At 35.6% G+C, this 144,179-nt stretch overlaps 1 protein-coding gene and 1 pseudogene across 1 annotated transcript; one reads left to right on the forward strand and one right to left on the reverse strand.

Moving 5' to 3' along the window:
* The first annotated feature begins 5,628 nt into the window (after window positions 1–5,628).
* ADGRL4 (adhesion G protein-coupled receptor L4) lies at window positions 5,629–113,686 on the forward strand. The gene is made up of 15 exons (XM_047085466.1): window positions 5,629–5,650; window positions 7,045–7,194; window positions 63,237–63,389; window positions 70,795–70,865; window positions 71,869–72,048; window positions 72,164–72,347; window positions 73,634–73,750; window positions 78,517–78,722; window positions 80,921–81,094; window positions 82,513–82,716; window positions 84,787–85,007; window positions 85,130–85,196; window positions 111,417–111,508; window positions 113,099–113,267; window positions 113,624–113,686. The coding sequence occupies exons 1-15, from the start codon at window positions 5,629–5,631 to the stop codon at window positions 113,684–113,686; spliced, it is 2,073 nt and encodes a 690-aa protein (XP_046941422.1).
* LOC124516226 (transcription factor BTF3-like) lies at window positions 76,688–77,169 on the reverse strand (annotated as a pseudogene).
* Window positions 113,687–144,179: the final 30,493 nt, after the last annotated feature.

Consider the following 144,179-nt stretch of genomic DNA (forward strand, 5'->3'; position numbering starts at 1 on the left):
TGACTTTTAGGGGAGTAATGGCTACCTTCAAATTTATCTTATTATTTCTGTTTAGGCAAAATCATATTAGCAGTTGGTTGAAGACAGTACTATTTATACTATTTATATTCATTTATGGTTATACATAGAAATATGAGGAAAACTTATGACCACCTGATATGCACCTTCATAAAAAAAGTTTTAAAAACGAGACAAATTACAAATGATTATAAGCTAAAGAATTTTATTTAGAGTTCAAAATAACTTTATATTTTTAAGCTAATCCTTTCTCATAGAAGGCTATTAATAACAGATTACAATAGGAAAATTAAATCTTGTCTGAGATAAAGATTTGTGACAAAGTCAAAAGTAAAGAGTATGAATAAAAAGGTAATTCTCTAAGAAGTAGGAAGTTAATAATGATGTTCCCTAGAGATCTGAACAAGAGACTTGTATTTTCAATATGCATGTTAATAATAATGGATGATTGTGAATAACAAGCAGCTGAAATATGCTGACAGTATGTAATTACAATATTTAATTTTCCTTAAAAATTTTGAGCAATTATGGAGAATTGTAAAAAGGTATAATAAACTAATGATCAAAGAACACAAAGTAGATGAAATGTAATGTAAAGTACATTGTATTACATACTAAAGAAATAATTTAAATTATTTGTACATCCTGATGGATTCTCTAACTTCTTAGGATATTCTTCTGCACAACCCGATGAAGCAGAGGAACCAACTATGATTAAATCAATATTACAACATGTTAATTAAAAGCATAGCTAAAAAGTGTAACAATATTAAGTAGAAGATGATTTTAGCATGATTTCTATTTTAGAAGTGGCACACTTTTTAAAAAAATAGCTAAGTTTAATATTTTTATAACATGGAAAAAGTCCAAACAAAGGAAGATACATTAACAAAGTATTTAGAGGTCAGTTATAATGCAAACAATTAGTATACTACACATGCTTGCTTTCTTTCTTTCTTTCTTTCTTTCTTTTTTTTTAAATCAATGCCTGGCTTAAAAATATCAGTTCCTAAGCATTGGTGCTAATTTATAAATCTTTAAGAATAGGAGTCATAGGAGAGAAAGAATCATAAAAAAAAACAGGGACATTTGCAAAAATGTTAAACAGAATAATGGAAAGATTTAGTGAGTTTTCTGAAGGTCACAAAACAATAGAATGACCAGGCTGGGAAGGAACTCAGATCTCCTTTCCAGTCAACATCGAAAATTACCAGATGCTCTTTGCACTCGCTTCCACTAAAAAAAAAAAAAAAATAGCCTAAAACTAGTCAAGTGTTGCTATTCATAGCCTTAGACAGTCAATTTTTAAATCATTTTTAAAATACTAGAGTTTTATAGTTATGGGTTATTAAAAATGCCTAAGTAGAAATGTTTATTATAATATTAAAATTAATTTTCATACAAAATATTGACAGACATTAAATAGATTCAATACAGATTAGAGAGACACAAGTTTCCAGATAGGTAAGTTTGAAAATCGTAGCACTTCTTTGTTTTTTAATATTATTTTTTTAAAGTTTACTTATTTATTTTGAGAGAGAGAGAGAGCACACATGAGTGAGGAGGGGCAGAGAGAAGGAAAGAGAGAGAATCATAAGCAGGCTCTGTGCTGTCAGCACAAAGCCCAACAGGGGGCTCAAACTCACAAACTGTGAGATCATGACCTGAGCCAAAGTCAAGTGTCAAAGGCTTTTCTGACTGAGCCACTCAGACACCCCCAAAATTGTAGCATTTCTATATTGATTATTTAAGACCATTAGTTTAACAGTAGACAAAAAGACATAGTTCCCTATTGTTTGAGAACCATGAATTACTCTACAAATAACTAAAGATTTTCCTGGACTTCTCTTCAAATTTAAATTCAAAATATTTACATCTGCTATATTGCAATAACATGAAATGTATATGGAAGCCTAAAAGACATTTGAGACAAACAATTTCTAGCTGATCTCCCAAAATAAAGATTTCCTTTTGTGATAAATTTTACTATTCATTGGTCTAGATATTTATTAATTTATTAACTCATTTAATCAGCACAAACTTTTATTGTATACCTATCCTTCTCAAGTTACTGTGTGAGGTATCATGGAGGGGAAAACAAAGAAGCAAAACTATGTTTCTTACCTTCAAGTTCTAAGATACCAGGTTAGGAATCCTCATCAGAGAAGTCCACCTTGTGGAAACCCAATCGGTACCCATTCCTAGAGGTTGTCTTACACTGAGTGGCTGATGTCCCACTTTGGTAAAGCTTTTCTTTGAGTGTTGCATGTTGCCATCAGATTATTCTTCCCATCCTTACACATAATTCCTTTTTTCTTGTTTTTACTTTTTTTTTTTTATAGCCCTTTTGCCAAGCATATGTTGTTAATGCTGGGATTGACTAAAAATTAACCTGTGGTGGAAAAATCTGTTTAGTAAATCGTAATCCTATTGAGAATCCTATGGGAAGAGAGATAATATAAAAGAATGAGGAACCACCTAAATTAACAAACTGGTAATAAAGTTTCCTTAACTCAAGAAAAATCAAATGATGTGTAATAACAATATTTAGAATATAGTCACAGAGCTGGTCAAACACTTAGAATCCAATCACACTGTTAACATATATGGATAGGAATTAGAAAATCCCACAGAGGCCTCATGAGGGAGGTCCAGAAGCAGCATACGTTTTGCACATGATAAATACATCTTTGGAGAAGGTCTTTATTTCAACTGTGCATGAATTTCCTATATTTTGATGTGTTGAGTATTAAAGGTATGGAGTGCCTGAGAGTTCTGACATGTATATTAATGACCATAACAATTGTGATCTAATGTGGCATGCATTGTTATTTCCATGTTATAATGAGTGAGCTGTTTCCCAAAGAGATTAAAAAAATCTATTCATGATAAAAGTTTGAGCTACACCCAGATCTTCATGGTGAATACTTTTCAATGCAAACTTTAACTTGACTAAGAACTTTTCAAGGAAAGCCTGTTTGATTTCGCATCTTATAGATAGACCCAAGATAGAACTAACCATTAATTTGCTAAGACCCCACATTGCAGAATGAGGGTTCAAACTAATGTACTATGACCACAACTGGGTAGGCAGCTTAGAATGACTTAACTTCCATGTGTTATACTTACACTAAAGTCAAGCTCTAAGTGATTGCTATATTTTTAAAAGTTAGACATGTCTCAGTGGTACCCAAGTGAAGATGACCGATTAAATGTAAAACTTAAAACTATATCCCTTTGAGAATACTTCTTTAAAATACACTTTTCTCTCACAATTGAAATATTTTCTTGGATTGAAAATTCTCAATGCTTCTTTTTTAGTAATGTAAAGACAATGGGTCCCAAATTATTCAGTTACTATCTTATATCTATTCCTTAAGAAAATAGACTACTTCAAATAAATTTTTAAGTAATTTTGATTTTTACCAGAGCAATCTTAAACTGTAAGCATCATTAAAAGTTCATGTTCACCCTTATGTTCTCCTACATTTTCTTGATAAAGATATATAAATACAATTTTACTTTTATAAAAATACACATGTGAAAAAAGAAAGCTTGGAAAATATTTTTTAAACTGAATTTTAACTTACTTTTGTTAATTTTGAAACAATGTATAGAGAAGAATAATATATCATTTTTATTTGCTCTGTTATCTTAAGGGTAAAGAGTAAGCATGTGTGGCTGACATAGGAAGCAAACCATTTTAAGGCAATGATATTAAAAGTAGGTACTGTCTTTCAGTTTATAAGTTGTCGCAGAAAACAATGTATTTCTATATTTATTATGCCTTCTGAATGATGAGTATTTTCAATGACTCCATATGATGAATCTATACCATGACTGTGGGAAAACTCTTCATAAACGGAATCAGGCCATTGGAACACCTCAAATTTTAAATTATGAGACTGAGCTCTCTATTTATTTCCCTACAAAGCCTCTCCTCCTATTTTTCCAATTTTTGTGAATGGTTCCAACCTTCCTCTATTCATACAACTTGAAAACCTTCCTACTTTCTGTGTCTCAAATATATCTCTCAGCCTGAACTAGTCAATCAGACATCAATCTGTCCTTCTTTAATCCTTTCAGGACTCTGTCCCCCCCCCCGCCCCTCCCTTTTTTTTTTTTTTTTTCAGCCAAATACCTCTACCTTTGTCGAAACATTTGTAGTCTATTTCCTGAAATATTCTGGCTTCCCTGCCTTTGATGTCTCCTTAATATCCTTCATTTAGACTGCTGCCAGACTTTTTCACTGAATCACTGTCTAGTTAAAAAAAAAGGGGGGGGGGAGTAATCATTAAAAGAAAACCAATTAACAGTAGAACAAAATCCCAAACTTATGTTTCGTGGCATTTGGGGCATTTAAATCACCTTTACAAACTCCCTGAATAGCGATAATGGATAACTGGTGACCCCTCATTTTTCCAACAGCCTTCTGAGGTGCTAAGAGCACTAACTCAGGAGCAAAACAGCCTGGGTTTGAATCAAACCAGCCACTTAAAGACTAGTTGTGGGACCGGGCAACTCACACACTACCTCTGTTCCTCATTTCCCTCATCTATTGCAGACCCACTCTCAGGAGCTCCTGGTGGGAGTTAAGTTAAGCTAGAAAGGGTCTAAGCAAATGCAGTAGAGAGCCAGGGAAATATATTTATACCTAAGTACTTAGGTCGTTGTGACTTGTGTCATTGTGACCGGTTTTAGTTGTTGCCCCACGGAGGGAAGGGGGGGAGGCAGGGCTTGCTCCTCTTAGTGACTGTACTCTGTATACAAAGTCAGTTCTCAGTAGATGTTTGTTAAATCAAACAGAATGTAAATGAATCAACAAGGGGGTGCCCAGCTGTGTAAAGGAAAAATAGCTTGTCTTGATGGCACAAATTTCAGTCACTTCTTTTCTTTAAATCAACGCTATTGAGGTATAATTTACACACAATAAGATGCACCAACTTGATGAGTTCCAACAAATGCGTGGACTTTTGAAACTGTGTTTTTGTTTGTCTGCTTGTTCTTTGCTCAGTCATCCGAAGCCCAATCTTCACCTGTAGACAAGGTATCCTTCTGCCCTCCGAAACCCTGAGTCCCAACAAGGTGAGGACTCGGCACTGGCCAGGAGTGTCCCATTGTCGGGAGCCAGGGCTCAGCCTACCTGCGGAGGCTTCATGGAAATGTGCTCGTGAACAAAAGAACGCTGTGTCCGGGAACTTCGGAAGTACCCCTTCGACCTTTGCGGTCCTGGATGCTCTCCCGGGAGGGACACTCCGTGGGCGGCCCCCTTGTTTTGGCTACCGAGATGGGGGTTTGAGGGCGGCCCTCTGGACGCTGAGCCCGGGGGCACAATGATCCCTCCAAGGGTCAGCAAGAGTGCTCGGCGGTCAAGAGGCCGGGGATGGAGGTCAGGGTGGCGTGGAGCAACCGGCCGGGGCCGGACGTGACCGGCAGACTCAGGGCTTGACCCACAGGCTCACACAAAAGAGGCCGGAAAGTGTCCGGAGGAAGCGGCGCGTCACGGGGGACGGAGCCGGGACCCTGCCGCGGCCGCCCAGCTGCGTCCCGGGGACACGGCCCGCACACCCAGCCGCACTGCCGCCACCGCCTGCACCGCGGCCGCCGCCAATGAAACTCCTCCCGCTCCTAGGTGAGTGCCCAGCGAGGTCGCGGAGGGGCCGGGGCTTGCAGGGAAGGGGATATTTCCGAGGTGGAACTCGCGTGCCAAGCGGATTTGGCCCGGGTTCCAAGAAGAGTGGACGGCGGTACTTCTCAGGATGTTTTTTCTCCTTGGCCTTTCAACTCTGGAATTGGATATGCAGGGCCCAGGGACCAAGTCACCTTTTTATTCCTGAATACAAAGTCCTCAAAATCCCCAACGTCTCCTTTGACCTTTTTTTTTTTTTTTTTTTTTTTTTCTGATCTCCCCTCAAGAAATTTGGGAAATCCAACCCGGTAACGCTTGTGGGAGGCTTCCCGGCACTTTAAGGGGACTGCCAGCCCGGACTTTGGGTTCATTTAAAATACCATTTGGATGATGCTGTGCAGAAGGGTTATAAATCACATCTTTGCAGCTGAATTAATTCTGGTTTAGACAGTATATCCAGCCCTATGTGAGGCCGAGATTTAGAATCAAATGTTAACACTCTCTTGTTACCAGATAAGGACAGTTTATCTCAGATGACTGTTCTAAGAACAATGATTTGCATGGCTCCTGACTGTCCATCCTCAAGCAGGTGTGACTTCAGAAGACCTGGGGTAACAATAAAAAAGGATGGGCCCATGCTTTTCCTTATCGTTTCCTAACAGCCCACAAAATACCATTTCCAACTTTGTTTTCAATTACTCCGAAATAAAGCCTCGTTCTCTTTTCGGCTTCATTTTATTGGTTGTGTTTGTATAGTGTCCGTTCCCAGAAGATCAATCTTTGACCAATATGTTGAGTTTATCTTAAATTCTCCTACTGGGGGAACATGTAGCATAAATTTTACTATGGAAAAGGCAGGATTTAAAAGAAAATTAGACTACAGAAAAAAACAATAATTGCACTTGTCCTCCTGATGTTATGATATGTTGCTCTTCATCTTAAAAATTACAGAGATTTGAATTTGACAAGACCCAGACCATCAAGTCACCTTGATCTCTGCACAGAATCATTCCCAGAGGCGAGAAATCGCTTTACAATCATGCAATCCCCTTTAACAATATTTCGTCTCAGAACCAAGAGTCCAGTGTTCTAGGAATACTCTTTTCTGTATAGAGCTGGGTTGTTTACTACATTACAGCTTTGTTGAGATTTACTCGATAAATACTGACATTGAAGAAAGTGCTCATCTTTTTGCTTACTTGCTCTTGTGCTGTTAGTTAGCTAAATAGTCTCTTGGGAAATTCTCATAATCCATTTATCTAGATGGAAAGAAAGAAGGGTTTTTGTGTTTACTATAGTATGACTCAACAATGGGGGGGGGCAGGGGAGAGACTTTTCTTTCTCTTTCTTTTCTTTCTTCCTTTTTTTTGAAAAGGTTATTTCTCTATTTTCCATAGTGGGTTTTTCCACTTTGCTGAATTGTTCCTACACTCAGAACTGCACCAAGACACCTTGTCTTCCAAATGCAAAATGTGAAATACGAAATGGAATTGAAGCCTGTTACTGCAACATGGGATTTTCAGGAAATGGTGTCACAATTTGTGAAGGTAAACAACCTTTATTACCTCTTTTGGGTTTTTTGGTAAGATTAAATTCTGATATGATTGTTTTTCCCTTGTCCAGAAATTAAGTGTTTTACATTAAGCTGTATGATTTCAAGCTATTGATTAAAAAAAAAAAAAAGCTTAATTAACTAAACAAGTTTGAAGGTCCCACTTGAAAATGTATACTTGATTATTGATTTTTGAGGAGTCCAGGTATGTCTTATTTTTGGTGTAACTATTGAACATTGTCCTTGAACTTAAGCTGGAAAACTAAGTTGCAGAGAGCAGAGTCAATACCTTTGGAAAGGAAAGAACACAGAGTTCATGAAGTCCAGGCTATATGGATATGTGTTGCCTTCGGGTACCTTCTTTACTACCTGACTACTTAAATTTGAGGATAATATTAAGAGATTCAAGTGTTTTGCCTGTATATCCTGCGTGATACCCTGGAGAGAGAGAGAGAGAGAGAGAGAGAGAGAGAGAGAGAATTTTGAAAATGTATTCTTTTCTGAAAAAGTAGATCTCACTTATAGAACTTGAGGCTACAATCCAGAGCAAGAATGGTAGACAAGGTCCTAGCAGGGTGCAATTCAGCCACTGATTTGATAAACAGGACCTTGTCCGAAAATCATATTTCAGTGACTTCTTGTCTGTGGTTTCAACCGCCACTCTTTCTCTTCCTTCAAGCCTCACTCTCTCCTTCTTCTCTCTTTCATTTTTAGTAGAATCTAGTTTTAACTGGGTCAATGGAAAAACATTCTGTGTATTAGAGAGAGAAGCAGTTCCAAGTCATATAAATTAGTTTTAAAATATAATTAAATGACAACTTCAAATTAGAACTATGTGGTATTATACTCCTAAATGTATTTAAGATAACATGGACTTTTTCTAATTAAGCCAGGATATTGTACATTGTTAATATTGCATGTGTTTGCTTATAGCGTAAACAAGTTGTATCTCGTGATTCAATTTGATAGGCTCTTAAAAAAGATTAAATATGCAGTTCTTAGTAAGACCAGACCTCATCATAATTAGTTTAATGTTTAAAAAATGTAGAGCAAAGCTACAGTTGCTTAATGGTGCATTAGATCAGGCATTTCTGTTTGTACATACAGCCAGGACTTGTAATATACTATTCCACAAGCACTACGAAATTCCTTCTATAAATAATCTTAGATTTTTACTGTGTATATAATTGAATGGCATTATAGCAAGTTGATAGTCGAGTGACCTTCAAAATATTGCATCGAATATATTAGTGTGCTTTTCCACTAATCATTACAAATTGCACTATGATACTTTATAAGTGGTGTTGCCTTTTTGTTATTTAGATTCTTTTCAACTGTCATGATTACCATCATTAACATCAATAATTTTTCACAATTTGGACCTTCAGCAGCTAACCAGATCATAATCATCTTTTTAATGTTTTTTTTTAACACATCTTCCATTATCCAATGCACTCTTCCTCCCCAACCACCCCCACCCTGTCGCCCTGCTGCCTCAGTCAATAGCCAGCTGAAGGGCAGAAAAAACTTTTTGTTGGAAAAAAAAATACTGCAAGATCTTTTGGCCTGTAATTTCTTTTCACACAGAACAGAATTTGTAATGGCACTTTTTTTTTCAAGTTCTTTTTAACAAATCCCTCATTTAAAGAATGTTATAAATTCACTTGTCTTAGGGATACAGGAGTACTGATGCATAGGGGCACTTGTACCCCAATGTTTATAGCAACACTCTCAACAATAGCCAAATTATGGAAAGAGCCGAAATGTCCATCAACTGATGAATGGATAAAAAAATTGTGGTTTATATACACAATGGAGTACTACGTGGCAATGAGAAAGAATGAAATATGGCCCTTTGTAGCAACGTGGATAGAACTGGAGAGTGTTATGCTAAGTGAAATAAGCCATACAGAGAAAGACAGATACCATATAGTTTCACTCTTATGTGGATCCTGAGAAACTTAACAGAAACCCATGGGGGAGGGGAAGGAAAAAAAGAGGTTAGAGTAGAAGAGAGCCAAAGCATAAGAGACTCTTAAAAACTGAGAACAAACTGAGGGTTGATGGGGGGTGGGAGGGAGGGGAGAGTGGGTGATGGGTATTGAGGAGGGCACCTTTTGGGATGAGCACTGGGTGTTGTATGGAAACCAATTTGACAATAAACTTCATATATTGAAAAAAAATTAAAATAAAAAAATAAATAAATTCACTTGTCTTAATATTCACTATGTGAGGCTTATAATGTCCTCTTAAAACTGTTCAAACAGTGGTTTGCACCTTTTATTAATTCATTGGTAGATTTTTGAAATTTATTTCAGTAAGTATATTTAACATGCATTTTAGAGTTAAAACACTATGTTCTCAACCGCTGAATTGTCTAGATTATATATTGGGTTTGAACAGTTGGCTTTCTTCATCTGTGAAGAGATTTCCCACTTTTCCTATCTTTCTCTAAAATTGGTATTAGGTCAATAAAAAATGACCAGACAACAGTTTTGTTATAAAGGATGGCTACTTCTCAAAGAGTGAAAGTAAATTTCTTTTTGGTATCATTACCATCATCTTCCTCGTCTCCATCCAATTTGGCTCCCTCAGAGACCTGTCAAATAAATGTTATGGTAGTAACCAGACCTCACTTAAATGAACTCTGTTCCAAGAACTAGTTTTAAACAAGTTATTTAGAATTTGGATAACCTAGTCCCATAGAAACAAGTGTTTTGTTTTGGTTTTTTTTGATGTTTATTCATTTTTGAGAATCTGAGAGAGACAGAGCATGAGCGGGGAAGGGGCAGAGAGAGAGGGAGACACAGAATCCGAAGCAGGCTCCGGGCTCTAAGCTGTCAGCACAGAGCCTGACACGGGGCTCGAACTCACGAACGTTGAGATCATGACCTGAGCCAAAGTCGGACGCTCAACCGACTGAGCCACCCAGGCGCCCTGAAACAAGTTTTAATACTAGTGACTTTATTTCATTTAATCATCTTTTTACTGAACAAGTATTTATTGAATATTTTCATTGTCATCATTATCATTATCACCATCACATCAAGATAGCTAATATCTAAGATATTAATTAGCACAACACCTTCATCTGTTGTTATTCTCATTTTATCTATAAAAAAGTAGAATCTTAGAAAAGTTCAGTGAATATCACAAGTGATAACAACAAATAAGTAATAGAGCTGAGATTTCAGCCTAAGTCTGTTTCCAGAGCCTGTACTCTTACTCACTATGTTTGCCATAAGACCTCTACTTAACAAATACTGCTCTGCCCTTGGATTAAAGTAATAAATAAGGAATTGGCCTTGATTTCCAGGATATCTAGGGACAGCTTCAGAACTATATTAACGACTTGATGCAGTGTTATAAAATATGTAAATACAGGTAAATTTGAGATATGTAATCAACTGCAGGGTAGCTTTCCAAGTGGGGGTGACATTTAAGCTGAGAATCAAAGAATAAATAGGATTCATTAAGACTGACAAAGTGACAAAGCCAGGCAAAATGAATCAGCAGTAACAAAGGCCTAGAAGTTGAACATGTGTAGTATGTTTTAGGGAGCCCCAAGGATTTCATTCTGGATGTATATATCACAGGGCATATTAACTGAGGGGGTCAGTGGGAATTAAGTGTGGGTGTCAAGATATAGACTTTTTTCTCTTAACAAAAAAAAAGCCATTGACAAGTATTAAGTAGCTAAGTTACATGATAAATAGTGTATATTAGAAATATGACCCCATTCGGTAGAATAAGAATGAATTAGCAAAGGTCAACCCAACCTATACAAACAGTAGTACTGGGGTGCCTGAGTGGCTCAGGTGGTTAAGCCTCCAACTCTTGATTTCAGCCCAGGTCAAGATCCCAGGGTCATGGGATTGAGCACTGAGTTGGGTTCCCTGCTCCTCTTCTTCTCTCTCTTTCTCAAAAAAAAAAAAAAATATATATATATATAATAATAATAAAAATAATAATAAAAGAAAAAGAAAAGAAAAAATCCAATAGTACTTTGTACAATTCTTATAGTTTATGTCACTTCTATCCAATATATCTTAATTTTCATAAGCTTTTGAAATAAAATGTATGGATGCTGTCTTTTATTTACAAACACCATTTTGAATGGTTATAACTAGTTTGTTAAGCTCAATGCTATAGCTTTTTGCATATGAGAGAAGCAGGACTCTGAAGCTTAAGTGAGTTTCCCAGTGTCCCAAGGCTACAGTGACAAAGCTAGGACTCAAACCCTGGGGATCTCAACCTTCTCTAGATTACCAAAAATATCACTAGTATTACTAATCAGCTGATGTAATTAGATTAGTGTAGTACAGCTTTTTAAATCAAATAGGTAAAACAGTATCATTTGAATAGGAATTATTTATTTTCGACAACCTTACTGAGGTATTAACATGAATTTATTTACACACTTATCTTTATGCTGACAATGAGTGTATTTTAAGGCAGAAGCTGGAGAAGTGTAGAAATTTGGGGATATATTTAATGGCTTTTGAAATTGTTGATGATATTTTCCTAAAATTTAAGATTATTTTAGTCTTTTAAACAAATATTGTTGCTATATGTTTTGCTTCTCAGCACAGTGTTGGTTACTCTCTGGAACACAGTTATAAATCTAAAAAGTGAGACATGAGACATCCCATCTCCTCTCAGTAATTTGGAAGGTTGGAAAAGTTGAAAGAATCTTTGTGTACGTACAAAACATGATATTGCTTGATTTGAAATAAACTGAGCTGGGAGAGGTAAGAAGCAAGAACAAGGGGAAGGATGCAGTACAGTGCCTGTTTGGGTGTGGGCGTCAGGAAGAAGGTAGTAGACTTTCTCTTCCTACTCCCATCTGAACTCAGTAAGTGGTGCTGTGTTTGGGGAAATTTCATGGAGTCAGAATGGGTAAGAAAAGAGTTGCCCCAGATGAGGATAAGAAAGGTCAGGAAAGATATAATTGACAGCGTGTATGCATGTATAAAAATCTTTCATAGCTTGGGACATGCTTGTTATGAATAACATCGCAAGCACTTTATAAGAAATAATGAAGTCTCAGTGCCTGCACTCAGGGAGACATACTCTATGCTTAAAAAACAGTTTTCTTCATTATCTAATAGCCATATATATGCTTGCAAAATTCAGCTGGGAGAATATCATAATAAACTAAAGAGCATTGTGACAATAGTAAATGTAGAGAGAACAGTGTCGCAATAGTTATCTAAGAGTTTGGAAGAAGAAATGGTCTGCGCGTTCTGAATGTGGGAGAAATATCCATTAGAATAATCTGCCTGCATCATTCTGCCCAGGCTACAATATAAGTACCAAGGACATGTAATTTTCTTCCATAATAGCTTGTTTTTTAGTAATGAAAGGATGCTTAGCAAAATGGGCAAACCGAATGTCATCAGAACAGATGCAAAGCATACAAAATGTGCGCGTGTGTTTGTACATCGTGTATCACCAGTTGCCACAGATATACTATCTAAACTATCTCCTACAAAAAATAACTGCAGTTTTAAATATTTAACAAAAGACAGTTTGGTAATTTCCATAATAGACACGTAATCAGCAAAACTTAAATGATGCAAGTCCTCTTTTTCCTTTTCCTTTAAAAAATAATTCTATTTTTAGTGGGGCACCTGGGTGGCTCTGTCAATTAAGCATCTGCCTCTTGATTTTGGCTCAGGTCATGGTCTCAGGTTTTGTGAGATCAATCCCCACATCTGACAGCATGGAGTCTGCTTGGGATTCTTCTCCCTCTCTGCCCCTCCCCCGCTCAGGAGGGGGTGCATGCACACTGCAGGCTCTCTCAAAATAAATTAAAGAATTAAAAATTAAAATACAATATAAGCTTAAGGAAAGTGTTAAAATGGTTTATGCTTTTATTTTTTTCTTCCTATTAGTTGAAGGAATTTGTCATCTTATGAAGTGGATATTTTTGAGGAAATTCCACCTAATTATTGTGGTAGAGTTTGTTCTCTCTAATGTGTAACCTCTTCTTGTCAACATACAAAAGAGGTCATACTTCTAGTACAAGGAAAAGGATTTCTGGAATTGGCAAAGGCACTTTATTTATTTGGAGGAAGTTCATGAAAATCACGCATCCTGGAATGTAAGCCTTGGGTTAATTTAGACTGTCATTTCTTAAATAGGTTACATTTCCATTGAGTACAAGACATCCCAAGGAAATATGTACTTCACTTTAAATACATCTGATACATGACTGTCTAGAAGCACATTAGAGTTCCTACTTTTTCAAGTTTGGATTCATATTCATGTACCTAAGAAGATCATCTGGAGTATGTAAAAATGCATTTGTTTTACCAAAAAATAAAAACTTTGCTTCCTCAATACTTTTTATTAGTATATCACATATGAAGGAAAATGAATCTTGGAGTTATCTAACTTTCTTCCATCTAGAACCTCCAGTTGATTGTTCAAATATTATTTAAATATTATGTATAAATCAGGAGCCACCTCCCTCTAGGGATTGCAATAAGAAGGAGAGAAAGAGGGAGAGGGAGGGAAATGAAGGCAGGGAAAATGAAAGTGCTGGTCCTGGCTGCTACTTGTGCCATTTGAGTTTTGTTGATAAGCTGCACAATTTTATAAATAAACACTTATCTCATGTGACTTGACAATGTCATTTTTGCAGGCTGTTTCAGAAATCATTTTTTTAAATCATCCTGTTTCATGTTTATTGCACAGGATAATTATCAGAATTAATGAGATAACAAACTAAGAAATATTTTGAGATCTTAAAAGAGGTTTTAATATGAACATATGATTTTGGGTTTTTTCAAGTAATTTATACTGAAATATCATGACAAGTTTTCTTCATGTAAAAATCTCTTTTATTTGTAATCATTTTTATCTTTTATTTATTTATTTATTTATTTATTTATTTATTTATTTATGAGAGAGAGAGCACATGGACATGAGTTGGGGAGGGGCAGAGGGGAAGGGAGAGAGAATCCCAAGCAGGTTCCTCACTGACAGGGCACAGCTTGATGCGGGGTAGGTCCCATGAACCATGAGATCATAACCTGAGCCAAAATCGAGAGGTGGACACTTAACTAACTGAGTCACCCAGACACCCTGTAATCATTTTAAATCAGTATTATCTAAGTGGATTTATTGCATATTTAGAATCAGAAAAGTACTATCAGCATAGAGAATTAGCAATAAACACATTGCTTCTGAGTTCTTTTAAACAATCACAAAGAGTTGTTCAAAATTCTGAGTTAAATCAATTCTAAATAAGACTTACCATCTGATTCGACATTATTAGTGTCCTGATTTTTTTTTCTAAATTAAGACTGCCATTTTTGTTTTTTGTTCCAGGCTAAAACATCAGTTCACAAAGTATGTATATATCTATGTATAAGTGTGTGTGTGTGTCTGTGTGTGTGTGTGTGTGTGTGTGTATGTGTGTGTGTATGCGCCCTATGATATGTGCTGATGCTAAGGCATCAATAAAAATGGAAATGGATATTGTTTTTCTAGAATTAGTGTTCATTTTGCATGCAGAGTGAACATGGCAGCTATACCATCTTATACTCTCTGTTCAGCCATATCTTTAGGAACTGCTAGGAAATTAAAATTAAATGGAAATTGTGCTCTCAATGTGGAATTTTCATACATTTTAATCCTCTGTGCTTTTCAAGAAAACTACTGGTAGAAATAAGAACAAAAGGATCATAGGGATAGCACTTTCAATTCCACGAAGTAACTCACCGAGTTCCAGTTTTTCTGCTTTGTTTACTGTAGCTCTAATCTTTTGTCAGCATTTTAAGATCGCAAACTTTATGTTGCTAAATTGATACTTCCTGTGTCCTGGGGCGTGTCAGTTATCTACAGCCCCAGCTTTATAGGACATCAGCATACTTTACAGCCAACTCCTGCTTATTTCAGAAGCAAATTATCCAGTCTCCTGATTATCCATTTTTCCATTATTTCTTTTTCCTTATTTAGGCTTTTTTCATGCTTAAAGAAGTAACTTTCATATTTACAGTTTATTTACAAAAAGAGTAATAATATTGATGTTGATTTTAGTGCTTTCTGTGAGCTAAATGCTGCTCTAAGCACTTTACATGAATTTATAAATTTAATCCTCATAACAACTCTTTGAAATGAGGGCTAGTATTACCCTCAATTTATAGATTAAATAATTTTCCAGTGAAAGCACATTCAAACTATTGCTTTATATAATTCTCAAACTACTCTGTGAAGTAAGTCTGCAAATAAGAAAACTGAATCTCCCTGAGACATAAATGAATTATTTTGGTTGTTGCCCCCACCTTGAATCTGCTTTTTACCCACTACATTATCAAAGAAATTGATTAAAAACAAAAAAGTATGAGGTGTATATACTTAAGATACCTTAGGAATAAGTGCAGGCAAGTTAAAACTATTTACAAGTTTCAGTATCTTGATGAAACTCATAGATCAGATAAAGTTGTTTAACTCCTGTTCATCGACCTCCTTAAAATCCAGTGTATTGACAATACAACCAGTGAGATTGGGGTGAGGGGGATGGGCACGGGAATTCTATAAGTTAGGAGTGAACTTCTCAAAGCAGAATCAGAGAAGGTTTCTGCAAAAATGGCAGCTCTTCCTTGTGGTGATATACTATACCCTTCCCAGAAAGGAAGTGTCAGTCTCGGTGACTGGTTTAGTTAGATGTGATTTTCCAAAGGTTACCCTGATTGGGCTCCTTATTCCCCATTGGCATTTGAGCCCAAATAAAGCCAAGAAAAAAATCTCTTAAAGGGAACTCTGGCATCCGCCTGAAAGGAATTGTTGAGAGTAAAAATTGATGTCACCTTTCTGCCTATACCCCATCTCTGCCACCAGGAATAATTCTTGGAGATTGCTCTTCCCCTGCACCCACAGATATAGGGAATTCTGAACTGTCTTGTATGTACTAAGGAGGTTGTAATGGCTGGCAGACAAAACCTGGGCCAAGCTACCTGAGATAATCAACATTGCTCTTTAAAAACATGACGATCATTTAAGAATAATCAGTCATTGGAGAAGAGCCAATAATACAAAGCACAAAGTTGAATAAATAGAACAATCGGCCTGGAAAATGATACTGTTAGGAAGAGAAAAGAGGTTGAAGGGAAAAGTCTAGCTTATATCTTCAAAGAGATTCTGAAAAAGTTTGCATTCAAACAAACAAAAACAAGTAGAATAGGCTTCTATGTACAGAAAAATTATCATACCACAAAGAATTTTCTTCTTCAATATGTCTTTAAACCTTTGTGCTGCTCAATTCCTCATACCTTTATCCCCTGTTTTTGCTCTCATTTCGTAGCAAGAGGCATCAAGACAATAGCTGTAATTGTCAGGAATGAAAGCCAATGTTTAAAAGTCACCAGAAGATTGAGAGCATATTCTCCATTCCTGGGTTTCCACCCCTACCAAGATGATCACACAAGGAACAGGGAGGTTATAAATATCAAATTATTAACAAATCAGTGGAAGATACATCAGGACTCAAGAAGTGAAGATATTCTGAGCCGATCAGCTCAACACAATCATCCTTTTTATAACACAATTTCACCCTTTTGTGATCTTTTCCTTCATCTGTGCCAAAACCTCTCCCAAATTCTTCCCATGCTTTATCTCAACGTGAAACTAGGTAGCCAATGTGTTTTCTGATCCTAATTGCCTAATGTGGTTTTCACATTATAATGTCATTAATATAGCGATGGAACCCCTATGCAGTCTCACTATATTGTCTGTTTTCCCAAGTGATTTCCTGAATTCACCTGCTCATACTTTTGATGGTTCCTGCCAGACACACCTAATGTATTTTTCTCCTACAATAAAATATATTTATCATTTAATCAATATTAGTCCCAAGTTGAATTGATGATATATAGTAGTAAAAAAGTGGTAAAAAATAACCCAGGAATTGCAGAACTCAAAGTTAAGACAAAAATTATGAGAACAAAACAGAGAAACAGGACTAGACATGGAGAACCTAACATCCATGTAATAGAAGTCTTACTGAAGAAAGGATAAGACAAACTTTAGCAAAGGAAATAATAAAAGGTCTGACAATTTCCCAGAGCTTAAGACACACATGAGTCTTTAATTAAAAGAGCCCTCTAATCCAACCTATCTTCTACAAAATATGTTTATGCCTTCACTTCTCGGTTTATTGCCTATTGAAGCCTTCTCAGCTTCGATGTCTATTGATTGATATCCTGCTATAAAAGAGGAGTATCATTTACTTCACATTGTCACTTTTATTCATACATTCAAGTTGTTACCTTCATGTCCTTAAATAATAATGGAAATACTGGCTATCGGGCTACTCCATTCCTGGAGCCTAGGGTGAGGACCTCTTCAGATCATAGGGACAGAGAGAGAAAGGACTTTAGGGTGGCTGTGGCCATCAGGAGAGTGAATAGATGAGCCGAGCAGCCTAAAAATGTAGATGCCTACTATAGGAGAAGTTTTTGTCAAACTCTTGAGCCTCATTTCTTCGTTAGTCTACTTTCATTTAACCCCTACTTCATTTCATCACTTTTCTGAGACTAATTGTAGCCCTAACAAGGGAGGGAGAGTATATTTAAAAGTCCTGTGATTTTAATCATTATCTTAAAACTAATTTTTAAGTGTATTTATTATTTTCAGAGAGAGAGAGAGAGAGAGAGAGAGAGAACAAGTGGGGGAGGGGCAGAGAGAGAGGGGCAGAGAGAGAGAATCCCAAGCAGCCTCCATGCTCAACATGCCGCTCAGGGCCTGATCCCACAACCTTGAGATCATGACCTGAGCTGAAATTAAGAGTCGGACGCTTAACTGACTGGGCCACCCAGGCATGTAGTTTCTAAATCAAGTAATTCTAAATCAAGAAAAGTAATTGGGCATGAAAAGTAATTTCTAAATCAAGGTCTTATTTTTCAAGTTCCCATTGTTAGATCCATCCCTTATATCCTTATATTGCAGTAGCTAAGACCCAGCCCTATAAATTGGAGCCTTCCTGTTATGCTATGGCCTAGTAACTAGATTCTCTGATATAAATTCTAATATTGCTGTGCAGGGTTTCCAAACTTGTTTTAAATATTCTAGTCCAGTTCATCTGGGATTCTCATGATAAGTCACAAAGTGCATCTGAGCCTGTTTCTCTGTGAAATGAGCAGATTTCACCAGGATCACTATCAATGTCTATTCCGGTTTTAAAATTATGTGGGTCTATTATTGTGAGACATGTATTTGAACTGTAGTTAATTCCCAGTTCAATCACTTTTGAGGTAAATAGCCTGGATTTGGGGCTTTATTTGAAACCTGAAATTGAAACAGAGATTTTGGTCTCTTGCCTCTGAACTCAGTACACTTTTCATTGTTTTTTTTTTTGTTTGTTTGTTTTTTAACTCTGATCTCTGGAGCTGGCATGACCTAGGCAAGCAATGCTTTCATCTCCTCTTTCTGCTCCATTCCCTCTGACTCATGGCCATAACACATCCTGATACTCTTTCTTGCTGAGCCAGGATGTGACCTCAAATTTCCTCTCAAGACAGGTGCTACAAATGAATAGGGATTGGCACATAGGTGAAACTTATTTTCCATGTTTTCTCTGGTACCTTCCACTCTTGGAAGGAATTTCTGGACCAGTCTCTTCAGGAGCACTGCACTATTGCAGTGCTGAAAGGTAAGCTATTAAATATAATGCAACCAGAAAGTTAAGTACTGTAGCGGAGTGATTTGAACCATTAAAAACAATCAAGAAGGCTATAAAATCTTGATTTTTATATTTGCTTTCCTATTGGAGAGGTTTAGCTACTTTTATATGTTATTGAGACTACCTCCCTTTGAATAAGATGGTGTACATATCCATTTTGTGGGTAAGAGGGTTGTGATTCATGTGCTTTTATAATCACCATTTAACTGACATCTGGAACAAAATGCTACAAATGGAACTTGTCTCTGTGTTGCAATTCCAAAAGTACATTGATGATTGTGTGTTTATGAATATGTGATGAGCCAGGGACAGTGAGAATGGAATTGACCAGAGCAATCCTCTCAGCTGGAAACCTGGACCAAATTTCTCCTTTCTGAGGATTACCTGTGTTTATAGGCATCAAAGTACCTTTGTGTCATGCCCAATAAATGGGATGGGATAATCAACTGTGTTTGTGCTTAGGGGAGAGATTGGGCACTTTCCATGTTGGAAATACTATAAGCTGAGACTCATTGTGTAAGACACAGTACATGTCATTCTCTTTGGAAGATTTTTTCATTTCTATCTATTAAGAATAATTGCTCATGTTTTCATGTTCTCTTCATAATTCCTTTTTATTTTGCATTAATACGTAATGTTGGAGTAAGTTTGGATGGGGCCTACCTGCTTTTTAATACACCTGAGGGAATGGCTGTTTGGGGACACTAGTTCTTATTCTTTTTTTTTTTTTAATTTTTTTTCAACGTTTATTTATTTTTTGGGACAGAGAGAGACAGAGCATGAACGGGGGAGGGGCAGAGAGAGAGGGAGACACAGAATCGGAAACAGGCTCCAGGCTCTGAGCCATCAGCCCAGAGCCTGACGCGGGGCTCGAACTCCCGGACCGCGAGATCGTGACCTGGCTGAAGTCGGACGCTTAACCGACTGCGCCACCCAGGCACCCCATCTTATTCTTGATTGTACCCTTGAAAACTACCAAAATTGGATCCAATATATAAAATATCATGGACTATTTTTCAGGTGCTACTCTGACAGGTTGGTGCACTATTTTTATTGTTCCTTCCCTATGCTGAATGTATTAAGATATTGCAATGAATAATATCTCTACTTGTACGAATCTGTGCTTAGATTTCATTGAATTTTATGCATTGTAAAAGGCTGATATAGCAAGGTTACCTTAGGTATGATCCCATCACAAATATTTTGCTATACATAGTGTCCAATATAGCCATATGGAAGATTTGTGTGATCAGTGAACATCATAAACTTCACATACTTCTTTCCATAACATCTTTGTTTTCCTACTTTATTTTGAGGATCATCCATACAATACTGAATATTCATTAACTTATTTATTGCACTTTTGAGAATTTTCATGAGTTAGGAAGCAGCATGTGTTAGGCAGGGTCATTTGCAATTTTGGCACTAATCCTTCATGATCATCCCCTAGTTTTGAGGACGATCCCCTGGTAGTCATGTTTAAATCCCAGGAGTTATTTATGTTGACTGTGGTATTTCCTTTTGTGTCTTATGTTATCAAAAATGCCTTTTTTACAAAAATCCTAGGAAGTATGAAAATACTGGCACTTAAAAACTGATATTTTGGGGGCACCTGGGTGGCTCAGTTCGTTAAGCATCTGACTTCGGCTCAGGTCATGATCTCACAGTCCGTGTGTTCAAGCCCCACGTTAGGCTCTGTGCTGACAGCTCAGAGCCTGGAGCCTGCTTTGGATTCTGTGTCTCCCTCTCTCTCTCTGCCCCTCCTTTGCTCATGCTCTGATTCACTCTGTCTTTCAAAAATAAATAAATGTTAAAAAAATTTTTAAATAAACTTTAAAAAAACTGATATTTTTACTTTTAATCATAAGAGTACTTTGATAGTTCTTAAGTTGCAAAAAAAGAATTTTAGTTTATGTGTTATTGAAAACACCTGCCTCATTTATTGCTCCTTCTAATGAACTGACCTTTTTAAACATAACTTTATATGAAACTGTGTTTATTATTTAGTTAACCATTTAAGATGAAGTTTTATCTGGTTTGCATTAATGTGTTTAAAGTGAGGCACTGTTGTTTCATTTTTTTATCAAACTTTAAATTTGATTAAAATAGAATAAATGATCACATGAAAAGGGAAGAAATATTCTTAACTCTCTGTAACTTTAAATCATTTCCTTAGAATGTTGATATTTCCAAAATATAAAGATTATCAAGAAACTATTGTCTCCATCTACAAAAAAAATTTTTTTTAATGTATTTTAACCCTTCCCTAGACTGACTCACTTTCTTGCTCTAGAAAAGATTCTTATCCCATTTGACAGTGCTGGAATCAACTAAAAAGATTACATGTTTAGAAGGCTGTGGGAAAATGATTTTAACAACTCTAAATGTATTATCTCAGATAATTTTCTGTTTCCTGTCTGCTTGAGATACAATTTTATATCCTGTATCAACCATCAAACATCATCTTGGTCCCAACGATCTGAATTTACAATAGATTTGTATAATTTATTAGTCAGTTGCAAGAGAGAACACCACTGGATAGTGTATATAGCATTTATATAAATATCTCAAACATTTGCAGTGTTAAAAAACAGCGAACACAGCACATTTATCTGGCATGGAAATTGTAATTTTCTGAATATTAAAATATTAAGGCAAGGCTATTGAAGTATTTCAGTTCCTTTAATTATTTTGGTCCATTACCATTGAGTATAGAGAAAAGGTACTAACACTTAAATTACTATAGTCTCATGTGTAGTGTGAGTAAGGTAAGAATGAGGATATTAGGAGAAAAAAGATTCAGTGTAAAGAAATTGGAATATACAGAAAGAACTTCAACCTGAATATAACAGATGATTGTATTTTATATTCAAGTCAAAGAGCTTTCATTGAAAATGTGATTATCTTGAGTGTCATTGGTCAGACAAGCTCAATTCCTACAAAGTCCCTTTATACGGATTTACTGAAAAGTGCCACTATTTTCTATAATAACATGATTTTCCCCACAATTTTATATTCTTAGATAATTAATTTCTATTACCAAGAAGTCTGGATAAGTATACAGATTCAGAGATTCTCTTTATAATTGTTTAAAAGTTCCCAGATAAATTGCTGGAAGCTAGAATGTCAAAACTGTTCAAACCTAGTACTTACTTTAAGGAGGAAATTAACACTTTGGTCCTTTATTTGCCATGGAAAGAGATAATGACGTTCTCTAGGAAGATTAGAATCTAACCAAACAGTGTAGGCTATATATAGCATACAAAGCCTTGTGCCATTTGTGAAAATGCTATCAGGGAGAAAACCCAATGACTGAGTTTCTGTACTGTATTTTTTAGGTACACAGATTTAATTTAGAGATTATGGTTTGAAAATAAAATTTACTGTATGAGTGTTTTTGACTGATAAGAAATTGATTTTGTGAGCTTGCTACACATTAATTGAAATATCTGGCCATGTGTCTTGCCTAGATTTAAGAAACCATACGTACTTGGAACCATATATATTCCTTCACTTTGAACTAGCAAGTTAATCACTTTGTTACCCATGTAAGGAAGAAACTACTTTTTGCCGGTGTTCTGTCTGAATAATCTCCCTGTATTGCATAACAAGTGGGTTTTACGTAATTGACATTTTATTTAGTTGGTTTCAATATATTGAAGGTGGAGACCTTTAAGTTATTTAGGAGTGATATTACGTACAAATTAAATGCAATAATTTATATTTTCTAATATTTTAAAGGCTATATTTCTAAAATCAAAAATAAGAATGTGTGTGCACATAAGCCCATTAAAACATAAATGTTATTTGTTATTGATATTATTCAATGCATTTTAGAATGCAGTTTTTAAGAAGTTAAAATAGAATGAAGGTGGTTACATTGTAAGTGTCTTTAATATGTTTTAAATATAAGCTTATTTAACAATTATTGACTCAGGTTGTGCTTACACAGGAAAAATAGATTGCAGACAAGAGTTAAATCATGCAATTTGGCAAATCTTCCCAAAGAATGCCCAAATATATAATTTCCATGAGACTTTTTAAACTTAACTATCCAGGTCACTTATCTACACAAGAATTATCCAGCAAAAGGGATATCTGTATTTTATTTCTCTTTTGTGAATAAAAGAACCAAAATTTGGGTCATGTTGATTCAGTAATGTCATGCTGTTGGCCCTGTGCTGAACAAGAACACATCCTAAGTCTGAAATAATTTGCTATTAAAAATATAATTAAGTTGTGTTTAACATTTAGAACTTGAGGAAAGAAATGTGCTGGCCTTTGCGCATTTTTGAGAATTAAAGTTTACATATACAGACAACTAAATCAATTTTGATGAGATTGAACAGAAGTTGACGTCGTCCTAACAGTCGTTTGATAGCTTTGTATTTAAAGCAATTTTTTGAAAAAAAAAGAATTGTGTATCTTTTGTGTCGGAAAGGTTCTTATGCCACATTTCTTAGTGCCATATGGAGGATAAGTTCCAAAGATAATTTCTGGACATTTATAAACACAGAAACCTATTGAGAATACTAAAAAAAAAAAGCTATAACAAATCTCTGTTGTGTATGCAATGCAGGAAGTCAAGCAGATGCTTGATTATAGTGTTATGTTTGTTCAACTAATGTCATGTTCATTGCTGCAGTTTCATAATGGAATACCATGTGGAGAAGAATGGTTTTTTAAATGTGTTTTGCACTTTGAATTTCAGTTTATTAGTAGACAAATATGTCAGAAAATTTTCGGTAGAGGCATTAATTGTTGTTTTATAGTCGATGATCTCTTGATACTTATCCTTTGAAAAAAATCACATGGTTGCTTTAAGAATAAATAAGTATAGAGTTAATCTGACTTTAAGTAAGGCTTTAGATTATAACCCATAGTATAATTCCACTATTATGATAAGAAAACTTATGACTTGTTAATTACTGGTGATACAATTTTAATAAAAGAGTACAGTGATTCATAAATTGTGATCCAAGAACTTACTACTACTAATGCCTTAATATTTGCAGATCTTTTCCTTTATTAAGGGAAAAGAAATTATCCTTATAGCAACACTTATAATCAATGTAAGTATGATACACTTAGAGAGTAGAATTTAAAATAAAATTTTGACATATGGTAGTATTCAAAACTAGGATATCAAGTACAGATAATAAATATAGAAGAGAAAAGGAATGACTTTAATTTATTTTGAAGTTGGTTTCAGATGACGAAATGTTGTAACGGAGACCCACTTTGAAACTATGGGCCTCTGGGGCGCCTGGGTGGCGCAGTCGGTTAAGCGTCCGACTTCAGCCAGGTCACGATCTCGCGGTCCGTGGGTTCGAGCCCCGCGTCGGGCTCTGGGCTGATGGCTCAGAGCCTGGAGCCTGTTTCCGATGCTGTGTCTCCCTCTCTCTCTGCCCCTCCCCCGTTCATGCTGTGTCTCTCTGTGTCCCAAAAATAAATAAACGTTGAAAAAAAAAATTAAAAAAAAAAAGAAACTATGGGCCTCAACTTTTTAGATTCAGACAGTATTGACAATTTCAACCAAAATACCTCAAAAGTAGAATTACAGCTTGTTAGGAGATGAAGGGCCATGAAAGAAGCACAGCCTCTGAGGAAGACTTTCCTGGGCTTAAATCCTGGTTCTGTCATTTACTACTCACTATCAGATTTGGACCAGTTTCTACATCTTTGCCGTATAAATAGTTTTATCAATGTCAAAGTACTTTTTGAGGATTATAGAAGGTAATACAAATACAGCACTTAGTTATGATGCTGGCCATAAGTGATAACGGTTATTAACATAAATCTGTCAGTCACCTCTTGCCAAATTGTTTATGGTAGGTTCATTCTCTTTCTATTTTCCCAAACCATTTGGGAAACCAGGTTAAGATCATCTAGGTAGCTAGGTCTGAGGATGATGTTACACCTATAATACCAAAACACTCTTCTGCTTTTCTGAGACTCCATGAACAACAATACATATGTGCACTTCAGCATATATCTGGAATACAGGCATATTACTCCTGACCTAGTAACAGTTTATTAATCTTTAACTTATATCTTAAGCTTGTTTTGCCTGAAGAAAAACTTTAAAACACACACAAACACACACACAGATACCTAAAGAAAATTATTTTGAAATGTTTATCTTTGAAAGCATAGTATCTAATGAATGATATAAAATATAGTAGGAAATAGATCTAAAAAGCATAAATTCTCAGAAAACAGTTTATTTTGTTTACTATGACTATGTATCATTATTAACAAATATATTAATATCATTTTTTACAGCTTGAAAACAATAAGGCTTACCTAAAAATGTGAACATTTCTCTCTGTTATGAAATTCTATATATTTTTGGTTTAACAACTGTCTAACTAAAATTAGCTATTTCAAAGTATATGAAGATAAATAAAAACAGAAAAGTAGATGATATATATACATACATAGTTGCTTTTAATTATTATTATGAAACGTTTAAAAAGACTGGCTGGATGCTTTGTTATAAAACTTATTAGAATAGAGAAATATATAATATACATGTTTGTGTGTACATATATAACATTATATATAATAAGATCATAATATATATATAATAATATATATAATATATATAACATAATATATATAATAATATATATATAATAAGATCACTATATATGCAATAAAATCATCAAATATAGCAACAAGATTTACTTTTCATTGAGTAGGATCACTCTAAGAAAAGTATAAGGGAAAGTAACTTTTCATATTTGGCACAACTTTGTTTCAAAGATGGGAATTTGGTGTCTTACCTTTCAATATAATCTCCACGTAGATTCTTCAACTCTGAGGGAAATCATGGATCCATAGTTACCTCACAGGACAGCACTTACCGGTATTCTCAGTGCCTGGGAGAAGTGATGTGTGTTCACTGACAGAAACTAGTTGAGAGGAATGATTGGAATCACTCTATCATGATTCTGCTGTTCTGTGGTTGTCCAAGCATTCATCAGTGTAATATATCTCATCCTGAATCAGGATAGATTTGAATGGAAATATGTCTAGACACCCTTATTCAATTCAACAATATTTCTGAGTTACAATTTAACTTATGTCAACCTGGGATGATCAAATATTTATTCACTGCATTTGAACCCTCTGTAATTTCTTGGAAATTTTTCCAGTAGAAATGTAAGGAGGCCAAATACAAATTCAATTGATTAAGAATGAAAAGGCATCCTTTTGAGACTAAATCTCAACTAAATATTTTTTTTAATGTCAAAACAGACTTTTAAGCACTTGACCAGTGGTGAAAACTCCCATTAGGCTCTCTTAAGTCTAAATTTACTCCTCTCACTTTTTTTAAACTGTTTAAAATTATTATCAAGAAACTCGTGACCAATATAAGCTTTAAAAAGTGTCCTGAAATAGAGTGTTTAAACCCTTGATATAAAAACATTTCTTTGTTTTCCATTACCTTTCATTTTATAATTTAGAAAAAAAGTACCAGGTTATATCTTAAATTTCTGCACTTTTAAATTTGTTATTTTTAATTCCAATATATTTTGCAACTTTCATTCTAATTTGTCAATTTTCCTGAATTACAGACGCACACAAAAAATGCAGTTGCCGTTAAAAAAACTATTTAAAGAATTTTTTAATTTATTTTTCAGAGAGAGAGAGAGAGAGAGAGAGAGAGCAAGCAGGTGAGGGACAGAGAAGGAGGGAGACACAAAATCAAAAGCAGGCTCCAGGCTCCGAGCTGTCAGCACAGGGCCTGACACAACCCACAAACTGTGAGATCATGACCTGAACCAAAGTCGGACACTTAACCTACTGAACCACCTAGACGCCCCTGAAAAAAACTATTTTATTTTTTTTTTAATTTTTTTTTTCAACGTTTATTTATTTTTGGGACAGAGAGAGACAGAGCATGAACGGGGGAGGGGCAGAGAGAGAGGGAGACACAGAACCGGAAACAGGCTCCAGGCTCTGAGCCATCAGCCCAGAGCCTGACGCGGGGTTCGAACTCACGGACCGCGAGATCGTGACCTGGCTGAAGTCGGACGCTTAACCGACTGCGCCACCCAGGCGCCCCGAAAAAAACTATTTTAAATGATAGGATAAATAGTACCTAACAATAAATCTAAATCTAAAATTCCATTTTATAATTAGCATAATTTTTAACAACAGAGCAGTCATATTGAATCAAATTGGATGCTAATTTTTAATTTATTTATATTTACTTATAATTTATAATATATTTATAATTACTGTTCACAAATTCATGCGTTTGCTCACTCAAAATATACAGTTGAGCATTTGTGATTTATTAGACACTTTACAGGGTTAACTGTAAAGCAGTGAGCAAACATGTGGCCCTTTTGGATTCTAGAAGGATAAAGAAACATTAAAAATAAAATCGCACAAATGATTACTTAATCATTTGACCTGAGTGATCATGGAACCTTCATAAGGAGACAATGTCTAAGCTGAGGATTGAGCTGGGAATGAAGTTGATGAAAATGTGTTTACGGATGGGAATGGGGGATAAGAATGATTATTGCATGCACTCATGAAAGGTGTGATGAATGGTAAAGAGATGCAAGGGCCAAGAATAAAAATAAGTTACAAGTTAGTAAAATGCTGGAATTGTAGAAGATGTATCTAAAAAGTTGGTCAGTGTCCATATGGTGTAGGGTACTGATTTATCCATAGAAAAATTTTGATTATATTTTTAGATATTTGCATTTCTGAAGATCACATTAATTTCTACAAAGGAAATAAGTTGGAGGCCATCAAAGTGTGGATGCAAGCTTGTAATATAGGGCTGTTGCATTGGTTGGAGAGAGAATATTGGCTTAGTTAAGATTAATGAAAGAAAACAGGCAGGAGTAATATATAAAATGTAGAGATATATAGGTCTTAATGATGAACTGGATGTTCTAAATGAGAGACAGATGTGAATGATATGTCTTAGATTTGTAGTATGAACAATTGGGTAGATGTTGATGAATTTGATGTTAAAAGGAAATATATATGGAGAAAAATGATTCGTTCTGTTTTGGATGTGGTATGACTGACATGCTCTTCATATATCTAAGTTGCAGACAATAGTATATATTGGTCTAAAACTTAGAAAATTCTTGAATAGACAGAAAATTTTTGGAATCCTTAATAGAATGTTGGTAATAATGGAAGCCATGGAAGCAGATATGATTACCTATAGATAAAGATACCATAGAATGAAAACAAAGAGGAGCTAAGCACAATTTCTGAGACCCAAATCTTTAATCAGTAGGAAAATAAAAATTGGCATAGAGTATTTAGAAATATGGCCTTAAATGTGGAGAGAGTGTGTATGTTACCACTAAATCTCAGGGAATGAGTATTTCAGGAGAGAAATAGAGTTCACAGTTTCAGACACTACTGAGAGGTCCAATAAAAATGGAAAATCACTGAGTAACCCTTTTAATACAGAGATCAGTGATGACATTAGCAGGAGCTACTTTGGTGCAATTTTGGTGACGGAATCCAATCTAGAATGGGCTGAACAGTGCATGAGAAATAAAGTCAGTCTTTTAGGTAGTTTGGCTATGAAAGCAAACAGAAAACCCAGTATGGAAATTGACCAAATGTAAAGGCTATTGGAAAGAATTGAGAAAAAGTAGAAGATGAAAAAAAGACTAGAGGAAACGGATTCAATGAAGACAAAAGTAGTTGGGGTCTCAGTCTCAGGAAAGCACACCCAAGCTAAGTGAGGGTATAGAGCAGGAAAAGATTCTGCCTTACTCGAAAGCACAGGCACAAGTTTGGCGTCTAGAGAATCCTAACATGCTATTTCAAATTCTTGAGTGGTGGGGATCAAAGAGGGAATAAATGTGGCTTGTCTAGAAAAATGACAGGAGTCTTGCAATATTGAAAAGAAAAGGATAGCAACAAAAACATTATCCACATAAAATAATCAAACAGTATCTGCCAGCACCTAGAACAGCATGCCAGTAGATGGTTCCAATGAGGCCATGTTTCCTATCTTCTCCCATAGATAATTATCATCATTTCTGTCTTAATCAGTCCAAGCTGCTATAAAAAAAAAAATATATCATAGAGTGAATGGATTATAAACAACAAACATTTCTGTCACACAGTTCTGAAGAATGGGAAGTCCAAGATCAATGTGCCCACATACTAGATGTCTGGTGAGAACACTTCCTGATTTGCAGATGGCCATTTTTTCTTTGCACCTTCACAGGGAAGAGAGGGAAAACTCTAGCCCCTTCATCTTCCTAAAAGGGCACCTATCCCATTTATTAGGTTTCCTCCCTCATAACCTACTTATCTCTCAAAAGCCCCGCCTCCAAATACAATCACAATGGGGATTAACATATACATTTTATGGGGACATAAATATTTAATTCATAGAGTATCCCTAATCAATATTGCCTGAACATTGCCTTACAATTGTCTCAGAACAGTATATCGTGAAATAACTATCAAATGATTAGAATTGTCAGAGAATCAATTCCACTTAAATTGATAGTAAATTTGGGGGGATTCTGTATTTATGCTGTAAATTAGAATTTTATAGACTGCACATCCAATATATGTACATTTATTAATTATATTTATACTACTCTGCATTTTGCAACACCCCAAAATTGAATTGTAGAAAGGAAAAGATGTAAATAAATGAACAAATGTTAATAATATTTCCTGTGTATCCATGGATCTTTTTGTACACGCTTTGGGGTGCATTTCCCCCATGGTAATTTGAAAACAGCTGGTACTAATGAGATCCTCTTTGACAAGTATACCATGGTAGCATGTCATATGTATACTATGGGGCTATCTCAAATCATGCATGGAAAATTCGGTTATTGTGCTGTTATATTGATTTAGATATTGAGAGTTGCAGTTACTTTTAACTAATGTTAAGAAAATTCATGTGAAATTGAAAATTTGCTATTAAAAATAGCACTGACAGCTCCTTCCAAAATATCATTTTTAAATGATACCATAGTGCCATAATTTATCTAATTTTGTTCCCTGACACATGTATTGAGATTAAAGTGTCTTCAAAGCATCTTATTGCTACAAAACACCTCCCTTATGGTCAAATTCATTTTTAGACACTTTATCCAATCTCTTTGCCAAGATACATTTTTTCTATTCTTGATAATCTTTTGAGGTGTTAACTCAGATTGTTTGCAGTCATTTTGAATAGGACACCAGCTGCTTTTAGTTATGATGAGTCAACAACTTGGAAAATATTTGAATTTGAGTAGAAACATAGTTTGCATTTGGATCTCAATTTTATTTTATTAGTTGCAAAATATTATTTTATTTCTCCTCTTTTGACAGTTTGAGAAGAAAAATAATGCATACTGCTTTTTAAAAAATTAACATTTTTTGTAGATTTCATTGCCAAAAAACAGTCAATTAGTTATTATTCTGCTGTATAAAAACTTAAATATGAATCATATTTTTCATATATTGCTTAAGTTTGGCCACTCCTATCTTCCACAACCTAAGAGGGTTTCTTATGTGTAATTTTTATCCTTGTCTTTATTTAGATGGGAAATGAGAGATTCTATAATAGCTCTCAACAAACCTGAAATTACTACTTCAGGAAGCATATTATGTTAGTTGTGTGAGACAATTAAAGATTTAGATACTGTTTTTAAATTTATCACATAAGGAATAAATTCTGTACTTCTTTTATTTATAAGTATTTGTTTATAAATATTATTTTAGAATAACATTTTTTGTGGGGTACCTGGGTAGCTCAGTCAGTTGAGCATCTGACTATTGATTTCACCTCAGGTCATGATCCCAGGGTCATGGATTCTTTCCTTCTCCCTTTGCCCCTCTCCCCTGCTTGTGCAGTCTCTTCCTCATTAAATTAAAATAAATAAATAAATAATAAAATGAAATAAAATAAAATAAAATAAAATAAAATAAAATAAAATAAAATAAAATAAATTTTTGTTTTGTGTGTGATATATACTCATTATAAAAATTTTAAACCATTTGAAAATTATGAAAGAGAAAGCAAAACATCACTCAAATCTCCATACCCCCACCAAACCAGCTTTTATGTATTTAATAAACATTATTCTGTGGCCCTTTTATGTGTACCTGTAAAAGATACTATAGTTAAGGGAAATAGTTGATACATTAGATAGATAGATGATAGATAGATAGATAGATAGATAGATAGATAGATATAGATGTGATAATTATAACTGATTATTATGTTACTGAAAGGTACCCACTCTCATTTTACTGGAAGTAACAAAATGAAATAAAACTGAAAGAATTGCTCATTGCAGATTTCTAATTTTAGCTGCAAGATAATAAACTTTAAAAGAACTGTTAATGTAAGAAAAAAATGTGTAAATAGAATCCGAGTGCTGAGATAATTTTTTAACCATTTGTTTTAATTTCAGATAGTACTGATTTGTCCACTGCTATAAAAGATGAATCAGTTGGGGTTCCTGGGTGGCTCAGTCGATTGAGCATCCGACTCTTGCTTTTGGCTCAGGTCTTGATCTCATAGTTCATGGGTTCAAGCCCCTTGGACTCTGAGCTGATAGCTCAGAGCCTGCTTGGGATCCTTTCTCTCTCTGCCCCTCCCCCTTCATTCACTCTCTCAAATTAAATAAAGTGAAAAAACTAAAAGATGAATCCGTTTTCATAATAACACTTTCTTCTCCCTTCTCTTTCTTTTTTACCTGCTTATTTTTGCTTATACTATTTTTACTTTGTCAAAGCTTGTACTATTGATATTCTGTTCGACCACAATTCCCATAGAAGTTTAGTCTTGATTTTATGTTTAAAAGGTTTTAGTGCTTCCCTTGAGTAATTTTCACTATCGATTCTCCATTTCAGGTGATTTAAGAATATCTCTAATTAACTGAGTTTAATCATTGAAGATGTTTTTTCAAGAAGGGTTTCTGACCACTGCTGTTTTCAGTCCTCTACAATGGAGATGTCTAACAACCCCTTTTATGCTTAAAAATTTTGTATGAACATACTATTTCTAAGTCAAACTGTCTTTTCATTAGAACTCCCTACACCACTCTCTGTCTTCTGGTGCTGACTGCGGACATATCAAAGATTCAGGCTAGTTTAACTTTGACCTCTCACAAATGACCTGCCTTTTGTGCCTAGATGGCTACGTTCACAATTTATTCAGGTGGGCCCAGCAGACATTTTCCTTTTCTGTTTCTTTTCTTTTAGTAGTATCTTTAATTTTCAGTTTGTGTAATTAACAAAACAAGCCAAAGATAATCAGTATCTCTGCATCCCCCTCAAAATATGAGAACTTAAATATTTCAATACCAATCGTCCATCCCTAGTCTGAGTTGTTTTTATAGTCTAGTATTTTAGTTTGGTATTATTTTTGCTCCTTTCATTAGTCCTTATTATTTTGCAATAATAGAAGTAATCATAATAGAAATAATAAGAGCTATAACATGCTTACTTTGTGCCAGGAACTGTCTTAGGATCTTGAATTATATTAACTCATATAATCCTCATACCACCTGACTTTCAGATGTGGAAACTGATGTATTGCAAGGCATCTGCCAGCTAACGAATGACTGAATGGGAAAATAAATAAATAAATAAATAAATAAATAAATGGAATTTATTGTCAAATTGGTTTCCATAAAACACCCAGTGCTCATCCCAGCAGGTGCCCTCCTCAATTCCCATCACCCACTTTCCCCTCCCTCCCACCCCCATCAACCCTCAGTTTATTCTCAGTTTTTAAGAGTCTCTTACGGTTTGGCTCCCTCCCTCTCTAACTTTTTTTTTCCCTTCCCCTCCCCCATGGTCTTCTGTTAAGTTTCTCAGGATCCACATAAGAGTGAAAATATATGGTACCTGTCTTTCTCTGTATGACTTATTTCACTTAGCCAGTCAGAGTGGCCAAAATGAACAAATCAGGAGACTATAGATGCTGGAGAGGATGTGGAGAAATGGGAACCCTCTTGCACTGTTGGTGGGAATGCAAATTGGTGCAGCCACTCTGGAAAACAGTGTGGAGGTTCCTCAGAAAATCAAAAATAGACCTACCCTATGACCCAGCAATAGCACTGCTAGGAATTTACCCAAGAGCTACAGGAGTGCTGATGCATAGGGGCACTTGTACCCCAATGTTTATAGCAGCACTCTCAACAATAGCCAAATTATGGAAAGAGCCTAAGTGTCCATCAACTGATGAATGGATAAAGAAATTGTGGTTTATATACACAATTAGTCATATATTTAAAAAGAATGAAAGATCATCAGTACTACTGCAAATACTGCTACTACTAACAACTAACATTTACTGAGCACCTACTAAATGCAATAATTCACTCGTAATATCCTTATGAATCCTATGAAGTAGGGGGTTTCATTGTAGCCATTTCATAGGCAAAAAAAAAAAGTTACAATTTAAATTTTATACCTGAATCAGCACTGGGATAAATTGACACAAAATAATTGGAGACATCATGAAGGGAATGGCAATAATATAATCGTGGCTTCATTATCACCAATTTGTCTATATTAGTCACTTCGTATTAATTAATCTGTTTTACTTTCAGCAGATGTTTTTTTATTCTGTCCTCTTTGAAGTTTGCATGATAACGGGACTGCTTTTGGAGGGGACAGGAGTAAAAATGAGAAGGCCGCTATAGAGAGAGGCTGGTGCCTTCGGCAAGAATTGAGAGAATTGTCATAAAGAGTAACACAATTCTGGAAAATGACTATTCAAACTGAGACAAAGGAGGTGCTCAGGGCTCCAGTAATAGACGATACTGTTCAAGCTGCTGCTCACCTGCTGGAAATTAACCTGCTATTCTCAGGCTTGAATAGTGATGGTACAAGAGGAAATGGGTTTAAACTCTAGCAATAGAAATTTAGGTTACGTTTAGGGAGAGGTGTTTAGGGTGAAAGGTGTTACGTACTGGAATGAGTACAAAGAGAAGTTGTCATATCTACTTTTACAGTGTAGCTTTTTATTTCTCCAGGATGATTTAAACATGAGAGATGAACTCAGCGACCTCTCTGGTTCATTCCCAGCCTTGTAATTCCGTGAAGAAATAAAATATTTCTTCAGAGCTGCTCATAAATTTCATTAGGCTTCAGTTAGTATTCTCAATGGTAAACTAGTTACTAAAGATTTCTTCTGAATTTTCTGACCTTACTATATAAATAAAGCTTTAACTCCTCGGTGACTGTAAAATCTTCTGTTTTAAGAATATTAAGTAAAGTATTTTAATTGTAGAAGTTAGCACTGGTTTTCAATGAAACACTCAAACGGACTTGATTTATAGGTCTCTCCTGAAGACAATGTTATATTGTAAGAAGCAGTATTTTGTTTTGTTTTAACTAAATCAGCTGGAAAAAGTATGAAGTACTGGAAAGAAGCAAAGGTGTCCTTACTCTTTAGAAGGACGCCGAATGAACAAGTCATACAGTAAATAAAAAAGATCGGAACTCGGGGTGAATATGAACACTGCAAAGACGTAGCACATGAGGGGAGGGAAGCTTTCCAGTCTTCTATGCATGCATGTGTGCCCCCTACCCCCCAACCCCATGCATGAGCAGATGAATAAGGAGGAAGGCTGCCGGCAAATGACAAAATCTGAGTGTGTCCTAAAACATTAGTATTCTTTATTCAAGTGAGGTTAAGAAAAATGCTATGTTGGAAGCATATGTTTAATGGCTCTGAAAATGAGAGTGTGAGTTGTCTGAAAATCTTCAAGCACTTTATAGATCTGCAACACTGGGTACAAAGGGGGTGAACCAAGGGCTGGCTTGTGAAGGAGTTTCAGTACCAAGCTGTGGCCAATGGACTTAAATAGCCAACTAGAAGATTTGAAGTTAATTTTGAAAACAAAGGCTTTTTAAATTGTGAAAGGAAATGACATTTAAGTTTGGGGTCTGTATCTGTCATGACTGTGAACAGTGTTTATTATATTTTGAGGGTCAGGTTAACCATTTACAAATTATCTTGAAACTTTGTTTTATTTTCTTAGAAAGGCCAGCCCCATTAGAGAGATAACTGTGCAGGGTCTAGAGGAGGTTGTGATGTTTTCTGGATTTAAGTTAGGCACATTTGGAGATGGGTTTTCATTAAATTTAACTCATAACTAACTCTAAATATTGCTACTGCTAGTGGTAAATGGTAAGAATTAACAGTCCAAAAGTATTAAAATGTAAAGCAATGATATTAGTTATCAATCTAATATATATGCTGTGCTATACTAAACTATACTTTACTAATACTATACTATTATATAGATGTTAAAATAGAGAAGAAAAATGGATCAGATCTTTGGCATTACATTAACTTGTATTTGAGTCTTGACTCCAAGCTTTCCAGCTTGGTAAACAATGAAAAATCAACCTCTTAGATTCTAATTTCTAACTGGTGAAATAGAACCAATAAAATCCAACCCACGGGAGTTTTTGTAAGGATCAATTGAAACAACACATGTAAAGCACTTACAGATTTCAGCACCTGGAATGTACTTGATAAATGTTAGTCTGGTCTTGTGCATATTTGTAAAAATACTGTAAGGTTTCTCAGGGAATCCTTCTCAAAGGGAAGTATATTTCATATACACTTAAGAGTAAGGTTATGAGAAAAAAAATGATAATAAACACAGAAATGTCTGGCAACAATGGCCTAAGGAATTACATGAGAGAGGAATTGAAACATTGATTATTCAGGCAATTTTCTACTTGGAAATTGTAGCTTTTCATCCCCATGTTCTTGTAGGCAAAGATACTGCCTCTCACTTTTAGATTGTCAGCTATAAAGTAGGCAGTACATTTCTAATGCAAAAATAGTTGTATGGATGAAAGGATCAGTTATGCCAATAGATGGTCTAATAGACGCTTTGTAGAGGGCAAGAAAACCCACCAGAAGTCAGTCCCCCAAGCCCCAGAAATCTGGGGCCTGACAATAGGCAGAGAGTAGAGTCAGGAATGAAGATCACAATGGGTACTCTTAAACTGGAAGAAAATGGGATACTGAAGATTTGACACATGACTTAGGGTCTGAGAGCCAGATAGAAGTCTTGTTATTTTGTGGTTTTTTTGTTTTGTTTTGTTTTTTTAATGTTCATTTTTGAGAGAGAGGGAGAGAGACACAGCGTGCCTGGGGGTGGAGCAGAAAGAAAAGGGGACACAGAATCCGAAGCAGGCTCCAGGCTCCGAGCCATCAGCACAGAGTCCAACACCAGGCTTGAACTCAGGAACTGTGAGATCATGACCTGAGCTGAAGTCGGAGGCTTAAGCATCTGAGCCACCCAGGTGCCCCAAAGTCTTGTTATTTTAGATGCCAAAGAAGCTGAACCCCAAAGCTTTTCTACCTAGTCATGGTAAATGGAAGGACAGAGCCGAAGGGAGAAATGGCTATGGAAATTTACATGGTCGCAAAAATTGGTGGGGAAAATGCTGTTAATTTGAGTATTAACTTGGTAAAATGTTAATTATTTGTTGAATTCCTTTTTATTTAATGAGTTTCTTTTCTGGCCTAGTGGCTTATATTTCTTTGCTAGTATTTTCTACTACCAATAAGTAATAGGGGTGACTGGTATTTTGATTAATTCCAGGTGAAGTTCACACCTAGGTATACACTGTATTCATTAGCATAAATAGTCCATAGCTACATTCCAGGAGTCCCAGAAAAATAGCACTTACTCTCCAAACTACTTACCAGTATACACACACACTAGGACTACTGTTATCACTATTGCTTCTATACACACATATATTTGCATATGGATCTGTTTCTGAGTTCTGTGTTTGATTTCATTGGTCCATTTGTCTATCGTTGCATCAGTACCACATGGTCTTAAATACTGTAGCTTTATATTAGGTCTCTACTGTTAGACTCATCTCACCTTATTTTCTTCAAGAGTATCTTAGAAGTATTTAGCTATTTGCAGTTTTAATCAACTTTATTGTGGTGTAGTTTGCATGCAACAATATTCATCCACTTTAAATGTATCTGTTGAGTTTTGATAAATTTATAAAGCCATGTAACCCGTGCTAAGTCAATATATAAAACATTTCCATCACTCCAGAAAGCTTTCATTTAATCCATCACAGTCAATCTTGTCCCTAGCCCCAAGCCAGGTCTGAGACAAACCCTGCTCAAATTTCTGTCATCCCAGACTAGATTTATCTCAAATGTGTGCAATCATTAAATATATCCTTTTTTTTTTTTTTGCATATTGCTTCTTTTTCTCAGCATAATAATTTTGAGATTCATCCATGTTGTGGAATGTGTCAGTAATTTATTCCATTTTTTTTTCCTGAGAAACATTCACAATTTATTAATTATTCACTGTTGATGGACATTTGAGTTATTTATTGTTTGGGGCCATTATGAATAAAACTATGAATATTCATATATAAGCATTAGAGTGGAAAATTTCTCTTGAGTAAATACCTAGAAATAGAATTCCTAGTTCATTTGGTAAGTGTATGTTTAAGTTTATCAGAAACTGACAAAATGCGTTGCAAAATGGTTGAACGACTTTTATTTTCCCATAGATAATGTATGAGAGATACAGGTGCTCTACTTCCTCATGGTCATTTGGTATGGGCCATCATTTAAATTTAGCTTTTCCTGTAGATATTGAATGGTTTCTCATTGTGGCTTTAATCTGCATTTCCCAAGTTACTGATGATGTTGAATATCTTTCATGTGCTTCTTTGCATTCCCTATCTTTGGTGCAGTATGTGTTCAAATATTTTGCCCAAAATTATTGAGTTCCTTTTTTTTTCTTAAATTATCTCATATTTTTTTAAGTTGATTTATTTATTATTGAGAGAATGACAGAGGTAGAGAGATCGGAAGAGACAGAATCCCAAGCAGTCTCCTCCTCATCAGTGTGGAGCCCAGTGTGAGGCTCAAACTCCCAAACTGTGAGATCATGACCTGAGGCAAAATCAAGACTCAGACTATTAACCTACTGAGCCACCAGGGGCCCCAAGTTGCTTTTTTACTATTGAATTTTTAGGGTTTTTTTCCAATATATTATGGATATGTCTTTCTTAAGATACATGCTTTGCAAAAACTTTCTCCCAGTCTATGACTTTACATTTTTAAATTTTGATTAAGTTTAGGTTATCAGTTTGATCTTTTATGGATTCTGCTTTTTGTGCTATATCTAAAAAACATTTTTATAACATAAGTCACAGATTCATCCTGCATTTGGTTTTACATTGTGGTCTATGATCCATTTGAATTAGTATTTACACATGGTATAAGGTATGGATTAAAGTGTTTTGTTTTTGTTTCTATAACATATGAATATACAAATATTTTATCACTATTTGCTAAAAGACTATTCTTTCCAAATAGATGATGGTATAATTTTCCAATAAAAACAGTTTTACTTCTTCCTTTCGAACTTAATACATTAAAACAAAACTCAGATTAAAACAAAAACAGACATGCAGGTTATTTTTTACACCAGAATTGGAGATTTTATCTCTGGGTTGTTTTATATATATATATATATATATATATATATATATATATATATTCCATGCTTATATGTATTTTTTATGTTATTATTTTTTAACTTTTTTTTTATTTTTAAGAGAGAGTGAGAGTGGGAGAGGGGCAGAAAGAGAGAGAGACAGAGAATCGGAAGCAGGCTCCACACTATGAGCACAGAGTCCAGTGTGGGGCTTGAACCCACAAACTATGAAATCGTGACCTGAACCAAAATCAAGAATCAGCCGCTTAACTGACTGAGCCACCCAGGCGCCCCTTCATGTCTATATGTAATTTTTGAACATGTGGGAGAAACTGCTGAAACTTAACATTTAAACATTCTACCTAATTTCTTGTTTTCCATCTGCCTATGGGAGCAGAAACTTGCTGTGTGAGCAAGAGGTACTGTGCTCTTATCCTTTCAGATGATTCTTTCTTCACATGCAGCACTAATCAGTACTTTGCCGAATCCTCAGGTGAACCTTTGCAATTCTCTAGGAATTTTTCTCTCTGCAGCCTTTCCTTCCTTCCTTCCTGCCTTCCTGCCTTCCTCCCTCCCTCCCTTTCTTTCCTGCCCTGTGAACCCTAGATACCCTGGTCTTCTGGGACTATTAGCTCCATCTGTTCAACTCAAAGGGTTCATTAGGCTCCATCTGGGTCATGGGCAAGAAATTCTCTCAAGGCAGGAAGCTTACCTCATTTTTTTTTTAATCATCTCCAGGGATTAGTGTCTTTTTATATCTGTTGTCCAAGGTCTTGAAAACCATTGTTTCACATATTTTTCTTGTTTTGTTATTGTCATTAAGGTTGATTATTTCTGACAAGAGAGTAAATCTGATCTCTTTTATTCATTTTCATCACTCTGTGTTGTTATGTAAATTGAAAAAATAGCATGAATAGCTCCATATAAATGCTTGATTTGGGGGGCTGGGATTTTATTTCAAAATGCAAGGATTATATATAAAAATAGGTTGAAATGGATATTTGTAAAATAGTGAGGTAACCAATCCATGAACATGGTATATTCCTGCTTTACAATAATTTGACATTTCTCAATAGTGGTTAATCATCTTTGTAGACAGCTTGCACAGTTTTTATTTGTGTGTTTGTTTTTTGTTTGTTTGTTTTGTTTAGTTTTTTTTTTTAGCTTATTTGCAGATACCTGTGACTTTTTGGTGTTTTAACTGATATTTTAACTTCATTGCTTATTTCTTATTGTTAAAAAGCTTATTGCTTTTATTGCTGTATAAAAGTAATGGAACTGATATTTTTCTTATTTTGACTTTATATCTAGTGAGCGTGTTACATTTATTTATATTTCTGATAATTTATTAAATCATCTACAGTATTACTCTTTTCCTTTTAATACTTATCCCTTTTATTTCTTTTTATTGCCTCACTGGACCTCCAGTACAGTGATGAATAGAAGTAATAAAAACAGACATTCTTATATCTAATCTCAAAGAAAAAACTTTCTTTTATCATTAAATATTGTATTTCTTGTATTATCTCTTTTATTTCTAACATATAAAAATTTTCATTAGGGATAGATGTTAAATTTTGTGAAGTCCTTCTTTATTAAGATGTTCATGCCATTTTTTTCTTTATACTACTAGTGCGGTAAATTTAATTGGTTTTCAGTTGTTCAACAATCTTTATATTGCTGGAGTAAATCATTAGCTATCATGCATTACCCATTTTTGTGTTTGACTAGATTAGATTTACTGCTATCTGTTTTGATATTTTGCATCAATGTTTATGAATGAAGTTGAACTGTAATTTTCTTTTTCATAATATCCTTGTTCAGGCTTCTAGATTTTTAGATTTTTCTGGTTTATTATAATTAGTTATATAGAATTCCATTTTTTCTGTTCTTTGAAAGAATTTTTGAAATGACATTATTTCTTTATATCATCCAAATGGTATACCACATAGGGCCTGGTGTTTTGTTTTTGTGGAAATATTTAATTATAGATTCAATTTCTTTAATAGTTAATTTTCTATTTCTTTTGCATGCTTGTTTTTATTTATAATAAGAGAGATTTTGCAAAAATCTCTGGAGAAAGAATGGTCTTTTCAGCAAGTGGTGATAAAACAATTAGGTATCCATGTAGAAAAATGAAAAGCATGTCTGCTGTTTACAACATATATAACAGTTTCAGGTGAATTGTACATCTTTAGATGACATTAAAATCAGAACAGCTTGTAAAAGATTAGGAGGTTAGGAGGTAAGAAGATTGGGAGGTTAAGAAATGATTTCTTTTATAGGAAAGAATAGTAGTAACCATAAAAGGAAATATAAATGTAACTAGATTAATTTTTTTCATCAAATTATATCATTAATGATATAATTCCATTAAGTGTCTGACTCTTGATTTCAGCTCAGGTCATGATCTCAAGGTTTGTGGGTTCCAGCCCTGTGTCCAGACTCTGCACTGACTCGGCAGAATCTCAAGCAGGCTCTGAGATTCTTTCTTTTCCTCTGTCTCTGCCCCTACCCCATGCTCTGTCTCTCTCTCTCACTCTCTCTCCTTCTCAAAATAAATAAATAAACTTAAAAATACAAAAGAAAAAGAAAAGGCAAGCTATCTAGTGGGAGAAGATAAATGCAACACATGTAATCAATGGCTTTTATATAGAATAGATAAAAAAACTTCTAAAAAATAATAATAAGGCAAAGAGCCCAATAGAAAATGGGTAACAGACTTGAATAAGCAAGCCATGAAAAGAGATATCTAAATGTCCTGAAAACATAAGAAAAATGCTCACATTTGTTAATAATTACAGAGATTAAAAGTAAACAACAATGAGTTAATACTACATACTTACCAGGATGCGTAAAATTTTTAAAGATTGTCAATATCAAATGAAATTTGGGAATAGTGGGACACTGCTAATATGAATATAGGTTGATGTAACCACCTTGGAAAACAGTTTGGTATTATCTAGTATATTTGAAAATATGCATGCACTATAACCCATCAATTCTACCACACAGACATCAAAAAACATAAAAATATTTGTACCAATATTTCTAATATTCAAAAATGCAAACAGTTCAATTGACCATTATCAGTAGAATGTTAAGCCAATTGGAGTCTAGTCATATAATGGAATAATTATTAAATAGAATCATAAAAGGGTGCCTGGGTGGCTCAGTTGGTTGAGCGTCCGACTTCGGCTCAGGTCATGATCTCACGGTCCGTGAGTTCGAGCCCCGCATTGGGCTCTGTGCTGACAGCTCAGAGCCTGGAGCCTGCTTTGGATTCTGTGTCTCCCTCTCTCTCTGACCCTCCCCCATTCATGCTCTGTCTCTCTCTGTCTCAAAAATAAATAAACATTAAAAAAATAGAATCATAAAAATAAATAGAGCAAAGGTATATATATAAAGCCATATGAGTGACTCTCACAAATATACTTTTGAGTAAAAATAAACAAATGGAATAAAAATCAGACATAATAGAATATACATTGTGTTATAAACCTTAGGACCTGACAAATGTATGTAGTGTTGAGGTAACCATACTTGTGCAATGAAATTACAAAGATAAGCAGCAATGTGAGATTTCATAAAAGTCAAGATAGTTGTTACCTCTAGGAGTGAATTAGCACAGTGATTAGCAGGAGGTATGGGGGTTCTTATGAGATGCTGCTAATGTTCTATTTTTTAACCTGAATGTTTATTACATAAATATTTCCTTTATGAAAAACCACTGACCTATGCATCTTTATTTTGTTCACCTTTCTACATGTGGGTATAATAAAGATTTTTTTGTGCCAAAAAAGTTTTAAAACTTTATATTTCTATAAACATATTCTTTTCACACTCAAACATCAGGTTGTTCTGACTCATTTTCTACATCTAGGCTTCTCTCACTAGCCATCTGGGTGACATAAGGCATATCAGATTTTTTATTTGTAAAACAAGAATGCGATATTAGTGTAGGATTATCTTCTTCCTGCTATGAAACTTGACAACTTTATTTGCTCATTATATTGGTGTTTTAACCATAGATTTTCACCACCATTGGTTTTGTGTTATAATTGTCATATCATTAATTTATCATTGGATATTCTTTCTAAGTAATAATTAATATTTCCTCCATCAGAGTTTCAACTCAGAAACCAATTCATATCTACTTTTCAGAGTTATATCCAGAAACAAACAATGGTCAAGACTGAGGATTGCTTAATAATCACATAAATTCCCAATTTTAATTCTGTAGAAGGAAAAAAAAAGTTAATTAATTTATTATTTTTTTCTTTGTGATTGTAATAGGATCTGAAAGACAAATGTTATCACCTGCCCACTACAGTCTATTAGTTTCTTTTGTTAATGTTTCTTCACCATGTGAAATAGGTGGTAAGCAGAATAATGGCCCCCATGGATATCCATGCCCTAATTCTCAGAACTTCTAAGAATGTCATGTTACGTGGAAAGAAGAAACTACGTTTGCAGATGAAATTAAGGTTGCTAATCATGTGACCTTAAAATAGAGCAATTATCTTAGATTGGGTGAGCGCATTGTATCTCTCAAGTATTCTAAAATGTGAAAGAAGGTGGCAGAATGTATCAGTTTCAGAGTGAAGAGATTTGAGAAAGACTCAACTAGCCATCCCTAGCTTTGACAATGGAAGTGAGGCTCTTTCTAGAAGCCAGAAAGGCAAGAAAATGGATTCTTCCCTGGAGCTTCTTGGAGAAAACTCAGTCCCACTGACACCTTTTAGCCCCCTTGAACTCACTTCAGACTCCAACCTCTAAAATTGCAAGATAATAAATCTGTGTTGCTTATAGCCACCAAGTTTGTGGTAATTTGTTATAGCAGTAAAAGGAAATTAATACAGCAATACTGTTTCCTTGGGTATAATACAGTATAAAAGTGAAAGGCATCATGGATGTATTTCCATTCTTTTTATTATTTTTTACCTCCTAAAATTTTGGAGTCATATGTTTAAAAGAGACATTATAAAAAAATTTTAAAGCCAAATGGCATGAATAAGTTGCCAGTAAATACCTGAAAAAGTAGAAGAAAATAAATCTAAAATTAATAGGCACTAAAATTCACCTGTATCCACAAGAAGATATAACAAAGGGTTGTGATTTTCCCTGTAATTTTATAGGTAATTATGAAATAAAAATTTAAAATCAGACTAATTGCTGCCAAATTAGAAATCCAATAGAATGCTTTTCAGTAAAGATGAACTGGAATATAATAAAGATACTTGTGTTTGTGTATATATTTGAGAGAATATTAGGAGAGGTAGCATCACAGGGGGAGAAGGTCTGTGGTTGTGCACTCTAGTAAGGGGTGCTTGAAAGAAATGGGTGTGTATGTGTGTGTGTGTGTGTGTTTGTGTGTGTGTGTGTGTGTGTGTGTTCAGTATACTGATCAAGCAAAGAAAAGAGAATATACTTTTCTTTAAAGATTATCACAAAAGGCTCAATAATCCAACAATGAAATCGAAGTTAATGTTCATGAATACCCAAAGATTTCCTCAGTTGCTCCAAACAATTTGTTAAACTAGTCAAAACTCTTCTTAGAGTTTTGAAGAGGAAAACTATAGAATATGAATACAAATGAGCAAACAACATGAAACAAAAACCCTGTAGCAATAATGGATATTTTAGCACAGTTTACAAGTGGAGAAAGATAATAACCTGGTCAATTTATTGTAAAGATTTTAGGTGGCAAAACTCATTGAAAAAATGTGTTTTATGTGTTTAAATTACATTATATAAATAGACTTCCTTCTTATTTTTGTTGTCACTGAACTATTGCCATGCATGCTACATCCCACATCACTTAGGAGAAATTGATATATGTTACATTTTATTCAAATATACATTATATTCAAGTACAATATATTGTACTTGCTCATAAAATATGCCTTATTTGAAACTTTAAGTATAGTCATAGGAATGTCTTTTTTTATTTTTTATTAAAGTTTTTAAATGTTTATTTGTATTTGAGAAAGAGAGAGAGAGAGAGAGAGACAGTGCATGAGGGGGAGAGGGGCAGAGAGAGAGGGAGACACAGAATCCGAAGCAGGCTCCAGGCTCTGAGCTGTCAGCACAGAGCCGGACCAAGGGCTCAGCCCCATAAGCAGAGCCATGAGATCATGACCTGAGCCAAAGTGGGATGCTCAACCTCCTAGGCTACCCAGGTTCTCCAATACGAATACCTTTAAAACCATAAATGTTTATGTGAGTATTTTTAAATAATATTTTTTTTAATTTTTTAATGTCTATTTTTGAGACAGAGGGAGAGACAGAGCACGCACAGGGGAGGGGCAGAGAGAGAGAGGGAGACACAGACATCTGAAGCAGGGTCAAAACTCTGAGCTGTCAGCACAGAGCCTGATGCAGGGCTCAAACCCACAAACTGTGAGATCATGACCTGAGCCGAAGTCAGATGCTTAACTGACTGAGCCACCCAGGGGCCCCTTTAAATAATATCTTTAATTATAATCAGAAGAGTCACTCAGAATCCTTTGTTTCCTTATAACTGAAGGTAATCTCTGTATATACATAGCTTATGTATAATGCTTACGTGAATACGAAAACGAGTTACTAGATATTTGCTCTGTTACATGAAGCAAAACTAAACTCATTTTAAAGATATAAAATGGATAACAAAAGTTCTTGGTTTAACTCTTAAAATCTGAACCAAAACCAGGAACTTGTTTTTAAAAATGCTTTGAAACTAACTCAAAGGGAAAAAAAAAAAAAGAAGAAGAAACTAAATCTGGAATAAAGTGGAGAGAACTTGATATTTGAGAGAAAATGCAAATGCTAACAACCTAAGGGTGCCACCTGTCTGGCTTCCTTTAAAACCACAGAAATATGTGCTTTGCAACTGAATCCAGTCTGATGTTCATAGCTGAGAGGCCCCCACCCGGTGGGAGCAGGGTCCACTGGCAATCTTATTTCCCAAGCAGACTTCCCACACTTTTGGTGCCGCACAGGCAAGGCGGCGACAACAGATGGAGTATCGCTGTGGTATAAAAAACATTTGAGGGGAAACATGTGCAGATGTATTTTGGCCATGAAACTATGTGAAAGGTCTTACAATTCGAGAAATTAATTAGAAAACAGAACTGTTGTGCAGAATTTGAGAAAGTTTTGGCAGTAAGCAGTTATATTTGTAAAACCAAATAGCCACCACCCTTCTCTTCATCTTCTAAATAATAAATTTTATTTCCAGCGTGTTCCCTTTCTAATTTAACAAACTCATATCAATGTACTAATGTGAAATTATACAGTCCTTAAATTATAAAGCTTTGCTATAGGAATGAAGCTTTTTTTTTAATGTAAGTTCCTCATGTGTTAGACTTTATTCTTTTTAACATATTTGTAATTTCCATTTGTTCTAAATTTGCTACACCAGAAAACTTGGAAGTCAATAAAATCTATGGTTAAATCTATTAATTCTACTTTTAAAATTAGGCAATAATTTATAAGTTTTTATTTCCTGTCTTAATGAAGATTTGACTATAAATATTAAATCTAAAATTCATACTGATAGAAAATTCAAACTTTTTCATCATGACCATACAGTATGATGATAAATATGGGCTTTACATAAAAGAGACCATACAGTATGATGATAAATATGGGCTTTACATAACCTAAGCAGTGGGTTAAAAGTAATTGTTTTCATTGCTTCTTATTTATATAAAAGTTAGTATGTTTGGGGGCGCCTGGGTGGCTTAGTCGGTTGAGTGTCTGACTTCGTCTCAGGTCATGAACTCACAGTCCTTGAGTTCGAGCCCTGCATTGGGCTCTGTGCTGACAGCTCAAAGCCTGGGGCCTGCTTCTGATTCTGTGTCTCCCTCTCTCTCTGCCCCTCTCTTGCTCATGCTCTCTCCCTGTCTGAAAAATAAATAAAAACATTAAAAAATCAAAAGTTAGTATGTTTTATTATTCTTAATATTTGTATAACACCTCCAGTGTGCCAAGTACTACCTGAAGATATTTAATGGTTTTTTTTTCTTTTTGTCTTTATTTTTTAAAGCAATTTTAGGTTCATAGCAAATTGAGAGGAAGGTATAGAATTGTCCATACACCCCCTAAGCCAACACTTGCACAGCCTTCTCCATTATCAACAACATCCCCACTAGAGTGGTACATTTGTTATAACTGATGAACTTATCTGGACACATTATCACCTAAAGACCACAGTTTACAGTAGGGTTCACTGTTGGGGTATATTCTGCAGGTTTGGAAAAAAATGTATAATGAAATGTATCCACCAGTATAGAATCATACAGACCATTTTTACTGCCCTGGAAATCCTCTTTATTCCACCTGTTCTTCCTTCTCTCCTCTTTAATGGATTCTTAATCTTCACAATAACCCTCCAGTGGACATCCTTGATTCCATTTTGCTGGTGGGGAAATTAAACTTTGGACATGTCATATAAGATTCAAAGTTTGACCTATGTGACTCTTCAATATGTGTTTTTCCCAATTTCATGATGGATCTTTTCAACCAGGATTCAAATTACTGTTTTTTTTTCTTTCTTTCTTTCTTTCTTTCTTTTTTTTTTTTTTGTTTTTTTGTTTTTTTGGTGGGGGGCATTCTATGCTGTCATTACTGTCAAGATAAAATAAACTTTCCTTTCTCATTGGAAAATAGTTCTTTTGTCACCATGTTCATTGGAGATGATATAAGTCTTGCTTAATATTTTACAGCATCAGCTCAGCTATCAGATTTAAAACCCAGCTCTGACAGTCTAATGCTCTGTCCTGCTGTGTGCTAACATCTCTGTGCCTTCAGTGTTTTCATCCATAAAATGGGGCAATATTACTTCAGAGTTTTGTTTTAGTATTTAAATGACACAGTAATGTGACTGCCTAGCACATAATAAATGTTCAGTAAACGTTAGCAATTACTTTCTTCTTCTTATAAGAGATAGATAGGGGCATCTGGGTGGCTCAGTCAGTTAAGCATCTGACTCTTGATTTTGGTTCAGATCATGATCTCATGGTGGTGAGATCGAGCCCCACATCAGGCTCTACTCTGACCATGGAGCCTGCTTAAGATTCTCCATCTTTTTCTCCCCCCCCCCACCTCTCTCCCAACTCACACATACTCTCACTCTAAAATTAAAAAAAAAAAAAGATAGATGTAAATGGGTCCAGTAGTTTTAATACTTATAATCTCTTGTTCTTTCCAGCTATTGGTCTTTGGAGTAGGTTATTTATTTTTTTAATATATTTTTTAAATGTTTATTTTTGAGAGGCTGAGAGAGAGCGTGAGAGTAGGTTAAGGGAGAGAGGAGACAGAGGATCTGAAGCAGGCTCCGCTCCACACCATCAGCACAGAACCCAATGCAGGGTTCAAACTCATGAGCCCTGAGATCATGACCTGAGCTGAAACCAACTGTCAGATGCTTAGCCGAATGAGCCACCCAGGTGCCTTAGTAGGTTATTTAAAAGAAGATTCTAGTTATACTTGATCTTGGAAAATCATTTTATTGTTTGCTACAAAAGTGTTGGGACATGAGATAAGGAAATGTTCCATTTTTTTCTCCTTAAATTAACACTGATTGTTTAGGTATCTCTGGGAGTACTATAAAAGCTGAAATGTTGGCATGTTAGTCTATATTATTTATATTTTTATGTCAGCCTGCAAGGTTTGCCTGCTATAAACAAGCAAGTACAAGGAGTTAGTGCTCCAAAGGAGATATTCCTTTTCTAGCACAGTTAAAATTGAATCCTCAGTTAGTTTTTCACTTATGTTTTATTTTTATAACAAAGTATTATACAGATTATGGCTTTTTGAATCATAGTTAAATGTGATGGTTATAAAGATTTTTTTTTAATATTTATTTATTTTGGGGAGAGAGCAGGTGGGCGAGGGGCAGAGAGAGAGGAAGACACAGAAACCAAAGCAGGCCCCAGGCTCTGAGCTGCCAGCACAGAGCCCGATGCAGGGCTGGAACCCACAACTGCAAGATCATGACCTGAGCTGAAGTCGGACACTTAACCTACTGAGCCACCCAGGCACCCCTGGTTATAAAGATTTTAAAAATACAACAATTATAGATTTCACGTTAAAACAGGAATCTCTCCAAATATATACTTGGATTTTTTCAGAACTCTGGACTAAGTAATCATAAGCAGCAATTATATTTTTATATTATAAGTAGACGAATTCCTATTTTAAAGATTAAAATACTTAGGAATAAAATAGCTTCAAAGTTTTATTTATTTAAGTACAGTTATATTCACCATCTTATTTATTGCTGAGAACATTTCTGCAGAAATTTAGACAGTATATTATTAATATCAGCACTTTGTGGATGAAAAAAACACAGACAAAATAGAACTAAGTGACTTGCCTGAAATAACACAACTGTTTGTAAATAAATCCAGGACTGGGGCTTATCTTCTCGACTCAAAGCTTTTGTAAAATTTTTTAACACAGCAATAAGCAGAATTCTATTCTGATTATATGTCCTTCTGCTACCAGAATATCTAGTATGAGTCGTTTAGCCAGAACCAAGATGTTCTCATTTTCAATAAGTCTGCACAACAAAGTCATTAGGCATAACTAACTGCTATCACAGCCATCTGTAAATGGGCTTTGAAAGAAACAACTTTGATACTGTAACAGAAAACATCACAGAGGCAGAAAACAGTATTTTATTTGATGAGTTTAACTATATCTCAACTAATAAATTGGCTGTCATTCCTGCCCAGTATAGAGATAAGGGGGACGAGGACATGTAGATGCCCTTTTTGGCTTGCCAATTTGCAATTATCCCATGACAGAACACAGTTTTACTATGATTGATGAAACATTTTAGGGGGGAAAAAGGGCTTAAATGGAAGAATTTTATTAGGTTTTAAAATGACACTGCTAACAATAGTGCTGGGGAAAAATAAACATGAAAACATTTTAAGTAGATAGCAGGAATGCAGCCTAATCCAAACTGCCTAGAATGTCCTTGCTGTTTTCACTTACTTTTGCATCACATATGGGGATGTAAACAACTTAATTCTAAGGTTATTGTTGCAACCTTTTCTGCTTTGTACTTTGATCAGAAATAGTGTCTGAAATAAAAATGAGAAACCTCTAAGACTTCAGTGGCTTGTCATAAAAGGATGCTATTAAACATAAAAAAAATGCGGTAACTGCATACTCTGAGCTAGAAAAGCACTAGAGTGATAAGGAAATGTACATTATACAGTAATATCAGGATCACTCTGATCTTGAACATTCATTTTCAAGTTGGACAAAGTTTTTGAATCAGTCTCCCTTGCTCTTAAGTATTCGTATCTCAAGTTATATAATCAGTTTTACCATCCCATATTGGGTCAGATCACTGGTCCAGAAAATAAGGCATCAGGTCTTTTCCCAGAGTCGGTACTATTAGCTAAATCATCTTACTGCTCAGTGTACCTAACCAATGGTATGAGGCTACAAAACTTATGGAGGAAAGCAATTTCTAACTGACCCTTAAGGCAATTATTTTAGGGCTAGAAGCGTGATATTTGATTACACCTAGTATCATTTTCAATTTAAATAGCTATAAATTACTCACACCTTTTTTTGAATAGCAACAAGTTTTAAGTCAAGGAACTCTTCTGAGAATTGAAGAAATGTCCATATGTTTATTATATGCCCCATAAAACAGCATTTCTTTAAATGCTTTAATTATTTCTTGGGGCCGTGATTTTATTATGTGTAAATTTATTTTTATTTTTTCTTATGAAGAGATCCCATAAAACAGTCAAGTGACCGATGATTTGAGACCAGCCAGACATAAATGATAAAATAATAGTTTTGTGATATGCTGTATGATTAAAGCAGATGTCATATTTAATTTAAATTTAAACCAATGTCATATTTAATCCTGATGATATGAAAACTATGAATACAAGATTTATTTTTCACAGTCCCAAAGTAGATCTCAAATATCCAAATCCAATTAGAGGGTTCTCTGTTGCTAAAGAAACTTCAGAAGGCAAAGAAAGATAATCTTGGCAGCACTCTGGAAGTGAGCCTACTCCTAAATAGGCAGGATCAGAGGAATTTGGGATCAGGTAGGAAGGACAGGTACACAAAGGAGCAGAGTGGGGTTAGGGCAAAGGAAATATGGAGGAAATATGAAGGAAATTGTCCACTGAGCAGCCTCTGTTGTGGTTTGAACACTAGTATGATTTATACCTCTTACAAGCACCATACCAAGTTTTAAACAGTTTGTCAGTAGGGGCACCTGGGTGGCTCAATAGGTTGAGTGTCCAACTTCAGCTCAGGTTATGATCTCGTAGCTCACGAGTTCAAGCCCCACGTCGGGATCTGTGCTGACAGCTCAGAGGCTGGAGCCAGCTTCAGCTTCTGTGTCTCCCTCTGTCTCTGCCCCTCCCCTGCTTACTCTCTCTCTCTATCTCTCTCTCTCTCTCTCTCTGTCAAAAATAAATAGACATTAAAATTTTTAAACAGTTTGACAATAAAAGGTGTGTGACATGCTCAGGTATGGGTGCAAACAAGAAGATTCCAAATTGTGATCTCCTCATTGAACAAGCATTTGTTGTGTATCTCTTATGTACCAAATATATACAAATGCCCAAATATACAAATATCAATAATTTATGGTCTTTTTCCTTGACAATCTCACAGTTTAAAATGAAGGACCTATTTGTAGAGAATTCATCAACTTACAATAGCAAAATATGGGAATCTTATTTTAGTATTCATAAAATATGAGACAAGCTTTTCTGTATACCATAGTTTTGCATGTCAAGTTTTCTTAAGGGATGGTAAGCTTCTGTGGCAACTTTTCTCAAGTAGATTAGTACCATATTTTGCATTAACCAAAATTTGCTATTTGATTAGTTTTATGTGGCCATAGATTTTTAAATATGCCCTCACCACTATTGTACTTTATTTTGTACATATTGAGATATCTGTGAGATTTACAAGGATGTGTCACCAAAAAGATGGAAAAACCATTGAAATTAAATTTCTGTATTCTTTTCTTTCAACAAATAAAAACTATGCATGTTAATTTACACACACCTGTACATATATGTATAGATATATTAGTTTTAAAGCAAAAATACATAAATGACATTTTAGTATAATTTTTGAAGAATGTTTGATATGATTTATGGCAAATATCTAAAGAAAAAGGTGTCATTCTGACATTGTCAAGATAAAGTTTATGCTTGGATGGACAAGACAGGGAGAGAAAGAATCAACAATATCTTCAATATGGTTCTGCACAAGGACTTGTGAAATAATGGTGTAGATAAAAAGAACTTGAGGGAGGCAAAATGGTTGTCATCTTTGAAGAGGAAGGTAATAAATTTAAAGTTTCCATAGTTAATTTAGGGAATTGTTGGGAGACTTTAGGAATATCTAGTAGCTATTGAATTAAAATGCAGAGAGATCAAGCGTGGAGGGAAAAAAAAAAAGTAGGAGTGTCCCCAGGGGTAAAAGATGAAAACACAGAGTGAATGTAATCTCTGAGAAGGACAAAGGGCTGCTAACTGAGGCATTTTAGGGATGCATTAAATGTTTATTGCAGATAGCCTGCAATTCTGCACATGCTTTGCTCTCAGGGCCCTGTACTATGATCAAGGGATTTAAAAAATGAGTGTTAGGCTTTGACCTACCAAAAATTAAAAAATAAGTTAGGTTTGAGCATTAAACAAATACTATTTTTTAATATCAACCAGTCCAACATCAAGATGCACCTATTGGCTGGTAGAGAAATAAGTTTTGAGTTTTTTGCCACTTCTTTCTCAGCTATTAATACAGTCATATATCTAGGAATGGATAATAAAATGTACAAGAATAGGTGAAGTTGGGGTCATCAATGTAGGCATCAGGAAAGAATATTACTCAGACACAAGACAAGCAAAATCTTAGTTTAACTAAAAAAAAAGAAAAAGAAAAGAAAAAAATACAGACAAAACTGATAGTTTTCTCATGTCAGTACCATTTGTCACGCCTAAATGTGGTAAATATTGAGGTCACAGTTACAATCACAAGTTATGGAAGGCAGCATATCATCATTATACTATGTACAGGTGGATGACAAAAATAAATTTTGTCAGGAGGAAATTCTTGCTCCTCTACACCTATTCCTGGTACTCATCATCAAATCCATATTTTTGTGCTTGACTAAAATTAGGTAACCACATTTCTTTTCTGCAGTGTGTTTTACTTGCCCACTGTACCCTATTCTCACCTTGATCAAAGTAATATCAACTCTATGAACCCTATTATGTCCCTAGTATTATTAGTTTTTCATTTCAGTAAATATAAGAACCCTAATTATCTCTTAATTTACACATTCATAATCATACAGTCATCATCCAATTGCATTTATATATTGTAAGGTTGATTGTCCACCATTATTATACCTCAGTCTAATCTTCCTCTGTATTGAGGCCTGTATACAAAATACATTACTATTTGATTAGAACACTATGTTGAATGTTTACTTGACACAGAATACATGGGTGGGTGATCTAATATCTGAATCCATGCATTTCTACAAATGCTTTGCACTCCCATGAGCAAAAGATTTCTTTAGCTGCTTAGAGAGAGAACAATATTATCAGTTATTTGATCCCAGTAACTGACACATGCTACCCCACTGTCTCTCAGTTATGTTGGTGAGGATCTGATACTATTCTAATCATTTTTCCTTTGTTAACTGGTGACTTTTTTTGTATCTAAGAGCTTGTAAGATTTTTCTCTCTATCATTGATTTGATTTTCCCCTTGAATATGTATTACTTTAATGATTAGAAACAAAAATCAATAAAACTAGTTTCTCAAAACGTATTTCATAACCATCACTTAAGTACCAGAAAGATTATACGAGTATTATTCATCTTTACTATTATAGTTAATAGATACAACAGAATGAAAAAAAATTAGAATCATTGATTCATAATCTGAAATAAATGTATGAGGATTTTTATCGCACCCTCTGCGGCCAATGAGCAAGAGAAGTGGTTTCCAGTGTCTAGAGAAATAAGATGGCTTGTTTTCTTTCTGTTTGCCTACTCTGCTTAGACTTGGTTTTGCTTATTTGCTCTAAAATGTGTTTTAATAGCTCTGACAAAGGGCCAAAAAATGATCATAGCATGAAATGGGAACATTTTCGTAAGTGCTACATTTCCTTCAGAAAATAAGTAAATGCAAAAACAGCAACAAAAACCATTCTATACATTGGAAGGGGGATGCATATCCTTGGCAAAATTCCCGATCCGTATTCGAAGGCATACTTTTCCTTTCAAAAACCTTGAAATGATACTTGTTGCTTCAAACCTTAATATTCCCAAGATAAGTACAAACCGAAGACAGTCCATAATTGAGGAGGCTGATAATGATGATTTTTCTCGGTTCATTAGAGCATTGGGATGAGAAGAGTATTAATTGCCAATGCCACTGGACACACACAAGCCCGGCAGCCTGCCATGGGGGAGAAATAGAAAAGAGAAAAAAACAAACAAAAACAAAAACAAAAAAAAACCTCTCCCATTGCTTCACCGTTGACATAGAGGCCCTGTTTCACAAGGAATCACATAATAGTTATAGTCATTTTAGTGTTCAAATTTACGGAACAATACTGGAGATCATGACCAGAGGGAAAATGTGTGTAAGAGTGATGCGCTCTTAAGGTTCTGTGGCTTTCACACTGTTAGAATCCATTTGAGTCCCGCCAATATCTCAAGTGCTTGGAAAAGAGAACAATATTTTTTCTTTTTTAATTATTTTTTTCCTGACTGAGATCAATGGATTAAAAAATGGAATAGAAACTAAAATCATGCTCAACTGCTAGAAAGCCAGTGTCTTATAAACCCAGTAAAACTTCATTATACAGAAAGTAATACAATTATGTGGTTTGTTGCCAAAAATGTGTCATTACCTGGATACTCCACAGCACTCTTGAGTTTGGAGAATTAGATGCCCATTAATTGTACCTTGTTTGGAAGAACACTTTATGGGGCGCCTGGGTGGCTCAGTCCGTTGAGCGTCCGACTTCGGCTCAGGTCACCACCTCGCGGTTGGCGAATTTGAGCCCCGCATCGGGCTCTGTGCTGACAGCTCAGAGTCTGGAGCGTGCTTCAGATTCTGTGTCCCCCTCTCTCTCCACCCCACCCCTGCTTGTGCTCTGTCTCTCTCTGTCTTTCAAAAATGAATAAACATAAAAAATAAATCAATTTAAAAAATTAAAAAAAAAAAAAGAAGAACACTTTATGACAAAGTACCCGTCACTCTACACTGCAGAGATGTAAGATAGAGCCAGGTAGTCTTCAGTATAAAAACTGTGTACAACAGATTTTCTTTCTAAACTGCATGATTTAGCCCATCAGGGGTTTAGTTTCATCATACATAAAATAGAAATAATAGCGATCATTGTGTTATTGTAACAATTAAATAAAATGAGCCATCCAGCAGGATGCATGAAAAATGTTTCCTCTCTTCTTTCAGATTATTAAGATACAAATCATGCTAATCTAATTTTTAATGTAAGCCCATGGTAACAAAATGAGTAGCTAACCACCAACCACAGGAACAAGTTGCCCAAAAATATGCTAAAAGAGGATTTTTCTGGCATATGCATCTGTGTATTATTTTAAACTCCTGTGTGGTTTTCAGGTAAGCTGGATTGAACCACGTGGAACCCCAAAGTTTTTTCTGGCCAGCACTGGGAACAAATATAAATTAAAAGGCTTCCTTGGTCCTTGTCCTCTACTCTCACATCCTAACCTCTGGGCTGTATCACTCAGTTGGTAGGAAGATCAAACCCAAGTAAAAACATATAAGAAACAACAGCAACAACAAAAGGAAAAACAAGAGTGCAGGAAGGTGACAGCAACACTCATGAAAACCATGGAGGTCAAAGCAGGTTGAGTCAGGAGAGCGGGCCTACCCAAAGAGAAGTACAAAGACAGCAGGCTTGTTTCTTGCACTAGAGCTGAGTAAATGCCAGGCTCTTGATTCTGATGCATCCCCTGGAAGAGGAGGAAGCCTTGTGTTTTACCTGGCGATTAAACAATCTATGGCTATATAGTTGACTGCCCAACTGTTAATACTCCTTTCTAAATGTCCTAAAGGCACCTCAGTCTTTCCTTGTCCAAAAGCAAACTCTCTCCTTAGCCCCTAAGGAAGCTCCTCCTCTGCCTCCCCCTGTCCTGGTAAGTGGATCAGTTTATCAGTGAAATTCCTCCAATTTGGAACCTGCGAGTCATCCCTACTTCCTGTATCTCCAATTAACTCATGTCCTATTAGTCTCCAATCCTCACCAATGTTTTAAAAATTATTTTATTATGAAAAATCCAAACACACAAAAGTAAAAATAATAATATAAAGAACCACATGTAACCATTATCCAGCTGATACAATTTTTTTTTAATTTTTAAGTTTATTCATTTATTGTGAGAGAGGGAAAGAAAGCATGAGCAGGAGAGGGGTGGAAGGAGAGAGAAAGAGAGAATCCCAAGCCAGTCCCATGCTGTCAGTGCAGAGCTTGATATGGGATTCAATCTCATGAACTGCGGGATTGTGACCTAAGCCAAAACCAAGAGTCATACGTTTAACCAACTGAGCCACTCAGGTGCCCCTAGTTAGGTCTTCATGTCTTGTAGTGTTCTGTTGGGTCTACTTGGATCTTAGCTATTTTTCCTTATATTTCCAAAACTGTTTTGAAATTCAAATCTGGGGCGCCTGGGTGGCTCAGTCGGTTAAGCGTCCGACTTCAGCCAGGTCACGATCTCGCGGTCTGTGAGTTAGAGCCCCGCGTCGGGCTCTGGGCTGATGGCTCAGAGCCTGGAGCCTGTTTCCGATTCTGTGTCTCCCTCTCTCTCTGCCCCTCCCCCGTTCATGCTCTGTCTCTCTCTGTCCCAAAAATAAATAAACGTTGAAATTCAAATCTAATCCGATTTCTCTATACATAAACCTGATGATGGCTATTATCTTACCCACTGAATATAGTCCCAAATTTTTAGCAAGTGTTTTCTCAATTCAGGCCACGCCTACCTGCACAGTTTCTTGCTCTTCATCTCTACCCTCATACCCAGTGTTCAACAATTTAGCTCTCCTATAAAGTATGCTGTTCCTGCAGGCTTCCAGACATTTGGGGAAGCTCTTTCCTTTGAAAGGATTATTGGGGGCTCCTTTCGTTTAAATTCTTTTTTTTTAAGTTTCGTTTTTTAGTTTTGAGAGAGAGAGAGAGAGAGAGAGAGAGAGAATGAGTGGGGGAGGGGCAGAGAGAGAAAGGGACAGAGGATCGAAACAGGCTCTGTGCTGACAGCAGTGAGTCCAGTGTGGGGCTCGAACTCATGTACCGTGAGATCATGACCTGAGCTGAAGTCAGACCAACTGAGCCACCCAGGCACCCTAGTTTGTCTAAATTCTTATACTTCATTGCCGTTACCAGCATCCTCTCCTCTTCTAAACCTTCCCTACAAATAACCTTCACCCTTCTATCCTGAAAATTTGCCCAGGAAACCATTCCCCTGAGTTACCACTGCACTGCTAAATACCTCTCATATTTGTTACACACACTACATTCTAATAATTTGGGCCTTTGTACATCTTCTCTCCAGTAGCCGTGGATCCTGTTATGTAACAGGCTATGAGCACTCCTTTGTGTGTGGAGTGCTCAACTCAGTGTGTTAGACATGAACCACTGAAAATTTTGGCCGAAAAAATGTTACTATTTCTCCTTAACGGTTTTTATAACTTTTAAAAATTTTATTTCCCACTTAATGGTGTTACAGTGAACTTTTCAAGTGATACTCTAATCTAAATATTTATTTTATTATGCCACACAAAGGATTCAGTATAGAGTTCCAGAGAGTGGGTAGCATAACTGGTAAGTTGATTTGAACAATGGAAATAAGAGCACAGAAGAAGCAGCCTTCTGTTTTCCTATATGATATCCACCCAAAGAAACTTTCTCCTTGAGAATTAATTATTATGAAGCTGGACACTGGAAAGCTTAAGGCTATTTAAATATTTCACATTTGTATATTACTTCACAAAGATAATTTCTTGCCTATCTCCACTATCTTGGGGGAAGTGAGGAGGTTACTTCCAGATAAGTGCTATTTTACGAAACAAGATTTGACTGGGACCATTAGGGAATTAGTCCTTATTGTATATCCAGTCCAGAAGATTGGGCGAGAGATAACAAAATACTTTTATTTCCCAATTCTTGATAAGAAAGCTAAAAGGTCAAGTGCTCAAAACCACACAGTAGAGAAAGACACAAAACTCATTGTTAATCTCTTTTTTTCTGCCTATTCATAATGTCACCCAAGACTTTTAAAAATGTGTTGAGGTCCAATAACATATTGCCATGTTTAATTTACTTTTAGAAACATAATCAGTTGATATAGTGTCTCATTTTCTTGGACTCTTACCAATACCTCAGACCTAGTGAGTCCTTTTTCTCTGTATTTTTGCATATCATTTTTCAGCTATAGGCCACAAGGGATAAAGTCTTCATCGTTCTCTATATTACCAATAACTGATCTGAGAGCACAATTTCTTTTAAAGTTAATATAAACTTCTCCCAGTATGCTGTAAAAGGAGTCAAATTTTGAGATAAAAATTGAAACTTTTATTTTAATAAGAACTCAATTATATGCTCCTGTGTTAACTTGCTTTAGAATGTGAACTCTGACAGCAGGGCACATATCCTGACTTTTTGATTAATTTTTACTTATTTCCCAGTATAGACCATATTCACATTTGGGAACTAGGAAACTCCATAAATATTTGAGTAACTAAATGATTGAATCAAACCTAGTGTTATGAGGTATTTTTCTTTTACTTGATTTAGATGATTGTGTTCAATCTGTGAGCTACTCTCAGTTAATTTTAATAAACTAGGCTTTTTGTATGTGTACATAAACAAATGTTTGCTCTGTGAGCATATATGTACATATTGTCATTAGAGTTGTGTAAGATATCTCTGTTTACAGAATAAATTAATAATTAAATACATACATGTTAATAAAGTATTAACTCTTCAGCCCACTTTATATAAAGCCATTCAAAATTTCTCTGACTTTACTGTCAGATTCTCAGCAATTTTTCTCAACTCCTCCAGCCTCCATATGCTTTAGCTAAGGGTTGACAAATTGTCTAGCCAAATGCTACACATGAACTAAGTGTTTTAAAATGCTTTTTGAATTTTTAAAAATGTTAATCCTTTAGGTAAAGTATGTACTTCCCAGTATCACAAGCCATACCGCCTTCTGTTATCTGACACTTGGTGGAGTCACCTACCTGGCCTATAGAGTAGAGAGTTTTGAGAGCTCAATCTTTGTTCTTATCTATCTCTGAGTTGTTGGCCTCTCAGGGGAGTTCAAAACTCTTCTCTTGCTGCTCTGTCCTATTTATACAAGAATAAATCAGGTATTATGCTGGGGGTTAGAGCTTTCAGTGAACAAGGGATTAGAGAGCGGTGTCTATTAAGGTAAGGTAGAAAGAGGCCTGATGCAAATACACACACACACACACACACACACACACACACAAATCTAGGTGCAAGGCCTGGCCTAGCCCTGCTCTAGATATTAGAGACAATGTTCTTGCTTCTCGAAGGCTGACTGGTTTTTCTCTTGAACTGATTTTTTTAAGCAGTTGAAATGGTAGTATGCCCATTGTAGAAACTTAGGGGTGTGCTCAGAGCAAAAGACACTCCAAAGTGCTTCCTTTGTTTTAGGAACAGGCCTCCCTTGGGCCTAGGAAAGGAGTCTAACACAGACTCCTACAAGTCTTACCATGAAATAAATCTGAATTGTAGGACATCCTACTAGGCATTAAGATCTTATATTTGTTGAGCTTTGGACCTCATCGTTAACAGTCAAGATCAGGTCTCAAATATTCAAAAGTCTGTTCACAGAGATCTTTTTTTTAAGGGAACTGTATATTTCCACATCATAAAATGAAATAACACCATCTTGTTGATATTTCAGCTAACTTAAATAACATGTAATTCCTAGGGGGAGAAATGTTAATATAATGGTACCATGTAAAGCCATATACAAAACTAGATATTTTGCATCCGAATTATGTTTCAAATAAAAATGCCTCAAGGGATGAGTGGTTATCTTTGTGTAATGGAGTTACAAATGATTTTTCTTTTCTTTCTTTCTTCTCAGCGTTCTTTCAAAGAATTATAATGAGCAGCATTAAATTACTGAAATTTTAGAAACTGAATTATGGGAAAACTAATTTCGAGAACTTAGAGATTCTCTTTTTGTAAATTATTTATTTATTTTTGAGAGACAGAGTCTGTGTGAGATTGAGAGAGAGAGGCAGAGAGGGAAAGAGAGAGAGAATCTTAAGCAGGCTCCTCACTGTCAGGGCAGAGTCCAGTGCAGGGCTTAAACTCACAACCCGTGAGATCATGACCTGAACTGAAATAAAAAGTCAGATGCTCAACTGACTGAGCCACCCAGGTGCCCCTACAAATATCTTTATTGTTATAGATGGGTAAGGATAAGTGATTTAAACTGGTTCCCACAGTTTGGAAGCTCCCTCTACACAGAGAAGGGATGACATTACATGCTAATGACCAAGTAGCTGTTAAGAATCTTAAGCAGAGTGCAAACAAATTTCTAGCAATTAAAATGGTAGGAGTATTATTTTTCAAATAATAAAGACATTAGCAGCCTGTATATACTGCTTAAAACATGCTAGGCTCTACTCTAAGCATTGTTTGAACATCAATTTCTTTAATCCTCTTGACAATCTTCTGAGTTAGTCACAATGTATTTTCCATTTTACAGTAATCTTTCTATCACAGTGACTAGCACATAATAAACACTCAATAAATGGGAGCTTGTTACCACTATGAACTCTTTTTATAATGTATTTAAGAAAGATGAGATCATTTCAACATTCAGAATGGTCCAGGCTTGAATCAGACTTTGCCACTTATTGTTTGTGTGCCTTTGGGCAAGGTAATCTAACTTTTTATATTTCAGTTTTGTTTGTAAAATAGGAATAATGTCTGCATCATAAGGTTTATGTGAGGATTAAAATGTGTGTCAGATAATGTATATGATGTGTTTAGTATGGTGCCCTGGTTCGTTGGGAGCCTTCAGTGAATGGCAGTAATGTTAGTCATACACCCTGTTTTATAAGGTCTTCCGCTGGAGGCTCCTGGGTGCCTCAGTCAGTTAAGCTTCCAACTTCATTTCAGCTCAGGTCATGATCTCAGGGTTATGAGATCAAGTCCCACCTCGGGCTCTGCACTGAGTGTGTAGCCTGCTTAGATTCTCTCTTTCTCTGTCTGTCTGCCTCTCTCTCCTTCTGCCTGTCTTCTCCACTCACACTATACTCTGTCTCTATAAAATAAAAAATAAATCATAACAAAGGTGTTCTCCTGAAAACCACAAGGCAGCAAACTGCCCTGCAGTTAGGTGGGAGTTGAAAAGACATCAATGACATTATTTCCTTCTCTTTCTATAACATCTTTTAATAGTTCCATAATATGGGGGCACCTGGGTGCCTCAGCTGGTTAAGCGTCCGACTCTTGATCTTGGCTCAGATCAGTCTCAGGTTCATGGGTTTGAGTGATAGATGACTTTTACAGACATGACCCATGACTCTCTTATGCTCTGTTCAACCCTAGCTCCCTACCTGGATCAATACAGAAAGTTTGGAAGGCCTCTGGGGTGGTGGAGTCATTACATTACACAGGACACCCTGTGTCCCTGAACCATTGATTGTGGAAAAATTACCTGAACACTAACCGTGGTGTCTATCTAGAGCAGTCAATAATCTTTTTATTGTACTGAGCCATTACATGTTTGGATACATTTATAGCAGTTAGTCTATTATAATTAATATAATAATTCAAAATGACAAAGCATATAAATGGGATTTGCAAATCTTACCTGACCTGTCCATAGTAGTCATTTTTGAAAAAAGAGAGGAATTCATCTTTAGTTGTCTGCCATATGTTAACTTCTATACTTATATTCTTAATGTTTGAAAATGAGGAAGTGGAAATAAAATGTAAGTTAAAGATGAAATGCAGGGGCTCCTGGGTGGTTCATTCGGTTAAGCCTCCGATGCTTGATCTCAGCTCAGGTCATGATCTCACTGTTTGTGACTTTGAGCCCCACGTCCAGCTACACACTGGCAGTGTGGAGCCTGCTTGGGATTTTCTCTTTCCCTCTCTCTCTGCCCCTCCCCTGCTTTCTCTCTCTCTCTCTCTCTCTCTCTCTCAAAATAAATAAACTTTAAAAAATAGAATTTGAATAAAGTTTCCATTTTCCTTCTGAAATCACTACCTCGATATCTTTCCATCTTGCGAAACAGACCCATAATTCATTTGATGAATTCTTATTATACATTTTGGCATTTTTAAATAATTCTCATAGAGGCAGCAGGATGCAACAGTTAAGAGAACAGGCTTTGGAACCAAACTACCTGGCTCTGCAAATAAATAGCTGTGTGATGTTGGCAAGTTACTTTTCTCTCTAGTCCTTACTTTCTTCAGCAGTTAGCATAACAATGGCAGCTACTTCCTAGAGCTTATGTAAGGATTCAGTGAATTCATATTTATAAAACAGTTGGAAAATTCTCCAACTCTTAGTCATCACTAGATGTCTGCAATAGCCTGTGTGTGAATTAAATGTTAAACAATTCATTCTTTAAAAAGAAAATAAATTTGGTTTGATAGAAACGGGGGGTAAAAATCAAAGGCATTTTTCCAACTTAGTTTTTACAATTCCCTCATGATTTTTCTCTATGTTCCCCAATTAGGCTTCCCTGTACCTTCAGAAATGTTTCAATGACCTTCTGCTTGCATCTTTGCCCACCATTCTGCCTTCCTGTTAGTGACCTTCCTGCTCTCTACCCAATACTTATCTATCCTACATTCACTTCAAGCTCTTCCTCTGTTTTCACATAGCTTTCTCTTCTGTGTCTTCATGTCCACATTTCCCATATAATTTATTTTAAGGGTACCAGTCACTGGATTAGGGTCCACCTAATTCAGTATAACCTCAACTTGATTACATCTGCAAATGCCCTGTTTATAAAGTCATAGTCAACAAGACACAGGGTTAAGACTTGAACATATCTTTTTGCGAGACATAATTCAACCTACAGCAAGATTTAGTGCTACCTGAAAATACTTTCTGTCTCCTCCAGCCCCTCATGATCACTATGGAAAAGCACATACTTTTGGTTTTATTTACTTGACAGATTATATCAATTTGCTTTCTAATTTTTACAAAAGGCTTATGAACCTATATATTTTCTGATAAATTGTATTACAATATTTTAGGCAAAACCTTGGACCATGATATAATTTTTTTGTATTTGTGTACTCTTCTATAGGACAATAAAATGCACATAGTAATGAATAAAAATACTAATGAATAAGTGAAGAAACCTAGTAATGTGAAATTCTTCTAGGGAATAAGTAATAAAGATAAATGGTACATGATTAGAACATGTCAATTTGTAATCTCTGATTTTTTAACTTACGATATGCTTTTGACTAATTATAAAGAGAATTATAAATTTACAAATGAGTATATATGTATTGCCATTATTATAATTAAATTTCATATAAAATCTGGAAAATGTCCCAGTATACATCCGATAACTATGTTCCGTGTTTCAGAAATAAGAGATTCTATTTTGCTTTGCAACAACAAAGAAGGCTTCCCACTGTAAATAAGAATAACACAGGGTGGAATGTTGATCGGACCATTAATTTTTCCTAGAAATTGACATCGCATTACCTTATACTGTTTAACAGTCACAATTCCCAAATCCTGGTAGGAAATATTAGAAGTCAATTTCAATTACATAAAAATAATGTTTTAAATTGATATGTCCACAGATGATAATGAGTGTGGAAATTTGACCCAGTCCTGTGGTGAAAATGCCAACTGCACTAACACAGAGGGAAGTTACTACTGTATGTGTGCACCTGGTTTCAGATCCAGCAGTAACCAGGACAGGTTTATCACAAATGACGGAACCCTCTGCATAGGTAAGTTTGACTACCTAACTTAAAATTGGTACCTCTCACTTATTGCTTATTACCTCCAGAGATTAAATAATATTTGAACCAAATTCTGCCAGTCTTTGAGCGTACCCTAGATGTGCAGTACTTTTAGAAATTTCATTAATTCTTTCAGTCTTCTAACACTGTTTAATCAGTTACTATGGAATATTTATCTAAGGATGTAAGAAAAAAAATCAGGGGAGAAAATCAAGCAGTTCATAAGAAAAAAAAAATCATGAAAGTATGAAATCTAGTGTGGTGGCAAACCACAGGATAAATATTCACACTTGAGAATAATATGTTAATTCAAGAAAACTACGATTTGCATGGCAAGATATTGATGCTTTTATAAATATGCACTCTGAGATGGGCTCTACATTTTCTCAGAAAATGTTCAGAAAGGCATTAGTTGTAAAAGACTTGTTCTAGGGGCGCCTGGGTGGCTCAGTCAGTTAAGCGTCCGAGTCTTGATTTCAGCTCAGGTCTCATGGTTGTCAGATCGGGCTCTATGCTGACAGTATGGAGCCGGCTTGGGATTCTATCCCTTTCTCTGCCCCTCCTCTGCTCTCGCTTTCTGTCTCTCTCAAAATAAATAAATAAACATTTTTTTAAAAATAAATAAATAAAAGAATTGTTCTACTGCTTTTAGTATTGTCAGCTGAAAGGTAGTTACACTTAAGATCTGCATTAAGTTTTTCTGAACACTAGAGTCCTATTTAGAAAATCATTTCAGGTTTACTAAAATGTTTTCTGGAATGATGATAATAATTTCAATTAAATCCCTAAGCGAAATATTATTCTGAGTCTGAAGAGAGTATCTAGAAGTTTTTTTACTGTCCTGTTGTAATTTGGTCATGCATTTGATATATCAGATCCTATAGAATTTGGATTAAAGTCTGAGAAAAAAAAGATTGCTTCAGAAATTCAAAAAGTTGAACAATTTTCAGGGGCAAATTCTCTGGGGCCAAAGACTTTTAACTTTGAAAGTAAGTTATAAATCATCTTAATCACGGTTTATACAACACTGTCCAATTTACCAACAACTAGTATAATTAATTATGGTTGATACTAATCTGCAAAATGAATACATGAACTGAGACCCTGAGAGTGAAATCACATGGCCAAGAGAAGATATTTTATTAGAACTCATGACTCTATATGCAACATGGCCAAGGTAATGTGCTGCTTTCACTTTACACAGTTAGCTAAAAGAGAGATACCCAGGCTAATCTACATCACACTAAAGCTTTGCTTAGTTCCCTACTGAGATTCTCCTTAGTGAGCTAAGGAGAAGTCTAGCTATGTTCTTATTAACACATGAGAAGTTAGGAGACAGTGTTCAAAGAAACTTCATCAGTGAAATGTCTCCATCAAAGAAATTATCCTGTCTCATGTACCTGTGGTTCATAACATTTACTCCGCTATAAAAACAGAAAAGAGTTTGTTCTCCTCATTTGATCTCTAAAGTAAATGAGGGCTACTTCTGATTCACATGTTTAGGTAAAAGGAGGATTAGAATCACAGTCTTGTATCCGGAAAGCTACAGGAGGCTAAAGCAGGTGGCCATCTACATCTTATGCATTGATCTGAATCTTGCAAGTGCAGAGGATCAAGTTTTGCAAGGGCATAAAAGACTTAAAATATGAGACAATTGAATGATAACTTCACTTTTAGTGTTTGCAGCAAAAAATTTTATTGGAATATAGCTTTACAGTATATTCAGGATATAGTCTATGAAGCTCCCCAGAAAACTTGTAATACCTCACCATTTGATATTCTCAAACCTCTGCTCTTGTTGCTTGTCTTCTTAGAATGTTATGCATATGTGTGTTTTAGCTTTAGTAGTTAAGTTCTAATTATGTAGCTCTGTAAGCTTTACTAGAAACGTTCCAGTTAGTGAAGAAATATAACTCACAACATCTTAATCACTTAATTTTAACTATGTTCTCCATTCCCTCTTGTCTCTGGAAGACATCTGTCTTTTCATCTGATCATTTTTACTTTTAATATGCTTCAATTCACAAAACGCTGTGTCTGTTTGTGTTTCTTACAAGTAGAGAATTCCTATATTAGAAAAAAATTGAATCACAGACACAGAGAAAACACATACACACAAAGATGATTGAATGCCAACGTTTCATGGAGGTATAACATATTTGTAATTTATGACTCTTTCTCCCAACACTCATTTATTATTGAGATACTATAGAATGCCCCTAAGTTTTGGCTAATTCCCTTTTTAGCTATTTTAAGCAATCAGTAAACACAAGAACTATATTAAAACCCAGTACCCAATATTGAGTCCTTCAGTTTCTACCTGTTTCATTTGATGGATTATTCACTGAAAAACTCGTTCTCTGGAACATTGTTATTTCTCACCAATTTTGTTGTCCTTAAGGATTAAGCTTTTTTGAGAAGTAGAACAGTTGTATCTTTTTTTTCTCTAGTCCTATAGTAATTTTCATTGTGCACTATGATAATCTTCAGGAGAATTTGAACAGAGAACTATAATTCTGTTTCCTTTTACATTAGTGTATCACCTTGTACTATGTTGCCTCTGATTTGAAAGTTTACCTGATCCTTAAATTTGACATGCCTGGTAATTATAGTCATTAGGAATCTCTAAAAATAAATAATGAAAAACTCCAATTCAGGGCAAGAAAAGACCCAAGCAAAATTCTTTGCCTTCAGTCTATGTTCAAATACTATCGGCCACAGATAAGATCATTTTGTTGCAAAAGGATTTGAGGCAGATTTAGCGTCCTGTGTATTTGCCTTCCCCTGTAATTACAGTAAAGCAGAATTTCAGATACCTAGCTTCCTCCCAAGAGACCTGGTTCCAGACTTGCATTTCACAAATGGGAAAAAAGAGGCATCCAATAGGAAAGTGGTTCTCCCAAGGCCAAATGAGTAGAACCTAAAAGCTTCACATTTACTAAGTGCTTAAGACCAAGCGTTTACTGCTTGTAATTTTTTATGTCGCATTGCCTTGGGTATGCTGATAATTTCAGATTTTTTTATGGCTTTGGATAATATTAACATCCAGTTTTGTCTTCACAAATTACTTTCAGTAATTGAACATTTTATCTTTTCCTCGCAGTGTGTGAGTTAAACGTTAGACAAATCAGTTATTGATGAAAATTGTAAGAATCAAAACAATCATATGATCATGTTTTGAAAGAAGATTATGATAAAACACTGTTGGGTTGGCTCACTGTAGACATGAAAAACAAGCATAACCTCACTAATGAAAAAGTACCAAGTGAATTTTTTGATGTGCAAACCAAGCAAACGATTGTTATGATGTGCTTACGTTTGGCAAAATCACCTTATTAGTATTAAGCCCAGTGTTAGGTTGGTGGTGGAAAAAGTCGATCAGTTATTAAATATGGTATGCCAATTCTAGCCTGACTGAAATAATTCCAGAGTAGCAATTTAACTTTTATTAAGCTGAGGTGGGGGTTCTTTTCCTCGTTTACATCTCTGGGGAGTACCAAGACATGGCAGTCTAATGAGACACTCAGTATCAATCTGTTTTCTCCAAACTTACATATTCACAGGGCTCCTGCTATTAAGAAAACATGCAGTCTGAATAGAATCACTGGGCCTATTATATCTTGGGCACTAGTTCAAAACACCTTCATGTCCATTTCCTCATTTGTTTTAAAAAAGAACTCTTTTGAAGTAAAAGGTATTTTTTAGGGTATTACCCAAAGTCACAAAACTAATGAGTATTACAGCTAGAATTTGAGTTAAGATCCTCTGCAGGGCCTTTACCTGTAAGAAGGACGCATAGTGATTTGATTAGATCTCAGCTAATGAGGCCCTGCAAGAGAATGCTAGAGAAGTTAGTGTAGGTCTTACTGCAAAATATCACGTTCATTTTGGTAAACCAGTTGCATCTTATTTGGGCATGGCATACTCTCAATATCTGATGATTCTCTCTACATTACTAGGTAGCAAGGGGCGTAGAGGGATATCCTGACACTAGTAGAAGCTTTTTGACTAGTCTGGTACATAGCCAGTTGTCACACACTCCATTATTAGGTTAGATCCAATAAACTCTACTACCAAGGCACAGAGTGAGAAGGATGTCAAATTCAGCCAACTGCACTTACACATTTGAGTAAATAAGTTATAAAAACAAAAAGTATAAGCAAGAAAAGTATAAATAATTTGGAAAACAGTCCTTTAATGGGATGATTAAGATTTTTAAAGGATTACTTTGGTAGGTTAATTAATATTCTTGTATAACATTTGGAGTCAGAATATGAAAATTTTCATAATGTTAATCTTGAATGCTGGTCTCCCAAGCTACTACCTCCTTATTATTTTTGATTACTATTTTGTCACTTGGTGAACTTAGAGCTTGAAATACCCTACATGATCCAAGGCTGACATTCTGGGATGATAGCTAGCAAAGTGCGTGGTGGTAGAAAGGCTTGAACTAGAGCAGAGACCCCAAGAAGCACCACAGGCATGGAGGATGCACAGGGAAAAACTGAAACACCGTCAGTTACGAACACCAACGTTATATATACCTGTGTCCAAAATGCACAAGAGAGGGTGGAAATTGAGTTTGCAAAGATTTCTGTGTTGCTTAGACATTGGGTTTGGGACAAAGTTGCCAAGAAGAGTTGCACCTTTAAATCATTTTAAAATTAAGAGAAATCAATACCTCATTTCCTGTTAGCCATATAAGTCATCTAAAAATATGAAACATGGGCATGGGGTGCCTGGGTGGCTCAGTCGGTTAAGTGTTTGACTTCAGCTCAGGTCATGATCTCATGGCTTGTGAATCAGAGTCCCACTTCGGGCTCTGTGCTGACAGTTCAGAGCCTGGAGCTTGCTTCGGATTCATCTCTTTCTCTCCCTCTGCCCCTCCCCTGCTCACACTATCTCTCTGTCTCTCTCTCTGTCTCTCTGTCTCTCTTGAAAGTAAGTAAACATTAAAAAAATTAAAAACATAAAATAAAATAAAAATGTATAACATGGGCATTCAGAGAACCTAAGTTTCTTATTCATGAAATAAATGATTCTATCTATGATATCACATGGGTCTGTCACATCTTCATTGGGGTGTTATCCTATTTGGATACAGTACATGCTGCTTCTTCAGCCATGATCCAGAAAGAATTACTCTTTAGTTTTCTTATACATATTTTTTTCACTTCATTGATGTCATTAAAAATAACGCTAGTCTGCACTTCCACCTGGCTTCTTTTCTTTACCCTAACCTGGAATCCTTTAGTGGATGGTTCACTAAATCTTAAGAGTCAACCTGCTTTTGCTCATCTCCTACTTTATTTTCTGTCTTTGTGTGTGTGTGTGTGTGTGTGTGTGTGTGTGTGTGTGTGTGTAGAGTGGCAGTCTTTAAACACACATATGCAGAAATGAGAGGAAGAGCTTGAGGGTACCAGGACGATATTCCTGTTTCTTTAAAGGTAGTATACTTGGATTCCTGGGTCATACAGATTATGAATATACAGACTTGACAGAAGAATTAGGAGTTTCTCATCCTTTTTTTCTTTCAGGCCTGTGAATTGTCTTAATTCTAAGACCATTGCCTTTCTGGCTAATGGAAGTTTCTTCAAGAACTGACGGGAGGCTTACTGTCAGTTCCAGTTTTGGGTGGTTCAATTTTTAATGGTATCCTGTCCCTTCATTACATTTTGGAAGTGAGAAGTTAGGATCAGCTACTTTTAAGATAACTAGCTAGATGGCTTTTTAAATTGGACTGTGGTTACTACCCCCCCTTTTTTTATGACAAAGAGTATTGTGGCACTCTATTAGGTTTTTTTTTAATCAAATTTTATACTTAAGATTACAGGCTTATTCATTAATCTAACACAGAGTATCTCTAAGATGTCAGAGCCAGGCTGAGAACTCAAAAATCTTTGCATTAGTTTAAGGTAATGATTTGGACTCTTCAGTTCCTTGGAAGCATTCCCTATTGGAACTCTGCCTACTGGCAGAGTATTTATACTGCATTTATAACTTCAAGACATATTTCACTGCAGTATGTAAAATTTTAAATTAAGAATATAAATTATGTGAGCTTAAAACCTAACATTTTTATTGTGACTTTGATATATGGCTACTGAAAATCTAAGACTTAATTCTGCACAATTTGTTACTTTATCTATGATGACTGTGTATTAAGAATCATAGTAAAATATAACTTGGACAAAATTAATAAATAAGTTGTGGTAAAATTTTAAAGGAGTCACATCACACATTCTGCTAATTTTTAGGATAACTTACTTGCAAACAAGAAGCTTTGGGAAAAAAGTGGGCTATTCTTTTTTATCCTCCAGATTACCCTAAACTGAGTTTAGCATAATACTAGAAAACAAAGAATTTTTGATGTATTTTAAAAATTGGTTCTTTATTAAACTAGGACAATGTTAAAATTGTCAATGATAGAAATTCATTTAATGGCTTTGGGGATGACTCATTCTTTTCAGAAAATAATTCAAGAGTTTGGTTGTTCCATGAAAGGCGGTTTTTAATACACTTTCAAAATGGATTGGCCAAATCAGGGTTTAAAAAAATGATATGCGGCCCTTTGCTCTGTCATTCTGCAAATGATGGGATTTTCATTGCTTTCCTGTAAAATTTGATATGAAATCATTAACCATACCTAATATTGTATCAGCAAGGTAGCAACTGTGTAAGTACTAAATAAAAATTTAATTTTTTAAATATTTCCAGATATAGATGAGTGCAGTGGACCAGCTGCCTGTGGTGATCATGCGGTATGTGAAAACGTGGACGGTGGGTATAATTGCTCCTGCAAGGAAGGTTATCAGACATCCACAGGAAAATCTCAGTTCACGCCTAATGATGGCACTTACTGCCAAGGTAAATTATATGATGAAATTTTATGTATTATCGAAGAACTGTATAAAATATAATACTGCACAGTAGTGAAGTATACAAAGAACTGCATCTTCTAAGAAATATTCCAGTATTCCTTTATTGTCTATAAAATGAAATAAGAAAAGCTATTGCTTTATTTAATGGAAGAGGTACACCATATGTTTCACATAGTTAACATGCTTTGTTCTGTAGGGTGACTACAATCTTCCATTTTGCCATAAAATATTGTGTACTTTATTGAGTAAAAATAAAGAATAGATAGAAATAAATAAGGAAAAATAAGCGAATGCAATGAAAATAAACACTGTGTTTTATTATGAGTAAGATTCTTTAAATAATGAAAAGTAAATAAATGTTAATGAAAAAACAAAAAATGAAAACAGAACTCAAGTGTTAAGAATGTGTTTTTAATATTTAAATAAGGGAGCAAAGTTATTAGAATCAATATAGTCATCTTAGGACAAAAGTATTTTTAAACATTTACTATATACTCTTTTTTCTTCTACAGAAAATGTGAGTGCAGACTGCCATCTAGATAATGCCTGTATTGCTGCAAATATTGATAAGATGTTAACAAAAGTAAGTAAACTAGTTGTATTAAGAATTTATTATATTTTGACATTTTGGTTCCAGTTAAAATCCTTCCTGCATCACATGTAAAAAAGATTAACAATCAGGGGCACCTGGGTGGCTCAGTCAGTTAAGCATCCAACTCTTGATTTCAGCTCAGGTCGTGATCTCACAGTTCGTGAGATCAAATCCCGTATCAGGATCCATGTGGACAGTGTGGAGCCTGCTTGGGGCTCTCTCTGTCCCCCTCTCTCTTTCCCTTCCCTGCACTAGCACTCTCTATAAAATAAATAAACATTAAAAAAAAGTAACAACCAGTTGATCTTCTTGTATTTACGTATAGAGATTTAAATAATTTGTTTGAGTCATAGAAAGGAGCAATTCGAAAATCCCCAAAGCATTGAAGACTTTTAGATATTTAACATATATTACTTTTTCACTCTTAGTATACTGGAAAAAAAATTTTAACATACAAAAAAAGTTGATGAATAAAATAGTAAAAACACACTTTGACCCCAGGCCCACTCCCACATTCTAAGAAGACATAATGAATGCAACTAGGTTTTGTACTTCAAAGGAAATATTTCAAAGAGTAAATAAAGTAGGACATTCACAAAATTATTGTCATGTGATTGAAAGTGTGACTCTCAACATGATTAACAATCAACTAAAAGCAAATTTCCAATATATCACATTGTAAAGAATTTTCTCGGGTTGATTAAAATCTAATTCAAATTAAGTTATAATTTATCAGAATTTTTAAAAGCTAATGTTTAAAGGTTATTAATTCAAGCATGCAGTTTCTTTTCTAAAGTAATTTCTGTGCTTTTTATTTGGTCACCCTTTGTAAATAGTTTCAAATTTTAGTGCTGCATGTTATGGTTTAGGTGTAGTCTGATAACTTACTAATACATAGCACAAGAAAAATAAACTTAGAATAAATCTGCCATTCTTGAAAAGCTCCAGTACTACTCTAATTTGGTTTCTTTTCTCTGGACTCATTTTTGTACAGATTAGACACATAAAAGAACCTGTGGCTCTACTACAAGAAGTCTATAGAAATTCTGTGAAAGATCTTTCACCGATGGATATAATTACATATATAGAAATATTAGCTGAATCATCCCCATTACTGGGTGACATGAATAGCACTAATTCAACCAAGGACACTCCTTCTAATTCAACTCTTACTGTAAGTATATTGAGCTTTAACTCAATATAACTGAGCTTTAAACTTTCCCTTACATCTGTGATTCATGTAAGATTCCAACATTTTTTTAAAAGACACACTATTTTTTTTCTAACAGGAATTTGTAAAAACTGTGAATAATTTTGTTCAAAAGGACACATTTATCGTTTGGGACAAGTTACCTACGAATCGTAGAAGAACTCATCTTACAAAACTGATGCATGCTACTGAACAGGCTACCTTAAGGATAGCTCAGAACTTCCAAAAGACCACTCAGTTCGATACTAATTCAAGTGATATAGGTAAGAAGCCAAGGTCAATTTCAAAACAATAGTGTTTCCCAAACAAGCCATTCTAAAAAGGGAATGTATTTAAAATACTGCTAATTGGGGGCGCCTGGGTGGCTCAGTCGGTTAAGTGGCCGACTTTGGCTCAGGTCATGATCTCGCGGTCCGTGAGTTCGAGCCCCGCGTTGGGCTCTGGGCTGACAGCTCAGAGCCTGGAGCCTGTTTCAGATTCTGTGTCTCCCTCTCTCTCTGACCCTCCCCCATTCATGCTCTGTCTCACTCTGTCTCAAAAATAAATAAACCTTAAAAAAAATTATAAAAAAATAAAATACAGCTAATTGAATTGGCAGCTGTTTGATCAATGCAGAAGCTAATGGCAATGCACATTGCAAGAGTAATATGAATGAAGTATGAATCAAAAGGATGGGTACCTAACCATTGCCTCCTTCGTACCTTCTGCACCTTATCCTATTCCTGAGCTATTTAGCATTTAAATGCTCAGAGTACAATACTCCCTTGTCATTTTGAGTTAGTCATCTCAGGACTTCTTAGGGTCTACCTTGACCAAAGACAGTTCTAGACAGATTTTCTGATATGAAACAATCAGCATAGCAAACTAGAACATTTCCTCCTTCATGCAATCTCGTACTTGCAACATTCAGAATCTTGAATCAAATTGAAGATGCCTATAACGTTGTTCTGAGGAAACAAAGTATATTTTCTGATAATCATTGCATTCATCTATATTGTATTGTCTGGGAGACATCTTGCTGTGCAACAGCAGGTAAGCAAAAATCACTCTGTTATATCATGACTTACCACTTACTCAAAATTAAAGTAGCAAGCTTTATGACTAATATATAGGAGCCTTGCATTTCTGTGATGTTCTTGCATAAAAAAGGTGAACTACCCCAGGTAAAGAAATTATCACTCGAGAATTTAACTCAATCACTCTCCATATAGTAAATTATAGATACCGTCCTCTATACCATTGTGGTTGCTTATCTTTGATTTAGTAATTATAGTTTATAGCTCCCTGGTGTACATACATATTTTGTCTTTCATTTAATCCAATAAAGATTAAATTAAACCATGAGTGCTATGGTGAAATTAGAAAGTTAAAACTTGAGTTAGATTTTTAGATATAAACTACAAGGTCCAGGCATGTTCAGAATGTGTTCATTCTACCTACCATAAAAAAGTTGAAATACAATAATGATGGATAACGATGTTCCTAACTAAATGAATACACTGATTAAACTAATTTCAGAGAATTTATGATTTTCATGATTTTGTTTCAGCTCTCAAAGCTTTCTGTTTTGATTCAAATCACATGAAATATATTCATCCCCATATGAATGTGGATGGAGATTATATAAAGATATTTCCAAAGAGAAAAGCTGCATATGATTCATATGGTAAGACTTTGATAGTCTTGTATTCAATGTCAGTGATTTGCAATAAATACTTATCATGCCTTTGATTATATCATATATACCCATGTGATTTCTTATAGAAAATATTTGATGTTTCTATACAGAATTTCTGTATTTGTACTTGAGATTTTCATTCTGATATAAATACGTGGTGAGAATTTTAGCTGCCAGTATCTATATCCATCTTGTGTTATGCCCAATCTCTGAAACTGTCTGATATTATTGAAATTCTAATGAAATATATAAAGGAACTGTCATTTCATTCCTTGTTTCTCATCAGTCATAGGTGCTATAATTTGCATAGAATTCTTTTAATATTTCTTCTTCAGCAATCCTTCATATTCCTCATTGGGAGACTGAATTTGTGAGTGTGTGAGGAAGACAAATAATGTTCAGAAAGACAGAAAGTTATTGTTTAGGCTTGGATTTCTTTCCCACTTGTCATTTCTTGGTCTTTGTACAGTAAACTTTTCAACTGGCAGGCTTTCTTAGGAAATGGAATCAGAAAATGCCAGTACCAGCAGGTGACTTGATGATTATCTAACTTAATTTCCTCATTTTATGGTTACTAGAGCAAAGGCACAATGAAGTTAATGGATTTGTCTCCATGCACATCAACAAACAATACAGAACCAGTACTAGTAGGGAGGAAGTTAACAAAGAAATCAACCCTGACCAGCTTATCTTTGTCACCTAACCAAAGGCAAGCAAGCAGCTATTTTAACCATTTATCTGCACTCTTAATGCAACGCACTTGGGAAAAAAAAAAAAAATCTCTGCCAATAGAAGAATTGTTTTTGTTTTCATATAGGCCAAAATATAGTACCTAGAAAAGACATGAATTATAATAGCTTCTCAAAGAATATGTGGGTGGTCATAAATATAAATGAAAAGCATATTTAATAACACACATATGGTTTTTTATAGACATCATTTCATAAATGGATGTGTCTTTATTTTTTTAACATTCTGCACATTCATTCTCAGAAGAATATCTTTTAAAAAAATTTGTATGACACTAATATGGGATTTTTTCCTAATCTGTTGATATTATCCTCTTTTTTTTTTTCTTGTCATTTTTATACAATAGTAAGACACGGAAGGTCACAAAACAAAGAAAAAATAACTAGGCCATGCTACCATTGAACTCAAGGCTCTTACCCTATTACATCATATTCTAATTCACCAAGCACACATAATTTTTAGGAGCAAATCCAAAGACTGTGTTAACTGTTGAAATTTCAAAAACAATTTGAGTAATGTTTAAAAGTTGAGAATAAAGCCATTGACAATACTTATTATAGCGACAGATGATGAAATTGTCATGGAATTAATATCTCGAAGAGATCCTGCCTGAATGTATGATAGCTTTGTTATATTTGAAGATCACACATGCAAACTCTGACACTTGAAAGAGACCATAATATCAGCTCTCAACAAAACACGAGGAGAAAATTTGATCTCCTTAAAGGCTGTATCTTAAAAATAAGGGCAAGTCTAACAAACTGATAAAACCTGCTTTATGATGTCTACATGTGATGATTCATTTACCGATAAAAACCCATTAGTAAAACACAGGCTTCAAGTTAAAATCTGCATAGTGTCATTCATAGGAAAATAAGGAAGGTTTATGGAGAAACAGGTAGATTTTTAATCTTTTTTATAGGCTGAATTTTAGTTCCTGTCATTAGTAAATAAACTCCTCATTTACTGAATGAAGGTACATACCTGATAAAGGACTTAAAAGCTAGATCAGGCCGAGATTTAGTGTGAAATCTCTAAGAATTAGAAGAGGTTCAGATGAGGAGAATGGACAGATACTGAAACAGTACTCAGAACAGAGGTAAAAGGGATTTGGAAGCATTCTATGCAGCAAGAATCACATTTTACCCAAAGTCAAAAATTAATGTTAAATATTTTCCTTGAGAAAGGAAAGGAGTGATTAACAGACTTTAAAAACCCATCTTACCTTTTCGGGGCTTCATTTGGTTTTGGACCACCTCCTACTGCAACTTCTGAGAAGTCACTGCGACATGAAAGGGTCATCCACCAGACAGGGTCAAGTTGACCTCAGAGGTTTTCAGATCCTGCTTCAGGCCCTGGTCGGTCTACAGCAAAGGCTGGACTAGTTGCCATCACTCGGAGTCCTCATGATGTCACTAGCCCAACCATGTGAGACTACTTCATTTCTTTCTTTCATATAAGTTTTCTTAAGCTGACAGTTCAAGAAAATACTCTTACCTAATACACATAGATTTCAGCAACCTCTTAGCAATGTTTCTTCTCTTGTGATACCTTTTTAGATAAGATAGAAAACATGAATCATGATATATTTTGGCAATGTCTAGCTCACATACCCATAGCAATATCCAAAAATATTATTCATTAATGTGATATTGTGATGTGGAAGGACTCAGGTTTGTATCACGGTTCTTTGTTTTTTGTTTTTTGTTTTTTGTTTTTTTTTTAATTAACCTTGTTTCAAACTCTATTCCCAGGCTTCTTCAGCTTCATTAGCTGCAAAGAGTGAATTGTGTATAAACAAACACTGAAAATAGTTGTGGTATCCAAGGGGCTCAGGCTTAAATATATTAGAGATCTAGATTTTATCAGATCTGTGAACAAAATTTTAAAAAGCAGTCATAATATAAAATAGTTCCCAGGGCACCTGGGTGGCTCAGTCGGTTAAGCATCTGACTTGATTTTGGCTCAGGTCATAATCTCGAGGTTTGTGAGTCTGAGCCCCACATTAGGCTGTGTCAGCACAGAGCCTGCTTGGGATTCTGTCTCCCTCTCTCTCTGCCCCTTCCCAACTTGCTCTCTCCCAAAATAAATAAAAATAAACTTAAAGAAAAAAGATTGAAAAGGCAGCTCCTAATAACTTCTTCAAGTTTTATCTTCTTCAGAAGTTGACTCAGTTCAGTTTGCTTCATTCTTGGAAGCTTCATGAAAGTTCTCCACAAGATCTGGAAATTCATTCTCCTCCTCATCCTCTCCAGTAGCAAATGGTACTTCTCCAGCCACAGACTGTGTGGGCAGAGCTTCAGCCAGTCTTCTTAAACTAGTCAGAATGTCTGCACCAAGTTGGTTTAACACACTGGGTTAGATTTCTGTCAGCTGCTTCATCTCATTGTGGCCTGTGATGGTGAAAGTGTTTGCTGCCAGGGATGCCTGAACTTTAGGCTTGTTAAAGTGGATCACTGTTCCTTGGTTTGTGAACATTTTCACTTCTTCAGTACCAGAGGCATTGTTTACCCCTAACTTCTTTAAGCAGAACTGAAGTGTTTTATCATCTGCTGTTGCCCTTCTGTGAACCACCTTCTTTAAGCAAGCAGTTCCTCTCCCAGTGCACAGCTGGACAGTTTGGCGAGTGTCTCCTGGTTCATGATACTTTCTTTCATCTTGTTGGAGTGGAAATGGCACAGCATGGGGGTCTAGGGTTGACACTAGGGGGTCTCGGGAAGACCGACTGAGATTAGGTGAACATACATGGGGATCCAAGATGGCAGCTAGAGGGCACAGTTCTTTGGGTTTTTTGGCGATGTAATCAACATTTGTATTTATGGTTTTGATTGATTGATGCCTGTCACATTATTTGCTGGTGTCACAAATTTGAGGGAACAAATACAGAGTTCTTTGTAAGTTGTCCAGTAATCTAAAGCCAAAACATAATGTTCCTAGTTAATAAATATAATAATCATATTACTATAGTGTGTTAAATTTTACAGAAGCCTCATGTGTCATTTGATTTGTCTCCACCTTAGCCTAGTAAGTAGCTAGGGTGAGTATTACTATCATCATTTTATAAGTGAGGAAGCTGAAGTTCAAAGCAGTTCATCCATAGCCACACAAGTAGGAGCCATGACTGAAACCAGAACTTTTGATTCCAAGAGTAAATTCAGAATGCAAAGTTCTAAATTTAGTATCCATAATTCTGTGCAACAAATAGAGGAGGTGTATGATCTAAGTGGCAAGAGGAATTTTGAAAAGATAATAGATCTAGATTTTGAGTTGTTCACACACTTAGTATCAGTAATAATGAGCTGCTTCAAAAACCAAGACAATGTGAGATCCATTAATATAGGTGCACTGTCTAAGCTAAGGGGAAGATAGTCACATGATAATCTGTACTGATAAGGTTACATTTTTAGTACTGGGTTATATGCGGGTCTCCTATGCATTTGGAGAGTGTCAAGGGGCACAGATAAATGGCTGCCTAGCAAGGCAATAAATTTCCTGCCTTGAGACTGCATAACTGTATGTCATCAATATTAAATAGGAAACATTTCAGAGGGCATGAGGTGGAACTCAGTGGCATGTGACAACTTGTTTAATTCTAAAGTTCCTGAATACTCTTAAATCAGTGATAACTATTTTCCACTGTCTAATTCCTATATTTGCATAGCAAAGATAAAAAAAAATTACCTTTTAAGTGAATGCATCTCACATCTTTGTTCTTAGGAGTTGGATATACATTTATCTAGAACTGTTTTTCTCCTAAATATAGCTTGTGCAAAGGGGATGTTATAGTCCATGATCAGTTTCAGAATCATAGAGGTCAGAGAATATGTCTTAATATGATTTGATTATATAGACATGGACTTATGACCAATGTATTGGTGTCTAGGTATTTGTACGACTGCCTTAGAGTAAGCATTTTGACTGTTAAATTTTTATGTTTGAGAGCTTAAATATATATATGTATATATTTATAAGAATTTCACTAAATCCACTTATTTGATTGATAGGCAATGTTGCAGTTACATTTTTATATTATAAGAGTATCGGTCCCTTGTTTTCATCATCTGACAACTTCTTATTGGAACCTCAAAGTTATGATAATTCTGAAGAGGAAGAAAGAGTTGTTTCTTCAGTGATTTCAGTCTCTATTAGCTCGAACCCACCCACACTGTATGAACTTGAAAAAATAACATTTACATTAAGTCACATAAAGGTAAGCTGTTTTTCTGGTGACTTCTGGTTATGATTGTGAAACATTCGAAGTGAACGTTTTTGTTGTGTCACTTTAATTATATGTGAATTCTTCAGTTTAAAAATTGAAATAAAAGAGTAAAGTAATTTCAACTCATTTTTCTATAAAATAGGTTTTTACTTTCAGTGCTCTCTAAACTTTCTAATAAATATCAAGGAATTTTACACATTTGATTCTCTGAAATTAAGCTATATTTTATTTTTATTTTTAATTACATCATTCACTTTGGAAGTGTCTGTACCTTTTATGAATGAGTTATAAAAAATGTATCAAAGAGATAAATGTCATTTGTGCAATGACAGAGACGTTTGATTAATAATTGCCATTTGAAATAATAATTGCTGCAGGGATTTAGATGCTGATTACAATAAAATCACAGAGAAGTTTACAATATTTCATAAAGAAATTAGCTGAGACCACTTTGCTCTTTAATTGTTATTCTAAATCTTTTTGAAGCTCCAAAAAATTAAAATTCTACTATAATAAACATTAGAAAGAACTAAATAGTTTTTTTTATATACCTAAAAATGAATGAGGAAACTAAAGATTATAGATTACTCACTGCTTTTTTACAGTTGATGGTTTCTTGGACTTTCAATAGAATTTCAGTCCTAGGACCTGAATAAGGTACCTTTAATGCTCCATTTGAAGAGTCTTGAAGCTAGACAATTGTATTTGCATATAATAAAAGAACATATATGCTTACATACAATACAAATGTGTCATTATAAGTAAAGACATCTAATGTAGAAAGAAACTAAATGTATAGAAAATACAAGAAAATAGTAGCTCAAACCTAAACATTGGTAGGCATTATGTTTAGTGCAAAAGAAGATGTGAAATGTTTTAAGAATGGAAATGAAACTTAGATATTTTCAGATGCTAAATGACCTTTAGACACTAGAAACAAAACATTGTTCTTTCACATAGTCTGATGGTTTTTCTGCAGTTTTTACTAGTAGAATGTTTTGGCAGCTGAAGAGATGCCAAGGACAACTCAGTTCACCAATCTCTGATACAATGATAAAATAAAACACAACACACATTTAAATAAAAATTCTTCACCAAAACCAATGGGAAAATTGATTGTCCTTAATCTTCCTCTGTGTTCAAATTTTTTATCCATTCAAATTAATGACCACTATGAAATTTTGTCACTTTCTTTGCACAACACATTCACTAATTCATGGTTTCCCTCTTTCTTAGAATAAAATTTGGATCCTATCTTTTCCCTAAAAAAAAAAAAAAAAATAGAAGCTATCTCCTATATAACAGCTTCAGTTTCCTGATTCCCTGAGAATTTATTTGCAATTTCACCAATTAGTATACACTTCTCCATTACCTCAAAGGAATATTAAAAGTAGTTGTCATAATAGTATTATGTTATGCTTACTTAATATAAGTATATGGTAAAGAAAACTCTATTTACTAAACAACCATCCTGTAGTCTGTGTGATCAGACCCTATCTCTGATCTTGTCTTCAACTGATCCTTATCTCATTCACTATATCCTAACTACCCTGTCATCTAGATGCTTCTGGAAGATTCCTATTCAGTCTTAACTCAGAGCTTTTTCATTTTCCATTCCAGCTGGAACTCTGTGTTCCCAAGTCTTCGGGGTTTACTCTCTCTAACTTCATTGAGGTATTTTCTTTAACATCATCTCCTAAGACCTCCTCAGACCAACCTCAACTACTTTTTTTTTTCCTTTGTTTGGTTTATTTTTCTTATTTAATCATTTCTCATCTCATGAGAATATAAAATCAACAACACAAATACTTTTCCTGTTTTGTTCAATACTTTATTTTTAGTACTTGGGTCAGTGACTAATATCTAGTATATACCCAATAAACTTTTATTAAATAAAGATTGCATGATAATTATGTGTCATGCACTATTCTAAATGATCTCTTTGGATAATAAGTAATTCTCACAACAACTTTTGTGACACAGGAATTGATAAAATGTAGCACTATTGCAGTAACTTCAATCCTTCCACATAACAATGGCATTCATTTATTAGCATTGATTTTATACTTTACTTTTAGGCAAGGTGTTAATTATATTGACATACAAAATGGTATATTAAATATGACAAATGTGATACTAGATGTATAATTTTTTCTCTTTTTTCCATCAGTAAAATGTCTCTTTTTCAGACCACAGATAAGTATAGGAGTCAGTGTGCATTTTGGAACTACTCACCTGACACCATGAATGGCAGCTGGTCTTCAGTGGGTTGTGAGCTGACATACTCAAATGAGACCCATACCTCATGCCGCTGTAACCACCTGACACATTTTGCAATTTTGATGTCTTCTGGTCCTTCCATTGTAAGATAATTTTCCAATTCATATTTATAAACCTGCCTATTTCCTTCTTTTTTCTTGGTTATTTCAGGAAAGAGAATTGATTTTTTGTGTTTCTTTGAGTGTAAATATCATATTTAATTAATTGATAAAGCCCCAACATTATCTTTTTTTAATCTTTGCTTTCTTACCTACCATAACCTAAAAAAGTCTAGGACTTATCCAGTCTATAATAGCTAGTAGACTGTATGTTAAATATCTCTCCATTGACTCTTATGTTGCTTTTGATGGGGTGTCAGGGAGAGGGGAAAATGGGTGATGGGCTTTGAGGAGGGCACTTGTTGGGATGAGCACTGGGTGTTGTATGTAAGCAATGAACCACGAAATCTACCCCCAAAAACCAAGAGCACACTTTACACACTGCATGTTAGCCAATTTGACAATAAATTATATAAATAAATAAATAAATAAGTAAGTAAATAAGAAAGACATAAAAAAAAAACATTTACATATTTAAATGTATCATGGTTTTTAAGGGCCTTTGCTTTTGTCTCGAAAGTTTATTTTTACCGAGTACAAATTAGGTAAAAATATTTGACATCTGGTCAGTAAGTATTAGCATATTTATAACTAATGCAACATTTTAATAATGTAGAAGCCTACAAGATTTTTAAACATGAAAATCTCTTTACAGTGAATAGCTTCATGCTATGTATTTTGTATCATTAATATCTTTCTTTTACATTATATAATTTCTTATTTTATATTTCTGTATCATAATTATCATTAAATATCAGGTTAGTTTCTATGTCTATCGAGAATCCATCAAATATATAAAGTGGCCAAATAGATCTACCTCACCATGTCAGTTATAAAGACTTTTTTTCTGAATGTTAAGTGAGAAAAGAAGCCTCTACTCTGTATATAAAATATAAATATTCATCTGGTTAGAATAAAACCAACTTTTCTCATTTCAAAGTCTTTCAGCTTTACTATTTTGATGTTCTATATATTCAGTATTTCTGATACCTTTGTTTAATGTGTTTTAGATGAATTGCTGCATAGAAATAAGACTTGTTATTACCATTGATAAATCTGTTTTAATTAACCATTTTCACATTACAGTAATGAATTGCCTTTCTAATATCATGAAACTGATGACGATAACATTGTTAAACCATGTACTAATATACAGTGTGCCCAGAAAAAAATCACTAATTACAGAACTTTTAAAGTGCTACATGATTTATATCATATTTCTCTGAATATTGAGCATTTTCAAAGGTACAAAATTTTTCTCATCTAAATGCACATTTGTATTTTTACATTTTATGAACATTTTGATTAATGTTACACCAAAAAGGAAGTTCATTATATGTTGTAGTTCCTTTGACAAGTTACTGAGTTATTCTCTTAACAGCTTTATTATTATTTTCCCTTAGGGTATTAAAGATTATAATATTCTTACAAGGATCACTCAACTAGGAATAATTATTTCACTGATTTGCCTTGCCATATGCATTTTTACCTTCTGGTTCTTCAGTGAAATTCAAAGCACCAGAACAACAATTCACAAAAATCTCTGCTGTAACCTATTCCTTGCTGAACTTGTTTTTCTGGTTGGGATCAATACAAATACTAATAAGGTATGTAGATCTCTCTCAATCTATTTTTATTTTCTAATTTTTTTCCCTAAATATACATGTCATAAAATCATGAATTGTAATTAAGAGCTTAATGAGCAAACATAGTATATATTTTGTTCCTAAGTGTTTTCTAAGTTTGCTAATGTTAACATAACTAAAACCTGCCTGTGAATTTCATTAGGCACAGTGTCCCTTGTTAGGATGAACCATGGGGACAAGTGAAAACTTTGCTACAAACTGAAGAAATAACCTTTTGGTTTGTTTTTTGGTTTGTTTGTTTTGCTGTGTTTTTACCTGGGCATTAAACAAAGGCAGAAGGGACAGAGCGAGAATTGGAAATTAAAAGTTTACCTTAACATAAAAGCAGCTGGGTTCATAGGTTGAACTATGACAAATAGGCTCCACCTAGTCATTACACTTTCCTAACAACCTCTTCCCCACCATTATTGATCTAGGGCCTTACCAGTTTCTATATTGTATTAGTCTGAGTCCTCCTAGGAGCAGGCATTAAAGTGGGATTAAACATGCAGTAAATTAATTAGGCAGAATGGCTGAGAGATAATGGGAAGGGAGAGACTGGAGAATCACCAGACCAAGACGCAAGTGAGTATCGGCATGAGAAGATGTGTAAAGGAAAGAAGGAAGGAAGGACAAGTAGGTGGAAGTGTTTGACACAGCAGTGCACTTTTCAGGAAAGTTCAGCATGGTTGTCAAGGAGTCCTTTGAGAAGACCTTGAGTCAAATCTGTGTCTCAAGAAGAGGAAGGTCTTAGTAGCAGCAGCCTATGGGAAACATGAACAGGGCAATGTCTTTCCTAGTGCAGCTTCTGGAGCTCTAGGTCAATTGCCCTCCCTGCAGGTGGAGATTGGAGAAGTGCATTCTCATGGCCACAAAGCATTCAATTGTCTCCACATCGCCATCCTTGTAGAAATCTTTCAAGTATTGACACTAACCCCTAGATATCAAGGTTTTCTTCGGAAGTAGATACAACCAAACATCTATTTTAAATAGTATACACTAGACTATAAACTTCATAACTGTTTTTGTTGTTGTTGTTTTGCAGTGGTGCTCCCAACACCTGCCAATTTTATATACCACCCACTATCCTCCAATGCCTTATTTTTCCTTCAGTTTCATCCCCCCATTATCCTTTCCCTAAAACTATTCCTTAGAGTATTTTCAATTCTGTTTCACTTATCAAGTTTTTCTCCTTACCAAGCCATAGTTTAATTTCAATTCCTCACTAAAGTAGCTCCCAAATTTTGATTACCAGTGACCTCTCTGTTCCCAACTTTATATAGTACCCCCTAATATATTTTGTATATAATCTCATTATGCTTGGATTATGCTCCTTTTTATTAAGTGCAATAGGTATGTAAGTGTGAATTATATTCCTTTTCCAGCAATAGATACTGTTAGTTCTATTAATACAGAAGTGTGTAACTACTTCTTTTTATATTATTTCTTCTAAGCCTAACTCCAATTCTATATGTGAAGTAAATACTAATAAGTAATATTTAACTGAAATCCATCTTGAACTTACCTGATAATCTTACAGCTTACAGTGCTTCCATAATGAATTCTTTTTGTAAAATATATTATCCATTGTCCATTTTGTAAAGTCAATGTTTGTCACGATAATCAAGATATTTATTATATTTCATTTAGCATGGTATTAGCAATAATTTTCATTCTTTGAGCATGAATAAAATTGAGGAGTGTAAAGGCATCTCCAAAACAGAAATCAACTTAAATCATAACACAGAGATCACGTTTTACCTGTGATGAATCCACAACGGATCCCATAATATAAATGTATAAAACTGTAACTCTCTCTGGACGAGACCAGTCACTTAGTTCTGTCACGGGATTGCTTCACAACTGGTGCTTCACATTGAAGAAGCTCACCTGGAAGTGGTACATCTTAAAAAACTGGCACTTGATGAGGATATTTTAATATGAGCAAGCATTGCATCAAGTGGCATAATTTACGGAGAAAGTCAGGATGTTATGTTATGCTAATGTTAAAGCAAACCCTGCTTATGGTTCCTTTCTTTCTTTGGTTTCTAGCTCTTCTGTTCAATCATTGCTGGGCTGCTGCATTATTTCTTTTTAGCTGCCTTTGCATGGATGTGCATTGAAGGCATACACCTCTATCTCATTGTTGTGGGTGTCATCTACAACAAGGGATTTTTGCACAAGAATTTTTATATCTTTGGCTATCTCAGCCCAGCTGTGGTAGTTGGATTTTCAGCATCACTAGGATATAGATATTATGGCACCACCAAAGTGTAAGTTAAGATGATCTCGTAAGTATTTGAAATGCAATTCTGAATATGCTTGTGTATCATTGAAAATGTTGCTTTGTGAAGTACATACAAACATATTTATAGATTTATTATTTACTTTTCAGATGTTGGCTTAGCACAGAAAACAACTTTATTTGGAGTTTTATAGGACCAGCATGTCTAATCATTCTTGTACGTATATTTAAAATTGGTTCAAATTCCAAACAGTGATGATCAAAATTCTCAGCAATCAGGCATTACTCTGAGGGAAAACAATAATTTTGAGCACTTTACAGTATATCATTTTTTAACATTTTACACATATTGCATCATTATTGAGAAAAAATACATGTATACACATTAAATTCAGAGGTACTAAAACTCATCTGCCTCTCCTGGAGGAGGATATATTTCTGCATAACATACAGGAAAAGCATTTTTCACTTATCAGTAATGTCTCAGCACACTTCAATACTGAGAGTTTGCCAACCAGCTGATAATCTGGCGTTTCAGATGTTTACGTTATTTAATCTTTTATCAATGATCAGTGATCTCTGAAGATTAGACTGTCATCTTTATAGTTTCATCATCTGTATGTACCCTGTCATCAAGAAAGTGATTTTAAACTAAATTGCGACATCAGAGACAAGAACCCACTATTTTTCATGAACAGACAAGTCATATATTGATAGTCCCATTTCAGTGAGGAAGAGGGCCTTTTAATTCTTATTGGAAGTGGTTTTTCAAACCTACAAATTTGGCGGGTGTTATGTTTTCCTTTCTAAATAAAGACATTTTTAGATATCTCAAGAGCATTTCTAAGTGCTGTTAAGTTTTCAGAGCCATTCTGAATATAATAGTCGGTCAATGAATCTGGGAGGGCTGACAAGGCTCTAGAATGGAGTGAATTGTCAATGGAGAAGCTGTAACAGTATTTTGGACAACTCTGTCACCTGTGTTTTGACCATAAGCTAGCCATCCCTTTTGAATTGTTTTTTTCTCTCACTCTTTCCCCTTGTGTTTTTATGGTTGTAAGGAAGCTGCTAAAGGGTGAAAGACTTGAAATGTAAAGCAGAGAGTTTCATCAGGGTTTATTTTTTAATGGTGTTGGGGAAACAGAGGCGGTATTTCCTAATCATCACAGAAAATTATTTCTCATTTTCACAGTGAATCTAGTAGTATAACAAGAAATCATTAGCTAGATTTCAGCTAAAATAATTTCATAGTTTATTGTAATTCCAAAATTTTCAACCCACATGAGAAGATAGACTGCATGTTGTTCCTTTCCTGTATTTTTGTGCATTGCCCTGATAGGAATATTTTGTATAAACACACTCCCTGTATATTCTGATTTTACTGATTCCCTCTCTACAGAATGGGCCATCTCTGGTACTGTTTTGTACAAGTGGAAGTTTTTTGGATCAGTAATTCTTATAATTAAGATAAGAAGTAGTGAGCTAGAAATTATAGTGAAAACAAGAAAAATAGAAGGATTCTGCTCTTAAGTAAGAAATGGAAAGTGTTCCCTGAAATTTTTTTTTTTTTTTTACTTTTGCTTATGTAAGGGAAAAGATAACTTTGGATTATCTTATAGTAAAGTCCACAGACTTTAGATGGGCTTATCTAAAAATGAGTCCTACAAACCTTCCTAGATGCCTAAATGAATAACGTCACACTGTCCTAGGCTGGAATTAATGAACCAATTTATCTTCCATAGTTTCAGTATGATAATCATTCCATTTAACCAGACGGTCAGGCTACTTAAGAAATAGATGAGGCACCTCAGTTTTATTCTAAAACTGAATAATGTTTATCTTCTTCAGTATCTTTAAAAGCAGCAGAAATTCCTTAAATAATTATCAGATTGAAGTGAAGTCATTTATTGTTGTTATTCCCATTTTTTTCTGGCTAACACTGGCTTATTATTATCTTTGTTGTTGCTGCTGTTGTTATTGTTTGTTATAATTTTATATTCAGCTATATGTTGTTGTAATTGTTACTCTTCTGCTCTATGACACACTGTTAAGTGAAACACATCCTGTCATCCCAGAATAGTATACATCTCTAGTTCAGTAAAAGAAGTAAAAGAAATATTGGGAACCAAACATCTGAAAATAGAGCCCCTAACAGTTTGGGCCTGACACTTCCCATGGGTCTGTTAAAGAGACAATAGGACCAGCTGTAGCCTAGTAAGAGGACTGGAGATGGGGGCCTCAGGGGTAATGTCTTAGAACTGGGAGTCCTTGGCCTTTGCAGGAGTGCAATGTTCTTTTTGAAAAGCTTTTCTTTTTGCTGCCAATAAAAAAATGTTAAGTGCTCCCCTATATTTTGAAGACAAGTTGTGGATGGGTACTCCAAAAGGTTTGCAGGATAGAATCAGAAATATAGTAAGAATAGGGGCGCCTGGGTGGCTCAGTCAGTTAAGCATCTGACTTTGGCTCAGGTCATGATCTCACTGTCTGTGAGTTCAAGCCCCGCGTCTGCTTCTGTGCTGACAGCTCAGAGCCTGGAGCCTGTTTTGGATTCTGTGTCTCCCTCTTTCTCTCTCCTCCCCCACTCATGCTCTGTCTCTCTCTTCTCAAAACTAATCGTTAAAAAAATAATTAAAAGAAAAAGAAATATAGTAAGAATAAAATTATCATTCTGATTCCAGATTGAATGCCAGCATGACTGGATTTTCTGTCTCCTTGATATATAAGAGCAGAGTATAATGATCCAGTATTGGCACGCCTGGGTGGCTCAGTCGGTTAAGCGTCCAACTTTGGCCCAGGTCGTTGAAACCACGCGCTTTGTGGGTTCAAGCCCCCTGTCAGGCTCTGTGCTGACAGCTCAGAGCCTGGAGCCTGCTTCAGATTCTGTGTCTCCCTCTCTCTCTGCCCTGCCCCTGCTTGCATTCTGTCTCTTTGTCTACCAAAAATAAGTAAATATTAAAAAAAAATGATCTAGTATCTATGAGAGCTTGACATATGTCCCCTGACTTTGGGACAAATCTGAACATAGAGACTGGACCTGCTTTTTTCAGAATTTCTTGCAAGCTGCATGTTTACCAGAGTATCCTTTGACATCAGGGATGGAAGGGATCATTATATAGCATGCCTAGAAATAAAATGATGAAAGAACATACACAACTTCAGCTCTTCTATAAACACAGGAAACTTAGAGAAGTGGACAAAAGTTGTAGGGTTGCCTAGAAGGTTGCCAGGTCAAAGTGAAGTTATGCACAACTCAGAGAATGGGTTGAAGAAAGGTGAGGTTAAATGGTGACATGACTGCCCTTCTCTGAAGAATAGAAGGGGCCAAAATGGAAAGGAAATACTATAAACACTAAGAAAATCATATATACCTCTAAGTAGTGGCCATCACATAAGCCAAGATTACCAGCAATAATAAAAATTAAACTAAACCAAAGTGATGTCATGAAGCAGAGGAATTGAGCTTTATCAGTGAAGGGACAGCATGAGAGAAGCAACTATGCTGCCCCACACTCATCTACATTGATGTACTGAATGGAAAGTCATTATCCTATGTTTGGGTATATTCTGGTAGGTAAGGATGCCAAGCCATACAGTTAAGTTCTCCATGTTAATTAGGTGGTATGGGCATGAGGGGAGAAGAGGAAATATAAGAATTATCCCCTGCTCACTACAGTATCAATGAGGATAAAGCAAGACAAAACAAATGACAAAGAACAATACATAATAAAATAGAAATGATGGATAAGATGTGGGCGAGATTAATATGGGCCAAGGTAATCATTCAACAAATCTTCATTGAGATGAATGAACTTGTTTGTAGAAGGGGAAAGAAGCAAATTCCACTTTACATACAGCAGATTTTTAATGTGAATTTAAGTTTCTAACAAGAGGCCCCATAAATCTGCCAGATTTCCTTTGAAGGTAAATAAAGAACACCGACAAATGGTCATCACTGTGTATAAGACAATGCCAGAAATAACAAAATTATTATCATCTGGCTGTTACTAAGAATATTCGATTATTGTCATTTCACAGCTTCATCACTTCCTAGTCTGGATGCCATTAATTATTTATCAGATTTTCCTCCATAAACTTATCCATTTCTCCTCTACTTTCAGAATCAAACTATTGCTATCCCTTCCTAAGATTCTAGTATTAATAATGGGAATTTTTTTTAATTTACAGTTTATTAAACAACTATCATTCATAGCTAATACTCAATCTCCTTAAATCACTCACATTGTTATCATCTATCCCATGTTATAACTAACAAAAAATAGGATTTGATTTGAAATGTTAAGTGATTGGCTCAAGGCTCTGAGTCTACAAATAAATATTGATACGAAAATTTGAAACTAGAAACTACCTTTCCATTTCATCTTGCCTCTCTTGCAGTTGCCTTATCAACCTACATTTCTGCTGCCGTTATCAATTTCATTTTAACCTTTCCATAATAAACTGCCCCCAACTCAGCTAAAACAATAGCAACTATTAAAAAAAAAATAACATTGATGATAAACCTCATTTTATTCCTGATATTAACCTAATCATTCTCCATGTTTTAGCACATTTAATCTAATCCTTCAAACAACTCAAATATGACTGTATGTATGTATTTTATTTTGAAGTTAGAGAAAATGAGACATAAAGTGATTACACAACTTGCTTAACAGCTAGTAAGCACCTGAGCTGAAACTCACATTCATGAAGTTGAACCCATGGCCTGCTTTCTTGATTCCAGGGCTGATATTTCCCTTTGTCTATCGCCCAAATTCTAGAAGCTGGAATGTGAAGTTCTCAGTAATTTAGCTGAATCCCGCCTATTTCCAGCCTGTTTTCACACTGCATATTCCCACAAAACAACTCCTTCAAAAACTTCATCCTTGTTAGATATTCTTGGATATTTTCTTGTTCCTTTGCACTCCAATAATCCTACCACCTTGCAGTTCTGCCTGAAATCTTATCATTAATTAACACAGGACGTGATGGAAACCTTTCCAGATTTGCAACCAATCTCTCTCTCCAACATACATACCATAGAATTTTTATTCAAACTCTCTATAGTACTTTTAATGCTCTGTTTTGTTGCACACAGTAATTTTCCTTATGCGTTATGCTACCCATCCCCTACATCCAAATGCCCAAACAGAGCTATGAGTTTCTTGATTTGCTGACCATATGTTGCTCAATAATCAGTGTCATTTTGTTGCACAACCTTAGGGGCCGCCTCCGGTCAGTAAATTACAATTACTCTTTACAGAGCAACACTCACATTGCATTTTCTATAAACCCTAGACTATCAAACAGGCTCTTTTGGCCACCCAGAATATAGAAGTATTTAGTAAGTCCTTAATAATTATCTGTATATTTCAATTAATCCATTAATAAACACCACAGTAATAAATGGGGCAGGAAGAAACACCATGAGATCCTTCTAAAGCTGAGTGACTGCTCTGTGTCCTGGATGCCCAACACCTAAAGTGAAGGTATCAGTGCCCACCCTATACAATAAGGCTATGGTAAAGCAAAAAGAAATGTTTTAGGGAAGGCATCCATTCTTTAAACTTAAATGCGAAAATGCACAATAATCTGGAGGATAATTTTTGGCTCTCTTATTTATACGTTTTGTATTAGAAAATAAAGACTAATTTTAAAGCCATGGTTTGCACAGTAAAAAAAAAAAATGTATGCAAGGAAAGGTATGTTTGGCCAATACTGTGTATTTGTGTGTGTACATATATAATACATATGTGTGTGTGTGTATATATATTTAAGCATAAATCCTAATTTTTAAAATATTGGTGAAGATGTGGCAGCATTTAATTATGTCAAGATAAGATTTAACATACGTGCCTGTTACTTTTTGGAATGTGTTAAAAGTCTCTAGAACACTCTGCCAGACAAAGTTTAACTGAAATTGAAACAAAGTGTAAAATATCTTAAAAGCAATAAAAATTTCATAGAATAAAAAGACAGGATAAAAACAAAATGTAAGCGAAACTTCAAATGTAAATAGATAAATTAGTGTTGATTCTGTTATGCTTCGCCTATTAAACGAGTTATATGATAAATTTCGTGACTTACTCTAAACAAATCTGGGAGGACTTGCTCTCCGGAGTAGACATCTCTGTAGAACAATGGCAGTACTTTTCATTCATACATGGAATTCTTGCATTTCTTCTGTAGAGGAGGGACTAGGTCCTGCAAATGGTGTTTGCTTGTTTTTATGAATGAAACCTGAAGTACGTCAGGTTTGGGATTATAATGTAAAATGCCTTTAAAACAATATGTAAATGAGTAAGAACTGAATTCGAATCAGCATTGGTGGCTTTTTCTACCCCAGGTATGTTGCTTCAAAAGAATACTCAAGCTTTTAATCTCCTCTGATAAGTGTTAACGATTTAGGTATTTGAGGAGCAACATTTTCTGCATTGATCAAATGAAAGTATTTCCTCAGGTGTTGACTCATTAATATTAAGGATCTCTTAGAAATTGGAAGTATAAACCAGTGACCCCTCGGATTCTATCTAGGAATCGCTACATTTAAAATGTTAAGATTGTAACTATACATAAAAAGCCCTAGCCATGCTTTTGAAAGATGGAGCTGTACAAGAAAGAGGCTTCTAAATCTTTGTAAAGCAAGCTGCAAACTGAAGATAATTTCCATAATTCATTTCTTTCTTCAATATTTTTAATCTTTAATGCTGAATCCTTTCAACTAAAACTGCACAAGCGATTAGATTCAAATACACAAATATAAAAAAAGAGTTGGTGAAAATAATTTAACTTTTAAGTAGAAATTGAAGTTTCCCATAGACATGTTCGGCATTGAAGAATAGAATTTGCTTGATTGAGGCAAATACTAATTAAGCTATGTCCAAATAAGGCATTTTCTTTTAAAAATGGGAGCTTCCATTTGAATTTAAATCACAACTCTTATAATTGAGTGTTTCTATATTACTACTCCTAGCCCCTTCCTTTTAGGTTTGCCCAGATTTCCACTCAGTTCTTTGTAGTGGCCTCCTCTAATTGTTCTCTCTATGTCTGCAATCTCTTAATTCCCTTTCACCAGGAAATGCCTATTAAAACCTCCTCAAAAGTGAATTCCTCACATAACCCTTACACAAGAGACAATGTCCATGTATGTTTATTATTGTGTGAGCTATTCATACTACATTTTTTAATTTCACAGACTGCCCAATCTTGAAAGAAATGCAAATATTATAAAACAATATAAAGTAAAAAGTGGATATTTTATCCCACACTCAATATTTTTCATAACCACTCTTTTTCTTAATATTTGCTCTGCTTCCTTCCAGACCTTTGGTATGTGCGTGTATATGTGCACACACATCTCACATACACATTTATACAAACTTAAGCAAAAAAATTGATTACAAATAAAAAAACCCTGAATCGTTTATAACCCACAATACGTCATATTCATCTTTCTTTGTTATGATATGCAATTCTCCCATTTTATCATTACATATTGTGTATATTATGCTCTAATTAATTTTACCACTTATTGATGAACATCTAATTTGTACCTAATATTTTCTTATTATAAATAATACTGCATGCACAGGGAATTCTTGTTCCAATATAGTTGCATACATCCATTACATAAAATTGTTAAGAAATGCTTCTTAGGAGTATAAATGCAACAAAACACAATGTTTTAAATTTACAAATGGTCTCCAAAATATTTACTTCAGTAGATACTTATACCAACAATATTTGAGGATGTCCCTTTTCTGACATTTTTGCCAACACTAGATATTACTATTTACTATAGTGTCTATACAGCTACCCTGGAATATATAAACCCAAGGGAAGGATTATGATAGACCGGGGTTCTGCAACAATGGCACTGCTGACACTTTGGACCAGATCTTGTGGGAAGACCTATCCTCTGCATTATAGGAAGTGTAGCAGCATCTCTGGCTTCTACTCACCAGATGCCAACAGCACTGCTACCACAGCTGCCTGGACATGACAACCAAAAATGGCTCCAGTACAGCCAAACATCCCAGGGGGAATGATATCCCTGATCCTCTCCACTAGGAACCACTAGTCTAGACTTGGACATTAAGCATCTTCTATAGGAGTGCGTTTGGCAGCTTTCTTTAAACAACAAAAATATTAAAAAAAAAAAAGAATTAAAATCGTAACTTGGGCAATGTCCTCTAGATAACCCCGCTGAAGCTATACTGGAAACACTAGCCATTGTATATTTTACATGTTATGGATAACAACACAGACATTTTCATTACATCTTTTAATTTAATACCATCGTGTTTGTTAGATGCATCTTTTAGTGACCTCTGTGGTTCAAGGCATTTTACAATTCTGACCTTTTCTTCATATTACATATTAATAAGCATTTCAGTGCCTGTAACATTTTGTTACTTTCTTTTGTATTATTCCAACCTTCTTGGAACAATAATAGCTAGAGTTTAAAAAAGAAAAAGTGGAGTTTTAAAACAATACTTAACATAAATAATACATTTGTAGTTTTCAATGCATTCTCATACGTGGAAGTTCTATTCATACCTTCTCATATAATCTCCTTGGGATTTGTACTAACAAAGTTTCATAAAAATTGAATAACTTTATAGAAATTAGAGATCCAAAAAGAATACTGGAAAAAAATATCCCGTGGGTCTCTCAAGCCCAATTAGAAAACACTGGCCAAGGTGAAGCTCATCACTGGTATTTTGTTTTATAAATATAGCTTTACAGTGAGGGATGTTACATCATGATATAGTGAAAGTGAGTTGGTAAAGCAAGGTATCATTAAAATTATTATTCACTTCACATTTGTATAGTCTTTTAATCTTTACAAAACCCTTTTAACACCTCAGTTAATCCTCACAAAAAGCTTTGGTAGTACAACAAAATGTAAATAGTAATAGCATTTAGTAAGAGATAATGTGTTACTAGATTTTCACTAGATCTATTAACTATAACCTTGACTTATTTATAAATCCCTATGGGGGTTCTGCTATTTATAACTTTTTCAAGTATACCAATTCCTTGAGAACTGGTTATACTAAAGCAAATTATGTACATTCTTATGTGGGCAACAGATAAAACCTTCTACAACAGATAAAAGCTTCTACTCACTTAAAAATCCTTAAATTTGGCCAAAAGTTCAGTACTTGTTCTGATCATTCTTGTACCTCTGATCTAACTCTGAGCATAATACAATGTCCTCGCCGACATTGTTGGTTGGTCTGCAACAAAAATGAGCCCTTCTTTCAATCAATCTTTATTAGCATTTGCAGAAATCTTATTCCACACATGAGAAAATATTTAATCTTTCCTGTAAGTATTTATTATAACCCTCCATCTCCTTCATTATTCTCTGCAAAATACAAATGACTCATTCTGAGACCATGGACTATCTGTGTGGCTGTGTCTTGATTTCCGTTTCTCATATGTAAATGTTGTCATGTCTAGTTTCAGATTTTTCCAAGAAAGGAACATTTAAAATTCCTTCTGATGAAGAAAGCATGCCTCCCAATGACATCTGATCAAAAAGAGACCCCAAGTTGTTCACTGTTAGGGCGCAGCCTTTAGTCATTAGAGCTTAATTCACACTTATTTGGGTAACAGGCACCATTTTGTCTGTACTTTAAATAAGTGAGAACTAAGGTTTAGCAGGCTTAGGCAATTTACTCAGGATTACCCAGCTACTGAGTGGTAGAGACAAGCTCATGTTTTCCAGATTCATGTTCTGGACCTTTTCACTACCGCATGTCCTTCCCTTCTGAAGGTTGCAGATTTTTGTTAGGTCCATGAAGATCTTGTTCTCTCTTCCAGATTCTGGCAAACTGTCTTAGGGTTGAGTTGTGAAAGATCTAGCAACTACAGAGTTTCAGATAATTATTCACAAAATTTCAATTCTTTATTTTGCTTGTGAAGGTGTCAAAATAAATTATTTTCCATATTGTTGAAAATGAGGGAAATCTTGGCCCTTATAAATATCTCTTCCCTCATTTTGTTTTGCTTTATCTAAATCTTGCCAAGAATATCCAACAACTAACCAAAATACCCTACCTAAAATCCTGACTATATCAGACTACAGATCAGTATGTGGAATACAGATAGTATGGAGATTTACTGTTTCATTAATTCATATTCATCAATAAGTAATTTCCAATGCCCTGTTTGACATCTAGTTGCTCAAATTCCTTTTTCAATTTTCTGTCATTGAGAAGAAGCTAAAAGGTGAGTTTAATGCTTCATCCATTTTTAATTGTCCTTAATTTCATATTTTTAGTTAGAAGATTTATTTTTTTATAAAAAAAAGCCTTTGGGGTTCTTTGAAAAATTATTATGATTTTATTTAACTAATAGCACTCTACCAATATAGGTAGTATTAAATCAAAATAAAAGTACAGGTTGTATGAAAAGAAAAAACCTGGGAAAAAATAGGTACAACACTTTGAATATTTCAGAATAGGTCAAAACTTTATCAAGTATTAAATCCCCAGGTGAGGTTGTGCTAGAAAAACTAAGGGGATGTAAATGGAGACAGTTGCTTTAAAAAAGTGCATCAGGTTGGGGTGCCTGGGTGGCTCAATCAGTTAAGCAATTAGGCATCCAACTTCGGCTCAGGTGGTGAACTCGCGGTTTGTGGGTCAAGCCCCATGTTGGGCTCTGTGCTGACAGCTCAGAGCCTGGAGCTTGCTTCAGATTCTGTGTCTCCCTCTCTCTCTTCCCCTCCCCTGCTCACACTCTCTCTCTCTCTCTCTCTCAAAAATAAATGAACATGAAAAAAATTTTTTTAAATAAAAAAAGTGTATCAGGTTGGCATGTATAAACAATTCTAAGACAACACATTAGTGTACTTGAGGTAATATTTTGGAAAGGCAAAGCTGAACATCTTTCCACCCCTTGTTTACCTCTTTCTTGGCTTTATTGCTCTTGGAGTCAAATCTAAAATCTTTAACAAAGCCTACAGTAAGGGTGACCATATTCACTTATCACCAAAATCTGTACCTTTTTAGGTTCACTTTTAGTGAAAGTAGGTAACGAAAAATCATTCAGATTGGGTTCATTTTATTGATGGACCCATAAAACAGCTCCAATCAAAAATCTATTTTCAAAAGTAATTTTTTTGACACAACAACAGTGGTTTTGAATAGAGCACCGTGTGACTGACAAGATGGCCATTTTGAAACCTTCTTCCACTACACCCTGATGACAAAGGAGAAAGCTGTCCCTAACCACTCATGTCTGAGCCTATTTGAGCAGAAGGGGCTGTTTATGCTATATCTGGACAGAGTCTGGAGAGGGAGGTGGGATATTACTGGTTATCTTCCATGTTTGAGCACATGTGAAAGTCAGAATGGTCACTGCAGATGTGACTCTCACACAGTGCCCCAAGAGACATAACAGGGTAGAAGTGGAGATTACCAAACATACTGGGCTTATTTTAATAAGATGTAAACAAAAAAACTTGGACAAATGCTAATCTGAACAGAACACTGGGCAACAAGCATTAAAAATACCGTGCCCAGCTAACAGGGATAAAGTGGACACTTTACTTTGGGGGCACTGCCCCTGTCAGCCACATGACCCTCCCATGGGATTTTGTGTTTTAATCACACTGCCTGCTTTACATTTTCTGAGCAGTGCTTCGTACCTTCCCATCTCAGCACCTCTGCACTAAAATGGCTCCCTGTTGCTTCCCTCCCGCCATCCCTTCATCTAGGTAATTCCTGTTTGTCTTTCAGATATCAACTCAAAAAACACTTTCTGAGGAAAGTACTTCCTGACTCATTGATCCGTAGTGTACTTTTTTGTGTTATATGACTTCACAGAAACTCACTTTTTAAAAAATTGTTTCCCTTAATTTATAATTACCTATGTATTAGTAGTGTGAATAACTGATTAGTAATTGATTCATATGTTTCCTCCAGGAGACTATAAACTCTTTGAGAGTAAAGCAGCTTTATGGATTTTCTCTCACTGTATTATCCTTGAGGTTTACCAGGTAGTTATCACTCAGGCAATAATGCTGGGTAAATAAATAAATGATGCAGCAAGCACAGTATTTAGTCAAAAATGTTCATTCCTTTCCCCCAAAAGGAAATTTAAAGAAATCATCACCACCGCAGAAATGGGATTATTTTGAGAGGACTTCTCCAAAGAGATAATACCTGAAGCATTCCTTAGAGCACATCACTTTTCCTTCATTTCTTTTCTCCTTAGAAATGACTGTTATATATATCTGTCTGCATTGATCTCTCTATTTAGGGTATGCTTTCACTCAGAATTCTAACATTGGCATTTTATGTTTAGCTGAATAAAGTGAAGTCCTGGCCAAATAATGTGACAGATTTTCAGAAGCCAACTGGTAAAAAGTATACAACGTGGGTTCTTTCTGTGCCCTGGATTTCTAACATTGACATGAAGATATTGATGCCAATTCTATATACAGAGTTACTATAAGAAAAGAAATGAAATTAAAAGAATAAAAGCATCCTTCAAAAGTTAAAAAAGGAAAATTTTTAATAATTTAGGAGACATTCTTATGACTCTTCTATTTTTACCTTTAAAATTGGCAATAACATCAGATACATCTTTGAATTTAATTGGGTAAGATATTTTAAATATAAGTTACAGTCAAATGATCTATATATAAGTTTGTGTGTGTGTGTGTGGTGTGTGTATATAAATATTAAGTTTGTGTGTGTGTGTATTGTGTGTGTGTGTGTGTGTGTGTAAACACACACTTTTTTTTTTTTTTTTTTACTAACCTCTATCTTCTTTTTCCACAGTAAGTATACATAAGGAAATTATTTCCTTGCTTATATCTTAACAAGGGAGATTTCATCACCGGGTTTTCATTGTCACATTAAACGGAACTGTTATAAATGTTCTTCACATATAGTTTTTCTCATTTGCTTTTGTTCCTTTTCTAATATCTTGCTACGGCTCATAACCATCTACAGTTGAAACCAGCTACAAAAATAAGCCCATGGAATTCACTTACACCCACGGAATCACTTTATTCTTCATGTTTATACATTTCTAGTTCTCTCCACCTTTTGATTCCATTTTGAAGACAGTAAATTACTCTTTCAAACACTGAAAACAAGTTCGGCTATTGAAATATTCCTAATGGAAACATGTTAAAAATACAGAGTGTGAATTTTTTAGTGTCTAAGATGATTGTATATCAAGATGGAATTTTTAGGAGTGCCTTGAGTGGCTCAGTTGGTTAAGGGTCCAACTTGGGCTCAGGTCATGATCTTGTGGTTCGTGAGTTTGAGCCCCACGTCGGGCTCTGTGCTGTCAGCTTGGAGCATGGAGACTGCTTCAGATCTGTCTCTGCTCCTCCCCCGATCATGCTTTCTCTATCAAAAATAAACACTAAAAAAAAAAAAGGATTTTTAGCCATAATAAAATGGAGCAATTATTCAGCAATTACTTGAGGGGATGTGGGAAGATATTTTCCGAATGAGGCCATATGCTTCCTACTTGTGATTAAGACTGTTGTTGTGACTTACGTGTCCAAGACTGTGAATAATGAATATACATCATAAAATCCAAGGGTCTGCCCTTTCTGTTAGAGGCAAAATATTGCATATACTCCAAGGTATCCACACACAAAATAAAGGAGGTGCAACTTCATCATTTCTCTATGCAAAATTATTCCTTGAGGGTCATTACATTTTAATAATGTATAATATATCCCTCAGTTTCTATTGCTACATCTATTATGGATAATAGATTTCTTTTTTTTTTTAATTTTTTTTTCAACGTTTATTTATTTTTGGGACAGAGAGAGACAGAGCATGAACGGGGGAGGGGCAGAGAGAGAGGGAGACACAGAATCTGAAACAGGCTCCAGGCTCTGAGCCATCAGCCCAGAGCCTGACGCGGGGCTCGAACTCATGGACCACGAGATCGTGACCTGGCTGAAGTCGGACTCTTAACCGACTGCGCCACCCAGGCGCCCCATACTACGGATAATAGATTTCTAATAAGATATTGTTTTGTCAAAATCTGCATGATGTGAAACAAAACAAATTTTTTAAATGTTTAATCAAATTAATGGTTGAATGCTTCTTCACATGGATCATAAAGGATAACTGAGATTTAGGTATTCCATCCATCCTTCATCCTTTTATTCATTCAGCAAATATTTATTGAGCATCTTTTATATACCAGACATAGTTCTAGGCCTAGGGAATATGTCAGTGAATAAAATAGAGAAAAGTCCTTACCCGTATGAATCCTGAATTCCAGACCAGGAGTCAGCAATGGCCACAGTCCACAGTCTGTTGTTATAAATTTATTTATTTATTTATTTATTTTATTTTTTACTGAAACACATTCACTTGTTTGTGTATTGTCTAACTCTGCTTTAATGGCATGGCAAAGTTCAGTGTTTGTAAGAGAAACCATATGGTCCTCAAAACTTAAGCTATTTACAACCTGTCCCTTTGCAGAAAAAAAAATTCCTGACCTCTGTTCTACACTTGAGTGATTTAAGAAAAGATAACTATCCTCTCCCATAAAATATCTCCGAATATAATATTGGGTTCATGAAGAATATGTTTCTTATATTTAAGTTATCTGGTAATTTTATCTATAGATTGCCTTTTGAATTACTCCTCCCTTTTCTATAAACCTTTGAAGATACCCAGATTTTTGACCTGGAAACTTCAGTTCTACCCTAGAGGAGTTTCAACAAAAAATAAGAAATTGTTTATGTGAACAATAAATGTTTGACTTATTGTTGAATTATACTACATATTGTTGAAGTATTTATTTTGCTAACATTATTTTAGGGGAAAGTCCTGAAAGTGGAAAAAGATCATCTGTTTTCTATTGAGGTCATATTGCCCAAAATAAAGCCTGAAAGGTATAAGTCTGATATAAGGTGTTTTTTATAGGTCCAGTGAGATTATCACAAAACAATTCTTATCCAAGTGTGGAGTAAATATGTTATATTTATCATTGGGCACATCAAATGTTGAGATAATTTGGAAGAACCATTTCTATATAAACATAATTGCCATTAGTGATAATAATTGATGTTCCTTGAGAATTTATATGTTGAGCACTACTCTAAGTACTTTATATTATTTAACTTACTATACATAACCCTTTATGATAAATAGTAATTTGTCCATATTTTACATAGGACAAAATGAAATACAAAGAGTTAAATAAATTGACCAGTAAGTAAGTATCAGAACTAAGACTCAAACCCATGAAGTGTGGCTCTGAGTCCATTTATCCTATTTATTTTGAAGTTGCTTCTGTTACTTTTTTTAAGTGTTTATTTATTTATTTTGAGGCAGAGAGCATGCAAGGGAGTGTGGGGCAGAGAGAGGGAAAGAGAGAATCCCAAGCAGGTTCAACACTGTCAGCACAGAGCCCAGCGTGGGGCTTGATCCCACAAACCTTGAGATCATGATGTGAGCTGAAATCAAGGGTCCAACGCTTAGCCAATTGAGCCACCCAGGTGCTCCACATCTGTTGTTCTTTTCATACTGTCAAATTATATGTAAGGTAATGATCTCCAAATTTTTCAACTCAAGAGCCCATCAGTAAAATATATGTACCTTAATAAATAGTTTACATCTTGAAAAATTGCATATACTTAGTAGTTGCCTAATATGATCTGTCACTTTATATGATATATACAATATATATTATTACACATTCTGAAAATATAAATTCAAAATTTTGAAGATAACAATGCTTCAATTTAATAATTCTCACTAAAATATTATTAGATTTTTAAATGGAATATTGATTACACTTTTAATACAGCAATCCAAAAGTGTAGATCTAAGTTCAGTTTAACACTTGGTTTTAATGGTTATCAGAACTGATACTTCACCAAGAGACATTAAATCTGTACTTTTGTGTGAATGTATAGCCAATAGATCACACTGAGTGCTCTGTTTTAACATTCATTTCTTCACATCTTCAGTAATGCTTTCTAATTGCACTTTGAAATAATATTACTAAAAGGAATGTGTATTTAAATGTATAAATGAATGCATTTAAGTTTGTGCCATATTATTTTCCAGATATTATTTCAATTAGCGTACCTCATCATGGAGAGCAAAGCTGTTTTCCAATGGTGCATGACTTTTTAAAACTCGAAGTAGAAGAAACTGCTAAACATGTATTATTGACTTTAGAGAAATTATGTGTTGAATTGATTATTACTTTAAATATGATTGAAAATTGTGGATCTAAATGCATATTTCAAATAGCCCTCTTAATAATTTGAATTTTTAAATGACATTTTATCAAATCTGAGTAGATCTTTATGTATTTTGATTTGGTTGACTTACATGGACTTAGAGCTTGGATAGCAACTTACCATATAAGTAGAAAAATAGTCAGTTCTGTCATTGTCCCATGTGTATATTTTTTATCAGGATTAATTTTAACCCACAGTATACTTGGAGACACTTTAGGTCCTAATTTTTTACTTTGTTCGTGTTACTTTGTTAAAACTACATAATGTTTAAAAACATATTCATGTTACTTTGTTAAAACTACATAACTACGTAACAACAGGGGCAAACCTCTCTACCTTTAGGAACAAACACTCATCTTGCTGAATGGTTTGAGAGCATGAGTGTCATATAGATTTTAAATAGTAAATCCTGGGGAGCCTAAGTGGCTCAGTTGGTTAAGCATCTGACTTCGGCTCAAGTCATGATCTCATGGTTCGTGGGGTCGGGCTCTGTGCTGACAGCTCAGAGCCTGGAGCCTGCTTCAGATTCTCTCTCTCTCTCTGCCCCTCCCCTACTCTCTCTTTCAAAAATAATAAATAAACATTAAAAAATAATAATAATAAACCTTTATTTTCCTTGGAAAAGTATCAAGGGCAATTCTAATGTGTTTCTCCTATGTCCCAGTAGATTATTTTAAGGCATTCTACTTGACCACCAACATGGACCACATTTGAAGACTATCACATTCCTAGATTCTTTGATCACAGAGAACAGTGAAGACAGGCGTCTCCACTAGGGGATCACTGGCATAACGCACTAAATCTTACTCATGTTTACAAGACCTTCACCACTGATGTCTTGACTAAGTTCAATGAATACTAATGCCAGACAGCTGACCATGTCACTACTCATTACTGTTTCACTCTTCTACTTTTGACCATTTTTAAAATTAAGTAACTATTAGCAGCTAATATAATAAATGTCTAAACATTTAAGTTTGTGAAATTTTCAATGCCAATTTAATTTTTCTTTACTGGCCCTTCATCTGTGGTTTGGTAGTTTTGTAAAGAGCTTAAGGGCATTATCTTCCCTACCCTGTCTACTAGGTACAAATCTTTGCCCTGGTACTTCCTACTTGTGTCACCTTGGGCACATTATTTAACCTCTCTGTGCCTCTGTTGCCCTAATTGTGAAATAAATGTAATGATAGTGATAATATTAAGAATATTAAGAATTACCCCCATTGGGGCGCCTGGGTGGCGCAGTCGGTTAAGCGTCCGACTTCAGCCAGGTCACGATCTCGCGGTCCGTGAGTTCGAGCCCCGCGTCGGGCTCTGGGCTGATGGCTCAGAGCCTGGAGCCTGTTTCCGATTCTGTGTCTCCCTCTCTCTCTGCCCCTCCCCCGTTCATGCTCTGTCTCTCTCTGTCCCAAAAATAAATAAACGTTGAAAAAAAAAATAAAAAATAAATAAAAATTAAAAAAAAAGAATTACCCCCATAAAAGTTTGCATGAGGGTGAAATGAATTAAAAATAGCACTAACAATAATGTCTAGCACACAGAAAATGCTCATAAATATTATTTTTGTTATGGACCCAAGTTTCAATGTTACAGCAATTTATAACTACCTGCAAAATGCTTTTTATCCCAGAACAACTGTTCACCCAATTGTAAATCCCAGCAGCCCATGCTTGGTGGGAGAGCATTGCTATCTTCTAAAGAATAAACCTCAGGGGGGGCGCCTGGGTGGCGCAGTCGGTTGAGCGTCCAACTTCAGCCAGGTCACGATCTCGCGGTCCATGAGTTCGAGCCCCGCGTCAGGCTCTGGGCTGATGGCTCAGAGCCTGGAGCCTGTTTCAGATTCTGTGTCTCCCTCTCTCTCTGCCCCTCCCCCGTTCATGCTCTGTCTCTCTCTGTCCCCAAAATAAATAAACGTTGGAAAAAAAAATTTAAAAAAAAAAAAAAAAAAAAAAGAATAAACCTCAGGGTATTTATACCATGAATACTGTTAATATCTCAGATGTTCTGTGAAGGATACTCTCCTCTTATAATACTTAGAACCTGTTTAAAAATGTTTAGTATGTTTTCAGATTGCTTCAACTGTTTCAAATACTGTACCATCATAATTTCTGTGAGTTTTCACCAAATTTGAATTTTTTTAATGTTTATTTTTGAGAGAGAGAGAGAGAACAAGCAGGGGAGGGGCAGAGGGAGAGAGAGGAAGACATAGAATCTGAAGCAGGATCCAGGCTCTGAGCTGTCAGCACAGAGCCTAACACGGGGCTCAAACTCATGAACCACAAGATCATGACCTAGGCCGAAGTCAGACGCATAACCGACTGAGCCACCCAGGCGCCCCAAGTTTTCACTAAATTCGTACTAATGCAATTTTACATCTAAGCTTTAGAAAATTTATTTCTAGCCATTATTTCCTTAACACAAGTTTGTTAACAGGTGCCGGCCTAATCCATCACTTCTCAGCATAACTGTCACCGTGCACATCAAGGGATTTCTAATGGGAAGTTCTGCCTGGCCAGGGTGTGTTCTTTACTGGGCTCAAACCTTTTGTATGTACTTTCGTCCACTGTATACTATATATTTTATCAGTCTCCGCACATACACACATGTTCTGGTTCCACAACAATTGCAGCATCTGAAAATTTACCCCCTCTTCCTTTGAGATCTCTTTTCAAGCTGTCATATGTGAAGAGGGTGATGTCTTTAGGGGTTTCTACTAAGAAGCTAGTGTCGTCAGGTTACAAAAAAGATCAGATGTGAAAATAATTTTAAAGCTATGGAGTTGTGGTGGCCATACAAAACACAGGGTGCCCAATTAATTGGAATTTCAGATAAACAACAAGTTATTTTTTAAGCATGCCCCAAATATTGTATGGGAGATACTTATACTAAAAAAGTTTTTGTCATCTAACTGCAATTCAAATTTAACAGGCATCTTGTCCTTTTATTTACTAATGAGACAACCCTATGAGAAGGGCTTATCAAAGTGTGTGTTATACAGAAGAAAATGTGACAAGGACTTGAAGGTATAAACTGTATTTCTGACTTACTGAAAAGGAAGTTGTGTACTAGTTATAATTTGTGTTGATCTTCTAAGAAACGTAGAAACAGAATCCACAAATAAGTTTTTGTCTAATTGATTATTCATCACATATCTAGAACATCAGTAATAAATACAAGTTATTGATAAGTTCGTATTTTTTTAAACTGGATTTTAAATTTTTATTTAAAATATAGGAAACAGTATTTCTAGGGTATTTCATATATATATATATGTAATTTATATTTTATATTTACATGTCTTTTACCTTGCATAGATTTCTGTTGCTGTCGAAACAAATTACCACAAATTTAGTGGCAAAACAACAAATCTACTGTTTCACAGTTCTGGAGGTCAAAAGTCTGGGTACAGCATGGCTCAGCTGTTTCTTCTGCTGAGAGTCCCACTCGGGCGAAAATTAAGGCCTCAGCCATTCTAGAGGCTCTGGGGGAAGAATTTGTTTCCACGCTTCTTCAGGTTGTTGGCCAGATTCAGTTTCATGCAATTGATTTCTTTGCTGGCTGTGGCACAGAGGTCAGTCTCAATTTGTAGGGGCCTCCCACATTTCCTGACTGACGACCTCCTTTGTCTTCAGTTTTCTCTGACCTCCACTTCTGCCTCCTCTCTCCTGCCTCTCTTCCTGTCTTCCGTAGCACCTCGCTGCTAAATCCCTTCTGCCTTCCTCTTTCATTTCTAAGGGCTCACGTGCTTACATTGGAACCAACAGGATAATTCAGGATAACTTAAAGCCCATAACTTTATTCTATCTGCACAATCCTTTCTGCTGTATTCACAGGTTCCAGACATTAGCTGTGCCCATTTTCTCAGAAGAGGGGTACATTTTTTGCTTACCACATATTCTAATTTTTTCTGATACTCTGTAATTAGCATAGTAAGTAAGTAAGGGGTGATTCCAATTAAGAAATAAAATCAGAATGAAGACAAAACTCCGACTACTTGATTCCAGTGTAGCTAGTAAATTTGTTTTTAGTTAAGAGATGATATCTTCTCATTTTAAAGCTTCAACTGCAAACTACTGAGCCATCTCGGCAGTGATCTAGGGACTGAAAATGAGTCATTGTTTTTTGAGTTTTGTTTTTGCTTTTAGTGCCCTCTCGGTAGGCTAGTAGAAACCCACCCTTTGTCCATGGCAGAAGCAGATTAACTAGGCCAGTTAATTTAAAGGTAATAAAACTATTTGAAAGGACATAGCAGTTGTAATCATGACACATTCTTAAATGAACCAGATTCCATTTGATGTATATGAAAAATTAAAGCATAGGTCTAAAAGTGCTGTAAGAGAGATTTTCTCATTCTTTTTGGTGAGATCTGACATCAGCATATAGATGGCTTCATCAATTATTGAGAAAAAGACTAAGAAAAGAAAAATGACTGATTGGGATGCTTCATTTTGAAGTCTGAATTTGAAGCCCTTGGGTTGAATGTACCTGTAGGTCTAAATCTTTCAGAATTAGCTCATGCTCTCTCCCCAGCTTATCTATGTAAATTTTTTGTTTAAAAAAAAATAAGGTACTTAAACATTTTTAATGCACTCCATCAAACATCAGAGCATGTGTGCCGGGCTTTGAAGCCACTGCATATATCAACGAAGGTAAGAAATAGATCTCCGTATAGATAAATATTCCTTAAGATGAAGCTAGGGGAATGATTTTAAATTTAAAATACTGCTTTCTCTCAAGGGTTAAGTTTTCATGATTTTGAGTGATTTTTTTTTTCGCAGCTATTTTCATTCTCTCTATATTCTCAAGTGCGGCAATGAATTTCAGAGTTCTTGTTTGCCACCTAACGTGCTTGTCTTGCTTATTATTCCCAGAAAAGTATTAAGGACTCCTAATTGACAAGCTAAAACTGTTTTTTTTTTTAATTGAAACAAAAAGGATAATGAATGACTCTGTTCAATTGTAGGTCATTAATTAGCCCCTGTGCTTTCGTGGAACTCATATTTAGTGATAACTAAAAAGGGAACCACAGCTGATAAAATCAGCACACATTGGTAAACATTAATGATCAAGAGTGTGAATCATTTGAAAGGCACCATTTTCTTAATTAAGGTTCATATTAATGATGTTCCTCGTATTTTAGAGAATCGCTCAAGTATTCAAGTCCATTATCATGGAGCCAGAATTGCCCATAAACACAGTGCTAGTAGTACCTTTCCAATTATTTAACCTAAAATGCAGTTATTTAGCCTCAAAGTCGTTACTTCTCGAATAATTGCAAACCATTCCTCATGATCAGAAATAACTTTTAATTCTATATAATCTTGGTTTGGGCTTTTGTTTTTATCTTCTCAGACTATTTGTACTTATTTCATAAAACATTCCCTTCTGAAAATATTTTTCCTTGCCATGTAGAATGCAGAGTTTCAACTTAATTTCCACCTCTAAGTAAATAAAGTCATGTGCCTTTGGGTGGTACTGATTCTTTAGTTATGGTTTTTTCACTCTATTTAAACATGGATCTAAAGTAGCTTATATATTTATGGATTAAGAGAGAATGCAGGCAGTGTAAAAGCAGCAAATGTAAGTTTTTTGTTACCCCAAATTTGCTGAATATTATAATATGATGGTGGATTTGTCTCTGAGTTTTGTTAAGGAAAAAAACTATTCTTATATTTGGTAAGGAAGACTTTTTCAGGACTACTGTGATAGGTGTCAAAACTATTGCAATAGGGGAGAGAGAGTCAGCTCAATTCTGAATACAATAAATATAGCTGGAGATTTATAGCCAAGGATCAGGTTGTGTGTTGGGGAAAGGAGATGCGTGGGAAATTACTAAGAGCAGATAGCAAGGGTAGGGAGAATTCTTGCTAAATTTACTTAACAGGACTCTTGCTAAAAGGCAGGCCAGTGTGATCAGATACCAAGGTTGGGGGTGGTGAGGAATTTAATTAGATATTGAGAGTGACCAGATATCAAGGGTGGTAGGATTCTCTCTAAGCTGACTTAGCAGGATTCTTGATAAAACTGAACTCTGCAAAGGTGGACATTGAAGCCAAATACTGAGGCCTAGTTGAGAAGAGAGCTCAGAGGAGGCTTACTAAAGTTTGGTCAAGAATTTTGTCAGTGTTCTAATGACTAAGGCAAGGGAAGAACATGTTTGCATACAGAATTTTCATTGTCCAGAACAGTAGAGAATACTGTCACGGTTTACACTGCCATCGAATTGAACTCAAGCCTGATTTTATCATTTGGGTTTCAGTTTTCAATAAACATACACTGGGAGGCAGTATGTAACAAGGTGGCATTTAAACAGGAGTGGTGAAGGAATTTGCCCTGGCAATTCCTGAAAGCCCGGCAAATACAACCACCCTAGGGCACGCTGGTGGGCTGGAGGAAGGACAGAGAATCCAATGTGAATGTAGTGACGAGATCAAAGGATAGAGATGTAGGACGTGAGAGAAGAGGTATAGTGAGACAAATCTAGAGGCCATTGTGAACTCCTTAGATCTAACTCTGAGTGAGATGAGAAGCCATCAGAAGATTCTAAATAGAGACATGGTATGACTTATATTTTAAAGGGATCAGTCTGACTGCTGTAACGTGAGAATAGAAGGCGAAGACAGAAGCTGGGAGACCAATTAGGGGGCTTTTGTAATAGTCCAGATGAGGCACAGTGTGGCCTCTCCCAGGAGAGGCACTGCAAAGACAGTAAGTGGTAGTCATATTCTGAATATGTTGTAAAGGTAGAGGAGAAGGGTTTGCTGATGAAGAAGCCTGATCTTCTAGAAGGATGAGGTAACTTTTTTTTTTTTTTTGAGGTGAGGAGATTGAAGCAAAACTAGGTTCTTTGGGGAAAGAAAGGCAGCTTGGTTTTTGACATGTTCAACTCCTGATGCCTACTAGACCTACTGAAGCAGTTGGGTAGGACATTAAGGATAATATTTTGAGGGGCACCTGGGTGGTTCAGTGAGTCAAGCATCCAACTCTTGATCTCGGCTCAGGTCATGATCTCACTAACCATGAGACAGAGCCCCACGTCAGGCTCTGACAGCACAGAGCCTGCTTGGGATTCTCTCTCTCCCTCTCTCTCTATCTGCCTCCTGCCCCACTCACACTCTGTCTCCTTCAAAATAAATAAATAAATATACATATATATTTATATATATAAATATATATATTTATATATATAAATATATATATTTATATATATATATATATAAATATATAAAATATATTATATATTTATAAAATAATATATATTTTTATATTTATAAATAAATAAATAAATAAAGGATAATATTTTGAGCCATTGGGTCTGATAACCCAGGAAATGAATGTGCATAGATAGATCTGATGACTGAGACACTGAGTAATCTCTTATTTTCTCTGCGTTGCCTCCTTTGGCTTCACTAGTCATTCAAGATTGGCTTAGAAATTGTATGTTAGTGTGCCATTACCTGTGTTCTTTTACACTACTATGCAGTCACTGGGCACTTACTGAATAGTGTTGTACCCATCGATTGGTCATCTCTTTCATTATACTGTAAGTTTCTTAAGGAAAAGGCTTAAAAGTGTTCTTTTAAGGGAAGTGGAAGAATAAATTAAAATCCTTCGCATTTAACATAAAATCTAAGTAATATTCAGCCTTGTCTACTTCACTCACCTCTTTTCATACTACCCTTCCCTTTATTTACTACACCCCAGTCCCCTTTGCTAATTCCTTCAGCGTATACCATATCCTCAACTCTCTCAAGCCTCATGGGTTCTTTGATCTGCTAATGCATTATAACTTATTAAGTCTTGGTTTAAATACTAAATCCTAAGAGAAGTACTTCCTGAACCTTTATCTTAATCCACCCTCGTTTTGTCTCTCCTAATAACCCAAATTTGTCACTTGATAGCATTTATCACAGTTTGTAGATTTATAAGTATTTATGTGATAATTTACTATAGAATTGTCTTAATACATTTATGAGAACAAAGGACAATGTCTGTTTTGTTCATTAATATACCCACCTCTCACCACTATCCCAGAGACTTGAGCCCTTTATAAAATGTTTAGAATACATGTAAAAAGTTTCATATATTTGAATTAGTACCAATGAATGTGGATAATATAATCAACATGTTTGTGATTTTATTCATTACGTAAAACTGTAACACCATTTGATAAATATATTTTTATCTGTGTTCTCTTATAATTGGGAAAGTATAAAATTATGGAATAGGAATTAGTCTCCTGCTTGTCCAGCAACACCTGGTTTTTATAAGTATGTAAACATTCTCCCTATTGGACACAAAGATGTACTTTCCAGAACTGGATCACCCATAGGGAATAAGTTTACATACTTATAAAATGATGTGGAACAACATTTCAAATATATGCGTACTTCTGAGAAGACATAGCAGTATGAGCAACTATTTTTCAAGCCTGTTTTATTGAAAACAGTTTAAGAAACTTTAGTTAATATTATAAATTAGTCACATGGAAAATGCATGCAACTAGAAAACAATTTTTTTGTTAAAGCTATCTCACAACTCTTTGCTGAGATGACATATTCAATATAAATACTTCATAAAAATTCTTCGAAAATACTCAAACCAACAGTGGTTTGACATATATTATTTATACTAGCCGAATTATAATACTTTTTATTATTTAAAAATATATACATATAATTATAGAATTAAATACAGTTGTTTCCAAATTTACTTAAAGAAGCTATAGCTATAAAACCCTAGAAAATATGATGCATCCCTCCTTCATAAGTATAGTCTCCTTACAAACTTAAATATTATTAAATTATCATTTCAGTTAGTTATTTGAGCTAAGATAGGGTAAAACTATCAATTCAATCAATTTTAATATGCTTTCTCTCCCCCTCTACAGTTGCTGAATTCTTTTCTTTGTATCAAAGAATTATTGTAATTAGAATTAATTAATCATATAATTAGAAGTAATAGACATTTGGAAGCAGAAAGAACAGAATAGACCCTCATTCCTCTAAGATTTTCTCTCAAGGACTTCTCCATGGAGAAGTGACTATATGAAATTATCTGACCCATTATTTCATACTGCTATTTATAATAGTAATTAGTAAATTTTGAGAAGTTATACAAAACTTCTTAGAATATAGGGGAAAAAAGCCAATTTTTTCCATAGCTATAAGCTCTTGAAATACTAGTAAAGAATTAGATTAAAATACTGCATTTTGCTATTTTTACAAAATGGCTTTTGAAAAAAATGTTTGGATTAATAAAACATATTCAATAAATGATTAATCGATAAATTATTTTTATAATATTTAATATTTTTAATTGTTAGTATTCTCATATTAAAGTGGACATACACTAAAAGGTACCCTTAATTTAGTCTTCTGGGACCACAAATATGACCTAAAGGTTTCCAAAAATACGGGAAAGAGGAAACGTTTCATAAGCAGTCACTTTAAAAGGAGTAAAAATTGTGTGTATTCTACTTAGCCCATAATAGGAAATATAAATAATAGAATGATAAATGCTTATTAATAAAATACCTATGCCTTCAGAAACATTTCTTTCATTGATTGATATTTTGAAAGATTCTGAGGTTAAATCTGAGGGAAGGAAATTTCAGCATAAATATTAGGCGACATTGCTAGATGAACCATACAAAAGAAAGTACATTCAAACATTTTCTAGGTTTTTGAAGGTGTTTTGTTGGGTTTTCTAATCCCTCTGATCTCTTTTTCCAGTTTAAATTTTTAAAAGCTGACAGAATTATCACTAACACTTCTCATTGAAGAAACAGCACACAATTGAATGAAGAAAAATTTGATTTCTCAAATGTTCACAAAGTTTTTCAAACCAAAATTTTACTTAATGTGCATATTAATCTTATTATTGGCAGCAGCTGATAATCATCAATCTGTAGATGTGATCATACATCTGAAGAAGTTTCTTGAACAGGTTGTTTCTAATAGAGTCTGGCAAATTGTATTACCATCTGTACGAACAATTTTCAGTGATATTATAAAGATCAACCCCAGATCTGTTTCTACCAGAGGGTTTGTACTTTGTAATATACATAAAAGTTCTAAGATTTTCTAGTTTCCATCTTATTTGAAATCTTTACTATTTATTTATTCCCTTTATATGTATCTAATTTACTATGAAAACGGTCTTTTCTTTGAAATTCATTTATTTTCTCAGGTTAATCTCTTGGCTTTTGGATTTATCATATACAAAGTTTTTCGTCACACTGCAGGGTTGAAACCAGAAGTTAGTTGCTATGAGAACATAAGGTAAATGTCTCTTTCACTCTATTTCTTTAGTAGTTAAAAGATTGAGTACCTTAAGGCACAAATAACTCTTGGAAAGGCTTTTTTTTTTTTTTTTTATAACTTTCTTCTGCCATATTAAAAAAACTTATTGTCAAATAGCATTTTAAATATGTTTAATAAGACTATAATCACCACAGATTAAATGGTAAGTAAAGCCATCTTTTCTAACATAATCCCCTTTGAAAGAAAAGATGATGGCTGTGTTTTAAGGCAAAAATTGGCCTTAGCGATTTTCTTTGGAAAACATTCCTCAGAGCTTAGTAACTGTGTTTCTTTCTTGTGACTCCTAGTTTGCATGCTGCCATGATTTTTCCTTCAACCCTCTCTTTAAAACTGATTTATTGAGACCTCGAAAATGGTTTGTTCAGGAAAAACTGAAGTGTACTATAGGCAACATTAGAAACGACTAACGTTTGTGTTGCTTGGAAACACTCCTGTAGTTTCAATACCTTACACAAGATTTATAGTTAGGATTTAGCAAACGTTTGATCGATTACTTTCTTTTACTCCTCACCATTCATAGCTTCATGTAGTGTGCTGGTTTTAATAAAGTTGAAAATGACTCATTTTCTGAGGTATACTGCTAAAACATCTTCTGCAGGAGAGAATGATTGGACAAAGAATGAATAAGAAAATAATCATTAGTTGCCTCATTTTCAAAGCAATGTCCTCAGTGAGCAGGATTGAATGTTGTTTTACCAGAAGTCATAGGCAGTAAGTTGAAAATATGTAAGAGTATGTGCATGTATTTTTTTTTTAATTTTTAAGAAAGCGGTATTCTGACATGAATTTATTTTGAGGCAACTGTATTGTAACAGCAGAAAAAAGAATCTAGTTTTATATTTTGTGCTTTCTTCTTTACTAAACCTGAAAGGAAAGCGGAACCTTCCTTTGATGTCATGCACATGTACTCACCCAAGTCCACCCGGTATACTTTGCAAGGTTTCTTAGGGAAAATGCTCCCTAACAGATAGATGTCTTACCTTCAGGAATTATTACAACATTTGATTTGAAATCAAAGCACATACACTGCAGTATACTAGATAAAAATATTTTAAGATTAAGGGAATTCCAGGACGCTTGGGTGGCTCTGTCGGTTAAGTGGCCAACTTCAGCTCAGGTCATGATCTCACAGTTCTTGAGTTCGAGCCCTGCCTCGGGCTCTGTGCTGACAGCTCAGAGCCTGGAGCCTGCTACACATTCTGTGTCTTCTTCTCTCTCTGCCCCTCCCCTTCTCTTTCTCTCTCTCTCTCTAAAATAAGTAAACTTTAAAAAACATTTTTTTTAAAGATTAAGGAAATTCCTTGAAAAATACCATATTTTAATAGCGTTGCCTTCATTTTGGAAGTGCATCCCTGTCATGGTGCAGTAACATACCCTAAAGGCTGTCCCACGTAACTAGCATGATGTATCAGTTTCAAAATCCTTATTGGTCTTTGCAGAAGATTTCTTAATTGTACCAAAAAGCCATTTCCCACATAATTTGAGGAGTTTAGGGATGTGTTGAGTCTATGTCATTTTCTTAACCGAAACATTTCAAATGTGTTACAGGTCTTGTGCCAGAGGAGCCCTTGCTCTCCTGTTCCTTCTCGGCACCACCTGGATCTTCGGGGTTCTCCATGTCGTGCACGCATCAGTGGTAACAGCTTACCTCTTCACCGTCAGCAATGCTTTCCAGGGGATGTTCATCTTCTTATTCCTGTGTGTCTTATCTAGAAAAGTAAGCAGTTTCTTTTATTATAGTTGCGGTCAACCCTATAGCATATTCATGTAGCATCGGCTACCAAATTGATAAAAATTCTTATTCTCATGGATTTGTGCTGTCTTTATTGCCTAATGCAGTACATTTTACTATCAAAATAATTGGAACATCTATCTGTTCGTATGGAAATATGCTTTAAAAAAACTTGCTCTTAGGAATGTGAACGTAGCTTATATTAATTTAAGCATATTCTGACAGATAATGAGAAAATCATACTTTAGAAAACGAAATATAACAATTTAATGTGATTTGAAAATAATTTGATGTGACCATTGCAATTATGTTTAACATTTCTTTTTTTTTCTTCTTTTTAGATCCAAGAAGAATATTATAGATTGTTCAAAAATGTCCCTTGTTGTTTTGGATGTTTAAGGTAAAAATAGAGAACTGTGGATAATTTTTGCTCTACATAAGAAAACCAAGCTGTGGATGGCCAATGTATAAAAATGACTTGAATCAATGATCTAATTATTAATTACTAGATAAGTATTTTAAATCCATTTTTCTGTTTACAGTGTAGAAACTGTAGATAAGATACCATAATTATGTACCATATAGCTATAGTTTGCTTTCCCACATGACATAGTTAGTTATGTCAAAATAGTATTGCAAATATTTGAAAAGTAATTGGTTTCTCAGGAGTGATATCACTGCGCCCAAGGAAAGACTTTCTTTCTAACACAAGAAATATATGAATGTCCTGAAGGAAACCACTGGATTGATATTTTTGTGACTCATGTTGCCTTTGAAACTAGTCCCCTATCACCTTAGTAATGAGCTCTGTTACAGAAAGTGGAATATGAGAGAATGAAGGGGCAGAATGTAAAGCAGTAAAAAGGAAATGGCTATTATAACAATGAGATGTATTTTGAGTAAACTTGTTTTTTTGTAAACTAAATGAGAAATTATAGCTGAAAAATTGAATAAACACTTCTTACCATTGCATGAATTTTTCTGAACTTAAATTTATACTAAAACAACTTAGACCTTTTCTGTATTTCTTTCCTAATATTCAAAAAAAAACCCACAAAACTTTACAAATGAAAAGTCAGGCAATTATGTTCTGGTTTTTGGGTTAACATCATAAGGAGGTATGTGCTGTTTCCATACTAATTTCATAGATTATAACTTCAAATCTTTAATCAGAAATACATAAATGTGTCAAACTATAATATTTTTCATGGCTGTAAATGTAAAAATTGTGTATATAAAAATTGAAGTATTCTCTTCTATAACCTTTCAGTGTAGTGAATAATATTGGATCTCATTAGGCTAGTATATTTGAGTTCTTTATTTCTTTTAATTTTGGAAATATTATAGTTCACATGACAATATTCCCTTTTAACTTACTATTTTTAAAAGGGCATTGTAAATATGAAAGTATTCAGAAAGTGAATTGCCATTTTTTTCTGTTCAGAAAAGTACACATTTAAAAATGTTATTTATAACAAAGGAATCACTGAGAACTGTAGAAATGTTCACAGTGGATATATTTTCTGACAGTTTTCTACTATCTATTAAAGCATATCTGCTTAAATGTATGGTTTCTATCTATCCTCAAATCTTCTCATTAAAATGTGGAAGCAGGGATTTTATTTCAAAAATATGTAATTGTCTGCACCTGCCTGTAGAAGTATGCCAACACACTAAATGTTGTGATTTTAATTTCTCCAGCTTTTAAAATGAAGTCTGTCAAAACTTGCTCTAACAAATAAAATGTTATCTAAATGAATACAGCTACTGTTTGCTGAGTCATTTTCTCAAGAAAGATGAGCTACCTGCCAATATGTCCCTACACATTTTTAGAGAATCCATGATAAATTTTCATTATATCTTCTGATCTCTTATATGCTAAGCCTGTGACCTATTATTACCATTGTCATTATAGAACAGGGTTATAAGCATGTGATATTGAAAAACTAATCTGTTCAATCAATACATACGGATGATGTATGGCAGGCAGAATAATAGCTCTCCCAATACTCTCACACCCTAATCTTCAGAATCTGTGGCCACTATGTTAGGTTACATGGAGAGAAGAATTAAGATCGCTCATCAGCTGACCTTGACATGGGGACATCATCCTGGATTATCTAGGTGGGCCCAATGTCACCACAAGCGTCCTTGTGAATGAGAAAGGGAGAAAGGAGAGCACGAGAGAGTGACACAGCCCGAGATGGTTTGACCAGCCGTTGCTGGCTTTGAAGACTTCTGAAGTCTATAAATGAAGGAAACTTCACAGCCTCTAGAAGCTGAAAAAGACAAGGAAACAGATTCTTCCCTAGAGCCTCTAAAAGGAAGTAGATGTGCTGATACCTTTATTTTAGCCCAGGCTGACCTATTCTGGACTTCTAACCTCCAGAACTGTAAGATAATAAATGTATATTGTTTTAAGCCACCAAGTTTGTTGAAAATTTGTCACAAGTTTATTGATAATTTTTGATAATTTGTTATAGCTACCATAGGGAATATTATGGAAATACGTACAACATCTTTAGAGATAACCAACTATTCATATCATTAGGACAAACCTTGACTCTAGTGTCTTGTTTTTATCAACCCTCCCTTAGATATCATTGGATAAAGCTTGTATTCTTTAGCATACTGTTCAAACCTCCTTAGGAGCCTCCTGGGCAGCTCCTGAAACAGCCCCCATATGTGGAGGACAGGGTGAGACCGAAGAAAGAGGCAGGCCACTCCAGATTGATAGAAGGCAAGTTCAATAAGCAAGAAAACTTGTCTTATGGGATTTGTCTTAGGTTGCCACAAATAAGTAGATCTTTACACCCACCCATCAAATCTTAAAAGTTTATATAGAGTGGCGCCTGGGTGGCTCAGTCGGTTAAGCGGCCGACTTCGGCTCAGGTCACGATCTCGCGGTCCGTGAGTTCGAGCCCCGCGTCTGGCTCTGTGCTGACAGCTCAGAGCCTGGAGCCTGTTTCAGATTCTGTGTCTCTCTCTCTCTGACCCTCCCCTATTCATGCTCTGTCTCTCTCTGTCTCAAAAATAAACATTAAAAAAAAAAGTTAAAAAAAAAGTTTATATAGAGACCGTCACATATACCATCCAGATGGTTTCAATGCCACATTCCAATCTCAAGACTGCATTGTTGGGGTATCTTCTTGGAGCACTGAAGACAAGCAGGATGTACATTCCAAGGACAGTGAAGGGGTGAGGAGCCTCCAAGTGCCCATGTCCAGCTTGCTGGTCAACCACATGTCAAGTCTCTTGATGACCTCCTCCAACAATAAGATTTCAGACCTTTCAGTTTTTACTTTTTTCCCTCTGAAAATGTCTTTAGTCACACCAAACTGTTTCTTTTTCCCAAAACTTACCATGGGTTACCAAATTCCCAATTCCTAGAATTTCCTCCTTGTGAACATCATTACTCTGACAAACATTATTTATCCCTAATGTATCTTTACATGTATCTTGAACGTATCTTGTCTATGAAGCCTTCCTGGATTCATGCGAGGAATTAATCACTTCCACTTTTGTGTCAGCACTTTCTCTAGTACTTATCCTATTTTAATATTCATTACATTGTATTGCAATTGTTTAGGCCAAACTCAGGACATTCATTGTGCCTACTTTTGTTCTTCATTGAGGACAGGAACCTTTTCTCCTTTTTGCTTCATGAATCAGTGTTACTGCCCTCTGCTGCCTTGTGATCATATGACTGATATAAGAGAGTCTGGACCCTCTGAATAGTCTGGCCTTTTGCTTTAGGTATTCCACACTGGAAGCCCATTCAGCGAACTGGCTTTCTCAGGTAAAGCCCTCGATGCTTGTCTCTAACTGTTAGAGTGTTCAGGGGAAGATATGGCCCAGCAATCTCAAATTGGTGAGGTACAGCAGGCAGAAGGATTAGGCTACCAGTGTAGACGTGAGCTCAGAATATGGCTTTACCTCAGTTTTTCCAGGAAAGATCTTCTTTGGGGATTTGTAAGGAGCTTGCCAAACTGCTAATAAAGTAGTGATTTATTTTCCATTTGGCTCTTATTCCTCATGTAACACTCACTTCCTTGTTTGATGGTGAGTGAGGTAAATATTAGGATTTTAGATTCAATTTCCTCAACCTCTAAAACACATCACAAGTTTTGTCATATTAATTTACAAACTCTTCTTTACTTGATAAATATATGGGGATGAGACAAGATTATAGGATTCAGTCAAAGAATTTGATACTTTAAGGTTGGCTTCAAACAATGAGAAGAATGGACACCAAAGAAGTATAAGATAAATTCCCCATGAAAATTTGCTATTAACTGGATATAGTAATGTCCCAATTGTAAAAAAAAAAAAATGTTGCTTGACTGATTACACTGTATATAAATATATTTACACACAATAGAAATATATTTATATAAATGTATCTATACACAATATAACAATTAGGAAAAGTGTTTTTAAAAAAATCTATCAGCAAGTACTCCACAATCTGCACGCTAGACATAACCAACAAAGAGTACTTAATAATTTGATAACATCATCTCTTTAGTCCCTTTCAATTCAATGCCACTTCCCTAAAGTTAGACAATAACTCTGCATTACCAACATCATTCTCTAATTTCTCCAACATGAAATCTTTGAAGAAAACACAAATTATGGTTCCAGAAAGAGTACCCTTGTTCAGGTTTTTACTTTACCTGGAATGTCTACTCCCATGAGAATTCCACACGTCATTCAAAATCTCCCTCCACGAAGCCTCTCTGATCAATTTGGTCCTTGTCGATTTCCCCAATCTACTACAGCTATACCACATAAAGAGTGTACAAGATAACATAATACTTGATAGGAGTCATTGTGAAATTGTCATGCAGTGTTCAAACTTAAAACTTCTAGGTTTTAAGAGACAGCTAGGAGAGAAATCACTTAGAAAAGGCATTTAAAGGAGGAAAAAATTATTTTTCCCCAAAACTTGCTACAGTTTTCAATTATTGCATTGCATGATCTCATTTAATTTTCACAGTAACATATGCAATTTTATCTTCATTTTTCAATGTGAACAGTACTTGATATCACAGAGCTGGGAACTTGCAAAGTTCATGTTCAAACTGAAAGCCCAGCTAGTTCTGCTCCCTCGTGTGAACTCAGGAACTTGCTCATATTCTTGGATAGGAAGGTCCACCATTCCATGGCCATAAACTCATATAGTATGAGGACTGTATTCCTGTTTATAATTATGTTCTCTTGGGTGATGACATGCTTTTTTAACATGGCATTTTGATATGTCTTTTCTATATGCATGTGCAATTTGAAATGCACACAGCCCACGTTTTAAGGTGAAATGTTTTTCTTCTTTTCTCTTTGCTTGATTGCCACTGCCTTGCACATTTATTTCTATCTCTCATCCCCACTCACACCCTCAGCTAGGCAATTCACTTTAATTACCTGTTACATATTCTTCCATATTGTTCTTCCTGTTTATATCATCATATTCAAATCATTAATATGAGATTGCGTTATAAAAACATCTCTTCTACCTGTTTTTCTCACTTGGGAAGTTAACAGGTATAGCTCACTCTTTTTGGGTGACTAAATAATATTCAGTATTGAGGATGGACCATAAATTGTACAGCTGATGTGCAATTTGGATTAATACAGTAATACATTAGAAGACTTTGGTATCTTTCGGAAGTAATGTTCTCTATGCCGTATGCCTTGGTTTTGTTGACGAAAATTCCAAATGCCAACAGCCATCTTTTTTCCTCTGATAGATGTGGGCTTGTATTGATAAGACAAAACACTGTAACCCTTTCTTTGATGTAGAGGTTCCTTGTTATTTCTTGTAAGTATTCAGTGAAACCGTACCATGGATTTGAGATCCACAAATCTCCTTGAGCATTATAAGCGAAAAGGATTTGAATCATTTACCCTAGACTGAAGGCTTGAGCAAGAGTTAAGATCAGTAGGCAATCTGAAAGTGCGGGACATTCTACTTGGTGTTTCATTCAGACGTGACGCACCACAGGTGCGTGTGGTGGTTGTGATTAATATAAAATGAGAGGGTTGGTTTGGCGGCAGTCGATCTATTCCGGTACCAATGTGCCGTGATTCTGATTCCAACCCGCCATTTGGAGGCATCGTAAATACTAAAATCTATAATGTATATTACCATTTTACGCACTCAAACATAAGGGAAAAAATAATAGGTTTCTTTCAAAATTGTCCTAAAGAAACGTGGTTTCGTTTCCTGTTGGGCTGCAATTTGCTATATATCAGAATCCAAGGGCCAGGCTGTTCAACCTGAAAATGATTATTTTCTTTCTTTTCGTTAATGTATCGGAAGTGGATCTAAAAGAACCTCCAGGATGCAGGGGGGCTAATTATCCTGGCAGTCAGTTAAGCTTTGGAAGTTTTAGGTGATAAGAACAGAGCCCTAAAAAGGACTCCCTGCCTGCTGCTGCCTGCTGCGAAGAAAGAAACCTGTGCTGCCATCCCTGAAAATATTGTTCAAATTACCCTAAAATTCTTCTGGTTTTCTGTGCATCCTGGCTCCTGGAGAGCGGCACTGTTCCAGCGAGGTCATTTACTCTGTCACTTCAGCCTGCTCGGCGATCATGACAACTACATCTTTCACTCAATCTTATGTAGGAGGCTTTTCTGCCAGACCTTATGCGACCTGAGTGGGGAAGGTAATTATGCAAAACAACACTGTTTCTTGTTCCTCAAGTGCCACCCGTCTCCTCTGCAGAACCACCTCAGTGCTCCCCAATTTGGTCTTCCCACTCAGATCAATTTCTCAGATTCCACTAAAGGAATGCGTAAGTAAACAGCCACCTTCACGTCCCAGGACTTAACGTGCAGAGAGGCACAGCAGTGTCGCCGATACTGGCACCAGACTCCACGGGCTGGTTGCCAGGGCTAGAGTTCTATTTCTACCTCTGGTGACATAGGATCTTGGGCAAGTTACAGCCATGTGTTTTAGTTTTTAATCTCAGAAATGGAGATAAGGACAGTACCTGTCTTATATCGCCGTTGTGAGAATTGTATCGCTTGACATATGGAAGATAATGACTACAGTGTTTGGCATATAGCAAGTGACATTGAAGGATTAGCTATTAGTATTATAACCTGGGTGAACAGCTCTTGATTGCGCACCTACTAGGTGCCAGCAGCGGTTCTAGGTGTGTGGTAGAATTCACTGGTAAAACCCAACTAATAAAGAATAGACATAAATCTCTTGTTCAGCGTGAGGATTTCTACAGTACTGATTGATCAGCCAGTTACATCTGAAACAGCAAGGAAACAGTAAAAATAAAAATCGGTAATGATAAAGTTACTGTCTCTAGTTTCTACCACCTCCTTATTTGCCTTCTCAACTCCCACCCTGCCCCATTCAAAACCTCCAACCTCGAATTTCACTGCCATGCTCTGTGAGGCTGGTAGGATGGCGGACAGAATTCTGAGGCTTAATGTTATTGACCCATATCTTTGAAGTAGGGGTGCAGCCCAGGCCTCACACTGCTCTCTACATGTAAAATCTCTGCCCCTCTGGGGCTAATGTCCTACAGTTGGATTAAAATAGCTTTCCTGTGCAAAGGTACATCAATATATTTTTACTTAAATATAAATACTATTACCATTTACGTGAACTTGAAAAGTATAATCTCTTTAAACAGTGCACATAAGCAAAGCTAATTTGGTATTCTCAGCTTTCCATATATCCCTCCAGATGAGAGAGAAAAAACTTTGGCATTATTTGGATCCTTCGTGTTCTTTGTTTGGGACACTTTTGTAGTCATCTCGTTTGCTCTTGCTGAGCGTAAAACCATAGAAACCATGTTCCTTAAAACACAGTCTTGATTTCTTTAGAGGCAAAAGCAAATGAGCTATTTTAATACTTGAGAAAAACAATAATACAGGAATTTTCAGTGGGAAAGGAGAAATGTTCTTTAATAAATGTCTGTTAGTCATAGGTAAGATGCATTTGTTTTTACATATTATTCATTATTATTTCCTGAAAAAATAAGATGTATTTGTTTTTACATAAAGGTGATTTCTAGTTTCCATATTTAGTAAACCAGATTTTGAAAATTTTGACATAAAGGAATTAAGAATTCTGTTAGTAATTTAGGGATTCAGACATTTTGTTTTATCTGTCACCCCCTTCTGCGTACCTCATTGTTCTGATAAACAGAGCCTCAGAGGTCAGAAACATAGTTTTTATTCTTCTATGTGCTAAAGCATAAGACATGTTTAGTATTGTGTGATTTTTTTTTACCAAGTAGATTTGCATGCAGAGCTTGAATAAGTGAAATACATAGCCAAACATGTTTTCTACTTGTAGAGACAAGTTGAATACAAAGCTCTCTTTTGCTCACCAAATCTCAATTTCCTTGAGACTATGAGCACAGTGTTGTTTCTTAGCATGCTTCTATTTTCTTTATAAAATTCAAAAAGGTAAGTAGATTAATATATATAATTTTGACTTGGACATGATGTGAATTTTATACACGAAGAATTATGTCCATTGAAACCTCTTACAAAATGAATTTAAGGCACTTTACAAAGGTGGATAAAATAGAAGCTAGATGGTATAAATGTGAAACACATACTAGAGTTGTGTCAAAGGAAAAACAAAGTTACAGTCATAAAATGGAGGTAAGAACTTTAAACACGAGTCCTTTATTCATTCAAGTTCTGTCCTATAATCCCTTGCCATATAACAACAGCACTCTAAAACGCGCCTTAAAAAAAAGGATTTATTACTGTTTCTCACATTTCTGTTGGTTGATGGGGCTCAATGAGACAGCTCCCACCCTGGATCTCATGAAGCTGCAGACTGATGCTCTCCGGGGCTGCAGCCGTCTTATACAACTGTCCACTACCATCTCCAAAGGGGCTGCCAGCCAAGCATCCATTAGTGGTCTCTCCACATCATTTGGGTTTCACACAACATGGGTTCTGGGGTCCTTGAGGAAGCATCCCAAAGCAAGCATTCCAAGAGACCCTGGTAGAGACTGAAAGGCTTCTTATCACCTAACCTCTGAAGTCATACAGTTGACTTCTGCCAAAGCGGCCAGTTGCAAAGCCCACCCATATATAAGGGGTTGAAGAAAGAGATCCATGTTTTAATGGCGGAGTGGCAAGGTCACATTGCATAAGAGTATATGGAAATGGAAAATATTATTGAGGTCATTTTAGGAAAATACAATCTGTCATAAGTTTTATAGTCTTGCTAATATCTATACATCATAATATTCTTACATTAGACCAAGCAATGAATTTCACAGGACTGTTTTCCTCAAGTGTCCTTGAGCGTAAGCCAATGAAATCACACTAAAGAACAATTCAGTAAAAGCAATAAAGCTATAAAAGTTCCAAGTAATATGACCCAGGTAACTATTGTTTGCTATCATATCTTAATCCAAACGTAGATTCAAAAATCCAGGTCTGTATCAGTATTTCCCATACTATAGCCTAGTATTCTGAACACCAGTATTCTGATTAATGGTAATAGGGCCTTATTTGAAAAAATAAGACAATAAAGGTATTCCACAAGTGAACATTTTTGAAAAACTCGTGTAGTTTGCCCAGACCATTATCCAATTCTGCCACTGACCCTGGGCATCAGTCTGTCAATTCTTTTAATATACAAAATGTTTTGAGAAGTACTGTTGTTTTTTAAACACACACACTCACACAAACCAAAATGTTGATGTTAGTCTAATATAGCTTTTCCATACCTTTTTAAACTCAGGATAACCAATTAAGATTTGGGAAACTTCACAGAACATGGACTAGAGGGTGCTGATATGATACAATACAGTTTTCATATCCTTCTACCGTCATTCATCCACAGTTAATGACTCTATCACATTCAGAAATACTGAGTAGTACTCTATTTGAGAGTAAACTCTAAGTACCTGTTATATATGAAATAATGTCTCTTTGCATTCAATCAACCCAAGAATATAGTCGGCATTCTTTGCAAAATTAACAACATAAGAGTACTCAGGAGTTTATAAAGAGGCAAACCATGGGCATATAACCAGAGAATATAACAAATGATTGGGCGATTGAAAGCCCAGAGTTGTACCATATATGTAGCACCCTGAGAATAGTTTAGTTAAAATCCTCACTGGTCAGTATACAGGCAAATATCAAGCAAGGTGAACTTTTATAAATAAAGTAATCCTAATACTAAATTCCGGGTTATAGTATAAAATCTGAAGTCAGGGCACCTGGGTGGCTCAGTCGGTTGAGCATCCGACTTCGGCTCAGGTCATGATCTCGCAGTCTGTGGGTTCGAGCCCCGTGTCGGGTTCTGTGATTACAGCTCAGAGCCTGGAGCCTGCTTCGGATTCTGTGTCTCCATCTCTCTCTGCCCCTCCCCCACTCATCCTCTCTCTCTCTCTCTTTCTCTCTCTCTCTCTGTCAAAAATAAACATTAAAAAAAATTTTAAATCTGAAGTCAGTGTAAAAATCTATAAATGTCTTTCTTTCACTAGCTTGATACCTTTCAAAATAGTTTCAAGTTTAGAACATATTTGCAAAAAATTAGTTCTTAAAAAAACTACAATTCTAAAATTAAGATGAAAATATTTACTTTTTATAAAATGGCATATAAATTATCTTATGTTACCCATAATATATTATTTTAAATCAAACCATTGTAAGATTAGTGACAAGGTAACATTTTCTAAATTAATGTGAATGACCTAATGTTAGTTAATTCAATGCTCTAGGCAGTAGACGCCATTTACAGAATAATATTTCTGACCAGAGATAAGGGAAGACAAATATTTAATACAAAATAATTAGAAAGAAACATTTATAAATATAAGAAATCTATTTCAAAGTGTGATATATTTAGTAACCCCAAACTTCAACTATGTCATGTTTTCTTATTCCATGACAACCTGAGTCAAAAGGTTAGGACCTAAAACAGATGGTCTGCTAACACTAGATTTCATCTAGCCTAGATCTAGTTGAGGAACTTTTTCAAGACAAAATGACTGATTCAAAAATGAAGTGTGTGCTGCCCGTGAAAATAAAGAACTTTCAGGTCCTTGCTTCACTATGACAAGGCACAAAAGGAAAAGGGAAATAATGAAGTTGTGTTTAATGGAAAATGAATTTATGAATTAGTGAGGAAATGAAAGAAGCTTTAAATGAAAGCAGTTTGCAGGGATGCCTCCCCTGAAGCTACACAAAATTGAAAAGGCATCTACCGAATCTTAAAACCGCATTCAGTGTTATCTTCTAGTCTGCCCTTTTAATGGATGATTTGTATGCAACACTTCCAAGTGAGATGAGAGTATTACAGACTACTGAATCAGACATAATCATCCTATAGACCCAGCAGGGGCAGCCTGAGATAATAGGGGGAGAGTGAAAAATCCTACATTCAGAAAGTGTTTTTCTCTGAAACCACCCAAGCAACACAGTCTCTGAACACCGCACAAGTCATCGTGTGGCCTTAACCATAGCTTTTGCCTTATATTGTTAAAGGGAAAAGAGCTGCCACCAAAAATTAGCCTGTCTTCCTTTAGCATTCTGTCTCTAATAAGCTGTATCCCCAAGTAGGTGGCCATTGCCTTTTGGTGGCACTACAGGCACAAAATATGCTTGAAATGAAGATACAGCTATTTTGCTTTTAGTTAAATTTGTTTTCAAGAGGTGGCATTTCGAAAGTACTGTAAGCTAATGAAAACCAATGAAGAGAGCTTTATGTAATAGTCCAATCACTGAAAAACCAAAACACACAAAAAATATCATTTTATAAGCAAGAAATGGTAAGCTAACTTTAAAGGATTATGACCCTGGGAAGAATACACCCATGAGGGAAAGACCACCTGTGGGGCTATTCTCTTTCGTACAATGTTAGAGCTAAACAACAGCCTATAAAGACTGGCATGCGATAATATAGAAAGACTTCAACAACTAAAGTGTCCAAATATAAAAATTGACCATTTGAAGCACCTTTCTTATTAAAAAGTTTGTGTTACAAAATACTGAAACATATTATAACTTATAATCAACTTAGACAAGGAAAATTTGTAAGCGCTTTAATAATCTCAGAGTGTGTATTCTTTCAGCACCGGTAAATACTGTCACTACCGTGCATATATAAATTCTGTTTCATGGTATCTAAAATCCTTATTTTTTCTTCTGTTACGTGATCTGTAATGAAGAATAAACTTTGTTCGAAGAGAGGTACGAGCTTTAGCCTTCAATTTCTGGAAGGTTATCTCCAGATCTCTGAAATGTCCTGCCTGATAGGAGTGCCTTTGTTAGCTCAGAGACTTTGGCCACCAGACAGCCCAACAGTGTGATTTCTAACAGAAGCTTTGAGTCACACCATATTGGTTCTGAACCCCTGAGGAACTAGGGACTAATGGCATTAGCTCAATCTCTAGGAGGGGCTGGAGACCAAAGGTCAGCTGTACAGGAAGTATAAAGTCAGGCCCAGGTAAAGACCCTGTACACCCAAGGCTTTCGTAAGTTTCCCTTTCTGGCAATCCTCTGTATGCACTGCCTCACACTGTGGCCAAAAGAAGGTAAAGTCGCCTATGATTCCATGGGAGAGGACAACCAGAAGTTCCACATTTGGACCCTTCCTGGACTCTGCCCCATGCATCTCTTCCTTTGGCTGATTTTAATTTGTATTTTTTCACTGTAATAAAAACTTGGATCCTAAGTATAGTGCATCCCTGGATTAGTTGTTCTAGTGGCTTATCAAACATCTGAGTGATCAAGGGGACCCCTTGAATTTGTAGTTGTATCATATATAGTAGCTATATTATATACATAAACCCTGTTTCTCTGGGGAACCCTAACTAATCATAAAGAGAGAAAGAATTTTTTTATAAGAAATTGGCTTATGAAATTTCATAGTGGCTGGCAAGTCCAAAATCTGTAGGGCAGACTGGCAGTTTGGAAACTCACACAAGAGTTGATGTTGCAGTCTTGAGGCAGAATTCTTTTCCTGGAGAACCTCAGTGTTTACTCTTAAGGACTTCAACTGATTGGATTAGACTCATCTACATTATAGAGGGTAATTTCTTTTCCTTAAAGTAAATTGATTGCAGATGTCAACAATATCTACAAAATATCCTTACAGCAACATCCATACTAGTGTTTGAATAAATATCTGGGCACTATAGCCTCGCTTAATTGACACATAAGACTAGCAATAACAGTGGCCAACTGGTCTCAAGTGAGGGTAATCCTAGGGAACCCCTGACCTTATGGCTGGCGTCCGAAATGAGAGTAGTCTTGTGGGGACTGTGTCCTCTGACTATATATTTGGCTAATTTCCAAAAACAGGCTCATACAGATATAGTCAACTGATTTTTGACAAAGATACAAAGGTAATTCAATAGAGAAAGAATAGTATTTTCAATAAATGGTGCCAGAACAATTGGGTATCTGTATTAAAAGAAAAACAAAAACAAAAACTAGAAACAGACTTTACGTCTTACACAAAAAGATAACTGAGAGTGGATCATAGACCCGAATATAACATTTTAAACTATAACATTTTTGGAAGGAAACAGGGTGGGAGTGGGAATCTATGTAACCTTGAATTTGGTGATGAGCTTTTAGATACAACAAGAAAAGCACAATCATGAAAGAAAAAAATGATAAATTGGACTTTTTTAAAAAAACTAAACACTTTTGAGCTGCAAAGAACTGTTAAGAAAATAAAAAGACAAGCTATGCACTGGGAGAAAATATTTGCAGATCACACATCTGATAAAGTATTTGTATCCAAAACATACAAAGAACTCTAAAACTCAACAATAAAAGCCGAACACAATTTAAAAATGGGCAAAAGACCTGGACACTTAACCGAAGAAGTTGTACATATGGCAAATGGGCCTAGGAAAAGATACTCAACATCATTTGGCATTAAGTAAATGCAAATTAAAGCAACAATGAGATAGCATTACATGCTGATTCAAATGGCTAGCATCCAAAAAACTGACAATATCTGTCTCTGGCAAGAATGCAGAGCAACAGGAACTCTCATTCATTGCTGGTAGGAATGCTAGGCCACCACTCTAGGATACAGTTTGGCAGTTCTTATAAGCTAAACATAGTTTACCATATGATCCAGTAATTGTGCACCTAGATATTCATCCAATTCATTTGAAAATTAATGTCAACATAAACCTGCCCATAAATATTATAGAAGATTTGTTGATTGTTACTAAAAACTGTAAACAACCAAGATGGTCTTCAATAGGTGAACGGATAGCAAACCGTGGGATATCCATACAATGGAATGCTATTTGGTGATTAAAAGTAATGTGCTATGAAGCCATGCAAAGATATGGATGCACCTTGAATACATATTAATTACTAAGTAAAAGAAGCCAGACTGAAAAGTCTACATATTGTATAATTCCACAGAAATGACATGGAAAGGTCAAAACTTTAAAGACAATAAACAGATCAGTAGTTGCCAGGGAGAAGTGGCAGGTGGGTCTATGGAGAGGGGAAAAATTGATTACTTTTCATGCAGTAAAATTGTTATGTATGATCCTATAAAGGTGGATACATGATATTATGCAGTTGTCCAAATCCATAGACATCTATAGCACAAAGAGTGAACATTAACACATGCATATTAAAAAAAATCATTTAGAAAGTTGAGGGATTCCGTGATGTAATGCAAAAGGCCATGAAAGAATATAACTCTATTACAAATGTATAAAAGAAGGTGAAAGAAGATGAGGGCAAAGGGTGCCACGTAAAGGAATTTTGAAAGTGAGTAGAATCTGTAAAACTAAAGTGGAAAAAAAGAAATGTGTATAACATTGTGTCCTATATATGTTGGTTTCTGTAGGGGTATGGGTTAATAATTCTGAAATTATTATATATGTTTACCAGAATTGAAAAATTAAGTAATAGTAAGATGGATGGTGGTAGCCAAGTTTCTCACTTTTGGAGTGAGAAGTCACAGTTAGGCAAGGGGAGAAGGCTAGAATGATATATGTGGTGCATTAGGGTTGGAGATATCATACGCAGATACAGATAGTTTCATGTAAACTAAAACAACGATACCCAAGAACAATGAGCATATCTCATAGTCAGATCTTGGTTTCAAATACCACTCTACAATAAAAAGAAGCACAGTCTTGAATAAATAGCTGTTCTAGGAGTGGGGCAGGAAATATATAAAATGAGCCTGGAGTATCTTGTAGTGCCAGAAGGTAAGGAAGTGCTCAAAAAAAAAAATTGAAATGATGGCAATATGTCAAAGGGGGATACTTGGTCAATGGAAAGAGTTCCCATTGGTAAAAGCAAGAACACAACTGATCTTTGATGAATGAGTAAGGACAACACATTGGAGAAAGAGTCAGTCTTTTCAAAAATGGTTCTATAACAACTGCATGCCCATATGTAAATAAATAAATAAATAAATAAATCTAAACACAGAGCTTACACTCTTCACAAAAATTATTCTAAAATGGAACAAAGACCTAAATGTGAGGTGCTAATCTATAAAACTCCTGGATGATAAAGTAGGAGAAAATCTAGGGGGCCCTGAGTGTGGCAATGACTTTTAAACTCAATACCAAAAGCATAATCTATGAAAGAAATAATTGATAAGTTGAACTTCATTGAAATTTTAAAATTTTAAAATCTTATTATGTGAAAGACACTACCAAGAGAATAAAAAGACAAGCCACAGACTGGCAGAAATTATCTGCAAAAGGCGTATCTGATAGAGGACTGTTACCCAAAGTATTAAAAATACTCGTACAACTCAACAATAAGGACCTGATATAAAACGACCTGATATAAAAATGGGCAAAAGGCCTAAACAGACACCTTACCAAAAGATTATACATATGGCAAATAAGCATATGGAAAAAGCTCAGCAGCATGTGTCATTAAGGAAATGCAAATTAAAACAACATATCACTATTAGAATGGCCAAAATCCTGAACACTACAACACCAAATGCTTGCAAGGATGTGCAGCCACAGCAACTCTCATCCATTGCTGTGAGAATGCAAAATAGTAGAACCACTTCAGAAGACAGTTTGGCAGTTTCTTGCAAAACTAAACGTGCCTACCAAATGATCCAGCAATCACACTTCTTGGCATTCGCTCAAAGGAGCTGAAAACTTCTATCCACCAAAAAGTTGCACACAGATGTTTATAGTAGCTATATTCATAATTGCCAAACAACCAAGACATTCTTCATAGGTGAATGGATAAATAAACTGTGGTGCCATACAAACAATGAAGTATTATTCAGCACTAAAGAGAATTAAGCTGTCAATGTGTGAAAACACACGAGAGAATTTAGACACACATTATTAAAGTGAAAAAAAAATCCGATGGGGTCTCATACTGTTTGATTCCAACTATATGACATTCTGGCAAAAGCAAAACTATGGAGGCAGTAAAAAGATCAGTGGTTGACAGGGATTAGCAGGAGAGAGGGATGAGTAGGTAGAGTGGAGAGAACTATTAGGTCAGTGAAGTAATTCTGTATGATATCATAATGGTGAGTACATGTTCTAATACAGTTGTCAAAACTCATAGCATGTACAACACCAGAAGTGAACATTAATGTAAAGTATGGACTTTTGGTGATAATCATGTCAATTTAGGTTCATTTATGGTAACACATATAACATGCTGGTGTGTGATGTTGATGGGGGAGAGGCTGCGCATGTGTACGAGCAGAAGGTGTATGGAAACTTTCTGCATCCTCCACTCAATTTTGTTTGGCACCTGAAACTTCTCTAAAATGAAGTTTATTAAATAAAGTATTAAATTATAGCCCAAAGTATAAAATAGATACCCATGATTTCATATTGATATAAAAGAAGATTAAATAGAAGAGAGTAAACAAATCTTCCATGCAATATAATTCAAAAAAATTCACATACATATGACCACTACAGTAGTTGGAACTTAACTCCCCACATATTAATTGTGGAATGTGCATAGAAACTTCCTTCCAAAGATTACATTATGGAAAAAAAGGAAAAAAGAAAGTGGAGAAACCTGATAAACACTACCTCAGTCAGGTGATCTAGGTCAACATCTACAGTGATAAGTCATGTTGCTAGATTGTAATCTTGATACAGTAAGAATGGTAATTTATCTCTGTGATTGTCTTCTTCAAAGCCCATAATCCCAGTATCATAAAGAGAAAAACCTAAACACCTTCCAATTGAATGACATTCTACAAAAATCCTGACCAGTACTCTTCAAAACTATCAAAGGCATCCAAAACGTGGAAAATCTGAGAAATTATCCCAAAGAGCCTAAAAAGACTAAGACTAAATGTAGCATGGTGTCCTCAGTGAAATTCTGAAACAGAAAAGGGACATTAGATGAAAACTCAAAAAACCTATTTAGGTTTTAGACTTCATGTAATAATAATGTATCCGTACTTATTCATTGGGTGTGACAAATGTACTGGGTTTGGGGTTACGTAGGAACTCTGTACTATCTGCACAATTTTTATGTAAATATAGGATTTTTATTCTGAAATAGAAAAGACTTTTTTTAATTCAATGAATCTTTCCTTCAATTTTACCTTGAAATGTAATTGAAATCCTATGCCAGAAAGTGAAAAAATATTTGCAAGTGGAAAAGATATGTCTTACATTTTTTATTTGTAAACTGTACCCACCGTCCAATCTCTGTTTATTTCAGATACACAGCATTACTTGGTAATGATAAAATTCTTCTCCGTCACTCAAATAACATATGGAAACAGGAGATAACCTCAGCATTTGACCTGAAATATAACTGACCACATTAACGCCTACCTACCAGTATATGTAATTGCCATAGCTGACTAATCTCTTCAAGGTTTTGACCCTGACAACAGGAACCAAATTAAAATATTTGAGTGGAGCAAGGGCGGCCTGTGGCTGTGGGAGGCATGGAATCAAAAGACGATGGACATTCTCTAGGCTCAAAAGAAGGGTGAAGACCCAAGCTGGTAAAATGAATAATCCAAAGAAGACAGCAAGGTGGTAGAGTGACTTCTGAGGCAACAGGATTGTAAAAGGGATAAAGGAAACTATAGTAGCAGCTTTGGGATTCATGACACAAAGCAGAGACTTTATATATGGTGCCTATGGTATCACCTGCCCTCATAATTGAAGTGTTCTGTCAATGATGCTGAGCCTGAGCCAAATAGGACAAGAGTTTTTATATTCCTTACCTCTCAGAGTTTAAGCTCGAGACATAAACAGGAATTCTTTTACTCAAACTTTCAGGTACACCAGTTTTGATAACTGTTAAGAATGAAGAGGATACAGGTCATAACAAAGTACACACATATGAGAAAATCCCCATTAACCCCTTGGGGGAAAGCCCCACACCAAGAGGACCAATGAATAGAACAAACTGGTCATTCCAGCGTCTCTGGCTCTCCTACTGATACCCAATGATATCTTTATGACGTCGTTCAGTCTATCTAAATCTGTTTCTCTGACTGACCTTACTTGATTCCTCATTTCTTACCTTTTGATACCTATGCTTTGTTACTTCTGCACCCATTTCTGACTCCTTGTCCCATAAAATGGGTCAAGTCTAATCCAACATCCAGTCGTGTTCCCCAACCTTCAGTCTGGGCTGATCCACCCTTCTTTTTTTTTAATGTTTAATTATTTACTTTGAGAGAGAAAGAGAGAGCATGAGCAGGGGAAGGGCAACGAGAGAGAGGGAGAGGGAGAGAGAAAGAAGCCCAAGTAACCTCCACGCTGTCAGCATGAGCTGATGCAGGGCTCAATCTCACAAACCATGAGATCATGACCTGAGCCCAAACCAAGAGTAGGATGCTTAACCAACTGAGCCACCCAACCCACCCTTCTTGATAGCACCACATAGAATCCAGGACACCACCCTAGTTTGTATATCTCTCAGAGATTTTATCTCTATAATGTACTCTTTGATATAACTGAAATATTCTAATTTATTCTTGTGAGTCCTCCTAAAATAGGTTCATCTTAAGAATCCTAACTGTATACCACTTATTAGTGTGCAAAAACATTTCACATCTATGTATTTATCTAATTCTCCCACGAAATCAATGAAGTAGTCAACTAGTAGTTTCCCAATGTTAAACCTAAGTTCTAAGAATGTTACTTGCTCTAGATCCCATGGCTAGTGGAGAGATTTCAAAATCCTAAACCAAAACTACAGTCTATCAAGTGCAACATATTCTGTTAGTCTGGTTTGGGAACCACAATTGATAAGACTGGTGTGAAAAACCTAAGATCACAAATATGTCAAGTGAGAACATTTTTGTTTCCTCTGCTATTTTTGAAAACTACATCTCCATACTAACCACTTACACTTAAAATTCCCTTAAAAGTAGCTTTTTTCCCCAGTTGCTCCCTACCACCAACTGTAGCCAGACTCTAGAATTACTGTGGAGATTAATTATCTATAGGAAGCAAGAATTTATGATTAACCTCCAATTACAATCAGCCACACAATAATCCTATTTTCCTTCCACCATTTCTACATGTATTCAATGCTCATATTTTTTGCAGACTCTTGTCACTCACTGCACGATGAAATTGTTACCTTTACTGCTTCTCTTACTCCTCACTCTATGTCATTTAAACATGGTTACAGCAATCTCTTTTACCATATTTGGTATATAACTTTCAAATAGAATGCATTTTCACACTCTCCTATTAGTCTTTATCTAAATCTAAACTTCTTAGCAGAGCATTTAAGACCCCAATAAATTATCCTGTTTTGAAATTCATCTCTACTCCCATCCATACATTTCAATCAAGTCAGCATCTCATTGTTCTCCCAAGTAGGTGCTGATCACTGATTGCCCTATCCTGGGTTTTATTTTACATTTCTCTCCAATAATTAATATCCTTCACTGAATTATGATCACAAAATTCAGATCTCACCCTTTTAAAATAATATATCTGATTGTCTCTTCTACTATCTGTAAATTCCTCTCTGATAATGCTATTTTCAGAATATATGTTTCTCATCTGGAATAATTGTGTTTCAGATGTCCAGAGGGAAATACATTCTCTGTCCTCTGCCAAAACCCATGCTGGGCACTTAAAACATGAAATATGCTCTTCTTATCTGTTGCTTCAGAACAATCCAACCCAAACTTAATGGTATAAAACAACTGCTTTTTTATTAGGCTCACTAATTTGGAGGCTTACAAATTTACCGGGACACAACGGTGTCATTTACCTTCTCCAGACTCTTGTCTGGAGTCTCGGCTGAGAGGGACACAAATGACCAGCAGCGGAAAGGGCTGGCACTGATGCAGACACTTCCAAGGCCGTTATTTCATTCACATGGGTGGTGTTTGGGCTGGAATCACTCAAAGGCTTGGCTTAGCTAGCTCTGTCGATCAGAACATGTACTTGTAGCCAAACTGTGTGACTTGGGCTTCTCACAGTGTGGATTCTGGGTTCCAGGAGGGAATGTTCCAAGCACAAGCTTTCCAAGAGATGATGGCAGAGGCTGCAAGCCTTCTAGCCTGGCTCCAGAAGCCTCTGCAGCATCAGTTCTGCCACATTCTATGGCTGACAGTCTGGACTTAGGTGGCAGCAGGAAGGAGTTAGACGACATTTCTTGATTAGGATGTGGTAAGATCACACTGAAGAAAATACATGAGGTAGAAGATTTGTTGTAGCCATCTTTACACCATACCGTCTTACAAAGTACCATAAGGCAAAAATAAATTTTGTCAGGGAGCGTCCTGCTTCCCTCAGTGTTCCCAATACGGACAGCATAATCTCCACTATCAGATCATAATTGTAGGCATAGTTTGAATGGCCAACATAACTTTTTTTTTTTTTGGTCTAAGAATTTGTGTAATCGTACGGTGCTGTTACATGCGGGGCCCAGCATACCCTTGCTACTGGAAGTGAGAGGGGAGGTACACAGCCAACCTGACTAATCATAAAACCCAGTGCCTTTGTAATTAGTTCTTAGGAACTGAATGTCTTGCAGGACCAATCAGTCTTTTCTGAAGACAAAAGTTAGAGAGAGAATATCTATTTCCTCTAGTGTTATTAAGCTAGAAACAGATAATTGTGCCCTCTGGTAGCCTCCTTAGCTAACCACATGTGAAAAGCTCATCTGGAGTATAAAAAATTCAAACTGATACCTAGTTAGAAGCAGAGTCGAGGGATGAAGAGAAAAGCTTGATAACATCATTAGAGTCCTAGATTCTAATGTGCATGAAACTTGATCTACCCTTGATTTCCAGTTTATACAACCCAATAAGTTCCCTTTTGTGCTCACAGTGATTTAAATTGAATTTCCAACACCTATGCTGAAAAGTCCTTCTGATCTGAGTAAAGTTTACCTAGTTCTGTCACCTATGATTAAGAATACTTGAAAGAAAATCTTTAACAAGAAATAACTTTCAATCAAAATGGTTTATATGAGAAGGAATATAGAAGGACAGAAATTCTCATACAGATATCCCAGGTACACATTAATAAAGCAACTTTGGATACTACAACATAAGTTATGATGTTAATTTGCTCACTTAAGAACTGGTAAGAAACCTTGGAAATGAAGACCAAAAGAAAATTTTTGAATTTTTGAATCAATTGAATCTGGGTTTCTCTTTACTTACTCATGTCATAGATCCACTGTAACTTTTCTGTATGCCCAGTAGTAACCTCACCCCCACAGCATCTGGCACTAGAATTAAATCCTCTACTTCATTCCCGGGACTTTCTTTCTAGTTTTTGTGCTTTTACAAATCAAGATTGACCTTTTTGAGATGCATTGATGAAGGAGGGAAAAAAATCCTCTTTCTTTAGTAAAAAGAATCATTCTCATGGATGGGGATTCATACTGAAAATAACTTTCCTGCTGACGAATTAACATGATACTTTCTGGATAGTATTGCTGATCATCACCCTTGTGGCAGTAATTTGGGTAATTTCCTGTTTACCAATTGCTTATACTGTTTCACGCTGTCTATACAACGGTTACTTGAGTGCTACATGTCTAGAACTGGACTGAGCACTATACCACACAAGCACAGTAATATATGGTCCAAATACCCACAAACCCCAGTGCAAGGCCAATACTGACCCACAGAAGCCAACTAGACAACAAAGTATTAGGTAAAAAACACACCAAATAAAGATACCAAATAAAGAGAAAAACTCTGTTCTTTCATTGCAAGAATTGAAAAAAAAATAATAACCCTAAGTAATACACTGGCATTATGAAAGTGATACATTAGGGCATATTTATTAGGCAGTACTGCTGAATCTTACAGCTAGGTAAAAGACAAGCAAAGGGAACCACAAGGAATATATTGAAGCAAGCTAGATTTGGGAACATAAGAGCCATAGACTACAATAATGGAAATGAATGTTGAAAAAAAGAGACACTATTGTGTGATCCTGAGAAACAAAGCTCGAGAGGTCTGGATTACTGAGTTGAACATCATCAGAACTGATTCCCTAATTGAACTCATAGATAACAAATAAATTCTTTGTAAGGACAATAAATAACACCTACATCCAAAATTTTAACAGAAGAGAGTTAAACAGAAAAAGAGAGTTTCTTCCTTCCTTCCTTCCTTCCTTCCTTCCTTCCTTCCTTCCTTCCTTCCTTCCTCTTCTTTCTTTCTTTCTTTCTTTCTTTCTTTCTTTCTTTCTTTCTTTCTTTCTTTCTTTCTTTCTTTTTCAATGTAAAGAACAGTTTGGTTGAACCACCAGGCCCCCAATCAGGCAATCAGGTTAACTTGGATAACTATGTCTATTTGACCCTGAGGAAAACTACAGTTGGCTTATCAGTGGTCAAAGAATGACTTTCTCAAAAGCCTTAGTGTTTTTAAAAATAATTAAGTCACAATGGACAATAAAAAAATAATGAAGCCTATCACCCACAGTAATATTTAGTTTCTAAATACAAGCAACCACAGCATTGGCTTACAAATCTGAAGCGTAGCTTGGGGGCCTGTGCTGTTCTATTTTCAGTTCTGAATTTTCAGATCTGTGCGCCTTGTGGCAGAATGACTACCATGCAAATTCCCCTGTGACTCTGTGAAGCTGTAAACCAGCTCGTTGCAGCTGGTTTTGTGCTCAGCACTGTTACCAGGCAGCATGGGAGGAAAGAAAGAATATATGGCAATCATTCCTAAATTTTAGTGTGGGTAAGAGTCATTAGGAGCCTTGTTATAAAAACAGATTCCTAAGCTCTATCCCTAGAGATTCTGATTCCATCAGCCTGGGATGGGCCCAGGGATCTGCATTTTAATAAGGACTCCCCAGGTGATTCTGATGCAGGCAGCCCATGGAGGACACTTTGTGACACTCTGATCTGTGAAAATTATAAGGTAAGTGCTCCATCCAGCATGTCCCATAGCAGGCAGTGCATTCTCCATTATGTCAGGGAGCACATCATATTAATGTGATTTGTTTACATTTTGTATCGCTAGACTGTGAGCTTCTTGAGGGCACATCTTGGTCAATTAATTTTATGTCCCCAGTGCCTGGAACAGTGGATTTAATGAAAGATAATCTAAAGTTGATACCGCAAGTGCAAACAGAATGGTTCTCAATGACCAAAAGAGATAAAAGAACATTTCAATTTAATTAAAATTTACTGTTTGTGAGATTATTCCCCAGCTAATATCTAGTATCCCACTCTGACTTTTGGGGGAACTTTTTCCTCCAATCTAAGTAAATGTCCTTAAACTGAATCACCACTTTCTCATATTAATTCACCTTTCTATCCAAAAAGTACTTTTGTTTTCATTTTTCTTTTCTGAGAAGTGGGCAACTGACCAAATGTGAGCTAACCTTGCTACTTCCGTTCCTAGTCATGGTCATGGAGTTTATTCAAAAATAGACACAGGGTGGGACGCCTGAGTGACTCAGTTGGCTAGGCATATGACTCTTGATTTTAGCTCAGGTCATGATGTCACAGTTTGTAGGATCAAGCCCCGCATCAGGCTCTGTGTTGACAATGAGGAGCCTGCTTGGGATTCTCTCTCTCCAGCTCTCTTTGCCCCTCCCATACACATGCATGCTCTCACTCTCTCTCTCAAAATAAATAAGTAAACATTTAAAAAAGAAAGAAAGAAATAGACCCAAGGCCAAAGCGAGTGGCTCAGGTATTCCAAGGATTTTTTTAAAACTTATTTATTTTTTGAAAGACAGAGAGAGACGGGGGGGGGGGGGGCAAGTGGGGGAGGGACAGAGAGAGAGAGGGAGACACAGAATCCAAAGCAGGCTCCAGGCTCTGAGCTGTCAGCACAGAGCCTGACACGGGGCTTGAACTCACCAACCATGAGATCATGACCTGAGCCAAAATTGGTCGCTTAACTGAGCCACCCAGGCACCCCCAAGGATTTTTTTTTAAAGTAGAGCCAGCATGTTTTAGTTTTTCCTTTTTTTAATAATCACTCATTTATTTATTCATTCAGCAAAACTGTATCATTTCTTTTCAAGTACTGACAGTCAGCCTCAAGTCTCTTGGTCAACTGGCCCCTTTCTTTCTCCCCTGCCTCTGATCTCCTTCACCTCAACTCCTCACTCTGATTTCTTCCTCACTCAATTTGGCCGCATCATGGACAACTTTCAATCAAACTCCAGCCTGAGGGCCTTTGCACTGGCTACATTCTCTGCCAGAAATGCTCTCCCATATGGTTTACTCCGTTACCTTTAAACCTTTGTGTAGACTAAGCAATGGCCTTCCTCAGTACCATTCCCAATCTCCTGTTTCCCTGCTCTACTTCTTTCCCATTTCATAGACTCTGTCACCTTCAAACTACGAAAAAATGTACTTTTATAATTAATTTGTTTTCTCTCCCCCAAGTCCCCATCTAATGTGAATTGCTCAAAAGTAAAGGATTTTTGATGCATTCCAAATATCTAGAATAGTGTTTGGCACATAGTAAGCACGCGATAACTCATTCATTCAATTCATCCAACCAATACTTGAATGTTTCTATGTGTCAGGTGGCCAAGCAAACAGATCAAGACTTTCTTCTGGGTGAGGGGATGGATAAAATAGGTGACGGAGATTAAGAACTGCACTCGTCGTGATGGGTACCGGGTGATGTATAGAATTTTGAATCACTATATTGTACACCTGAATATAACACTGTAGGTTAACTAGAAATCAGTTAAAATAAAAAAAATTAATTAAAAAAAAACTGTTCTCATTGAACTTATGTGACTATGGAGCATACGGATAACAACCAACAAATATATAATATAATGCCCAAGTACTGCTAAAATGCTTAGAAGAAAATAAAGCATGGAAAAAAGAGAGTACCAAACGCATTATTTTAGATGATAGGATGGTCAGGTCTTTGAGGTGGTAGTATTTGAACTGCATCCTAAAGGAAGTAAAAATGAAAATGTAAAGACACAGACTCGGAAGCCAAGTTTCCCGGGCTTGAATCTGACTGTGCTACTGACTGTGTGACATTGAGTAAAACACTTTTCAGTGAATTCGTTTCTTTCATCTGTATAATGGGGATAACACTGTATCTTCTTCAGAAGTTTGATGCGGAGTATTCAATGAATTACTCTCTACATAAAGTGCACAGTACGGTACCTGAACATAATAAATACTCTACAATTGAGTGTTATCTATTGTCGTTGGGGTGGAGAATTCCAGTAGAGGACTTGCAATGGTAGCATGCTTGGCAGTTTCAAGGGACAAAAGGAAACTTAGTATCGCTGGCTGGGGGAACCAGAAGAGTGGAAGGAAAGAAGATCTGAGAAATATCCATGGGCCAAATCTTGGGCCTGTGCTCTTGAAGGTGACAGGGAAGAGCCTGAGAAGTCCAAAATCTCATGTTCCTCACAGAATGGAGGAAAGCATTCTTCTGTAGGAGAGAGACAAATTGCCCACGCAGAGAGAGGTAAGGAGGAGACACAAGCAGGAAAAAAAAGCTTTGATGTCATTGGAATTGCTGGGATCCACACAGAGAGTTTTGTTTCTCTCCTTTCTGAGAGTCCCTGATCCTCTTTCCATCTCAGAACCACCTCAGAACACTTCCAATATGTCCACCTTTCCTATTCAATGGGAAGCGAGGGTGGTTTAAGCTTGCCCGAGCTGGGTTTCTACTATCTGCAACCAATTGGGTCTGGTATAGTGAACCTCCTAGCAGCCATATGAAATAGGTACTGCTATCATTGCACTTATTTTAAAAACAAGGGGAAAAAAGTGCAAAACAATTAAAAATCTCCAAGGTTATATATCTACTAAATGGACTAACAGAATTGAACTGACAATGGTCTTATTCTTTGGGGTTTTTTTTTGGTATTTTTATTTAATTTTTTTTTTTAATTTACATCCAAGTTAGCATATAGTGCAACAGTGATTTCAGGAGTAGATACCTTAATGCCCCTTACCCATTTAGCCCATCCCCCCTCCCACAACTCCTCCCATAACCCTCTGTACTCCATGTTTAAGAGTCTCTTATGTTTTGTCTCCATCCCTGTTTTTATATTATTTTTGCTTCCCTTCCCTTGTGTTCATCTGTTCTGTGTCTTAAAATTCTCATACGAGTGAAGTCATATGATATTTGTCTTTCTCTCGCTGACTAATTTCGCTTAGCATAATACCTTCTGGTTGCATTCCTATACGCCAATAATGAAGCAACAGAAAGAGAAATCAAAGAATCGATCCAATTTACAATGGTCTTATTCTTTTCTATTTCTCTTAAATATTTATCACATTGGGGTTAGGAATATAGACTCTGTGACAGACTGCCTGGATTCTTAGCTTTTCCACTTAAAATTCTGCTGTCACAAATCATTTCCTCACTTACAAAACTAAGCTAATAATAGTGCATGCCTTAGTGGGTTGTTGCAATGTTTAAAAATATTAACAAATGTAAACTCCTTGGAACAGTACCCAGTATATGGTAAACTATCAACAATAAAATATTGTTGTTGTATCATTACTGAACTGGCTGGGCCAAAGCTCCATATATGTATGCCCTATTTTTCTTAAGTTTCTATTGCTGTGATTGGCATATGAATCAATTTCACCATTTCTTCCAGAGAGAGCAGCACCAAGCTCACAGCAGACCTGTAACCGTCCCGCATCCCACTTCTAGCTCTTCTCCTGTAGAGCTGCCTATTTTCTATTTGTCATTGACTGTGTCCTCTTACCTTGAGTTCCTCCTGAGGACAACTTATAATTGTCCTGAACTCAGTATCTGAGTCCTTCTCATTTCGCTTTACCTTCCCCTTCCAAACACCCTCACCAGTCCCCCAGCTATGAAGCTGCTTTAGATAAATCCCATGTACACCGTTACTGCTGTATCAGTTTCCTATCGCTGCTATAATAAGTTACCACAAAAGTAGTGACTTCAAGCAACAGAAATGTATTACCTTGCGGCTCTAGAGTCAGCAGTTTAAAACAGCTGGACAGGGCTGCATTCCTTCCGTATGGTCTGGGGGAGAATTGGATTCCCTGCCTTTTCCAGCTAAGAGAGGCCACCTGCTTTCTTGGCTCACTACCCCTTCCTCCACATTGGAAGCTGACAATCCAACAATATTCCTGTCTTTCTCTGACTCTAAGACCTCTAAGACCTCACCTTCTTTCTTGTCCTTATAGAATCACTTGTGATTACCTTGAGCACATTCAGAAAATCCAGGATAATCTCCTATCTCAAGATTTTTATATTTTTGTAATGTTTATTTATTTTTGAGAGAGAGAGAAGGAGCGTGTGCACGAGTGGGGGAGGGGCAAAGAGAGAGGGAGACACAGAATCCGCAGCAGGCTCCAAGCTCCAAGCTGTCAGCACAGAGCCTGACGCAGGGCTCAAACTCACAAACCACGAGATCATGACTTAAACTGAAGTCAGATGTTTAACCGACTGAGCCACCTGCAAAATCCTTTGATTATAAGATGGCATATTTGCTCATTCTGAGGATTATGACATGGACATCTTTGGAGAAGAGGGGCATTATTCTGCCTACCACACTAGCTTTGACATTTCTCACAAGTGTTACATGAAACTTCCCAATGTTTGCTTCTGAAAGTTCCAAGTCTTCCTAAAAATATTTTTAAAGATAATAATCTCTGAACATATATTCAAGGAACCGACTCCCTCTTCAACCAATGTTGCAGAACCATTATGCCAGCTTTTCTGACCAGAAAACGTGATGAAAGGGGTAACATGATCTATAAAAATGTTGTCACTAGGGGACAATTGCCTAGACTCATATCCTATCTTATTTACCTAAGAAATCATCAGCCAAGCTCTCTTACAAAATCCTAGCTCAGATCCTTACCAAAATATAGAGAGAATAATGGTATCTACGTAATAGATTCTTAGAACTAAATAAGAAACTTCATGAGTAGTAAATATCACATAGTACGTGCTCCCTAAATTCTCTTCCACTGTCATTCCTAGAGCTAGGCTTTAAATTACACTTGGCTTAGACTCTTGCCATCATCCTACTAGTTTCATTATTTCCACTGCATTCTTTACACTGATGACATGGTTCCAATCACACCACTTCCTCCTCCAAAAGCTTGTGATAACAAAGCAGTTTAGTATAATGGTTAATAGCCTGGCTCTGGAGTCAGATAGATCTTGATTCAGACAGATATGCTATTAGCCACATATGTGACTTTGGGAATATTACTTCAACTCTCTAAGCCTCAGCTTGATTTTGAGGATTAAGTAAGATAGTGTTTGTAAATTGCGTATTTACTCACTATAAAACGTGGTATTACCATAGCTCGATTGTCGTGCTCATCTTCTCCACTACCTAAAGAATAAAGCACAAAATTCCTAACATGATGTTCCAGCCTCTGTAACCTGAAATCCACCTAATTTCCAGTCTCGTTTTCTCTGTTTCAGTTTCTCCCATGAACTTCAGAGCGCAGCTCTTCCATTCTGCATTCCAAGGTCAGCATAAACTGTCTTCAGACTGACCCCATATCCACAAATGTACATTCTCTTCATCTTGTGCAAGTTTCCCCATCGTCCATAGCCCATCTCAAACACTAGACTGCTCCGTGAAGCCTTCGATGATAATCCACCCAGAATGAATCCTTTTCTTCCCTCTTTATCTGTGCATGTACTGTATTGCTTACCTCTTGTTCCGTGGATTGCAGACCTGCCTTTATTTTTGCATCCCTACTGGATTCCAAGGCTCTAATTCATCACATAAGAACTGAGGTGCTACTATGTACCCAGAACTGGGCAAAGGACTATGGGAATATTAATTTAAAAAACAGATGTGGGCCCAGCCCGCTTGGGCTGTGGCTTTCCCACAGGGACATCTTGCACGTGAGTGTTTGCTGAACTGAATTATTTTCTTTACACAAGGCAACTTTCTTTACATGAGGAATTTTAACATCATTCCTGCTCTCTCCCCTGGATTCTCTCCAGGTTCTACATATCTATTTAAATTTCTTTGGTCAGTGCTAAACACGAGGCTCTTACCAAAGCTTTACAAACACTAAGAACTGTAAGGATTAACTCATGTCTTCTATAGTTACACTCGTGTTTATGTCCCAGAATCAAGCTTTGCTTCATGAACAGCAGGACTATATTGTGGCTGTGTTTTGCTATACATTAAAATATGTGTTGGGGAAGGACCAGATTCTCAGCCTGTACAACTATAAACATTTTCTCCAAATTGCCTACAATGTGATCCACCCCACAAAGAATATATACAAAAACAAAGCTTTGAAGCAAGGTAGTTTTCCAACTTCAAATGGAATAAAATATAAACTACCTAGCAACACTCCAACACTTCTTTTTAAATTAGCTAATGAAATGTGCCAAGAAAACGTAGTCCCCAGTCCCCAAAAATGCCTTCTCTGTGTACCTGTTTGCCTCAGTGTTCCTGGCAGAAAGTTTGACTTGATCATTTCATTCCCAAGAGAAGGAATAGCAACGTGTGCAGAGAGACCTGTCTCCAAAGCTTGACAATCCCGGGTTCGAGAGATGTCTTTGTCACTTAATGAGGTACATTTTAGCCATGTAACCTAATCCTTCTAAGCCCTCACTGCCTCATTGACACAATGGAGATAATAATATACATTTCATGAGGTGGTTGTGAAGATTAGCAAGACGGTATATATTACGTGCTTAGCAGGTATGTGACATTTAGAATTACTAGCTTTATGGCAGTTATTCGGTGTTGTGGTTTCCTCGCTATCAACCTCTGTTGCCGGACCATGGGTCCCTTGGGAACAGTGACAATTTTTGAAAATGGTGATTATTTCGGTCACTGCCCCCATTGCCTTGCACAGTGCTCAGATAATATTTGTTTAATAGATAATTTATAAATTCTGGTTGTTTATGAGTCATGTGGGCTTTCTTTGACATCCGTTACCTACCTGCCACTAAGCCTTTCTGATTTCACTGCCTGTCACTTCTCTTTGAATAGTGACCTGAAGCTGGAAGCTAGCAAGTGGACTGTTATTTGAATTGGTGTTAGAGGATTAAAGATTTAAATATGGTAAATGAGATATGGATTGAGAATACTGTGCTAAAGAAATATTGCCATATTCAACTTGGAGTAATGACTTCAAATCAAAAATTTTTAGCAATGACCTCAGAACTCCCCTTAAACATTTATCTTTCGCTTTGAATTTTTCTCTGCATGAGAGTGTATGCAAGTATTCCACAGCAACATACCTGCTAAAGAGTAGGAATTTTTTTCCTGCGAATAAATGTTTACCCTTTTAGAGATCATGAATAGAATGATAGTAAAAGTAATTGTGATATCAGACTACATTCAAATTTAAAAGGTACAAGGTCTCCATCTTATAGGCCATAAAATTTAAAGGGACAAAACCCAGTTTGGGCACTTTTGTCTTATAATCAATAAAATGCCTCTTTCCCTTATTAGGCAGTGTCAGTTGCAGTCAGCCATTGTCAACAACCAATTTGCTCTATCAGTGAAGCAGATCATTACT

The sequence above is a fragment of the Lynx rufus genome, unplaced genomic scaffold (assembly GCF_022079265.1).
Source record: "Lynx rufus isolate CCGP_SWC_20201006 ecotype Redwood Valley unplaced genomic scaffold, mLynRuf1.p SCAF_2, whole genome shotgun sequence".
In the NCBI taxonomy this organism is placed as follows: domain Eukaryota; kingdom Metazoa; phylum Chordata; class Mammalia; order Carnivora; family Felidae; genus Lynx; species Lynx rufus.

Coding starts and splice junctions, on each gene's coding strand:
- ADGRL4 (XM_047085466.1), top strand. CDS start 5,629: ATGAAACTCCTCCCGCTCCTAG. Junction 78,723..80,920: donor TTACATTAAGTCACATAAAG/GTAAGCTGTTTT, acceptor TCTCTTTTTCAG/ACCACAGATAAGTATAGGAG. Junction 85,197..111,416: donor CAGCATGTCTAATCATTCTT/GTACGTATATTT, acceptor TTATTTTCTCAG/GTTAATCTCTTGGCTTTTGG.